This window comes from Euleptes europaea, chromosome 4 (genome assembly GCF_029931775.1).
Source record: "Euleptes europaea isolate rEulEur1 chromosome 4, rEulEur1.hap1, whole genome shotgun sequence".
Lineage (NCBI taxonomy): Eukaryota > Metazoa > Chordata > Lepidosauria > Squamata > Sphaerodactylidae > Euleptes > Euleptes europaea.
Window position 1 is genome coordinate 66,104,582 of NC_079315.1, and position 144,179 is coordinate 66,248,760.

The 144,179-nt window shown below is 40.5% G+C and overlaps 1 protein-coding gene across 7 annotated transcripts; it reads right to left on the reverse strand.

Annotated features, from left to right (window-relative positions):
* Positions 1 to 55,138: 55,138 nt before the first annotated feature.
* On the reverse strand, positions 55,139 to 101,940 carry CSNK1G3 (casein kinase 1 gamma 3). Of its 7 annotated transcripts, XM_056848086.1 has the most exons (13): positions 101,513 to 101,940; positions 93,430 to 93,470; positions 86,763 to 86,832; positions 83,014 to 83,162; positions 81,579 to 81,813; positions 79,529 to 79,614; positions 79,345 to 79,429; positions 77,754 to 77,902; positions 76,666 to 76,761; positions 74,654 to 74,749; positions 66,461 to 66,567; positions 65,031 to 65,054; positions 55,139 to 55,752 (listed from the first exon to the last, which is right to left on the reverse strand). In XM_056848086.1, exons 1-13 carry the CDS (start codon positions 101,688 to 101,690, stop codon positions 55,698 to 55,700), a joined length of 1,371 nt encoding a protein of 456 aa, XP_056704064.1. In that variant the 5' UTR covers positions 101,691 to 101,940; the 3' UTR covers positions 55,139 to 55,697. The 7 variants fall into 7 exon arrangements, 5 of the variants coding, with proteins under 5 accessions (XP_056704064.1, XP_056704067.1, XP_056704066.1 ...); XM_056848089.1 differs by lacking the exon at positions 74,654 to 74,749; XM_056848088.1 differs by lacking the exon at positions 65,031 to 65,054.
* Between the last annotated feature and the right edge of the window lie 42,239 nt (positions 101,941 to 144,179).

Below are 144,179 nucleotides of genomic sequence, written 5' to 3' on the forward strand. Positions count from 1 at the left end.
TACTGTTCCAGCCGTGCGCACGCCCCAAACGCTACTGGGATGGCCGCTGCACGTTCCGTTGAAACTGACACGGCCGCTCCTGCGAGCTGCGTGCAGCCAGCATCTAAGAAGCAGAAGCAAGGGTTCTCCAGTGAACCTGACTCCATGTTCCTGTGCAAACTCTGCTCCAGCTGCAGCCATGTCATGGAAAACAGACAGTCACGTAGTCAGTGCCAACACCCCCCTTTCCCACTGCAACATCAGCAGCTTAATGGGCAATCAGTAGCAATCCTGATATCAGCGATGAGTCGTTCCTCCAGCTATGCAGCAGTGATCCCCAGAAGTTTGCAGAGATCACGCCTATTGTTCCAGAACGTTAATCACTTCAGCAGAGATCTCCCAGTTACTCCCGGATTTCCAAATTCTCGCTACCCCACCCCGGCAGCCACAGATTAATCCTTTTGTCACCTTTTGTCACCTGGGAACCTAGGAGGGGTAAATCCCCTCTCCCCGCCCCCAGAAAAACAGTATATCTGGGGTGTCCCCAGTCCATAATGTTACCTTAGGTCTTTCCTGGCATCTTTGCCGTTAGTCTGTTGGTTTGGTTTTGCGCAGCCTGACCACGCTCCCTCCCGCCTTGCTGGCCAAGTCTACAGGAACCCCTTGCCCTCGCCTTTGCTCCTGATTTCTTCTATCTTAGTCTACATGAACTTGGACAACTCCTCTTCAAGAATGGTAAATATCACCCCATCAACAAACCCTACCACGTTGGCATCTGTGCTTGTACTACTCGCTTTGCATTTCTTAGATTTCTCTGTATGTGTGTATGTATCACTGATTTGAAAGAAAACAACATAAACTCTCTTAATTCGGAATCCTTTGCTTCTGTCTTTATTTGAAGGTCACAGGTACTGGCTCTGATATACAAAGGTTGCTCTCGCTATATAAATATTGTAGTTTGCCATCTTGCTTGCTAATTCCCCAAGTTAAAGAGCAATTTGGCTAACAATACCCTGCCAGAAATTTTGTTAGTCTTTAAGGTGCTACCGGATTCTTGCTCTTTTCTACTGCTACAGACAAACACAGCTACCCATCGTGATCTAACACCTGGGATATGGCATTCTGAAAACTTCCCAGGATTGGAAGACTATTAATATACCCAAACGAGAGCACTGATAGTGACTCTGGGGGTGATTGTGTTAGGACATTACAAAAATACATTTTAAAAAAGAATTGTCAAAGTTAAACAGGCAGAAGAGACAAATCAATCTAGCAGCTGATTGTCAAGCCTTGCACAAACTACCCAAAATAATGGAGGCTAGAGTTTTATTCAAAATCATTAATCAAAAGTAAAAAATATTGTCTTCTAGCACACATGAATTATGTATAAAACAGATGCAGATGTTTGTGTGCAAATAACATATTAAAATTCCATTAAAAGCGTTTATTTAAAACATGTCAATAAAGAAAAAAAACCCACACATGGGAGCAATTGCCTGAAAAATTGCCTTTCTATAAGAGAAAGTTGTTACAGGTTTTGGGGGGAAAGCAGCTGGTTTGTCTAACATGACAAAAGCCAAGAGCAGCTTGTGCTGTATCCCTAAGTATTTAAAGTTTATTTAAAAACAGAATTTAGAAAATGAAAAATACAGAAAAAAGAAACCTAGATTTAAAAAATTGAATCTTGACAGCAGTTCCATTTGTAATCATTACATCAAAATAAAATAAAAATTAAAAGTATAACAGACAATAGTATTATATACAATACACAATAGCTCAGCACTGGTTATTATAGGCAATATATAGTATGTTAATAGTAATGATGATAGCCTGACAGTGATCATGCTGTTTGAAGTATATTGATTTATGGAGTATGTCATTTTAAAGTCAGAAAACATGAGAAACCACGGAAAAGTTTCTAGCTCGCAGCATACAAACTGTTATTTGAATAGAAGGAGGTTAGCAATCATTTTTAATTCCAAACCTATGCGCACATTTTGTACCTGCTACAAGGAAAGAAGTTTGGTGGTTCACACACACACATACATTTGTCTCTTGATTTTTCATCATTTGATGATGCAGTGCAAATGTTTGTGGACTGTTAACAGCAGCAAAGCATTGTTTGAGGTGTTAATAAATGTTCTGTCTGCCGTATTTGATCTGCGATGGCTTATTCACAAATGCCGTCACCATTTGATGTTCCACTTATCATGGTGCGGCTAACCATACATGCCAGAACACTAGATGTACACATTATGTGTGTGTGTTAAGTGCCATCAAGTCGCTTCCAACTCATTCCAACTATGAATGAAAGTCCTCCAAAATGTCCTATCTTTGACAGCCTTGCTCAGATCTTGCAAATTGAAGGCTGTGGCTTCCTTTTTTGAGTCAATCCATCTCTTGTTGGGTCTTCCTCTTTTCCTGCTGCCCTCAACTTTTCCTATCATGACGGTCTTTTCCAGTGACTCTTGTCGTCTCATGACGTGACCAACATACGACAGCCTCAGTTTAGTCATTTTAGCTTCTAGGGTCAGTTCAGGCTTAATTTGATCTATAACCCACTGATTTGTTTTTTTGGCAGTCCACGGAATCCGTAACACTCTCCTACAACACCACATTTCAAAGGAATCTATTATCTTCCTATCAGCTTTCTTCACTGTCCAGCTTTCACACCCATACATAGTAATAGGAATACGATGTCATGAATTAATCTAGTCTTGGTAGCCAGTGACACATCCTAACACTGCAAAATCTTTTCTAGCTCCTTCATGGCTGCCCTTCCCAGTCTCAATCTCCTTCTGATTTCTTGGCTGCAGTCTCCCTTTTGGTTGATGGTGGAGCCAAGGAATAGAAAGTCTTGAACAATTTCAATTTCCTCATTGTCAACCTTAAAGTTGTGTAATTCTCCTGTAGTCATTACTTTTGTTTTCTTGATGTTCAGCTGTAGTCCTGCTTTGGCAGTACACATTATACATATGTCCAAGGTAGGTAAAGGTCCCCTGTGCAAGCACCGGGTAATTCCTGACCCATGGGGTGACGTCACATCCCGACGTTTCCAAGGCAGATTTTGTTTTGTGGGATGGTTTGCCAGTACCTTCCCCAGTCATCTTCCCTTTACCCCCAGCAAGCTGGGTACTCATTTTACCGACCTCGGAAGGATGGAAGGCTAAGTCAACCTTGAGCCGGCTACCTGAAACCAACTTCTGTTGGGATCGAACTCAGGTCGTGAGCAGAGCTTTTGACTGCAGTACACATATGTCCAAACTTGAACCTAAATATGGAAGTAGGCATTTGCAGGAAAGGATCAGCAGGAGGTCAGAGCTACTCAACCTCTTCCCCCCCCCCCCCGCTGCTCCCCTGCAAATCCTTTCCCTCTACCTCTCTTAGCCCAGCTTTTTTTCCCAATCAAGTTTATATCCAGTCTCAGAGTGTAGATGGAGAACAATAGTTTTTCAGTGGCTGGGCTTGCAGTACAGAATAGGCAGAGAGGAAAAAGATTAAGCATCTCTCTACTTATTATCCCTTGCAAATGCCCACCCCTAAATGGTAAAGCAAAATACGGACTGGCAACCCTGATCACTAGGTGACCTTGTGCCAGTCACATACTCTCAGTTTAACCTACCTCACAGGGTTGTTGTGAGGATAAAATGGAAGAGAGGAGATTAGTGTAAGCTCCTTTGGGTTCCCTGTGACGAGAAAGGTGGGGCATAAATAAAGTAAATAAACCCATCTTACAGTAGACAAACCTGGATGTGATCAGAGCATGGAACACCACAACCAGATTCATGCTTTTTGAGGGACAGCCAAAGCTGATTTTAAAAATGCTATGTGGCATGGAGGAGGCCTTATATGCACCTCATGCATCAGAACCAAGGAGAGCCCCTTATTTTTAGGATCTACGCAGATGATCTTTTAAAAATCTATGAATAAAACTTGTCACCAGGAAGCAGCTGTAGTTTCGGATTTGATGCCTTTTATTTTTGGGCCTGTGTAATCTCCATTTATAATACTGTCAATTCTGATCCATCCCCCAAATATCACACACAGCAAGCCATTCTTTACACATTTTAAAAGGCTGTTATTGGACATTGAGAAGAAAACCTAAGACGCCCTGTAAGCACCCCATATAAAGACTGTAACATCACTTCAAGTTCCTCAGACATTTGGATAACAATCTTGGCTTGAGGGTTTCATGCAGTCAAGACATATTTGCCATTCCACTGCTCTCTCGTCTTGCTTCCATTCGTCATGTCAGCAGGGAGCAGAACTGACAAGATTGTGGCTTTCTCAACACATCAGTGAACTGCGATCTTGTCCTCTTTGGTCTCCTGCTGATTCAAACAATAATAGCCAATGGAAGGAATAGCTCCGTTTGCTGAGGTCCAGTCATAACAGATACAGAGCCTGGGATGTATATGAGGGCACCTGTCCAAGCAGATTTCACCTCAGTTTTGCGGCAGCCCCTCCACAAAGATTTTCTCACTATCAGGAGGATATGAAAGAAAGCCCTTATTTTAGGAACTTGTTTGTGTATCAAGGCAAGAAAAGAAAGAAGCAGAGAGAGTCATTTTGTAACAGTTTCTGATTTGTCTCCACATTTATTTTGTAGAGAACCCTTCTCACATGTTATACCAGGAACACTGGCACCCTGCCAAAGGAAGTTAGCAAATGAAAGCACAGCCCTCTGTAGTACAAATTCCCCCTTAACTAACCAGTTCGGTGGCTCTGGTATTGCATGCAGTTAGGCAAACCAGGTTGTAGTTAAACTAGGACCTGAAATTTCAGATAGAAGTGGATATACTTTTTGTTGTTGTTGTTGTAGAGAATCTTTAGCCTGATCTCGTCAGATCTCAGAAGCTAAGCAGGGTCAGCCCTGGTTAGTATTTGGATGGGAGACCACCAAGGAATACCAGGGTTGCTGTGAAGAGGAAGGCACTGGCAAACCACCTCTGGTAGTCTCTTGCCATGAAAACCAAAAAAAGGGGGTCACCATAAGTCGGCTGCGACTTGACGGCACTTTACACACAGAGAGAATCTTGGTTAGCCTTTACTATGGGACCTCTCAATGTTTCTAATGCATCAATGCATACTGATGGTTAAGGGGAAATAGGAAATCTGCTGTAGGCAGGGTGGGGGGACCACTCATTTCCAAGGCTGGTTCCTGGTTTGTAAACTGTGGATAGTAGGAAAGCAGTGTATCTGCACTAGCTGAGAAATAATGTGGAAATACCATATTTTCCCGTGTATAAGACAGCCTTTTTTCTTAAAAAATTAGTCCCAAAATTAGGGGGGTCATCTTATACACGGAAGGTGGCTGTGGCTGCCGGCCCGCCCGTGACAGGCGGGGCCGGCAGCAACAGCCACCTCTTTCCCCACTCACTCTCTTTCCCCGCCTGTCAGCTGCTGGGCGGAGAAAGAGAGCGAACGGCCAAAGAGTCCTGTGCCCTGGCCGGCCGATGTCCAGCGTTCAAACCGGGTTGGCGGCGACTGGTTTGAATGCCAGATGCTGGCCGGCCAGGGGACAAGACTTCCACTCGCTCTCTTTCCCTGCGCAACAGCTGATGGGCGGGAAAAGAGAGCGAGCCTATAAGATGCCCCCATGTATAAGATGACCCCTATTTTTTCTTAATTTTAGGTTAAAAAAATAGGGGCCGTCTTATACATGGGGGCGTCTTATAGACGGAAAAATACGGTATGTATATTTTATAAGCAGGTTATTAAAATCATAATTTGTGCAGCAGCTTTGAGCCAAGAGGAAAGTTAGGGTACAAATATTTTAATAAATTAAAAATAAATAAATAAACTTTATAATTCTGGATGATAAAAAATTAATTCTAATTGCCATACCACATATTCTCTAAGACTATATGAAGGAGTTACATATAAAATATGACAAATAGAGTTGCCAGGTCCCTCTTCGCCACCGGCGGGAGGTTTCTGGGGCAGAGCCTGAGGAGGGTGGGGTTTGGGAGGGGAGGGACTTCAATGCCATAGAGTCCAGAAAAGGAATTATAGGGAGGAACCAAGAGAGAAAGCAATGTGGCTCTTGACATAGCAAAGTGGCCAGGGTGAATAGGTCTGTGCCTTGACTCCACTGCCTAAACCAGTGAAATAGCCAATAGCTTTCTAATGTGGACTTGAGAAGGCTTTTGGTTATTATGGGGTCTGAGATAGGAACTGGTCATTGAAGCAGAAGAGCTTGGGGGGAGGGGATACTGTTAGGGCTAGGCAAACCAGTCACTGTATAAGGAAGATTGGTCAAAAATAAAATAAAATTCTAGAATGTTGTTTGTGCCTCCAAACATGAATCTGTAGCCAGTACTAAATTGTAAAGCTCAGGAGCAAAAGCAGCTGATTTAGACCCACAGCATTTTAAAAAGTAAAAAAAAGGATCTAAAATGATACCTCAGTATCATCTAGTTTGGCCCTAGGGTTGCCAACCTCCAGGTACTAGCTGGAAATCATCTGCTATTACAACTGATCTCCAGCCGATAGAGGTCAGTTCACCTGGAGAAAATGGCCGCTTTGGCAATATTGGGCCCTATGGCATTGAAGTCTCTCCCTCCCCAAACCCCACCCTCCTCAGGCCCTACCCCAAAAACCTCCAAACCCTGTTTGGCCCTCAGTTTGTATGTAGCCCAGAGAAATAATACTTAGGCCCTGTACACTTGCTGCCCATTCCGTTATGTGTAACCTTTTAAAAAAAAAAATCAAATATCCCTTCTGCATTTTAAGTATGAAAAAAACAGCTTGTGCCAAAAATGTGTAATGAAATGCACATTTATGGGCCACTTGTCTAGCCCAGAGATTTGACTTGCCTACATGATGTGGGGGAAGGGGGGGGCTTTTGACTTCAAGTAAGCAGGGGAGGTCTTAAATCCACAGAGCAAAGTCCTTGCATTTTATCTCAGGAGGCTGAAATCTATCTTGCAATGTGTGGCTTTGATGTTATTCATATGTTAACAATATGCCATTTCTTCCAAGTGCTCAGTATGCTGGAATAAAAGACAATTTGCTGACATTGTGCTGAACACTTCCTGTCCAGAATACTGATCAACAATTGACATTCAGTTTTCCAAAACTAATCTGCCCTAAATAACCCACAACATAACCTTTCAGATTCCAGTTAAAATAATTTATCGTTTTGCAGAATAAAATGATGAAACAGACGATAACTGTATTTTCACTCTGCTTCTAAAACGCAGCTCCAGTGCCCCAGGGACTCCTTTCATCTCATGTAAGTGCTGGCATATGATGTGATTGTTAACATAGCTGGCCACCAGATGAAGTGAATTATCTCAACTGCCAAGGTTTGTATTTTTATTCCAATTTAAACATCAATTTAACACAGAAACTGAATGGTATTATGAAAGCCTTAATATGAACCATTTTAGACACGAAAAAAACCTCAGACTTCTTTTTTAAAAAAACAAAAAAACAAAGGAACCCCCCCGGAATATATCATTTATTGAACCTGGGAAAGAGTTAGAAAAAAGTACACGAGGACAGAGCAGTGCATACCTGCCTCAGGGTAAAAATCTAGATAAGCTATCGTAGGCACCTTGTGCAAACATATCAGTTCAGACCATCCTTTTTTTAACTATATGTAACCATTTTTTTCTGGATGGAGAAAAGCTGCCTGTCGATAGCCAGCATGATGTAGTGTTTAAGAGCGGCAGACTCTAATCTGGAGAAGCGGGTTCGATTCCCCACTCCTCCACATGAAGCCTGCTGGGTGACCTGGGGCCAGTCACAGTCCTCTCACAACTCTCTCAGCCCAAGCGGAGGTAGGCAATGGCCAACCACCTCCGAACGTCCCTTGCCTCGAAAACCCTAACGAATCGCCATGAGTCAGCATTGACTTGACGACAAAATCACCCACAACCAGTTGCTCTCTGAATGGAGAAAAGCTGCCCTTCGTTAGTCGGCCACCTCTGAAGCAGCAATCTCAGTGCCTGCAGACTGCAAATGGATGGTTAACTAGGCCTGTAGCTGGGGAAGGGCGTTATGGGCAAAGTCCCCAGAAATATACCACAGCCCACCACTGAACCCCTAACTTTAACCTTTTCATCAAAGCTAAGCCTTTAGTCCTTATAGTCATTGTAGAGATATAAAGTAAAAAAAATGAAGCCGTTTTTGTCCAGGTTGCCTATGTAGGGAAGCAGCATGTCAGCTGGACCTGAGTCCTGTTCTACCACATTCTCTCCCTAGACTTACTTTTTCTTTCTTTCTTTCTTTCTTTCTTTCTTTCTTTCTTTCTTTCTTTCTTTCTTTCTTTCCTTCCTTTCTTGACTACTGTGACATTAGAAAATTTGGGAAGAAAACTAGAGTAAGTTTTATACAGTTTTGGGGTCAGCTCCTTTGATTGCAGAGTGGACTCAGTGGAAGGTTGAAGGGGCATAACAGCTAGCCAATCTGAAGCACCACCACCTCTTACTTAGGGTTGCCAGGTCCTTCTTCGCCACCAGTGGGAGGATTTTGGGGCAGAGCCGGAGGAGGGCAGGGTTTGGAGAGGGGAGGGATTTCAATGCCATCGAGTCCAATTGCCAAAGCATCCATTTTCTCCAGGGGAACTGATCTCTATCGGCTGGAGATCAGTTGTAATAGCAGGAGATCTCCAGCTAGTACCTGGAGGTTGGCAACCCTACTATTACTACAGAAAACTAAGATGTAGGGAGGATCTCATAAATCAAAACTCTTGTTTGACTCCCCTCCTCCAAAGCTCCTCACACCTGTGGTCAGAAAAAAAACTGAAAATTTGAGGGAAATTGCTATATATGCAAAAGTTACTTTTCTATCAAGCCTAAACTTCTTTCACTGACCTAACAACATAAAATGTATTATTTATACATTAGTTAGCATATAAAATTTTACTATTTAACATATTTATGGAATTTAAAAGTATATACGGTACTTATTTTCTATATGAAAAAAATTAAGTATACCTAATAACTGAGAAAGAGTTGCAAATTGCTGCACCCTATGCTACTATAGCACATGTACATGTACCTGTAATTTTTGCCACCTGAGAAGTAGGTAAAAAATAAATGTGAAGGTAGAAAACAAATTCTGTAGTTAGCAAAAGGAAGTATATTATTTGGACAGAAACTCTCTCATAGAGTCACAATAGATAGGACCACCAGCATGCTTGGTATTAAGCTAAACTTTGTAAAATTGAAAAAACTGAACTCTTAAATGATGTATTATCATTAAACACAACATAGTTTATTAATTGTTGCTGAAATGGTTTAAGTTTAAATAAAAAAGCTTGAAAATGTTCTGCATGTCTATGGTATAAGAGTTGTTTTCAGTACTCCCAAAATTTCCCAGTTTTCCAATTACCTGGTATATCCTTTGATACCCCCTTTTTTACCACAGAAAGTGTGAACTGTCCTAGGATAGCTTAGATCCTGACTCTTCCCAATGATCCCTCCTAAAGTTTTCCCATCCCAGGGAAATCCAGGGGCATTGGAAGTCCATCTCAAGCCCTCCATTTTTGTAATTAGTGTCCCCCCCAATCTTCTTCCAGAACCATAATTATGAAAGCACCAGACCCCTGCTCTCCAAGTCAGGCAAAGTATGTTTCACTTTCACTCATTCTACTTCCTTTCCTGATTTTAACTCTCCATGTCTTCCCTCCCTCTTCCTGTCTCTTAGTTCTTTTTTCCCCCTATTAATGTTTAGTCTGCCTTACTGCCAACCAGTCCATCCCCACCGCACTCCACCTGGTCAGGGATTCCTTCCTTTCTATCCAAAACTACTTTCCTGATTATCCATTTGCCCCTTCTGGTCCCCATTTTTGGTCAGCCTCTCACAAAGGAGTCACACATTGTCCCTACTCTCACTGTCATATGTAGGAGCCACTCACTTTAAACATGCCCCTGCCAACTGTTCCTATGAATCTCCTGGCTGGCACACAACCTCCTGCTCCACCTGCAAGTGTTCCTAAAGCCAGACTTCAGAGGCATCTTCTGCCCCTAGAAAACAGTAGTTAAATCTAGGGTTGCTCCACTGACAGTGTACAAACTTGGAGGGGAAAAATATAGCCCATACCACTTAAACCGGAAACAGACAGCTCTCCCCTTCCTGAAGAATGTCACCATGGCATAGCCCTAGATCATGTCTGTAATGCTCGGATTCAGCTGCAAGACATGTGAAGTAATAACGAATAATAAAATGCTTTTTAGCACATCCAGAGCATCTTTCCCTCACTGTTCACTTAATAAAAAAAAAAATACCACCTTTGCCTTTATTAATTAAATACTATTTTGCAAATGAACCAGTGGATATTGACCACGTATAGACAATTGTGTATAAAATATTAATTGTGTGATCAAGCTTTCATGTTTTCCTTTCCTAAACATTAGGCAGAACAGGGATGGGTTACATGTGTCAAGTGCATTAAGCGAAACCTATTCTCTGTGTGTGTCTTCCACTGTGGTAAAATGATACTTGTGATGTTCTGTTTGCATTTTGAAAGAGTTACTTTAAGGAATCACACCTTAAAAATCCACCATGGCTAGGTCAAAGGTCAGATATTCACAACCAAAATTCCTGAGGTCACATTTCCTTATCCAATTCAAAAATAAAGGTTTGGGGGCAGCTCCTGACCTTTCAAAGTCTAACAAAATTAGAAACCAGTGACATCAACCATCCAAACAAGATATTACTCTTTTGCTCCTGCTTCACTAAATTACACTAAAACAATAACAATGTTAACATGTACATCATCACCAATACAGTGATAAAAATATCATTGTTAACCTTCCAATAACCACATGTAAGTTAGGAAAAATCACAGAGAGAAATAATAAGAATATCTTGATTCAGTCCAGACAATATTTCTCAAGGGAAACAACCAGGTCCAGAATACTAATAGACATGAAGGATCCTTGTACTCTCTGATCCTGGCCATTCTGTTCAAGCCCATCTATAACTCTTCCAAATGCTGATATTGAGGAACAAATGGCATAGAAAATGATTGATTGAAATTCAAAGCACTGTACAGAATGATTTGTTTGACGTGCCCAGTAGGAAACTCTTATTTGTTGAACTTATTTATCATTTATGTATTCATGGGGGGAAAAACAATAAAATCATAATCTCTACATAGTGCCGGGATGATCGCACTGAAGTGAAAGCTCGGAAGTGCTGTGAGGTCTTTAGCTTACTGTGGAACAATTCTACTTTGCTACACAATTATCTTTGCTTAGCCTTTATATTTATAAATCAGCAAGGGAAATTTAACTTGCATGTAATCTAAGCCTATGGTGAGAGTTCCATATTAAAAATACATATGCAGTATAATAGGAGCTCTTGTGACATTTTCCTTTTCTTTTTCTTGAATGATTTGACACTTACATGGGGAAGTGCCATTAAGGCAAATTAGTGCTCATTGTTTTTTGAGCAACTAAGGGCAAAAACATACGGTCGTTTTAGCTTCCTTTATACCCTGTTTCAGCCAGGATTCAGCCAGGATCGAACGCACGTTCGGTGAAACGCATGTGTTCGATCCTGGCTGAATCCTGGCTGAAACAGGGAATAAAGGAGGCTAAAGCGACCATGCATTTTCGCTCTAAATAAAAGGATTTTGTGGGCACATTTACTATAAACTTTTAAGTTAGCTTCATACCAGTTTGTCACGGCTTCCCCCAGAGATGGGAAATATAATTTGTGAAGGGTCTGCGATTGTCTGTCAGAGACTTGTGTCCTTTCCTACACATAGTTGCTGGGATCCTTAGTGAAAATACATTACTATTGAACCAGTTTAAATCTGGGGTATAGGTTTTCCCTATATTTCAAATCCTGCAATGACTTCGGGGTTTTTTAAAATTAAAACATGCTATTGAAGTAGAAATCAATTTTATTAAATCACTTAATACTATCTTTGAAAACTATTTCCTTATCTTAGAAACACTTAAAACAACAAATGGGAACTACAAATTATTCCTTATTTCGTTCAAAGCTGTACCGTATTTGCATATTCATAGGAGTGTATAAAATGAAACTTTGATCAGTTACCCTGATCAAAAGAAATTTGCCTTTTAACAAATCATAAGCATAGTGGAAAGCAAAGCAAGAATGAGTTTCATGAGTATGGTTCAGATGGTACTGTTTCCTATCTTCTCCCTAGGTACACTTTGCAAAATGGGGAGCCCAAATTAAAGCAGGCCACTCCATGGGGAGGGTGACTGGGTGTCTCTCTGTAGGTGGTGGGAAAGTTCCTGGGGTATCTGGGCTGTAGCTGCGTGTTGGCTGTGGGTGGTGAAGGAAGGTAGTGAGTCCCCCTGTTGTTTCCGTTCTAGTCACCCATGGAGTTGTTCTCCTACCCAAGGCCTCAGAGAGGGGAGATGGGGGATAGAGCACCCTGCTCCTCCTCCTGTCTCACATGGCCTGTTAGGGCTTATGCTCCTCAGCCAGACATCCCCCAGTCCCTAAAACTGTGTTGCACATTCTGAGCAAGCCCTGTGAACACACCCGTTCCTCCACAAGAACTGCCATCCCCATGGCAGGAAGGGGTATAAAGCCAGCAGCTGTCCTGGCTGGGCAGACCCTCACTGAGGCTCCCCAGCCTACAGGACCTGGCCAGCATCTTCTGCTTCATGCTGGCCTGAACCGTGCCTCCTTTTCATTGCACTAAGCAGAAGAGCTTCCAGTGGCCCTTCCTGGTCTGGTCTGGCCACTGCTGACCCCCTTGCCACCTTCAGTGAGGTCAGCCCACTGGGGATTGTCTCAAGTGGTGCCCCCACTGCTGCTCCAGCTTCACAGAAGCTGCCACCCCACCAAAATAATGTCTCCACCCCCTGACATTACCATAAAGGAGAAAGATGGCATCTTCTTACCCTATCTAGCAGGCATGCCTATCACATATCTATTGCCGTTGAAGTGTGGCTGCAGCTATGCACCAAACTACACATGCCAGCATACATGTAGTTTGGCCCTAATAATCAGACATGGAGAAGGTGGAAAAGGGGTTTCAACTTTCACCCATAATATTTCCTTGGTTAAAAAAATCATCCTGGGCCTCTTTATGCCCTAACATGGCTGAAAACAGTCTGGAGAGATGGGAATTTCTGGATGAGAAAGCAGCCAGATGCAGTTTCCCCCACTGTTGAAGCCTTGATCCAGATTGGGTGCCCTTGTGACTCTTTCCCTTTCACAGCCAAATAATACATCTGTAGTCAAGACCATTGTGTCTGTTATATAGTTTGGCCCCAAAAAAAGAAGAAGAGGAAGAAGAAGAGTTGGGTTTTCTACGCCGTCTTTCTCTGCCACTTAAGGGAGACTCAAACTGGCTTACAATCATCTTCCCTTCCCCTCCCCACAACAGACACCCTGTGAGGTGGATGAGGCTGAGAGTGTGTGACTTGCCCAAAATCACCCAGCTGGCTTCATGTGTAGGAGTGGGGAAACCAACCCGGTTCACCAGATTAGCCTCCGCTGCTCATGTGGAGGAGTGGGGAATCAAACCCAGTTCTCCAGATCAGACTCCACCGCTCCAAACCACCGCTCTTAACCACTACACCACGCTGGCTCTCAAGCTGCCTCTGTGTTTTCTTCAATAGCGTCCCACACTTCCAGATTTAAGCGGGCAGGGTACAGAGATTTGGGGTCATTTCTCCATTGCAAAAAGTCACCTATCTTATACACACAAAGGACTGTATATAAAAGTAACATGATAAATTGCCTTTGGATACTTCAGTTTGGCCTGTCACATACTCTCAGCTTAATATACCACTTAAAATATGGAAGGAAGGACCACATACATCATCCTAAAGTCCATGGAGAAAGGACGGGATAACAATGTACTAAATAGACAAATCCCCCTGAGGCCATGAAGCTCAGTGGGTGACCTTGGACCAATTGCTCTTTCATAGCCTAAACTACCTCACAGGGTTGTTGTGAGGGGTGAAATGGGGGAGAACCATGTATACTAACCTGAGGTTCTTGGAAGAAATGCAAGATAAAAATTGACTTAATATTTCTTCGCAACAGTTCTTTTAAAAGATGGTTATTCAAATATAGTGACACAATCCCTCCCTCATTCCCTATGCAGTTGTCGATCATATAAATCACTGAGGAATGCCAAGAAATTGACATAGGTCATTTATGCATGGGAGTTTTACCTGAGGTTCGTTGCTTGCTGGACCCACACTTTCCTTTTGGGAATCTGTGTACCGGCAATCTCCAAGTTCAAATCAAGAAGCATTTGAGTCCCCACACCTTGAAATTCTGTTTTGTAATTGGCTGTAGTGAGAGAAAAGTCCCCCTCAATCCCAGAAACCCAATTGCCGCATAAAAAAGCATTTTAAGAAAAAAACAAAAAACGGAGCTATCTGAAAGGAATGGGGGGGGGGAGAGAAACCCAACCCTCATTTTTAAAAGCCTTTCTTCTGCTCAGAAAGAACTCAGAGGAAGCAGGAAGCATTTGAATCTCTGCCCTTGACACACTGCTTTGTAATTGGCTGTAGTGCTGTCTGTGAGAGAAACCAAGCTTCCGTGTCCCACGCTTTGCCTTATGCATGGGGATTTCACCCAGGCTGAGCTCAGGGAAGATGGAAGAATTGGGTTAATAGAGGAACGGGAAATCCCAGGATTTGTGAGGCTGGCAGTGAGGTCATCTCTAAAGGATGGAAAACTCATGCATAACTCCAAGGAACAACCAAGACAAACTGGGAGTGAACGTGAGTGAAAGTTCCCATGCATAAACAACCATAAATTCTGTTGACTGAATGACTTGATTTTTCCTGAACTTTCCTCTCACAAGAGTCCATGTTAAACACAAATTAGATGGCTACTTTCTTCTCCAGCCCACTTAGACTGAGAAAGCCAGCTAGGGGCTGCAATGGAAACTTCTGAGGATGGGAAACAAAATAGTAGGAGTTTACGTAACAAAAAGAGCTTTCTTTAAACGTCTACACGTGTTTAGGTTTATTGATAATGCATCCAATTCAACATTTTAAAAAATGAAATTGCTTTCTTATACTGTTTGGGTAAGCTGTTCCAAATAACCTTTGAAGTAGCTGAAAGAGGAAAGATAAAATAAGGAGTAGAAGGTCTCCTGCTATACTCGGACGATGCTGTCCTCCTATCCATAACTAGAATTGGCCTTCAACGGCTTTTATCTGCCTTTTCCGTCTTCTGCTCACAGAATGACTTAATCATTAACTCTGAGAAATCTAAGATTATGATCTTTTCTAAAACCTGGAAGGGCCAAACATGGAAAATTGGCGGCAACCCAGTCGAAAAAGTTAAGTCCTTTAGATACTTGGGCCTTCTTTTTCACTACATTCTCAATTGGTCGCACCACCGGAAAGCAGCTATTACTGCAGCAAGAAGCCAATCCCAAGCGGTGACACGATTCCACTACCAAGAAGGACATCAGTTTATCCCTGCAGCTATTCAGATCTACTCATCGAAAGTTTCTAATCAATTATTATATGGTATCCCCATTTGGATCCAGGCTCTTACCTCGGATGTCGACCGTAGTTTGGCTTCTTTCCTACGACGAACATTGGGGCTGCCCAACATGATTAATCTCTACACTCTTTGTAAAGAGCTTGGCCTCCACCTTCTGTCTACAAGAGCCTGGACTGCCACCGTTAAGCTGTGGCTCCATATTCACTTCTGCTTTGATCTTTCCACATTACTGCATGACATGCTAAGGGATTCCTATGTCTCCTCATGGTATCAATTCATTTGGCAAAAAATTAATTCCTTAGGAATTAATTTAGACTCACTAAATAATTGTGGTGAGTCTCAAATTTTCTTCACCATCTGGCAAAGAATTAGGGACACCGAAAAACAGATCATAAATGCAGGCCCCACTATGACATGTTCCCCGTTTCCACAGACTGACGACCTATATGCCAGGAGGTGCCCCCTACATACAAAACGTCATTAACCCCCTTCATCGGCGGGCTTTTATGCTCGCCAGATTTAACATTTTTCCCTCAGCAGTTCTCTCTGGGAGATTCCACAATATTCCGTTCAGAAACAGATTATGTAAATTTTGCCACCTCGAACCCGATTCCATAACTCACATCTTACTGATTTGCCCTTTTTTCTCTGGTTTAAGAAATCGTTTCATAGATCCAGTCATCGTGAATCTCCCTGGCCCAGAAAATAGAACAACCCAACTTTTACTAGTGGATAAGTCCCCCAACTCTACAGAAGCAGTTGCCAAATATTTGGCAAAAATTTTAGCTATTGATTTTAGTACTGACAAGTAATAGCTATGCCAATTGCTTGTGTTCTTTGGTGCCTATAGTGGAACTCTATTATTGTATTATATTGAACTTGATAATTATTGTACTATCATAACATGCTTTTTTATGCCATTAAAGGTTTTTGACTTTGACTTTGAGTAGAAGGTGTTTTGTTGTTGTTATTGTTGTTTTTACTGCATGAAAGGGGTTGTAGTCTCAACCCTTGTATAGGAAAATCCTACCTAAACACCTGCCTCTGAATTATAGAGTGTGTGGAGAAATTGGAGACTGTATTTTCAGTGGTAAGGCAAAGGTGCTCCGTGGATAATCAGAAGTATTTTTCCTTCCTAGATTCAGCTCTAGTGTTGAAAGCAAACTCCTGGGCTAACCCTGGTGAGGTTTTGGCATGAATTAAATAATTCATTCCAGAGGGTAGCCATGTTAGTACGTCGTAGCAAACCCCAAAAGAAATTTTTGACATCTTAAAACTAACAGATCTGTTGTAGCTTAAGCTTCACAGCTTGAGTCTATTTAAGCAGAGGCATGAAGTAAGTTTTTGCTCAGCAAAAATAGCTATATACATGAATATAGATGGAAAGATTGTGAACAGGGGCTTTAACAGACTACCATGTGCAAAAGGTACAATTTGTGATCTTTCTAGGCAAAACTTAAAAATATACAGGATAAACATAATAACTACTCACAGCAGCTGTAATAGGTGATAACACAGTTATGTTAAGCTAACAATAGCAGGTTAGAAACACATTGTTTGTGTTTAAATCCTGCTTAATACAATTAAATCTATTGTTAACCTGTAGTTCAGTAATTATTCAGCATTTATCTATGCTACAGTAAATCTTTTTTGTTTAGAAATAAGGAGAGTAAATTGCAACATCCATTAAAATGCATTCTGTCATGGAGCTATGTTCCCTCACAAATAATTAATATTATATATTTAATTAAATAAATTAAAAATAAAATTATATCCCAGAAAAATGTACATTTTCCATTAATTTTGTTGTTGTTGTTGGCAAGTTAACAGGAGTTAGCAAAATCTCTTAGACTAACAAAACACCTGGAACTGGCCTGGGAGTGAGGCTATGGATGATGCAGAAACTAACCCTCTCTATTTTACAAAGCACTGGATTGGCAATAGGGTAAAAAAAATTGGCAAATTTCGGGTTTGGGTTTATTGGGGTTGATTCTTTCTGGTAAACCCGGCATAAGCCAAATACCCATACTGGTAAAGGAGTATTTTGACTTTATTTACAGGTTTACCAGAAAAATTTGGCTCCATTATAGTATATGAGGATATTTTCAAAGCTCCTGTGGGGGCATTTTTGAAGGTAGAGTCACCAAATTTGCAGTGTAGCTGCAAGGGACTCTCCTTGGACAGCAAAGTTTGGTGAACTTTGGGACAGGGGGTCCAATTTTATGGGGCAGCAAAGGGGTTGCCCCCATCCTCCAGGCATTTGTGAGCCGAGCTGTCCATCGATTTTCAGGTTCAAAAGTTCAGCATTACCGAGGACTGGTGGAAAGAGCCAATTGACAGGCTGGCGCCTCAGAGTCTGGGGGCTCCCTTCATATCTGGGGCACATAGCATGAAGTCCATGCAAATTAGCTTTCAAACTGAGGAAAAAGACTTAAATGTAAGAAAAATAAGGCATGGAAAACATTTTTTTAGAGGCAAATGACATCCTGTGAACAGTCCTTTATTATAGTCATCAAAAATCTGATTTCAAGAGATGGTCATAGTGGAGGGAAATGAAGCCTCTTCTCGGGACGACCTTCAGATTGAGAGCAGGTTTTTGGTGGGAGTGTGTTGATATCAGAGCCAGCTGAAGTCATGACCAGGGCAGCTCTTGTGAAGGAGAGTGCTCATCCAAGTGGGTGAGGAGTCTTCTTCAGAATGAAGCCTGTTCAGCAGCTGTTGAATCTGGTGCTTTTTAGCTGGAGGGTATATCAGTGGATGGCCCAGGCTAGTCTGATCTCGTCAGATCTCAGAAGCTAAGCAGGGTCAACCCTGGTTAGTATTTGGATGGGAGACCACCAAGGAATACCAGGGTTGCTGTGCAGAGGAAGGCACTGGCAAACCACCTCTGTTAGTCTCTTGCTATGAAAACCCCAAAAGGGGTCGCCATAAGTCGGCTGCGACTTGAAGACACTTTACACACACACACACACACATATCAGTGAAGAATTTCAAGACTAGTGGCAGGATGCTGAGTAGCAATAATAGGTAGCTCTTATCATCAACTCAGAGGGGCGGGACCTGTCAAAAATTGCAGGTTTGTGTGTGTGTGTGCATTGGTGTTACTGTGAGGGGGAGGGGCCAACGTGTGTGTGGGGGGGATGCCTCTTTCTAGCCCCTGCAAAAAGCCAAAAACCTCTCTCTGCTGGCTAATGCCCTTATCAGCGGCTATGCAGAGCCTGTTTTACAGACTGCATGTGAGACAGGGCATACTTGTGTGTGTGTGGCTGCCTGTGTGACAGCCCTTCTTCCCCTCCCTTTTTTTGTAAATCCACCCTACCCCTGCTGCAGAAAGAAAGCTTCCAGACCTCCCCCGGCCGAAAAGAGCTGTTTATCTCTGGCAACGCTTCCTGTTTTTTCACGGGTCACAAGTTCTGAGAGAGAGAGAGAGAGAGAGAGAGAGAGAGAGAGAGAGAGAGAGAGAGAGAGAGAGAGAGAGAGAGAGAGAGAGAATCGAAGGTTTCATAAAACCCCTGTAAGGAGCGGGGGCTTGGGTGTGTTTTTTTTAAAACAAGATCTTATCATCTTTGCACTCTATCGATGGAGCATCCATTCAGTGCCTCCCCCCCACTCCCACTCCCCAATGAAGGTGGGGGCAGATCACATGTTTTTCCAAACACACCCCTACTTCCTGCTGGCTCCTCCCTCCCTCTCTCTTTCCCCCTCCCAAGAGGCGTTTCCTCCATTGTATAGACCTCAACAGCCTGGTTACTTTCTTTCATTCGATAGAGTGCAAAGATGGTAAGAACAAGTTTAAAACTTTTTAAACAAGTTTAAAAAAACACACACCCAAGCCCCCGCTCCTTTGATTCTCTCTCTCTCTCTCTCTCTCTCTCTCTCTCTCTCTCTCTCTGTCTCTCTCTCTCTCTCTCTCTCTCTCTGTCTCTCTCTCTCTCTCTCTCTGTCTCTGTCTCTGTCTCTGTCTCTGTCAGAACTTGTGACCCATGAAAAACTGGATGCGTAGCCAGAGATAAACGGCTCTTTTCGGCCGAGGGAGGTCTGGAAGCTTTCTTTCTGCGGTGGGGGTAGGGTGGATTTACAAAAAAAAGGGAGGGGAAGAAGGGCTGCCACACAGGCAGCCACACACACACAAGTATGCCCTGTCTCTCATGTAAAACATGCTCTGCATAGCCGCTGATAAGGGCATTAGCCGGCAGAGAGAGATTTTTGGCTTTTTGCAGGGGCTAGAAAGAGACATCTCCCACACACACACACACGTTGCCCCACCCGCTCACAGTCACACCAATGCACACACACACACACACACACACAAACCTGCAATTTTTGACAGGTCCCGCCCCTCTGAGTTGATGATAAGAGCTACCTATTATTGCTACTTGCTGAGAAGGTAAGGAAAGATTCCCTCTGCCAACTTCTTCTATTAATGCTTCGACTAAATCCATCCCACTCTGTCCAGCATATTGTTTGGGGGAAATGACTTTTGTGTGTGTGTGCTGTCAAGTCGCAGTCGATTTATGGTGACCCCGTAAGGTTTTTCAAGGCAACAGACTAACAGAGGTGGTTTGCTATTGCCTGCCTCTGCGTGGGCTGAGAGAGTTCTGAGAGAACTGTGATACTTTCATAGATACTATAAATAGCAAAGTACCTGAAAGAGTTTTTACTAACCATACCTTTTGACTAGCCAAGATGCTTTCAAGAAGGGATGGATTCTTCCCTATAGGTCAATGAAAGTAAAAGGAAATTACTTCACTGCTGAATCTTTACCAAATTCTAAGTACAGTTGCTTAATTTAATTTTCTAACATATATGTATTTCACCTTATCTCTTTAGACAATGTTCAGTATTACCAGGTGAAAAACACATCAACATCAAGTATGTATGTATATATATAGATATATAGAGAGAAATCTTTTGCTGTTTATATACACAAGAACTTGCATTCAGAGCAACACACAATTAGTGGTGCCATCCTAAGCACTAGGGTGGCCAGCTCTGGGTTGGGAAATACCTGGAGATTTTTGGGGTGGAGCCTGAGGAGGGTGGGGTTTGGGGAGGGGCTTAATTGCCATAGAGTCCAATTGCCAAAGCGGCCATTTTCTCCAGGTGAACTGATCTCTATCAGCTGAAGATCAGTTGTAATAGCAGGAGATCTCCAGCTAGTACCAGGAGGTTGGCAACCCTACTAAGCACACTCTTCTAAGTCTATTGAAACCAATAGGCTTAAAAGGGTATCACTCTGTTTAGGATGGGATCATAAGCATCATATGATATTTATTGCATTGAAAACTAGATTTTAAAAGAGCAGCAGTATATCATCATGAATATATTAGTTCTGAAACCACTTAGTATATTTGGTTACCAAATTGCATGATTACATGAACTTTTGTTTAAAACTGTGCTGGAATGCAGAGAAACAGGAGTGAACTGATACCAGGCTGTTTATGCTTGCTGATGCAAACTGCTGTCCTGGCAGTTACCCAAGACAAACCATTGTGATCAAGCAAAGCTCTAGATTTCACAACACTGCCAGCGGCATGTATGTTTTGTGGAGCCTAATAGGAAAATGTTCCTACTGAGTACTCCCCACAGCGAAAGTAGCTTAGTCCCCCTCCCACTGGTGGCCCAAGGCATTTTTTGGTCTCATGAAATGTGCCTATTGCCCATTTTGCACATCCTGTGCAAATCAAAACAAAGAAGTCATAACCTATCTTGTGATTCCTGACACTGAGACAATACAAGCTTAGATAAGCTGTTTGTATTTTAATAGAATATAGGTCAGAAACCTCATGATTTCAAAAGGTTTCGAAAGGGGCAAAAATTCTGTTCTTCCTGCACAATTTCCTTGGTGGAATAGGTTTTAAGAGCTGATTGTTTCAAATTAAGCTTTCTTGAAAACAGTAACTTAGAAAAGGAGGTGGATAGTAAAGTGCTCAGTGGCATGGCCATTATGTGTCTGCAACAGAAAAATTACCTGCAGTAAACCCACCACATTGATTTAAGCACTGCTGTCAAGATTGGCTTCTTTTCAGCCCCAAGGACCAATACACTCTTACAGGGAACAAATTCAGGTCTTATAGACAGATAAAGTTCCATGAACTGATTATTCACAAGCATTCCCAAAGAGGAAACACATTCTATATTTCTCAGTTGGTTTTTTTAAAAGCACTACTTATCTTGAAATGTTTATTCTTCTACATAATCCTTTGTAGACTCACACATAAACCAGCAAATGATAAAAATGGTAGAAAGAATCCCCCATGCAAGAGTTTCTTTCTTGGGAAGTATCCTACCCTGAAAAAGCATGACCCAAGCACAAACATGTGATTATGATGCTAGCCCTGTTCAGTTATTATAATTTTGACACTACAACACTTCATAACAGGTGAGCTTTGTAACAGCAATCTTCTGAATTTATGTGCTTATGGTCAACATGAATATTTTTAGTTTCAATACCCCCTGCATTTTGCAAACTGAAGCTGAAAAATACATGCTTTGCCCTATTCTCACAAAATGGCAACCATGAGCATCAAGAGAATTGTGCATAGTATGATGCCCCGTATGTGTGGTTGGATTGCCAAAATCATAACTAGACAGGGCTGCTGAGTCAAAGCAACTACAAGTCTGATTGCACCTGTTACAGGTTTCCAGTGAAAGTGTGTTTAACTGGCCTAGGCCAGTGAAGACAGTATCAATGAGGGTTTGATTATAAGATCATTTATCCCTAAACTTCATCTGAGCCAGCTTGCTGGGGAGGGCAGGATACAAATTTGAAAAATAAATAAATAAATGAATGAATAAACAAGAGCTTCCCTTATTCCATAGAATAGAGGAGTTAGATGAATTAATAATGAGTGTATGGAATGTGTATCATTTCTCTTACGGTTTTTCTTTTTCCACAAGTGACATTCGATATGCTTTTCATCTTCTTTTGTTCACACGTGTGAATATAGATTGGGGGCAGAAAGCAGAAAAGGTATTTTTAAGTGAATGTGTATTTTTGGGAAACCTGAGAAAGGCTGCAATTGAAAATGCCCAATATTTGGCCAGGCATAATGAAGTATGGTGGGTTACTCAATATATTTGATCTGAACAACACACCAGATCTGATGAACTCGGTGACAAACTTTGTTCAGGGAATGTGGCCTTACCAGCTCTCCCTTCCTGCTGCACCTCCCTGTTTGCCACCACACAGATCTTCCGAGGTTTACTTGGAAATCTTCAGAAATGGGGAAAGGGTGTGGTGTGGGGGAACCGCATCAGAAATTAGCCTCACTTACACAAGCACAAGTGTTTTTATACCAGTAAATGTATCATTTTTGTTTTTTATCAACTTTTCAGGGTATATTGTACACACATGTACCACAGACAAATACACAGTGCTGCACTAACATGTAATTGGAGTCAGTTTCAGTCACTTTATTGGCATGATAATAGTAATAACAAAAGTGCATAAAACTCCATACTCGCTCAAAAGTGTCGCACATATGACAATATAACTAATCTTAGCCATAAAACATTTTATGGCTAAGATTAGTTATATTGTACATGTGTGTACAATATACCCTGAAAAGTTGATAAAAAACAAAAATGATACATTTACTGGTATAAAAACACTTGTGCTTGTGTAAGTGAGGCTAATTTCTGATGCAGTTCCCCCACACCACACCCTTTCCCCATTTCTGAAGATTTCCAAGTAAACCTCGGAAGATCTGTGTGGTGGCGAACAGGGAGGTGCAGCAGGAAGGGAGCACTGGTAAGGCCACATTCCTCTAAATTTCCTTACCAACAACTTTTTGGTGACATTGAAGGAGTGCAGCTAGAGAGAAAAGCCCCATTCCTATGTGGGATGCTGCTCACAGGTCTTAATATCCAACACACTGTATATATGAAAACACAATAAGAATGTAAGAGATATTCCTATGATGTAAGCTTTTTGCTGAGCTCCCATCTATTAGCCTGTATCTGTTCTGCTTCTTTCACTTCCCTTAAATTTGAACCTGGGAATAATGATTTTATAGTTCAAGAAAATACTTGACCCTTTGTTTTCATTTGGATTTTCCTTTCAGGTACCTGGAAAGACTAATAGAAATGGGTTTTCTTCATCATATAGTGCTGTCCCTCTCAAAACAAACAAACAAAACCTCACATCTTGACATTACATTACCAAGTGCAGCAAACCTTGAGAACTGCTAAAACAAGGGAAAGGGACACATTTACAAAAATAATTGCATCACAAGTCTGAAAGGTTTCAACAGAGCTAAAATGAATGTGACTGAGATATCTTGCTTGAACAGAAAAAAATAAACCTATTAAAGATTAATGACATTTCACTTTGTATTACAGCATGTCAAAGTTAACCTCCATCAACTGGTCTTTTGTATAACCTGACTGAAAGAATATTCAAGATATTTCTGTCTCTGAAAGGCTTTAACTTCTACTATTTCCTTGTGTTTGCAGCTTCACTTTCATATGTAATGGAATAATAATGTGGTCAGCTCTTCTCCAGATACACTTTAGCACTGTAGTTCACCAGCCGCCTGAAAGACCTCCAACAAACCCTTCAATGTGCTTCCCATCATCACTGAAATGAATGGAAAAGTCTATCCCAGCTCTACATATGCACCGGAGAACTCACAGATCTTTGAACTGGAGCTAAAATTTGAAAATATGGCCATCAGTGCAATCCTCAACAGAGTTTCACGCTTTTAAGTCTACCAAGGAAGTCAATAGGCTTTAGATCTGCTTAGGGTATAGATCTGCTTATGACAGCACTGCTTGAATTCTGATGTTCAGCCTGTGATAATAGAGAAATGCAGAATACCTTGATTAACACTCAGGGAGGCCCTGATTTCAGAGAAAACATTATTTCCTGGGAATGAAGCAATAAATTCTTCAGATTTCAGGCTGACAGGAGATTAGTTTTCCTTTATGGAGACAAATAGGTAGGATAGAGATTACTGTTTGCTTCAGCTGCCAGGAAGGGGCGAGATAGATGGCCAGTTGGATATCCTAAGTTGGGAAGTGTGGCTTGATTTGATTGGAGAAATGGTGCAAAGCCAAACACGTGGGAACTTAAACCTCAATTTCATGATAGGTCAAAGTAAAACCCTCCCAGCTGAATGGGAAGGCTTAAAATGTCGGGACACCCTGTCAGAGGTGCAATCCAAGGACCAGGGAACAATTTCTGACCAGCATCTATTTTTAAAGTTCCAGCAGGCTTGTGTCCATTTCATGGAAGGGAATGCCATAGGGTTGCCAGGTCCCTCTGCAACCGGCGGGAGGTTTTTGAGGCGGAGCCTGATGAGGGTGGGGTTTGGGAGGGGAGGGACCTCAATGCCAAGGTGTCCAATTGCCATTTTCTCCAGGTAAACTGATCTCTATCGGCTGGACATCAGTTGTAATAGCGGGAGATCTCCAGCTACTACGTGGAGGTTGGTAACCCTAGAATGCCAAGGTAACAGCATTGACTGTGCAACTTAGTCTCGTGTTTTTATTTCTTTTCCTATATCTATAGGGTTTTGATATAGTGTTTCCAGGGTGTTGGGGAATGTAATGAACAGAGATTGTATTTTAGTAAATAAAGATCTTTTTCCTTCTGAAGATCTCAGACTGTACTCAGAAGATCTCACCCAGGGCACCTGGCTGCTTGTCTGCACATAGGCCAGAAACTCCCGACTGACAGCTGGCCAGGGAGGAGGGGGTGTGAAACAGCATGCACATACAAGCCACAGATAGCTGGCAGCTAAATAAGGCTGTTGATGAGTGGATCAATTTAGAGAAAAGTAAAGAGATTCACTCTAGACTTCTTGGAGATCCAGAAATATCTACCTCTGTTCTTAGTGCATATGATGAACTTATTCAGAGCCACTGAGAGAAAGAGCAGAGCTTGAGCAGTAGCACTGCCCCATACAGCAAGAAGGGAGGTGGCACCCTCCCCTCCACCTTTTGGGTATTTTCAAGAGAGGAGACCAAGGAAGGGAGGACTAGAGGATCAGGCTTTCATGGTGTCTGTTTGATGAATTATATTAGCTTCAATTTGCACTCAGCAGTAATTACACATGCTCCTTTATATAAAATGTGCATGTTTACTTTTTCTTGTGTCCATGCTCCCCCCCTCTCCCGCCAAGGTAATATGGTAATCCTTTAGGATAGGTTTGTTTGCTTGCCACTTTCTGCTGCTTCACACTCTAAGTACTGGTCTACAGAAACCTTAAGATCTCTGGTAAATTTGATGTCACATCCTCATCTTAATTTCTGAATTTTATAAAAAAAAACTGACCAAGAAATGAGCCTTGGTAGAACAACTGGAAAAAGAAACTGTGAACACTGCATTACATCTGAAGGCCTCACATCTTTACACCAAACAAAAACAGTAGAAGTGAACCTGGAATATCCTCCAAATGCCTTTTCCATTTCCAGTTTAGTAAAGAACTCCTATAAGAATTTCACAGTCTATGGGATTAAAAACTGGAATGGAAGCTAATATGGCATGATGTTGATCCAGGCTAAAGTCAAAGTTAATATTTGACTTGGTTTCAGGTGGGTAGCCATGTTAGTCTGTGGTAGGAGAATAAAATTTGAGTCCAATAGCACCTTAAAGAATAACACAATTTTCCAGGGTATAAGCTTTAATGAGTCAAAGCTCACTTTGTCAGCTACGAGTATTTTGTTGGTCTTTTAGGTGCTACTGGACTCATTTTACCTGGTGGTTCAAATTCTTTTTCACATATGGTCTAGATTGTATGTTCTAAAAACAAAACTTAAAAATTATGCTGAGAAACACTTAGGTATTGTCTGACCACAGCACACTTAGGCATTCTACCTTTTGAGCAGTAGTCCCCAAGAATGCTAATAATAGTCTCCCATTGTTAAGAGAACTGCTCCAGCCTGTCAAAAACGAAATAAATTGAAGCCAAATATATGACCAGCCAGAATTTAACTTTTGCATTTCAGACAGAAGAAAGAAGATAAAAACAAGTGAGGGGTGAGATGATCACTTCAGTGCACTGAAAAAGATTAAACAGTGTAGCCCAAATTTCCACAGATTAGTGCTGTCCTTGATTACAACGTGAAGATATACCGAGGGAGACATATTGGGAAGTACTTTTGCCTTTCCAGCAACTGTCCACATTTCCATAGTGAAACTCATAAGAACTCATTAATCTGGTGTGAAAAAGCACTTTTCTCTAATTTTCCACCCCTGCAAAACTTGTGATCTTTGAATCAAAATTATGAAAATACATTTCTTTGGAGTAGAAAATCATATGCATGAAGGATCAGGTTTTATTAACATGAGTATCATAAGCTTTTCTGCAAGTCATGAACTGCATTACTAATCACTACAAATCCCATAGCAACTATCATAGATCATTTTGCCTCAGTTACCAAAAAATGAGAGCTGAAAAGAGTCAGTATTTGACTGCTAGAACAGAAATATTCGCACAATGAAAGAATGTGCACATTGTTTTATCCAGCTCTCCAAAAGCTTATCTTTCTCAGCTGTCCAAACTTTACCATATTTTACATACAATTAAGCTCAGCGGCAACAGCCTAAATCACACACTTAACAGTTTTCCCCTACCAAGTCCTTGTTACCATGGAAACAAATTCTTCACAAGCACCAATCAAATGGGCTGACTGAAAACAAAAGATTAATGCACACCTAATTATACCTCAGCCAAATTAGAAAAAAAGAAACTGGTAGAAAATATGAGAGAATCAAAAGAAAAATGCAACAAGGCAACAGAGGATTAGAAATAACTTACAAAATTAATTTTAGGTAACAGAATTTCATAAGGATAAGCAGAAAACAGAAGCAAACGTAAAAAGGAGAAGGGGAAATGTCTTTTTACAGCTTTGGCCAAAAGAGGTTAAAAATCAAATTGACTGAAAACTGTCACTGTCGTGCAAATTTCTTGGCAACCCTACCCCCTCCCTTTGGAGTGGAAAATCCCAAGAAAGCAGGAAACTAATACTGCAATCCTCAATTAAAAAAATGACACCCTTTCAGACTCATTGACTTAAATGGGTTTAAATGAGTGTAACTGCGTTTCAGATTGCACTGTAACTGGTTCAATTTTTAAAAAATAAATCTGGATAAGTCCCTTCATATCTATAGCTTGCCTTCAACATTTATAAATTGTAATGATTTTTGCTCTGAGTACTTGAGAGCCAGCATAGTACAGTGATTAGAGAGTTGGACTAGGACATAAAAGAAGGGTTGTTGTTTTTTTAATGCCCTCTCCATTATGTGGCTGTTGGTAGTCTGCAAGAGCATCCAATTATCCTAAACAGCATTCAGTAGGTCCCTGATTTGGTGTCCCTTTAGCTTTACACCATAAATCTATTCAAGACATTCCTGCTACTCAAATATTATTTTAATAATATTTAGAACATTCCAGGTTCCAGTGGACATTGTCGGAAGCTAAAACCAAGTAATGCTCATCTGAAGTATGAAGGGAGCACAGGTGGAACACATGAAGAGTGTGTGTGTGTGTATTTCTGTCTATTTTATCTATCTATCTATATTATATATATGTATATATATAAATTTGCTCACTACTGCCCTTCCCTTAGACCAGGGGTGTACACCGTACTGAGTGGCAGACCTTTGTATCAATAACCCCTGGGAGTAATTTTTTAAAAAAATATCTGTAACACACCTTTTAAAAATAGACTACTGAACAGGCATTTGATCTGATAAACATGCTGGTGCTTGAAGGAAAATAACCCATGAGTATTTACAAAAATGTATTGCAAAATATGATAACAGCATGTGTTTCTATGGGAAAATAGTACACTTGTATGAAAGAGTGTTGTATAAAAATAGCAGACACAGTAAGCATACAGATTATGCTTAATTAGTTACATAAAAATGGAATTTCCTGTAAAGTAGGAACAGGAAAACAGCTCATTCAGGTTCATTGGTTTTTAAATTAGAGTTACTATTAATTAATTAATTTAGAATATTTATGTTCCACCTTCTTTAGCAGGCTTACAGTGGAAGTAACAAAACTATTAAAACAAGACAATTAAAAACAAAACAGAGCTATTAAAACAAGCCACTAAACAAATCCACTTTGAGTCCCATTGAGAGAAAACTGGGATATTAATTAAATAAATAAATATCCAAGGTGATCAAAATGGTTTGGATCCTGTCAGAAATATTTGCACCAACTCCCTCCCCATGTTGTTCTTAGAGGTTCCCCATCTTCTAGGAGCAGAAACTCAGGGGCCCTTCAGGAGGGGGGAATCAAAGAACGTGCTTCCATGCATGAACATAAGAACATAAGAACAGCCCTGCTGGATCAGGCCAAGACCCATCAAGTCCAGCAGTCTGTTCACACAGTGGACAACCAGGTGCCTCAAGGAAGGCTCAAACAAGACGAGTGCAGCAGCACCATCCTGCCCGTGTTCCACAGCACCCAAGATAATAGGCATGCTCCTCTGTTACTAGAGAGAATAGGTATGCAGCATAACTAGTATCCATTCTAACTAATAGCCATGAATACCCCTCTCCTCCATGAATATGTCTACTCCCCTCTTAAAGCCCTCCAAGCTGGCAGCCATCACCACATCTTGGGGCAGGGAGTTCCACAATTTAACTATGCGTTGTGTGAAAAAATACTTCCTTTTATCTGTTTTGAATCTCTCGCCCTCCAGCTTTACCAGATGACCCCGTGTTCTAGTATTATGGCAAAGGGAGAAAAACTTCTCCCTGTCCACTCTCTCCAAACCATGCATAATTTTATAGACCTCTATCATGTCTCCCCTCAGCCGCCTTCTTTCCAAGCTAAACAGCCCTAAGCGTCCTAACCGCTCCCCATAGGACAGTTGCTCTAGTCCCCTAATCATTTTGGTTGCTCTTTTCTGCACCTTCTCAAGCTCTGTAATATCTTTTTTTAGGTGTGGTGACCAGAACTGTACACAGTATTCCAAGTGTGGTCTCACCATAGATTTGTACAAGGGCAGCATGATATCAGCAGTTTTATTTTCTATTCCTCGTCTAATTATGGCCAGCATAGAATTTGCCTTTTTTACAGCAGCCGCACACTGGGTTGACATCTTCATTGAGCTATCTACTACCACCCCAAGATCCCTTTCTTGGTCTGTCGCTGCCAGAACAGATCCCATCAGTGTATATGTGAAGTTGGGATTTTTTGCCCCAATATGCATTACTTTACACTTACTCACATTGAATCTCATTTGCCATTTTAATGCCCATTCTTCCAGTATGCAGAGATCCCTCTGGAGCTCTTCACAGTCCGATTTTGTTTTAACCACCCTAAATAATTTGGTGTCATCTGCAAACTTGGCTACTTCACTGTTTAACCCCAACTCCAGGTCATTGATTTACAGGTTGAAAAGCACCGGTCCCAACTCAGATCCCTGAGGCACCCCACTGCTCACATTCCGCCATTGTGAGAACTGACCATTTATTCCTACTCTCTGTTTCCTATTTTTCAGCCAGCTCTCAATCCATAAGAGGAGTTTAGACAATATCCAATCCAATGGCATCCTATCAATAATCATAACTGTTGTTAGTAATTCGGATTGACAAATGCAAAGATTAAGTTATTCTATTTTAAGTCATTCTGATCAGTCATTTTTCATTCTGAATTACAAGTTATCTACATTTTGCCAGCTTTTTCATACTTTCAACATGCATATGAGTCTACTTAAGTTTGCAATCATATGAATGAACATTGGGCTAACTATTTTCAGTACACTGTTAGGTACCAGATTCTTGTCATCCAGATAACTGTAAGCACATTTCCTTAATACAACCCATAGCCCACAGAAGAAAGACCACTGTTATTTTAATCAAAGAATATTCCTTTATAGCAGCCTGATAATTTGCCTCTTGTGGTGTTGGCGATCATAATAGATTGGATGGCATGATTTTCTTGGGCAATTAAGGCAGAACATCAAGCATGACTGACGTTCTTTTGAAGTTTTCCCAATTTTTCCTTGTTCAAGGTATGTTTGTTCTAGTAATATAACATCTTTCCAAGATCAATGAAAAGATCAAAGAACTCTTAAGTTTTAGTTACCCAGCAAATGTTTTTCCCTTTCTCATACAAGACCTTGATTGAATAATATCCAGTAAATGTTTATGAAATAGCTTAATAAAGGAGCTGAATATATTTTGGACTAAAGTAGAGGTCACAATCTGCAAATGCATTGTCCATGATGTATAATTATGGCCAGGAAGATTACCACATGTATATCTGAGTTCAGGATATCATATTTTGATCATCCTTGCCAGCATGCTGTTAATGAAGAAACAGCCTTATGTCATTTTCATCAGGAACAAATTTTGGGCCAAGCTGGACACAAGAAGGAGATCCACATGTACTTCTTATATAGGGTTGCCAACCTCCAGGTAATAGCAGGAGATCTCCCGCTATTACAACTGATCTCCAGCCAATAGAGATCAGATCACCTGGAGATAAATGGCTGCTTCGGCAATTGGACTTTATGGCATTGAAGTCCCTTCCCTCCCCAAACCCTGCCCTCTTCAGGCTCCGCCCCCAAAATCTCCCATTGGTTGCGAAGAGGGATCTGGCAAGCCTATTCTTATACATGTGCATCCATTCATGTCTAAAGCAGGGGATGGTGTGGGTTTATTTTTTTAACAGTGAAGCATGTGGATGATGGGAGCTAACTTACCTTGTTATTCACCAACCCACGTTTTTTCCAGCATAATGTATTGGGTAATGAATGAGGAAAAATGCTAAAAGTGCAAGGGTACACTGAGGTAAGGTAAAAGCAGTGACGTAAAATGGGGTGTATGGTTGTTGCAAAGATAAAATAAGGAAAGGGCAGCCATATGATCAGATCTGAACTACTTGAAGAAAAGAGTGGATTAAAAATGAATTAGAAACTGTAAGGCATAACAAAGGCATTCTAGATATTGTATAGACAGTGGGTTGGATCCTAAGATTTATCAGTGGAAGGGGTCAATGACTGAGGGTCTTACCTACTATCCTTTTGCTCAGATAGTCCCTTGAAATCCCAAGAAAGTTGATTTGATGGCATTTTGGGGAACCCAAGCAACTTCCAGGCACTCCAACTCTGAGGGGAGTCAGGGACCCACCCTCAGTGTCCATCAACCAACGCAGCAGTGCATATGGTGTCTTTATTTTTATATTATTTATTTACAAAATTTGTATGCTGCCTTTCTGCCCTTACAAGGGCACCAAGGTGGCTAACAATTTAAAACGTACATAAAACCACACTTTTAAAACATTTAAAACACCCCCAAACACATATTAAAACAATTTAAAAGCAGAGTTGAAATGCACACAAAACATAAAAACTGCAATTAAAACATTGTTTAGGAAAGAGGGATCACTGAGTGAATGCCAAACAAAACAAAACAAAATTTCACCTGCTGGTGGAAGACAGCAACAGAAAGGGACAAACAAACCTCCCTGAGGAGAGAGTTCCAGAACTTTGGTGCCATGACCAAGAAGGCCCTCTCCCAGATTGCCACCTGACTAATGTGGGGGCACCCTAAGCAGGGCTTCTGAAGATGAACACAGTGATCAAGCAGGTTCATAAAGGAGTAGATGGTCCCTCAGGTATGTTGGTCCCAAACCATATAGGGCTTTGAAAGTCACGACCAGCACCTTGAATTGTGTCCAAAAACAACTTGGGAGGGCCCAAGAATGGAGTGATATGGTCCCTCCATCAAATAAAGTTTCCAAACACTTCTCAAGGGCAGCCCCACATAGAATGCATTGCAGTAATCTAATCTAGATGTGACCAGGGTGTGCACCACAGTGGCCAGATCTTTTCTGTCCAGGAAAGGCTGCAGCTGGCTAACCAGTCAAAACTGGTAAAAGGCACTCCTGGTTGCAATTGCCGCCTGTTTATCCAGCAGTACAGCTGGGTCCAAGAGCCCCAACCCCCCAGACTATGGATCTGCTCCTTCATGGGGAGTGCAATCCCATCCAGAATGGGTGATGCCTTAAACCCTGGGTCAGACCTTCCACCCACCAATAATACTTCCATCTTATTGGGGTTAAGCTTCAGTTGGGATTGTTCGAAGTCCCCCATCCAATTTCTATAGCTTTGCCAGCCAGCATGTACAAACAGATCCTTTGTCCTTGTCTAGCTGTGGACACAGCCTCAAATTAAAAAAATGCTTCAAACAAATTATATAAAATCAGAAAGATCTCCCAAAGTCAATAAAATGGAACCACGATTGACAAAAAGTGGAAAATATGTGCACAGAAATTCCAATTTAAAATATGATCCCTTTTGGAGAAAAGATGAGCTAACTGTTCTGGTTGGGCAAACTGCTTGCCAGTCACATACTCACTGAATAACTTTCTCCATTCCTTTCAGTAACTGATGGTATCTCAAAGAAAACATTTTTAAATTGAGAGCCGTAGCTTTAAAATCACACAGATGTGGCTCTCTAAATATTACGTATTGCCAACGATACGATACATTATGTATTTGAAATGAAACAAACATGATAATAGGTCTTACCAAATAGCCTCTATCCAAGATAGTTACAACTAAATGGGTTCTTGATAGACAATGGACTGGATCCAATCTTTCTCTTAATGGAAAGAGTTCGCAGAAGCAATTATTAATGACTTCCTCTTCCTGTAGCTGTCCCCTGAACATACTCCTGAAAAGCTACTGTTGATGGCTGGCTCTTCTTCAGAATAGTGTGTCCGAGGTGTATGATCAAGCTATGCTGCTTTGAATTACATTCTTGAAGAAAGGTGGGATGATATATGTAATGTGTGAATAAATTTGTCATGTGGACTGGAAGTTTCCATGAGAAAGGAAGGAATTGCCCTTTTTTAGCCTTGCATGGGCAAAGCTTGCTCTAAGTCTTCTAACATCACCTGCTCCACAACAAGGAAAGCAAAATTCCTGCCAAGTCTTTTTTTTCTTGCTGCAGACCCCCTAAGCAACATGCCACACAGTTCTGGCAGATTCCCTAACTTGTAGCAGTAACTTAGGGAGGTGGGAGGAGCTACTGAGGAAAGGAGGAACCAATTAAGATGAACTCTACTCACCAGGAAATCCTACTGTACATGCCCTGTTGCAATGAACTGGAGCCATGTATTTACTTACTTCATTTATATCCCACCTTTTCTCCCCAATGGGGACCCAAAGTGGCTTACAACATTCTGCTCTCCTTCATTTTATCCTCACAACAACCCTGTGAGGTAAGGAAGGCAGAGAGAGTGTGCAACTGGCCCAAAGTCACCCAGCAAGCTTCCATGGCAGAGTGGGGATTCAAGCCTGGGTCTCCCAGATCCTACTCTAATGCTGTAACCACCATGCCACAGTTGCACCCTTCTGTCTCCGTTCCATTCCCAGCAGCAAATTGTGAGAGTCCAACCATCAGTTTTTGCGCATGCATGTTCATTTACTTGAACTTCACTTAACTAAGTTCTTAGAGTTCTCTGCCTTTCAGTTTCTCAGGATCAGACTTGCTTCTTTCTGCTCAACCCACATTAGACCAGTGAAGCATTAAATGTTACTTCAAACTCATCTTCCTCACTTCATCCCATCAGAAAACACTACACTGTCAAGTAGAAACAGGCCTGGTTCTATTTATGGCCACCAAGACTGAAAACAGCATGTGAATAACAATGACATTTCAAGCTTTGTTCTAAACTCAGAGGAAATGGACTCAAAATGTGTGGTTTAGACCTCCTGACTCATGGTTAATGATTTTTTAAAACATTAAAATCAAAAGATTCCAAAGATAATTTAAGCATACTTTTAAAACTCACATGATTGTAAAAGTACATGGCACTCAACATCATCTCTATTGGATGAATTCCACAGAACTGAAGCCTAATTGTCCATTCATATTTTACTGTAATGTGACCACATGGATTTATACGACAGTAGAATTGAATTGTTTGCAATTCTTGTTTGTTCATGCTGAACTTCTTATCTTGAGCAAGACAGCTTATTTACATTACAGCCAGAAAACAGCTTTTTACTATATCGATCCAATGTTAGCTAAGAGAAAACCCGCCTTAGATAAACAGCATTTTCACCAGCAATAAAAAATTAAACGAATCCACCTGAAAGCGTCCATGGTTGTTTTTACATTTTTGTTCTGGCTACAAGTCCTAAACTGTTGCTGCCTTGTAAATTTCCCCTCCTGAGCCCTCCCACCAGTAACCTTGTTGCCAGCATGTTTATAGGACTGCTGTTTTTTCCTCTTACAAAGAGAGAAAAGTTGCCATCTAATCATCTGAGACATATTTCAGGGCCCACAAGGGGGGCTCGTTTAAGAAGCAGCCTTCATTCTAAAATGTTAATTGATTTGGCCAGCTTGCAGGAAGAAACCCATTTTTGGCACATTGGTGTTTTCATTCCAAGCAGCTCCTCATGAACAAATCCCTCTCAAAAACCCAGAGATGACATGGAAAGGAATATTCTGCAAATTCCGTATGAGCAAATTCCTTATATGCAGTTTTGTCTAATCAATGCATTCCGAACTGCATGTGAGTCTCCCAGCTTACACAAGGGTATTATTTGCTACCTTATTATAGTCATCTTTTCTGTGCATATAAGGTCCTTTTTCTACATCCCTCCCCAGAAATGTATTGAAATAACGCCGCACAAATCTGTAGGACTGCTCGTAATAGATGTTTTCCCCTCACTAAATCAATTCAAGGGCTAATTGAGGTGGAAGGTGACTATCTCTAGTGGTTATAAATACATTTGCATTGCTATCATTCTTTGTGCCAGCCTGTATTTAACCAGGCAGAAGAAGAAAGAGATGCCTATAGTTCCATTATGTGGACAATGCTGCCCTCACGTGGGAAAACATATAGTTGAGCAACTGGCACATAAAAAGCTTGTTGTATTAATGATGATATTCTTAATTTATTTAGCAGGGGAAAAGGGAAGCAACAGACTTATGATTTTTATTGTTCCCAGTAGCACCCTTCATGTGACCAACAATTTCTACAACTTGTCAGAAGAAGGAACTGTGTTCACTAGTTCCAAACTTATATTGAGAATGTCTGGGATTGTTTGAAAAAATTGCAGGTTCTTCTTACGAAAAACGATTCTGATGGAGATTCTAGATTCAGAATGTAATGCTATCCACCTTTTCCTCCGAGGCTGTGATGGCAGTAAAAAGGTGTGTTTAGAAAAATGGAAGCACTCCTTGCATTTTATATTAGTCAAAAAGGCATAAAACTAGTAAACTAGGAAACTTAAGAGGACGGAACTGCTCCACAAAATGTATGTGCAGTAATATCAGGCTAAAAAATTCGTCTAGGCCTTGACCAAAACTTTAAGGGTATTCCTCAGATGGAAGCCAGGAAACAGGGGGAAAATACCTAATATCAGACAAGGTTCTGGAAGACCCAGCTTCGAATCCTCACTCTGCCATGGAAACTTGCGGTGTGACTTTGGGCCAGTCACACACTGTCGGCCTAACCTACCTCACAGGTGTGTTGTGAGGGTAAAATGGAGAAGAGGAGAAATATAAATGAAGTAACTAAATGATAAATAAATTGATTGGGCAGATGCATGTTAAAGTCACATCAGGCAAAACGTCTAGATGCCATGAATGAACGTGCATTGGATCAATTGGTACCGACTAAAGATAAGATTTGCCTTGATTTTGAGTGATGCTGATTATCTGATACAAGATATAAATGTTATTGAACCAATTGGGGACAGTCAGAATATTCTACATATATGTAAGTGGAAAGGTTGTCCAGGTAGTCCAATATGATCATATCTGATTTCTAAAGAGAAACTGTAAAAAAAAAACAGGTTATTAGTCAAGAGAAAATTGAAAGGGAAAGACAGACAAATCTTTTCAGGACACTTGGATGGCATTTAAAGTCATAATAAATCAAAACAGATAAGGCTTTTTAATCTACCAGTATATATCGTCAGGTCCCCCCAAAAATGCCAGCAATATGGTTAACAGAGTCAAGGAAACCTTAACAGCCAAGAAGTCTGCCTTTCATAAAGAAATCTTGCCTGAAAGATGAGAATAAAAATGAGTGAAAATTCTATTAAAACATTTGAGGAACATATTAAGATAATAAAAATGTCTTACCAGCCAAGGAAGTGACTGACCATTAAGTGACAAAGGAATAAAATAAATGCTAAAGGAATATAGTAAGATAGCAGAGATACTGAATGCATTCCTTGTATAGATCCTCACTGCTATTACACAGATACCAATGTCCAGACTACTATTTTCTCTCTGAAAAACTGATTCAGAGATAAGATAACATTGTAAGACAAATTGACAAATTAAAAATTAATGGCCTACTGAGTCTAAATGGGATATACCAGAAGGTTCTTAAAGAATTCAAATGGGAAATTGCAAATAATAAAAACATTTTTTTGCTAAAGTTAGCCTCCTTACTAAACAACTGGAAGAAGCTAAGGTAACAACAATCCTTTAAAAAAATGATCCATGGAAAATTACAGATCCAGAACATTACAAACTAATTAGTTTGATATCAGTTTCTGATAAATTAATAGGAAGTGTTATTAAACATATAGAATTGTTAAGCATGAAGATGAACATGCCTGTTTGTGACAGAGAACCATCAAGTCAGGAACTGTGATCTCTTGAATGCATTTCTTGTATTTCAGATACTTAAACAATGAAGAGGTCAACAGCTGTAACATCTGGCCATTCAGATATAAAGCAGGCGTAAAGAACATATTTTAAAACAGAACAGAAGTACACAGCAGAATGGGGAGTTGAACCTGGATCTTCCAGATCCTAGTTACATTTTTGTTATCTAATATATAAACCAATGCTGCTTCCCTTCTGGATTCCCAGGTTTCCCATCCAGGCACTTACCAGACTCTGTGACTTTGGACTTTATCATATTGATTAAAAACACTATTCCAAGCAGGTGGTGGCTTTTACAGCAATTGTTTTGCAGACAGTCCTCTATGAATGTCAGACTGGAATCTAAGGTCCTTTGTGCATGGGTACTTGGACTCACATTCCCCCCTGGACTGACTCGGTTGTTCCTTGGAATAATGCATGAATTTTCCATCCCTCGGAGGTGACCTTGTGGCCAGACCTTGCAAATCCTGGGGCTTCCCATTGCTGTTAAATCCTTATTCTTCGATCTCTCCTGAGATCAGCCTGGGTCAAATTGTCCTCCTCTCCATGCATAAGCCAAAGTATGGGACAGGGGGGCTGGGATGTGTGTGTGTGTGACATTTTCTCACAGTAAGCACTACAGCCAATACAAAGCAGCATTTCAAGGGGCAGGTACTCAAATGCTTCCTGGTTTTTCGTCTCCCAGCCAAAGTTCTTTATGAGTAGATTTGTCACACAAAAAAGTTTTAAAACAACGCTTGGGTTCCCCCCCCCATTCTGTTCCTTTAAAAGAGCTTTTTGTGAAATGCTTTTTAATGTGGCACTTGGGTTTCTGCGGGGTGGGGGAGAGGGGAACTGGATGGTTTTCTCACCATAAGCACTACGGCCAATTACTAAGCAGTGTTTTCAAGGGGCAGGGACTCATGCTTTCAGGCTTGATCATGGTAATTGTGCTGGTTTGTAGCTATTTTACAGAAAAGTGTGGGATGAATGAGCATTGAGCCCCAGGTAAAACTCCCATGCATAAATGACCTGAGAGATCCCCACGCTGCTATGATAACCTTGGTCCAGTCACTCTGTCTCAGAATAACCTACCTAACACTGTTGTTGTTTTGAGGCTAAAATGGAGGAGATAATAATATTGCAAGAAATATTGAGTGTCCATTGGAGAGAAAAGAGGGATATAAATATCTTTTAAAAAATAAACAACCAAGGCTAGGCTGACATTGAGGTATGTGATCAGGGTTACTATTTTTTTTCAAATGCTCACAGATTTCAGAATACTGTTTATTATTTTATAGTTCTATATATTTTTAATTAAGCTACTAAAATGTATGTAGGCAATAGGAATGAAAATACTAAAGGAAGCAATAAATCCATATGTTTAATGTCAGTTACATAGAAAAGATACACTGTGGTTTAGAAGATATGTGGTGTTAGTGCAGAAGGGCTTTTTAGCCCACATGTAAACCAGAATGTGTCAAGCACATGTATAGCACCTTAGCTGTAATGTATTGCTATCCATTATAAATTGACTAATTAAAAAGCTTGCCTTAAAGTGCCTTATTGACATGACATGACCTTTGCAATACAACATTGTCAGCTGTTTCATTTATTAATGCTTAACATGAAATGTTTTGGATATATGACTTGCCAATTTCACTGTGTAATTATTCATGCCAAGCTTTCTGCTTTGCTACCATAGGCTTGAATTGCAGTACAGCTTGCTGGAGACCTATTATTTCATAACCATGAAGGTCACATAAAATCTGGGTTCTTGGGGAAAAAATGAATGGTCCATATTTCTAGCTTGTCATATAAAAAATATGTTCTAACATCTATAACAGGTGGTTTCCTGGGTTCATTTGGGAATCCTGCTTATTTCCATTATTACTTCATCTGTAGTCATACTGCATGTAGCCATTTAGAATGTTCCAAACAATAAAGAAAAGGATGGAATGATTCCCAGAATTTTAAGCAGCATCTAAGTTTTTACAAAGTATATTTTTTCCCTTTAATAGTATGTGTCCACTTCTGAATTTTGCAAAAATGAAACAAAAAATTCCATCAGGGTATGAACTGTATATTAATCAGTTCCCATAGAAACCAAGCAGTAGGAAACCTGAAATTCTGATGAAAAAGCTCTCTTCAGTTTCCTGTTCAGTTCTACTAATTGTTTAGTTTGTCTAGGAAGAGTTGCCTACACCATATATTTCAGACTCATATTGAGTTAATTTGGTGTTAATGTGTTCATCTAAATAATCATCACAGCTGCCTTCAGAGCTTACTATTCTTTCATATCAAGACATTTTATTTTCTGCTTTATCTTTTGTTGTCAGACCCAGAAGCAGTGATCTTGGCTGGGAACCAATATGATATAGCATATGGACACAAATGAAGAGAATCAGTCTCTCATAACATTCTGGGACTGGATGCAAGATGGCGCCGCAGCAGGAATCCTGTAAGTTAGCTCCTAGATATTTCTAATTTTTTGGCCATGGAAACTAACATTAAAGTCAGGGAAACTGCATCATAACATTCTGGAAACCAACTGAACCAATTTCTGGTAACAGAACAATATAACTTGATCTTTCTCCTCACTGAGCGAATTAACTTCAGCGACCTAAATCAGATAATAATCTGATTGCAGCAAAGTTAGTGAACTGACTCCCTGCATTTTCATATGACCTGAATCCAGACCACTGCAGAATACCAAACACAGTGATCAGCAGTGTCTCCTATTCACTTGGGAGTCCTCAACACCAGGCCAGAGAAGTTCTCCATCAGCTCAGCCATGGAATATTTTAGGCTGTAGTATACATAGTGCACTAAGATCTCTAGCTATCCTGGGATACCAACACAGGAAGATACAGTCAAAACAAAATGCAGGCTGCATTGAATGCCTAGTGGATGAAATAAGCTCCTCAGACAGACTCTTTCTTCCTCTTTTCCCTATTGATACTGTATTCAATATCAAAGTGGAAGCAACTGAGCAAAAACAAGCGACTCACTGGTCTCAGCGATACACAATAGTTGTATAATTTCATCCAAAAAGAATCCATAGTTCAGAAGTTTCTTTTTTAAAACCAGTTTGAGATTAACCATCATCAGTAACAAAACAAAAAAAGAAGTTCCAACATGATCCAGCATGGCAAAGGCTGGAGAAAGACTGGAAAGAGAAATACAGAGCCAGTGTGGTATAGTGGTTAGAGTGCTGGACTAGGATCTGGAAGACCCAGGCTCAAATCCCCACTATGCCACGGTCACTTACTGAGTGACCATGGGCCAGTTGTTACCCAGTTGTTACCCCATGTCAGGCCTGCAACATGAAGAGTGCCCCCCTACATTTGAAAACACAAGTTTTGGGGGGAAGAGTCATTTTTAGTCATTGTACACAATGGACTCAGTTTGGCACAAAGATGGAAGATAGATAAGCACTTAACCATCAAGTAACTTTACTGCCCTATCCAAGATACAGAAAAGAAAGTAGGGAAATTAAGGCAAAGGAGAAAAAAACAGGAAGCAAAGGCAATATTACCATAGCAATTTCTATATGACTAACTAAGCAAATCACTCACATTCCCATAGTCTAGTGTCTGGTTATGTTACCTTAAACTAAAGACCCTGTTAAAGTTGTTTTTAGTTCCAACTGTGTCCATTCCACATAGCTTACCCAGAGCAAACCAACCCAGAGGAAAGAAATAGGAAAGGGGTTGCTCAGAATGAGGCAAGGTGTAATGGAATAGACAGGAAGGGAATTTTGGATTAGAAGGGACGGAGTCTTGTGCCAAGTGAGAAAGCAATGGGAATTAATTGGCTGGGACTAGGACACACCAGCCACTAATGGGAGATAGAGGGCCTAAGGAACAGTGACTGGGTAGAAGGACATGGAAATTTAAATTGGGATTGAGAGTAAGCAGGGGAAAGAAAAAAAATATTCTGTCTTGAAGAGGCGGGATCTGATGATTTTGTGTTCATGATGCTGGAAGATTCTGGAGGGGAACCAGCTACAAAAATTATTGAGGGCTGGAGATAGTGTTCATTTGTGCCTGAATTTACCTTGGCTCCATTGGGAAGCCCTACTACTACTGGCCAGATACCATGCAGAGTTAGGATCTACAACGGTTTTGGATCAATACTGAAACAGTGTTTCAGTTGGGATCACCTCTAAATCTACTGTATCCAATTGTATCAGATATTCACAACATTTATCTACTGTATCCTTCTATTCTTCCATTCTGTCCCCTTTCCACCCTGTGGAAAGCACAGCTTGCCCAAGATCACCCAATGAGCTTCATGGTTGCTGATTAAATATTTGAACCCGCACATCCCAGCTCCTAATCTAACACTCTAACCACCACTCATACCACCACCACACTGTATTGTTGACATACTAACAGCTACACCAATGATTCAAAAATGGTTATTGAGAGTGCTTGCTTCCAGAAGAAGTATTGCACTTTCCTGGTGGTACAGCAGCTGCTGCAGCATAGCACTGGACCACAGTGGGTAGCCTATACATCAATTTCTCCCTATGCCACTGTTGCCCCTCCCAGAAATTAGGGTAATGCTGACATGGGGACATGACCCAAAAGTTCCTAATAATGTCCTGCCAGTTCTCATATACCTTGAGATAGAGCAGGAAGTAATAATGCTTGTTGGCTTTCACATTATTTAATTTACTTACAAAATTTATATCCTGCCTTTCTGCCCTCACAAGGGCAGCCAAGGCGACTATTTAAAACATACATGATAGAATACATTATAAAACAATTAAGATAAACCCCTCCCCCAAACATATTGTATTTAAACAACTTTAAAAACAGTTATATTACACATAAAACAATTATAATACATACAAAACATAAAATATTGGTTAGGAAGGAGGGATCATTGAGGGAATGCCGAACAAAACAAAAGTCTTCACCTGCAGGTGGAAGATGACAGCAGAAGGGCACAGTCAAATCTCCCTAGGGAGAGAGTTCCAGAGTTTTGGTGCCATGATGGAGAAGGCCTTCTCCTAGGTTGTCACCCAGCTAACCTAAAAAGATGGAGGCATCCAAAGACCGTAAAGGTCAACAGGTCCATAAGGAATTAGGCAGTCCTTCAAGTATGTTGGTCTCAAATGAGATAGGGCTTTAAGTGTCAAGACCAACACTTTGAACTATGCTCAGAAATAAATTGGAAGCCAGCGTAGGTGGGTCAAGACTGGAGTGATATTGTCCTATGACCAACTCCAATCAGCATCCTGGCTGCAGCTGAGCATTACACCCTTTTTCTGGTATTTTTTCAGGTTCGGGTTTAATAGACCCAGAAAATTTCAAAAAAGCTGATTATACTGGATTCAGCTTTTTGAAAATTTTGAAAATTTTTAGGTTTATTATACCTGAATTAAACAATTTGCAGCACAGAGCTGAATGTGGGCTCTGTGGAGCTCACTGGGTGTTCCGATTACCGCTGCTTCCTGGCTCCATGTGGAGGTCGAAGCTGGCAGGCAGCAGTGATCTGACCCAGGAAAGTAAGGGGGAAGGAGGAGGAGAGGAGAGCGGGAGGGGAAAAAATGGTGGAGGGCCAAAGCTGCCCTGAATAATGCCAAAAAATGGCATTAGGCAAGGTCTGCTTTTTCAGCTTCCTTTAATTGCCGCCATTTTTACCTGTTCGGCTTTAGCCAAATGCACACCCCTAGCTGCAGCATTCTGTACCAATTGAAGATTCCAAACACTTTTCAAGAGCAGCCCCACATAAAGCGCATTGCAGTAGTCTAATCTAATCTAGATGTAACCATGGCATGCATCCTGGTGCCAGATCTTTTCCGTCCAGGAAAGGTCACAGCTGGCTAACAAGTCAAAGCTGGTAAAAGGCAATCTTGCCCCATGTTCCCATTGATGTAAATGAAGCTTATGATGATGAACATCTTCTGGATAAGAACGAGTAAATGTAGCATGAAATATTTAGTAATTATGAACATTCTATTTATCTATTCCACTCCACATTGGATTAGATACTCAAATGTTGTTCCAGAGCACTTAAACTGCCAATTTGGGATGTTTTGTACTTCTAAGGCCCAGCTGCACTTCGTTTCTACAGTACAATAAATGTTATAAACATTTCTTAAGAACGGATACTACTAATTATTTATTTAGTATGTTCTTTTTGAACGACATTAATCATTTCCCAAGAGATTGTGATAGTCACAAAAAGTGAGCATTTCAGATTCTTATCTAAAGGTTTATCAGACAATGAGAGGCTAGCTGTATGACTAAGGATTCATTTAGTCCAGAAATTTGTTTCCAACAGTGAAAAAACCACCAGAAAACCTACAAACAAGACATGAAAGGAGAAAAAGCACAACGGTCTACTTAACATTTATGATTTTATGAACCTCTACCAGATCCTATTTTAGTAATTGTTTCCCAAAAGTAAAATGTCTGATACACTTTAACCTTTCTTCATGTGCAAGTAGCTCCTACTCCTTACTCACTTCAGTAATCCCTCTGCATTTTTTGACCTATGGATATCCTTTTTAGACAGGGCAACCAGGCAGTGCACAGTATATCAACATTGCTGCATCACAGATATAATGCATACTTGATACTTGAAATTTCATTTCCCTTCCTGATTCATCATATGTTCCTTTCCTGATTGATCATATGACATAGTTTGCCCTTTTTACTGTGTTATTGACACAACGCAGCCCAAAGATCACATAACCCAAAGATCTTCTTTTACAGACAGCCAGGGCTGAATTCAGAATCCTTTTTCTGTGTGTATATGTTGCAGATGTTATGGATCGGTCCAATCATTCATAAATGTGGGTACCTAACTGATCTTCACCCTGATCCCCTCCAATAGTTAAGTAGTACTCAGACAATACAAAACATCTGAGGAACTGCTTTAATCTGTAGTGAACATTGTAAATTTATTCCTACCATCTGCCTCTTATTCCTCCAAGATTACCCTCATTCTTTGAGTGCTAAGCTTATTCAGGAACTTTTAGTGAGGGGCATCAGAAACTTTTGACAAAGTGACAATATAGCTCAGATTACCCATCTACAGGTTTGATGACTGTCAATGAATTCTGTAAGATTTTAGAAGAAGCTGGACTTTTCTTTGTAAATTTCATGCTGAGCTTTCTTTTGCTTGCTTATCCATTTGTTTAGCTGACATCGTTAAAAGTAGACTAACTGGTTTTCCTATTACGGAAGCTGGTTTAGGTTTAAAGAGAATATGCCACGTTAAAACATTGCCTAAAAGCAGAAGCTTTCTAGAGCCAGTTCAAGTTGTATAGCCTAAGTACATAATTAACTATGGATCAAGAAGTCATTATAGTATAAATTCAAGATGGGAAACACATGTTGTGAGATAGTCTATTAACAATATGATATCAGTGCCAGAAGTAAACTAAGCACTCCAACTTTGCCGCTGACATCTCCAGTGGATGTTTATTGTGAAAGAAGCATAAGAAGAATAACTGACCTCATAACTTAGGAAAATATGATTGACAATCAAGGAAAAATAAAAACTTGGCAAAAAAATCAAAGAAGAAGGAAATAATATTAAATGGCTTTTATACCAAGATTGAAGGAACATATAACTGCAGGGAGAGGCCAACTAAGGAGGAAGACAGAATTTGAACAACTAATAGTAATAAACATAGGACATTTATTAGGAATTTTTAAAATAAAATTCTATTGCAAGTTACTGAAACAGAGTACGCTAAAGATTGTATGATAAAATGGATGCAAAACTTTGGAGGAAACATATATAGGAAGCAATGGGAAGATCTATGGACTAAAGAAATCAAGTTTAAAGAATGTCAAATGTTAAGAGAGAATTGGTATAAAATGTTTTAAAGACAGTATATTCCACCCAAGGATATAGCAAAAACTAATAGCAATTATAGTGGGAATTGTTGGAACTGTCAAAACATGGATGCATCCTTATATCACATGTGGTGGCTTGCAAGAAAGCAAGAAAATATTGGATAGAGATCCATGACAAAATGCAAAAGATTTTAAAAATTAAGTTTATGATGGACCCCGAAAGTATGTTATTAAATATATTAGCAAGTAATATCCCAAAAATATATAATGTATTCAAATATATGGAGACAGCGGCTAGAATATGTGCAGCAAAATAGAAAGCAGATACATGCCTAAGTCTAATAGAATGGAATATGATTTTCTCCTTTTCAGAGTGGCGGTATTGCAGATACACAAGCATTGATCCTTGGGGATTTGTCATAAAAGACCAATATCAGAATTTCAGTAAAAATGGAATGCTTTTTATACATATATGGCTGGAAGCTTAGATGAGAATTAAAGAAAAAAGAAAAAGATTTAAGAGAGAAATGTTCTATACAAACATTTATCTGTATGTTGTAATATTGATAAATTTCTTTCAAAATAAAAGAAGTTGTATAACCTAAGTCATGCTAACAAATAGATTCTGGGATCAATTTCAAGACCACATACAACTGGAACACTACAGTGGCATCTATCTACCTTTTGCTCTAACATACTAATGTTGCGATGTGTGCAACAGATTGATCCTGCCTGTGGATGCTGACAGGATCCTTGGGAGTGCGATGGCTAACACTTGTGCTCTGGAACCATGCCCATCCTGGCTTTTAAAATCTTGCCAGAAGGTATGAGCCATCAATCCTTCCCTGATTGAGGAGACTCTTCTTACACGTTTAAAGGAGGCAGGTATTAGATCACTGATAAAAAAAACCTTCATTGGCTAGGGATGAAGTGGCCAGTTTAGGCCAGTCTTTAATTTACCTTTTCTAGGGATAGTGATAGAGCATGTGGTGGTAGAGCAGCTCAAGGGCTTCCTGGATGACACATCTGCCCTTGACCCATTTCAATCTGGTTTCAAGTCTAGGTGTGGTTCTGGGACAACTTTAATTGCACTGGTGGATGAAGGTGATTTCACTCTTTTTTGTCCGATGGACATAGTCAGCACTGGAGGTGCAGAATCAACTGAGTGGGATTTATCTTGTAGAGTACTACAGGGTTTTATTCTCTCTCCCATGCTCTTTAGTATACACGAGGCTGCTGGATGAGATTGTCTGGAGCTGTGGCGTTTGTTGTCATTAATATGCACACAACACCTACCTCTGTGTTTCATTATCCAAGCCTCCTGATGTGTCTGTCTTGGTTCTGAACCAGTGTTTTGAGGCTGCAGTCAGGTGGCTAAGGCAGAACAAGTTGAATCTGAATCCAGACAAGACAGAGGTAATGTTGGTCAAGAAGGCTGATATTCTAGAGGGATTGAATCCACTTGTCTTAGTGACCTTGGCTACTTCGGAGCAGGTTAAGAGCTTTGGAGTGCTCATGGACCCTGCCTTGCTGTTTGAAAAGCAGGTTAGCATGATGTAGGGGAAAGCACGGAAGAACATTGTCATCTCGAGGATAGTGGCATGCTTCACTCCTCCACACAACCTAGGCAGCAGGGTAATATGCCTTTAAGCATAAGGCTGCAGGCTCCCAGCACCGGCTGGAAGCACCCCAGCTGTAGCTGATTTGTGGCTAGTAACCGGATTGGGAACAGAGATCAAAAGGTTAGGGAAAAGGAATGGAGGGAGAGAGATGGGCTGTGGCTTTGGGACCTCTCCCTCACTATTCCAGCAGGAATCTGGTTACAAGAAGGGAGGGTTTGTAAGTATATTTTGTTGCCTAATGCTGGGGGCTAGAATGTATATTGTGTTGCTTATGGTGTGTTTGTTAATGCTCAGGAGTGTACTTGGTATATGGTAGTAAATTAGTCTGTTAAAATAAAAGGCCTGATGGGCTTAAATCCTCACTGGTGTGCTATTGCCTCTGGATCTTACAAAAGGACCATGTGCTAGGATTTGGCAGAACACATGATAACTATAGGAGCGCCTTCTATCAACCACATGTGGTTTGCACCTCTCTCTTAACCTACTTAGCCAATCTGGCCACACAGATCTGTGCCTCTGTAACCTCAGTTGGATTACTGCAACATGTTCTACATAGGTCTGCCATTAAACACAACCCAGAAACTTCAACCGGTCCACAATACAGAAGCCTGTCTACTGTCAGGTGCTAGCTGCTGGGAACATGATGCCCTCTTTGAATCAGATACATTGACTACCAGTCTGAGTTCTATTCAAAATGGTGATTATGATCTATAAAAGCCTTCATGATCTGGGACCCACATATTTGAAGGACAGCCTCACATGAAGCTGCCATACTGAATCAGACCATCAAGGTCCATCAAAGTCAGTATTGTCTACTCAGACCAGCAGCTGCTCTCCAGGGTCTCAGGCAAAGGTCTTTCACATCACCTACTCGCCTAGTCCCTTGAACTGGAGATACCGGGGATTGAACCTGGGACCTTCTGCATGCCAAGCAGATGCTTTATCACTGAGCCACAGCCCCTCCCTCCTTCCATATGTCCCTGTCTGCCAACTACGGTCTTCAGGCAGCCATTTGTTGGCTAAGCCACTTAAGTTGACCTATCTGGCATCAACCAGAACCTAGGCCTTTCCATTGTGGTTCCTGCTATGTGGAATGGGCTCCATGAAGAGGTGAGGGAAGCCCTTTCCTTGCAGGAGGTGCTGCAAAAATTGCCAATTTGCCAGGGCATTTGAGGGGGTGTGAATGGCAGGCAGATGTTTGGGAGGAGACTTTTGGGGCCTGTTATTTTATTCTGATTTAAATTGCCTTTTAACTATTGCTGTAAGCTGCCTTGAGCTATGAGGAAAAGTTGGGTATAGATGTTATAATAAATAAACAGACAATAATCTCCCAAACCTTGGACTGAAGACCAATTCTAACTAGTTTTTCAGGCTGTTGGTTCCTTGCAAAGGGCTGCTATAATTATTCTGTACAGAAGCACCAACAGTTGGCTGCTTAGCGGCTGGACTTCTCATTCCCAGGTATACCAAGGGAAGAAGGAACAGAAATGCCATGTAGTTCAGCTGATCAGTTGTCAGACTCCGCAAGGCTTCCATCACACTCTGTATTGGCTTCTTATTCTGTCATATACATTATATACTTTTTGTTCCCTCATTTATTTTTAAATGCAGAACACCTCTAAACTGGAGGCAATAATTAAATTGTTTACCCAATTTTGACCTAAACAGTTTTGAAGAGGGATAGATATTGTAGGAAGCACTGGTTTGATGGGGATTGTAGAATGCAAAAAAGAATGCTTAAGAAATCTTATGCTATACTTAAGAAACATCCTACCCCCCCTTTAATTATCGGAGGTTTCTGCAGATTAGGCGACATTACAGCTATCTACTTAAAACTAAAAAGAAAGAATCTTGCAAGAAAGAATGGTCTAAGATAATATCTCTTGGGGAAAAAAATCTCAGATTTTTGGCATGAAAATAATACCTTTAGTTCCCAAGTGGATCCTATACCTCCAATTCCCTTGTCTAAATGGGAACAGCATTATGAATTTTTTTTTGCCATACCTAGGGTTAAATCAAAAAGGGCAAGAGTCCAGTAGCACCTTAAAGACTAACAAAAATATTTCTGGTAGGGTATGAGCTTTCGTGAGCCACAGCTCACTTCTTCAGATACCTGAGCTGTGGCTCACGAAAGCTCATACCCTACCAGAAAATATTTTTGTTAGTCTTTAAGGTGCTACTGGACTCTTGCCCTTTTTGACTACTGCAAACAGACTAACACGGCTACCCACTAGGGATAAATCAGAAACTCCACTTAATTTACGGATTTCAACATTTCCAAGCTGGCCAGATGTTACAAAAAAGTAGTCAGTCTAATAAAAACTTTAAAACCAGGGAAGTCTCCAGATGTGACTATATTCCACCTGAATTGCTTACACTTGATCCAGTCTTGTGGGCTTTCTTTATTTACTGAAATAAATCAGACTGGGGAAATACCTGGTAGTTAGAAATTAGCAATTATAGTCCCATTTTTTAAGAAGGGAACAAAAAATGATCCAGCTAATTATCATCCGATAAGCTTACTCTCTGTCATAGGCAAACTTTATGCTAGCCGCCCTGCTAATAGGCTGAAAGCGTGCATGGAGGACTTAAACACAGAACTCGTTCTCCACACCAAATGCAACTCAAAACATTTACATGTATCAAAAAAAACCATCCAAGCATTCGCAAAAGTTCTCAATGGCCTGGAACCTTAATGAGCTAATAGTGGATATTCTTATGTTACAACGATGATAGTGTGGCACTGTACCTCTTTAGTGGCTCTTTAACATTCTTACGATTGGAACACCTTTCTAAGAAATACTTAGAATTCTTGTTGTGATGAACTCATCTTTCTGCGTTAGCCAACTTAAAAAATATATATATACATTTTTACATCAATATTTTCCTCTCTACCCCACCTTCTGGAAAAGCCTTAAAATCCCACAATTCCATTACCCAAAACATCCTCCCATCTTGCAGTTTTAATGCAAGAGATATAAACAGTATGAACACATCAGCTCCCTTGATTCAGATCTTTTCACAATTCAGTCAATCAAGTTTCATCTTTTTCTGTAATAGTTTGATCCAGGCATTTCATGCACAAGTCAAGCATGATTTGCAGGTCACAATACAGGGCCAGTGGGTTCAATCAGTTTGATGAAAAGCAGAAGCACGCCTGGCTTAGAGACATTACTGTCAGCTTCACCCTAAGAGCTTTGTACATTGAAAGTGCCAGACACATCTTCAATTTGAAATTGTTAGAAATCTAGACTACCAACAGAACAGAGGAGAACAGTATAGGTCACTAAGAAAGTAGATGAACTGAAGTTAATGGAATGTGCCCGCATATATATAAAATGTAACACTTTCATTACAGGCATGAGGCAATCAGCATAAACTCTATACACATTATACCTTTTGCACTATTCCAAACACAGAATGTCAATGTTAGTACCTCTTCCCTAGAGGTATCAGAAATCCCATCTTTTCTCCAAATCTTAATCTCAAGGATCACCTAAATTTATAAAACTAAAGTACTGTATAACTAAGCTCCTCAATATTAAATACTATATCAAGTCCACAATATTAGATTTCCCTAGTTTTTTAATCTTTTATAAAGTTTTTAATCTTTTATAAAGAGTAATCTTTAAAATTCCCCCTTCTGGATGCACACGTGGTGAGGGGGTTTGTGTGTGTCAGGGAAGCTGAGAGCAATACCGTAAGGGGTGTAGACTCTATCAAGAGACTAAACTCCTAGCAGAGTCACTCAAGATGGAATGGTCACAGCTAAGACACCAGACGAAGATGCATCCACCCCCTTAAGGGATCAATAGCCACATACACAGAAGAGAACAGGCAGTTCCAGTGGGGATGGGGGGCAGAGGAATCCCTGAAGTTTAGCTACTGGGCAGCAGCAGTAGTGGAAGGTGACACTGGCGGAGGATCTTTCGTAGGCAAAGGCAGTGCCACTACAGCTAACCCTGGTTAGTACTGCGCAGAAGGAGGAACTGGTAAACCACTTCTGACCAACCTTTACCTTGAAAACCTCAGTGGTTGACGTGAATAGATGCAAAAGGAAAGTCCGAAGCTGTCTGAAGCATATAATAGGAACATGAATGTGAGAAGCATGAATCAGGGTAAGCTTGAAATTGTTAAACAAGAAATGGAATGTTTGGACATTTCAGTCCTGGAGTAAGTAAATTAAAGTGGACTGGATTAGGACATTTTCAATCAGAAAATTACAAAGTGTTTTATTCAGGGAATGACAAAAAGAGAAGAAACGGAGTTGCTTTAATAGTGAGGAAAGATGTAGCAAAGGCAGTCAGGAGCTATAATGCAAAGTCTGACCGAATAATATCAATCAGAGTTCAGGAAAAGCCTATCAACATAAGCATCATTCAAGTTTATGCCCCAACTACAGATGCTGATGAGGAAGAAATTGAAAGTTTTTATGCCAATGTTCAGGAAGAAATTGATCAGACACCTAAACAAGATATGCTGATAATCTTAGGTGATTGGAACGCAAAAGTAGGAAACAAAGCAGAATCAAATGTTGTTGGCAGATTTGGGCCAGGAGCACGGAATGTAGAAGGAGAATGCCTCGTAGAATTCTGTGAAGACAACAATCTGTTCACTGCAAACACATTTCAGGCAACCAAATAGATGATTGTATACATGGACATCACCAGACGGCCAGTATAGAAATCAAAGAGATTACATAATTGGAAGCAGAAGATGGAGAAGCTCTATTCTCTCGGCCAAAACAAGACCAGGAGCCGACTGCGGTACAGATCATGAATTGTTAATATAAAAAATCAAGATAAAGCTTAAGAAAAACACCAAAACATTCATAGCACCAAAATACAATCTAAGCAATATTCCGGAAGAGTTTAAAGACCATGTAAGGAACAGATTTGCATTACTAAGTTCAAGTGAATGTAAACCTGAAGAATTATGAGTTGGAAACTAGAGATATTATCAAGGAAGAATGTGCAAAGACTATTCCTGTAGCCAAAAGAAATGAAAAACCTCGATGGATGTCTGAAGAAACTCTTAAAATTGCCAAAGATAGACGAGAAGCAAAAGTAGTGTCAGAAACAGAATCAAAAGTCTAAGTTCAACGTTCCAGCGACTCACACGTAGAGACAAAGAGACCTATTCTAATAACCAGTGTAAAGAAATAGAAGAGAACAACAAAAAAGGAAGAACAAGAGATCTGTTCCACAAGATCCAAGAAATCAAAGGGAAATTTAAAGCACGGTTAGGCATGCTGAATGATCAGCATGGAAATACATTAACTGAACAGGACAAAATAAAGAAAAGGTGGGAACAATACAATGAAGATCTATACAGAAGAGATGAAAGGATAAAAGATTCTTTCCAGGAAGAACCTACAGTTTAAGAAAGTGAAGTGAAAGCTGCACTGAGAGCAATTGGGAGAAACAAATCACCAGGAGCAGATGGGATATCAATAGAGGTATTCCAAGCCACAGAAACAGAGTCCATCAAAATCTTGACAAGAATATGCCAACACATATGGAAAACAAAACAATGGCCCACAGACTGGAAACGATCCATTTACATTCCAATTCCCAAGAAAGGAGACATCAAAGATTGCAGCAACTATCGGACCATTGCATTAATTTCTCACGCAAGTAAAGTGATGCTCAAAATCTTACAGCAAAGGCTGTTACCATATATGGAACAAGAAATGCCTCATGTTCAAGCTGGCTTCAGAAAAGGAAGAGGCACTAGAGATCAAATTGAAAATCTACGTTGGTTACTGCAGCATATGAGAGAATTTCAGAAGAAAATCAGCTTGTGTTTCATAGATTACAGCAAAGCTTCTGACTGTGTGGATCACAAAAAGCTATGGATGGTTTTGAAGGAAATGGGTGTGCCTCTACATCTGATCGTTTTGATGCGCAACCTGTACTCTGGACAAGAGGCCACAGTTAGAACAGAATATGGAGAAACGGAATGGTTTCCAATTGGCAAAGGTGTCAGACAAGGATGTATTTTATCTCCCTATCTCTTCAATCTATATGCAGAACATATAATTAGGAAAGCTGGATTAGATTTAGATGAAGGTGGAGTGAAAATTGAAGGGAGGAACATTAATAATTTGAGATATGCCAATGATACAACATTAATGGCAGAAAATAGTGAAGATTTGAAATGACTACTGCTGAAAGTTAAAGGAGAAAGTGCCAAAGCAGGACTACAGCTGAACATCAAGAAAACAAAAGTAATGACTACAGGAGAATTACACAACTTTAAGGTTGACAATGAGGAAATTGAAATTGTTCAAGACTTTCTATTCCTTGGCTCCACCATCAACCAAAAGGGAGACTGCAGCCAAGAAATCAGAAGGAGATTGAGACTAGGAAGGGCAACCATGAAAGAGCTAGAAAATATTTTGAAGTGTAAGGATGTGTCACTGGCCACCAAGACTAGATAAATTCATGCCATCGTATTTCTTATTACTATGTATGGGTGTGAAAGCTGTACAGTGAAGAAAGCTGATAGGAAGAGATTCCTTTGAAATGTGGTGTTGGAGGAGAGTGTTACGGATACCGTGGACTGCCAAAAAAACAAATCAGTGGGTTATAGATCAAATCAAGCCTGAACTGACCCTAGAAGCTAAAATGACTAAACTGAGACCATTGTATTTTGGTCACATCATGAGACAAAAGTCACTGGAAAAGACAGTCATGCTAGGAAAAGTTGAGGGCAGCAGGAAAAGAGGAAGACCCAACAAGAGATGGACTGACTCAATAAAGGAAGCCACAGCCCTCAGTTTGCAAGATCTGAGCAAGGCTGTCAAAGATAGGGCATTTTGGATGACTTTCTTTCATAGGGTCACCATGAGTCGGAAGCGGCTTGACGGCACTTAATATACACACAAAATCTTTAAAATTACAAGTAACAAATTGTCCCATGTGGTTCAATTCATCCACCAGATATTTATCAGGTTAAAGCTGCTGAAAACATGGGAGACACAAGTAAAAAAAACTACCTTTATTTTTTCTTCTTCATCCATTACATACTTTTAAACAGGGATGTATTTTATTATTCAGACATTCAGGCAATGTTGATTTCATTAGTTTAGACAGGGAAAAGCATATAAATGCAAACATTGTTGGCTTAACCTGAACATAACTGCATAACTTACTATTGACCAGATGTGGTGCTAGGACAAAATCTTCCTTTAGCATTAAAATGGAGCACTTAAAAATATTGCTAAATAGCAATGTTGAGTCTGATTTTTGCAGTAAACAGGTTTTGCATTTTTTAAACCTTCAAGTCTATAATTGCATTAATTTAGACTGTTATGTGCAAGGAGTTTATATCATATAAACACTGTACAGGCCAAAGAAACCCTTGAGAGTGACACTGAACATGTGTATGATACGAAATAGATACTGCATGTATTTACAAATATTATGGAGAAAAAATTTGGTCAAATACTGCAAAGAAAGTGTTCACATTAAGATGGCCAAGTTTCACCATCTACCTTCAGCTCAAATAAAAGTAAAAATAAATTCATAATCTCGAGAGTTTAAGACATTATCAATAATACAAACAGGTAATGTGGAAACTTTCAACAAAGTCATATAGTTTATGCTTTTATAGGCCAGGTTCAAGCTTTTCAGTCAAAGATTTACTAAAGCCATTAACAGCAACAGTGACAAACCATGACCAGATCCGCACAACGTTTATGTGCACCTAATTCAAGACAATGCACTGTACTTTTGGCTGTTAAGGGAAAAAAATCAATTACAAAACAATCCCTGTAAATGCAATAATGAATTCAAAGGTGTGCATTTATCCATTTTAATACACATTTTGAATGTTACCACAAGAGATTAAAAATAAATAAGAATGCCAAAAGGCATGCACTGATAGAGAAAGTTATTAAAAGTTAGCTCTAGGCTTTTAAAAAGACAACATACACATTTTGAGTTTTGGTCAACAAATCTGTCCAGCCATTCTCTTTCCTTTATTCAGCCTCCTTATGATACTGGCAGCTAAACATGACAAAAGCACACCTCTGTCATTATGGCTTTAAATGAAGCAGGTTTGGGGGAAAAAATGGAAAGGGCTGCTTTTCTACTGAACAGCTAGTTTGTTCATAATACAGGCACTTAAAGGGACTATGGGGGAAAGTACCTGACCAATTCTATTGACTGTATCTTAGAAGCATTGCAATATTTCACCCCCAAAAAAATATCCAGAAATCCCCAGCAGAGATCAGGAGCTATAAGTTAGCATTAATTAAAGGCAGTATTAAATCCAACCCACTTCCATTTCTTCTCTGAAATAAAATAGCAAATAATTTACAAACAGATCTAAATTTGTTACATGGCACATCCAGTCCTTCATTTTAAAGTTGTCATTCAGCACTAATTTTGGGTGGGACTTTTGAGATTTAATTCCCATTCCATTTACCCATGTTCACAGTTATTTCCATGTAGTGTGTTTTTACATCTAGCATCTTGCTGCTGAAGCTTGAGTCTTGATGTCACACATATCCAGAAGCGCAATTTGCATCATACAAACATTTTGTATTTCTGTACAAGCACTATTGCCACTTCAACTACACCGCATGTCAATTAGAGGCACAACAAAAGCAGATTTTGAAACCCAGATTTACTGACACTGATTCAATCCTCCTGTGGAAACAGCAGTATTTAGACTTAATCATCAGAGGACTCCTCATCTTGCTTGTTTCGGTACCACTGAGCAGGCTGTACCATGTTTTCTGACAGGATTTAATGGGAATTTGCAAATGCAGTACCATCAAAACAATGTAGAGGGAGAAAATCAATGCAGTTGTTACTGACAAAAGAAATCTCAAAACAAGACTTATTTTAAGTGCTTGGGTAAATTATGTTTTCATTTGTATTGTTCATTTGGAAATCAATTGCTTTCAGTATGGCATCACAAAAACCTCAGTACATGCCAGGTTTATGAAATATCTAGTCTTCAGCTAGTGTTTTCTGTAACAGTTTAGTTTTGCTGAGGAAAAAGCAGCATTTGTTTCTCATTGGTCCAGTATCTTAGTGGTCAAATCGGTACTCATGTTGATATAGCTTTAAAGCTTCCAGGAGAGATGATCCAAAATAAAATATGAAAGTTGGACAACCAAACCAAACCATGTATTTATGACCTTCTCGTTGAAAGAGGGGTGCTGGAAAGACATGTGGTCATTAGAGATGACTTTCACAAGACAGCAGATGAGCAAGTAAGTAATTCCCCATGATCTGTCTTCTTCCAAAGTCACTTGTGACGCTGAATGGTTTTCCTTTTCCTTCGCTTGAAAAAACAGCAGCACCTGTAATTTTGATATAAAAAATGTCTTACATAAATAGAAAGAATTGTGCAAATTTAACACAGGTAATGGTATTACTCTAAATATGCAGTTAAACATTTTAAGCCATTACAAAGTACATCAAAGAGACAAGTTACATGGACTGATGAGAAATGAAACTTATATCTCTATTACAGTTCACCCCAAGGCATTTAGTGTGACAAAACAAGTACATAGAGTGGCAGTTTCCTATACACTGAATTTGTTAGATATGGACAAACAGTGCATTATTCAGGCATGTTTAAGTATTAAGCTGAAATCAGTAACCCCTTGGACTGAGACTCAATTCAGACAAACAACTCTCCGGTTTGTTTATGATGGGCATGAACTTGGCTTGTGTACTTTCCTCTCAGGCAAAAATGGTAGAAGACTTCAGTCTTCAAACTCAATTGGTTATGACATCCCAAATCTATGTACCTCCATTTACTGATAACTTGCTTCTCTCTCTAACTGGATTTTTTAACCAGGGCTAAATCCTGGTCAGGAATTGTAATTGCTAGGAAGAAAAACATTAGCAGAGGTACCCACATTCAAACTGCACAACTAACTCAAGTTACCTGACAACTTGTTTTCAATCTCCATGTCAGAGGGGGGAGGAAGTATGAAAAGCATGACAGACAGCTAGGTTCATGCCAATCACAAATAGGTCTGTTTGTGATATCTGAACTGAGCTTAAATGCTGCATGCATATATTAAAATACTGGTGCATTTTGCTGTTCATCTTAATTAAGATTTAGGTGGATTACTCAAGTCTTTCAGTGGTTGTGAGAACAAGATACATGGCTAAAACTGGGAGTGACTTTGCACAACTCAAGACTATATATTAGTACAGTTAAGTTCTTGTTCTTTGGCTTCTGATGCTGTCTGTGTGATATCAATTACATGTAGTAGTTAAACATTCGCCAGTTATACTGTCGCACAATGAAATTGAGGTGGAAGAGAGGGAATAGAAGTGGTGGATGTCAGTACTGATTAGTGTACCAATAACAGAATATTTATTATTGGGACTGGTCTCAGGTGTTACACAGAACATGGACTGGGCAGGACCCTTGCTCCAGAAAAACATGGGGGCAAATATTTACTAAATGTGTGGCCCCAATCTGTTTAGGACTTTAAAAATTGGAGTGCGGGTGGCTATGGCAGCCGTTTAAAGATCAATCTGTTAAGTTATTCACTGCAAATACTCACTGAACTTTCCAAAACTAAGGGCACCAACTAATACATTGAGTTTTACAAAGACATGGATGACAGGTTACCATCTTCCATTAAATTTCAAAACTGCTGCATTCAGTGTAGTTGGTAAAAAGCACAGTGGATCACTACCTGAACGTCTAGACACCAAAAATTCAGAAAAACATCTAGATATTGATCCTGAATAATCTGGTGTTACCTGTGAACTTGTATACCTTGCTGCTCACCATGGACTCCAAATCACACTTTTAACACCTTATAAACTACTTTGGGGTCTCAAAAGCATCTCTACAAAAGTAAAGAGTTATCAGCAGCCAAATGAGACGTCCTTAACTAAATGGCCACTAGAGGGCCCTGCCTTCATTTGTACTACATACAGTCAATATTTCCCAGGTGTTCTGTTGTAACTATTCACTGTGAAGCAGCGAGAAGCAGCCTATAAATGGATGCTTACTAAGTTATTCAGAGAAGCACTGAGAGTTTATATGAATTTGTATAATTAATGTTCTAAAAGGATATAAAGTGTTTCAAAAATAATTACTGTGTGATAACAGCAAGAGACTATTTCAGGACTTCTGTTAGCAGAGCTCCTTCTCAAGGCAGAATACATGAGAGCAAACATATGTTAGTCTATGGTGCCCTGTATGATGTCATGGGTCTACAATGTAGTCTAACAATTTCTCTGCTACACCTCTACAAAGAAAACTGTCAAATATTGTTGTGAGAGCTAAGACTTAAGGCATGGGAAAGGAAATCCCTCCTTCCCCCAACTCCCCTAACTCTGACCTTTCCTTCTTTCGCTTTTAAGATATATCTGTTCAACAGGATTTCCCAGTTCTATTTTGTGATTCCCACTGCTTTCAGCAACTTTGGCTTTAGATGTCAACTCATTCTCAGATCCACTTTGTTCTCATTCATCAAGTTACGTGGAATAAGTGAACTGAATCCTGGTAGGCTCAGGGAAGGCTTTATCTGCCCTTCTTCTATTAGATTAACCTTTCTAACATCCCTGTACTTCTGCACACTTTGACATCATATTTGTCACAATTGTCAAATGGTGAGTGAGGACAAATGAACCTATGTCAAACACCAAGAACAAAAAATTGCAAACTAATTGAAAAAGTTGTTCATCTAGCAAGGAGTCATCTTTTCTATCAGGGAAATCCCCAAAGCCAAAGAGAACAATCTTCAAGAACACAAGGACATTACATTCAAACCACCAATTCTAAGGTACATATATATTTCATGCTGCAACACAACACTGAAATTCAACCAAGAGTCCTTAATAAATTTAATAAGTTCATACTAAAAGAAGCCTGCACACATGCCTTCTCTGTTGTGGCCCCCACCTTATGGAATGGCCTGCCTCATAAGGGCAGGAAGGCTCCTACTCTTATGGCTTTCTGCAAACTATGCAAAACTGAATTATTCAAGAGGGCTTTTCTACATAGGCAGTAGGGTTGTACTGTAACAAAATGGTTCAGAACGATACTTGGGTAAAGGATTAAGGACTGTGGTCTATTCTACTATGCTGCTGTAAGTAGCATCCTACCATGTAATTTTTGCATAGTTTTACATGTCATGGTAATATTTATGCTTTGCTTCGGTTCTGTTTTCAGATTTCTGGCTGGTTCCAGATTTCTACAATACTAATCCTATTGCACTGCTTATTGGATGTCCCATCCTGTTTATTGTATTGACGTAGTCTGTGTAATCCACTTGAGTCTCAATAAGAAAGGCAGACTATGAAGAATGAAAATAAAAATAAAGAGACAGTGACTACTGATCCTTGGCTGTGCCTCATGCAAAGCACAAACAGAGCACATGTGGATGCGCAGATAAACTATCACTGAAGAGAAACACTTACAGTGCATTCCTAAGGAGAGTTACTCCAGTCTAAACCCATTCATTTCAATAGGCTTAGACTAGAGTAACTCTCCTTAGGAATGCACTGTTCGTTTTGTTCCACTGAATCACATGTATACCACTTCCTTTGACATGTAGCATTTTGTACACACCAAAAAGAAACATTTTGGGGCATTATAATGTGACCACACCTACTTATTTAAAATATACATACAAAAATGGACCTGGAATGGTATACTATCACAAACCCCATAAATCTTTAAAAATTCAACTTTTTAAAAAAATGCTACCTATTTTATTTCAGGAAGGAAGGCAGCATGATACAGCCCAACCTCGTCAGATCTCGGAAGCTAAGCAGGGTCAGTACTTGGAAGGGAGACCTCCAAGGAAAATTCAGCAGAGGAAGGCAGTGGCAAACCACCTCTACTTCTCACTTGCCTTGAAAGCCCCTTGATGGGGTCATCATAAGTTGGCTGCGATTTGATGGCACTTTACACATACATTTCATTTCAGGATGGTATTAAGTTTTCAATAAATGAAGTTTATTTTTTCTAAAAGTCATCTATACATTAACACTGTTTATTTGGGGGTCATACCAAATTCACTTAGAGCTATGATGGCCCTGCTCCAGACATAAGCACAGAAAAGCTGTCTTCAAGTCAAAAAGATTCAGTCTAAGGATATCAGAGTGCAGATTTGTTAAGGGAAAGTACCAGTGCAATGGCAAGTCCAGAGAGAATCTCCAGATACAGCCTTTTACACTGTAAGACTGAATACAGTATTATTTTAACTAATAAGATTCCTGTATCATGCATATATGCCAGCTATGGATTTTGAAATTTCTTCTTATTGCACCTCAGTTTTTAATGTTGCAGGTTACTGTAAATGGAAGGAGGACAGGGGCTCTACTCCACAAAAGAACTTGCCTACCTGACATCAGCAGGCAGATTTTTCACCCTGGCCAGTTCTCTGCAGCCAGCCTCTTGACACCCAATAACCTATTGGAAGGCACGCAGAAGAGGTGATGCTGCTGTCAGCAGCCAAGACTCCAGCAGTGAGGCAGCAACACCAACGCTGAACTCTTGGCTTGGCTGCTGACCTGCACGAAGTCACTGAGGTATACTGGCAAAACTGCAGGCTATTTGCTGGGGAAGCGGGTAGAAAGGAGTAGCCAGAAGGAGGGAGAATAAGGAATAGGGTTAAGGCTCAAACCTCTGAGCTGGAAGAGGAAATCTCTAGCTGCTTCCTCCCACTTCCCTTCTGTGGTAGAAAGAGGACAAGAGCTGCTCTGTGGCCTCCTTCTCTTCCTTCGCCTTGCAGCCCTGCTTGTTCGTCTAGACTACGCCCTCAGCGAGATACAGAGAAAAAGAGGCTCAGACTAAACAACGTATGGGGAGGGGACAAGAACCTATAGTGGCACCTTTAACTCTTTTTTTCAGTGTACATTTTAAATGCATCTTGTCTTCTTTTGTAAATAAAGACTCCAGGTGTGCTTTTCTAGGAGAAGGCAGGGAGGGAGACAGAAAGAGAAGATTTCCCTTGTGTTTTCTCTCTCTCTCTGAAGAAATCCCAAAACAGCTCAGGGTCAAAGGAACTGGGAGGGGGGGGGGTAGAGTCAGGTCCTGGCCCTCCTGGAGGTCATGCCAGTGCCAGACATGTGTGCATAAACTTGGATTAATTGTAACAACTGCAAGCTATCTTTCCCTTAAGATAATGCATAATGGTCTCCAACACAACATATACAACACATTTAAATAAAAATCGGGGGAGGGGGGAAATCACACAATATTACAAGTCATATTGTGGTGGGATTAGACACCACAGTTATGTAGTAGAAAATAATTGGCTACCAAGTCCAGAAATCTTTTGTGAACCCCAGGGGAAAGCCAAAGAACCTCCCATGTGACTGTTTACCTCATTCACGAGTACAGAACCTTCTTCAAGGTATCTGTGACTAACCAAAGTGAGTGGAGTGGTCTGTGTACAGGCAACCATATTAACCATGACTTAATTAAAGCTTGGTTTCATGAAATGGAGCCGGAACTGAGCCAATGTGCACAATCACTAAACTAGCTGCTTCATTTAAATATTCAGGCTGAGCACAGGGTTTGGTGGACTGCTCCCCTTCTCCTTATATGCACGAAAGGGCAGCTGGTGCAGAGCCTTGCCTCACTTCGACCCTCACTTTGTCGATACATCACCATAGTAATGTCTCCTCCTCAGCATCCACTGTTACTGTGTACAAATGAAAGACATCATGCCTGTGTCCCTGGCACAATACAAGCATACCTCAGAGATATTGCGGGTTCGGTCCCAGACCACCGCAATAAACCAAATAGCTCAATAAAGCGAGTCACGTAAATTCCCGCCCCCCGTGCATATAAAAGTTAAGTGTGCAACAGCATTACGTCTAAAAACAATGTACCGTAATAATAATGAAAAAGATTGAAATATTGCAAGAATTACCAAAATGTTACATAAAAAACACAAAGTGAGCACATGCTGTGGGAAAAATGGCGCTGAGAGACTTGCTCAAAAACGCAATGCCTGCGAAGCGCAATAAAACGAGGTATGCCTGAAGTGAAAGAAGGTCTCACTATTGCCAGCAACTTGCTCGGTTAATATGATTATATCTAGCTGTTGCCTAGGAATAGTCAACTGCTGCTTCAGCCAGCTTGGGAACACGCCTGCCTGTTGTTCTGGCAACTGAGCTGCTGTTCTTTCCTCTACTGAACTGTGGGGTTGTGCCCCAATTTTGAGTTTGTCCAGAAGAGCTCAACTTGGCTCAACTTACACTATGACCTTCGGGTTGGGGAGAGCAGGGTAGAAATGTAATAAAATAATAAAAGCAGGCAGCCAAGACTTAACGGAAGCACTAATCTGAAGTAGGGACATAAGACTATAAACATTTATTTAGATATTTACACCTTGCATGAGGGGGACCTGAAGTGGCTTAGAACATTTCTCCCTAACAGAAACTCAGTGAGGTAGATTAGACAAGGCCAAGGACAGCCAGCAAATATCCAGGACAGAGTGCAGATCCAAACCTAGGTCTCCCAGGTCCCATTAACACAGTCTAACCACTACATTATGATAAAGAAAGCTAGGAGATGGTTGTGGTAAAAGACCGGGATGAAGGGGTAGAGAAAGCCCCAGCTATATTAGCAGCAGCACCTATTGCTGCTCCTCTTCCGGGCGTAGCATCAGTGGTTGGATCCAGGGTCCCTCCAGGTTTATGGACCCAACTGATGCCAGGCGCCCAAGATTTTTCATAGGTGACATGAAGTTGATGGGGAAAAATGCATGCAAATCCGACTGCATCTGAATTTCTAGGTGGAACTATCAAGAGCCATGAAATTAAAGACACTGATAGCAAACTGTAGCACAACATGAGTTGTAGCTGAGAAATCCAGGGATCAGCTATTGCCATCTTTAAGGATTCCAACTATGAATGCTGAAACATGCTAAGAGAGGATAAACACTAAACAGAAAATAATTTTGTTTGTTAGAAAAACTGTACATAACTAAGGATGGAAGAAATGGAGAAAAGAACCATTAGAAGGTATTGCAGAATAAAAAGCAAAAGCTGATCAAGACACAGGCAGTACATTAGATGGAATGCCCCCCCCAAATCTGAGGGGGGGAGATGAATATAAAGAAGTTTGCTAATTTCCTCCCCCCCCCCCAGCCCTTCTTGCATAGTCACAGTGACAAATTACTAACCTTCCTTCATATAATGGTGGGCAATGCAAAGTGCAACAAAATCCTAACGAACGGAAGGCAATTCAACGTGCATGCATCACTCACTTCTGTATTGGGAAGGGCCAGCTCTCAAGGCAACTAAGAAAGACACTGGCATGCAGCTGGGATGGGAACAGGTGAACAGGCTCACCAACCAGCTCAACCGGAACCTTGCTGCTCTTTGTAGCTGGGATCATCTTCCTGACAACTGAATAAAATCTACTGCTCTTCCCTTATAGATAAATGTTTCACAAGAACAAAGTCCAAGCGGCATCCAAGGGCACCAGAGGGAGTGTTTACACTTAAACATTCACAACCACTCCTCTCGAAATTCAGTTAAATGATTTCTTTTCTACAGAAGGGAATGCCCTCTTCTCAGTTCTTCTGGCTTCCACCCTGCCCTTCTCAGATGGGAGGGACTCCCTGACCTTGGGAGTCTTCCTCTCCTGGTCTCCCAGCCTCTCTTTCAGGTACACACAGCTCAGTGAGAAAGAGCACCAAAAAAGAAGGCACGGAGGCAATGTCATGCTACATGAAACTCTCTACATTTTGGGGAGCGGCGGCAGATAGTAGGTTCAAAACTACTTTTCTCCAGCAATCTAGCTAAATTGTGTCAGATGGCTGAAGATGGTGGCAACAGCTGTGATGGGATGAAAAGACATGAGCCTGCTGGGGCACACCACCTCCTTTTAACTTTCTAGTGAAAAGCTAGATCCAACAAGTAGTTGGTTCTGCTGCAGCCAACCTCCTGCGGCCACAGTTAGAGCACACTAAGCAGCAGAACTGTACACCTGCAGTAAAGCACCCACAGTTGCGGTGGGATCGCTGGTACTCTCTGGGAAACAAGGCCAAAAGGAGCATCATTTGATGAAATTACCACTGTAGGCCCCCAAATCAAGATCCTGGAACTTAACACTGGCCCTGTCAATTTGACCACACACCTGTTTTGGCGATGGAGCAAAGGACCTGCCATGCTGAGCAAAATGGTCTGTCATGCTGCCATCTGACACACATGCTAGGGGATACCTTCCCCCTACCCTAGTGGGATCTGTATACAGGCACTGGCCAGATCTTTATTAGTAATTATATGAATGGGTAACTAAGAAGGCAATGTTATAGACTGCATGCAGCAGACAGATGGCATGGACGAGGCAAGGATGCCATGTGGTTTATGAAATATTCATACAAGTGGTGTTAAAAAGCTTCAAATCAAATATATAATACTGATCATGGATCATGGAGATCAATTAGAACATCTAACTTCCCTACTATATAAAGTAGAACTTGATTTCTATAAAACGTACTAGCATTTGCCAATTCACAGCTAAGATATGTAGAATCTAAAAACAATGGAAGTAGCACTGGACTCTTAACTACTACATCGTGTTCACAGATTTGTCTCCACACAATATTTCTGATAAATGCAAGGACAACTATAGTGCTAAAGAGTCACCACAGAAAGACAGACACATAGAATGGGCAGTCTGTTGCAGGGAGTGATTGGGGTACTAGTTACAGGAACATTAGGAAATAGTCACCTCAAGCCTCATTAGAACATCGTGGTTCATCTTCAAACATTACTCTCACTAAGAAGAAGAATGCAGTTTTCCATGTAAGAGTACTTTGTTTTACATGGTGGTGGTGAAGCTGAAGCGTACTAGTGTAATTTTCCACAGGTTTTGTCAATATAATATATGCCAATTTATTACCACCATCTACATTTAAACAAACTGCATGATTACATTTTAAATATAATACACCTTCTGAAAAGAAACACTTTGTATAAGTTAGTATTTGTTTTGGGCAAATAGGGGAAACCATTCTTCCACCTCTCTAGAAAATATGTCTTTAGTTAGTGTTTAAAGTAACCTATAATAAATCACTAAGATAAAAATTAGCCTCATGTAGAGACGAATGTATCCACAGAAGCACAAATATCTGAAATCTGAGGAAACTGTTACAGATTAAGCTGTATACTGCATACATGGTTTGACAATGTGTGTGTATGAAAATATAGTATGTATATAAAATATACATGAAAAGTTTTCCAATAATCAGATATGACTAATAGTTAAGATATGAGCAAATGGTTGATATAGTTTGTAGCAATTCAAATGTTAGGATATTATTGTGAAAGTTAAAAGGTCTGTTTTTCTGTGAAATGGCACACCAATGGATAGAGCTGAAACACTGATATTAAAGCATCAATTTATAAGTATTAGATGAAATATACCAGACTGTATCACTTCAAAAGGAACCAAAAATTGAAGCAGGAAAAAGTGCTCCTCAGTAAGTTAGCAATTTTTTTTCATGTCCAAACAACAAGTAGTACAAGAAATTAAAATTATTTTGTACAGGTTTTCCAATTGATTTTGCTTTTGAGAGTTCTTTGATTTTTAAAATGCTCTGGAGCCATTTCTGCCTGCCTGTACTTTAAAACTCACCACATGTTCAACACTTTCTGGCAGCTAATATAAAGAAAATACAAGGAAGAGAGAATCAGAATGCTATGTGACATTTTGTGCATATATACACATAACAAAACACTGAAGAATTTATCAAAACATCAATACTGGTGTTTACTGTAATTTAAAATTAATTATGTGAACAAATACAAGCAAATACTTTAACACATAATCTATTTCTATTCCATATTAGTACATATAGAACTATTACCTTATAAGGGCCTTTTCAGACAAAAAATATATAGAACAAACTTGATTGTTGGTTATACATCCAAGTCTTTTCCCAGGAATTTTTAATATGGGATATGATTCATTCTCTCTCTCACACGAGTACTTTGAGCCTCCAAGCAGAGAAATCCTAAGAGGGGCAATAGCACCCTACATTTCCCCACCACCACCACCACACTTTGAACTGCAAGTTACTTTTGACCTGCAGATGTTAGAGGAAAAGGACTGAATTCAAATATGGAGATATTCATAGACCTTCCATTAACTGCTAAGTCCTGCTGCGCTACCTCCACATGTGCAGAGGTAGCGGGAGGGAAGAAATCCTTCCATGTGCAGCTGTTGTGCCCTTGCACAGGAAAAAATGTTTTGTTTTTGTAAAACATTCTGAAAACTTTAATTGGGGAACTGCTTCTGTTCCAAGAATTCTCATAACGCTCAAACCGCAATGTGGTTTTGATGTATAAAATATTATTCTTTCCCTGCTTGCAGGGAAAAGGCCGCAATTTGGAATGAGTACACCTATCCCATATCAATCTTTTCTGTTTTGCCATTCTGAGAATCAAGAGATAAAACGGACAAAAAGTAATTAATAAGAATATAAGAAGAGCCCGGCTCGATCAGACCAGTAGTCCATCTAGTCCAGCATCTTGTCTCACACAGTGGACAACAGTTACTCTGCATCGACAGGGAACAGAAGCCGAAACCTTCCTCTGATGTTGCCTCCTGGCACTGATAATTGGAGGTTTACTGACTCTGAATGGGGAGGCTTAATGGGTTTCTATAGTTTCCACTTAACTTCTTGAAGCATGTACAATCTTACAATCACAAAGTAAACAGTATTCTCCTACAACTAGAGCCCAAACAAAACTATCCTCCATTACATCTGAACATTTTCTTGTAATCCAGATGTTATATGAGCTTTGCACATGTACGGTGCTACAACTTGGATTTCTGTAATGTCTGTAACGTCTAATAGTATCTATCTGAAATTTTGATGGCGTGTATGAAGTCCCCATTATTTATACATTCAAAGAAAGTTGTCTGTGCCATAAGCCAGTCCTAGAAAGTTGCGAAGAACTGAAAAGAGCAAGAGACACAACTAAAAATAAAGCAGAACAGAAAAACTCAATCACAGTATATGCCATTAGTATAGGGATTATTTTGTCTAAGACTATACGTACTTAGTTTCATCCATTACTTCTACTTCTGTAGGAGCTGTGATGGGTGCATTTGAACGGCCTGCAGTAGGGTCATCAGTGTTTAGTTCTCCGTTTGTCGAGCTTACAACCTGCAATTACAAGCATTTCCAAGAATTATGCACTAGTAAATGCCCACATTTACTGCTCATAGTTGCATAACACAACAGCTTAGATTAGTATATTAATAACAGTATCATTTCAGGAGGTTATAGCCATTTTTCTGTTGAAGCCTCATGCATTTTTATTACTAATTATTCTATTTCTATTACTCCAACTGCTTGTAGAAAAAGCCATCAACAAAAGTGACTGGGGGAAAAAGAAAGACCAAAGCATCTTATACAGAACTAACTACAGTCAACATAAACTATAAGAGATGCGACTATAAAGAAAGCCATCTCGCCATTGGAAAAGACAGATGTCCATGTACATACCACAATGTGGTATGATAATAAATAATGGAAAATTACTACAAAGTATGTGACCTGAAGCCCAAATAAAGCGAACCGCACATTATCACTGACTGAAAGTACAGTGCAGGCATGTATTATTTAGGTTCAACTGAACGTTTAATGAGGAAACCTGCCCAGTAAATAATAATTTTAAAAGTTAGCATAGTGCCAAGCACTTTGCTGCTATAAAACTCTGGCAACCAAACCATACAGTCTCGCTCCCAAGAAAGAGTGCAGTTTTCTTTCACATTATCAAGCCTCTGTTTACTACATGGTTCAGTGTCTTAGCAAAATTCTGGAAAGTACTCGTAGAAAGCAACGTGAAAAAGGTTTTGCTCCTTCTCAAACAGCTTCGTATCATAAGCAGCTTGTTACTAATACCAAATTATGCGTCATTACAACTAAACAAGATTACAGACAAATCTTGTAATTTAATACAACTGATTTTATAAAGCGGACTTTGGCATCCGTCAAATGACAGCTCAATTTCCTGAATAAAGAGTATCCTTGGATGCAGGAGTTTATTTTCAATTCTGAATCACCTCTACAGAACCTGCCTTAAAATAAGCCTTCAACTGAGCTCAGGTCAGACAATGTGAAACCATTGTGTATTTTAACCACAGTTAGTTTGAGAATCCAATATCCAATTTGCAGGTGATCGTTCAAAACCTGGACTGGTCTTAACTCTTTCCCTGCAGAGATCTGGTTGTTCCCAGGCAAAAACTGCACTGGGAACAAGCCAGGATGACCACATTTATAAAACAGATGAAATCATAGTTAACTGTGGTTAATAAACCAACTTCAATCAGGCAGTCCTTAAGTAGCCATAATTAGTGGAATGGCCTGCATTCAGACAATCACATTAACAGATAGTTTAATTAAACAACCATGATTTCATGGAACTTCTGAACTGAATTTCCCATGAACTTGGGAATTTCAGCACAACATTATTATATTTTCTCTACATACTCTAGGGGTATAAAGGAAATATTTTGATGTAGCTCCCACATCAATGAATTTGACACACCACTTTAGTAAATCTGAGTTACCCTAAAAGCACGGCTAACCAAGTGGTTGGAGCTAAACAACAGCCTATCTACTATACTATTGTTTAGGAAAAACAGTTGGGAAGCCTGAACACCAAGAAGCAAAACTTCTGGATAACCTGCTAGGGTTAAAAAAATCCACATAACAGAATTTAAAAAGATCTTTTATATGTGTTTCAAGTTACTGTAATATAAGCACTGTGAAAGAGATAATTCATCAGTGCTATTCAGCTGACATTTTCAGGAACTAAGACACATTTTTGTAGAACAGGGATGTAGGAGGCTAGCTAATGAAATACCAACAATGAACGGTATGTAACTTTCAGAAACTACAGAAAAAATGTACAGTCTAAGATCTTTTAAAAATGTTTTACACTGGCAAGATGAACATTCTTAGATAAATCAGCCCATTTCTGTCTATAACTTGAATATTTTTTTAAACTAAAGCTGAAAATATATAATACTAAGGATAAAGGCTTCAAAGCACCATGGTCAAATGTTTGAGATATTACTTTAAGAAAAATGTATTAACAACTGAAATACCATGCTTAATTCTCCCCCTTGTATCCACTGAAATTAGACAGATGAGAAAAGAAAAACTAGTTTGACTCTTTACAATTAAGTTTTCTATTTTAAGATGCTGCTTTCAGTAGATTTATAACTGCTAAACTTAATATAGGCTAATATCCTCTGTGCAAGAGAAGTATTTTTCAAGAAAGAGTACACACTGTGCAACCATTTGCACGAATGAACACAGAGAATATTTACTGTGCACGTTAGGCTCCTTTCCCTTTATAACTGAGAATTTCTAAAACCTAACAAGAACAAAAAATTTTAAGCAAACAAAATAAGATAACAGGCTACAACTCTTTGTACCTTTGATGCTAATATCTGTTCAGATAAGGTTAAATTTAAAATGTTCTGTGTCCATGTCTGAATGTACCATAGCAGGATAACACAGGATTTGCTAGTGGCAATAAAATCTCAATCCCAATTTTTTGGTGGTGGGATATGGTCCCTCTACTCCCATCCCCCTTCTTGCTTAGTAGCTAGCAATACTATGAATCATGTGTTCTACTCAAGATTATCTGTGGAGTTAACTAGAGCCTCCTGCACAGAATCCTAAGAAAAAGCCAGAACTGCTTGTGTGAACAAAATAAAGCAGTACAGGATTAAATGGGACCATTCAAATAATTAAAATCAAGTGGAGCAGAAATACTTGTGCTGTACTTTAACGGAAGATGGCATTGCATGCATCCTTGTGATGATTCTTAAAATAATCCTGTAGACTAAGTGCAGCAGCAGACTAACTAGACAGAATGGAAGTTTCCAGTATAACTATGGATTCAATTAACATATTGGCTAAAGAAACTGCTTTACTTATTCCAGCCACAAATCAAAAACTTCTATTTAAATATTGTTTACTAACACCATAAATAATTCTTAATGACAATTGTGGATGTGCATGTGGGTGTTTGTGTGTGTGTGGGGGGGGGGGGGAGAGAGCTCATCCCAGACGTTGCATAAATACTTGAAAAATAATACAAGCTCAGACTTAAGAATGTTTAGCCTGTATGAAAATGCTTTGGGGTTATCAGCATCTAGTTAAGAAAAGTGTCACCACAGGCATTTATCCTGCCAGGACTCAGAGAACTGTTACCTGAATATGACCATGCATACAAGTACAAACATGGGTGCATAAGCAGCTGAGCTTTGGGGGCTTCTATTTCCAAGAACCAGAAAATTATCTTGATTGAAATGAACACGTGGATGGCTTGTGCCAATCCATAGTTAGTAAATCCAAAGAAGGTTTAAGATTATGGGCTTATTTCTTGGCATGACTGCAGAAGAACCAACAATAAGTTTCCAGGAGTTGTAGCCAAAAATGTCACGTGGCTGGAAATATATCATTGGGTAATCTCCCAGGACATTTTCTTCAGAAATTCTAGCAGAAACCCAGTTTGGAAACCAATCTGAGATGTTCTGAAAAATGCAGAACTGTGACCAGAATCAAGGTGATGGACAAAGTACAGGAAACTCTGAATACACATGAAATTCTGAATAGGATGTGTTCATAGGTAGGATACAGGAACTAAGGCAGAGAACACAGCATCCACTGTATATTTTTAAACAAATGGCAGGTATTTGATCTTTCTTCATTATGAGAGGGTTAGAAATGGACCCAATATTTCTGAGGAAGTCACACATTATCATTCAAAGCATAACAACCAGGCTAATTTCTACACCACATACCATAAAGTCTACAGATCAGAGACTTTTTGACTAGTTCAGGTCTCTTACTTAAATCTTATAATCAAACCTATATGGCCCACCACAAAGCTACTCTGTAAGCACATAAAATCTCTAACTAGAGCTGAATACTGAATGCAAATCACATGCAACAAGATCTCTAGCATACCATTTAGCTAGAAAGAACTTCCAGAGGATTCTGCAGCTTTGTCAAGAACAGTAAACTTGCAAGTTGTTCTTTTCAGTTAAAGGTAGACATGGATATGTCAGATGCTAGTGACAGAGCCATCCCATCTGCTAGTCAGTGATGACAACACTAGTTTAACTTCTGGATCTTTGTCACAAAAAATAAGGCACAGATCGCAAGCTGGAGTTTTTCTGCCCAAACTGGCATGTGACTGAGGCAGAGAGAGAGCTCCTTCCCTCAGTCCTGCCTTCGCCACCATGGAGAAAGACCCACTCAGCAGAGGATCCCACAGTGGGGAAAGAAGGAAGGGATGTGTACCTGCACAGAAGACTACTCAAAGAACAACTGTTACAGGTAAATGCAACTCTGTTTTCATCTTTGTGGCTTCTGTGCAGTCCCACATGGGAGAACAGCAAGCTCACTTAACTGAAGGTGAGTTTGAGATCCTCAGAGAAATAATGAATGTAGAACCACTTTCCCCACAACTGCATCCCTTCTGGGGTCGACACTGATGGCATAATGCTTGATGAATGTTGACAGAGAAGACCAGGTGGTTGCTTTGCATATGCTGTCCATGAAGAAGTTACCCAGGAACACTGCAGAAGAAGACTGAGATGTGGCAGAGAGAGCTTTCAGAGGAAATGGGCAATCAAGCTCTGAAGCACAGTAAGCTAACTGGATTGCCCTGCCTACCTAGCGTAAAATGGATTGGGCAGAGGTGGCATGTCCCTTGTGGGGACCAGAAAAACATATCAATAAATTGTCTTCTTTACAGAAGGGTACATTGAAAGTATGTAGTGCGTGTTTTCTGAGATTGGAGATGAAAAAAATACTGGGAGGACTATGCCCTGGGAAATATGAAAGGCAGAAAGGACCTTTAGGAGAAAATCTAGGCTAGGGAGGAGGATCATCTTGTCCTCATGAAATCTTGTAAATGGGGTGTACATTGGAAAGCCTGAGTTCCCCAACCCTATAGGCAGATGCAGTTGCCAACAAAAAGGCCACTGTGAAGGACAAGAGCATGTCACAGGTGGTAAGGGGTTAAAATGGTTTGAACATTAGTGCAGAAAATGCCAATGAGAGGCTCCATTGAGAGACTGGTGGAGGGGTTAAAATGGTTTGAACATTAGTGCAGAAAATGCCAATGAGAGGCTCCATTGAGAGACTGGTGGAGGGGTCGGGGGATACAAATTAAACAAACCCTTTAGAAATTTCTTGGGAAATTGGGCAGAAAATACAGAACTACCACAAAAATGAGTAGTGAAAAGCCAAGATAACAGATAAATGTACTTTAATTGAGGATAAAAGGAATTGGGCAACCCTATCAGGGCAGCCTAATGGATGTTCACCAGCCACGCTGTCAAGTGCAGGGACTGCACATCGTGATGGCAGAAGGGGCCTATATGAAGGAGCTCCTCCTCCTCAGGCAAGGGAAATGCACACCCTTGGAGAGGAACCAGAGTCGAGAACTACACCCATCTCAGCCAGAAGGGGGCAATCAGAATGCAGTAGGAGTTGTCTGTTCTGAGTTTGGCTAGAACCCTGTCCAAGATGGGGATGAGGGAAAGGCACAGAACAGGGTCCTGTGCCACTTCAGTTGAAAAGCAATCCCTAATGAATCCGCATTGGTTCCGGCCACAGAGCACAATTGTGGACACTTCGTGTTCAGACAAGAAGTGAAGAGGTCCACTAGGGGTTGGCTTCAGTGCTGAAACAGAGGGGATAAATATCTGTCTAAAAGGCACCATTCGTGTGTGGAGGTAGTCTCTGCTGAAGTCATCTGCTATCAAATTCGTTAGTCCAGTGATGTGTATGGCTTCTAAAGACATGTTGTGCTGGATAGCCCATTGCCACAGACAGGAAGCTGCTGTGGAGAGGGTGACCAAGCCCATGCTCCCTGCTTGTTTATATAGAACTTTGTTGTAGTATTATCTGTGGCTGATAGAACTCACTTGCTGGCAACAGGGGCTGCAAGAGAAATCAATGCATACCTGAGTTCTAAATGGTTGATTTGCAATTTTTGTTCAAGCATGGACCAGTGACCACTAACATGATAAGAACCACAGTGCACACCACACCAAGAGTAAGGCATCCATAAAGATTTGGGTATCATGAGGGGGAATACCAAAATCAAAACCTTGGAATACATTCTCCCACTGGGACCACTAAGCCAGGGACCGTACTATACTTCTAGGAATGGACAGCCTTGTCCATTCTGAATCTTTCTGTAGAGTGAAAGATCTTAAAAACCAGTTTTGCTGAGGTCTCATAAACAAGAATGTAACAGGCACAATGGCAGTCGTTGAGGCCATGAGGTCTAAAACGCCTCTGGATCGCTTTAGATGACTAAAACCTAATGCTGGTAAATCTAAGCACCATAGCCCTCAAGGTAGATGCCATGTCAGGGGGAAGGAAGGCCCTGCCCTGATGTGAGTTGAGCTGGGCACCAATAAACAAAATAGACTGGGTGGGGTATAAGACAGACTTATCCCAGTTAATCTGGAAGCTCTGTGAGATCAGGGTAATAACAGCCAATTTGACATGGTTGGACAATATTCCCAAAGAGGAAGCAGTGAAGAACCTATCATGTAGGTAAGGATATTCACTGCAACCCTGAAAGCATAGGTAGGTGATAACAGTGGACATACATTTGGTGAATACCCTTGGAGTGGTGGTTAGGCCAAAGGGTAACACAGTGTACTGATAGTGTGTAGCTCTGCGCTGAAAATGGAGATACTGTCTAGAACCGGAGTGTATGATTATGTGAAAATAAGCATCTTTGAGATCAATAATAACAAACCAGTCACCTCGCTGAAGTAAACCCATGACCTCTTGAAGTGTGGTCATGAGACTTCTGGGACAGTTAAGAACTTACTGAGGCCCTGCAGATCTAGAATCGGGCGTTTCTGACTGTCCTTTTTATTAACTAAGAAATAATGAGAGTAAAACCCATTTCTAACATTAACAGAGGGAACAGGCTCCATAGTCCCTTTATTGAGGATCTCGAGCACTTCCTGTTTTAACTCTGAAATGATCGATAAAGATACACTAATTTCCTCATCAACATCTCTATGTAACTTTTCTCTGGGTAACTTTTCCCCTTTATGGGGTTCTCTTTCTCAAAGAAAAAAATAAGTTAACTTGGAAAAAAATGTTGAAATTACAGTATCCAAACCTGATTTTTATACTCATGCACTCCAATCCAGTGAGAGTTCTACACCTAGAAAATAGGTTTGTGTGACCATATATCTCCTGTGGAGACCAAAGCATGACCAAGGGACGGGGAAATCTGCTGCAAAACTAAATGCATGATGACAGTTCCAGAGGGTAGCTGTGCTGGTCTGCAGTAGAAGGGGAGGGGCTGTGGCTCAGTGGTAGAACATCTGCTTGGCATGCAGAAGGTCCCAGGTTTAATCCCCAGCATTTCCAGTTAAAGGGATTAGGCAAGTAGGTGATTTGAAAGACCTCTTCCTGAGACCCTGGAAAGCAGCTGCCAGTCTGAGTCGACAATACTGACTTTGATAGACCAAGGGTCTGATTAAGTATAAGGCAGCATTATGTGTGTTCAGAATAGACTTGAGTCAAGTAGCACCTTAGAGACCAAAAAGATTTTCAGAGTACAAGCTTTTGAGCATCAAAATTATCTGTCGCTTTTAAGATTGCTGGAGCTTTTGGCTCTAACAGTGCACATTATCCTTTATATGGTAAGGCAGAAGATGTAGCTGCCAGGCTAAAACCTTTTCCAGCTGCTTAATGAGGACCAGCACTATGAGAGTTGACAGTGCTGATCATCTGAATGGGGTGGAAGGACAGATGCACTAGCACAGTATTAGATAATCATCTCTCTGCTGTTTTTCCCGTTCCCTGTATCTGACTACATTTTTGTCTCAAGAACAGAAATTCTAGTAATATAAGCCTTTCAAACAGATGTTTTAATAATCATGCTCCAGGAGCACAATATTTTGCAGGTATCACACAGGAAGAGACCCAAAGACACATACAATAAGCTTTCTTAAAAGAGAGAGAGAGAGAGAGAGAGAGAGAGAGAGAGATGGCTTATCTTCCACAAGCATTTGCAGAAATAGAATAGTCAGCTTTTGCATGATTTTTCATTATGGCTATTATAAACAAGGGAATGTGATAGCAGTCATAGTTTAGAGTTTTCAGTAGAAAACGAGACACATGCCACATGTTGCCAAGGAGATCAAGATGTGGAAATAGTCATGCAAAGAACAGAAAATACCTGTACCGAGCCACCATGTCTGTCAGCTGATAGGTGAGCTCTCAAGTGATGGGGGTTGGCCTGATGGGGGTCCCAAGCTGCCCTGTGGTCTGTCGACTGTGAGTTATGATACATTAAGCATGCATGGAAGAGGAGGAATAAGAACCCAGAACATATTAAACACATCATGCTGCTAATTAACTGTAGTCTACATCATAATCACAGGAACACATGTACACACTTCCACACACAGAGCAGTACATATGCATCAGAATGCAGAAAGACACATGTTTAAAGTTTTTTAACCATAACAGTAATTGAAATTACTAAACAAAAACTTCAAACATGAAATCCCATGCAAAACAGGAATATCTGGGGTAGCCCTTTGGATGGGATAAGCTTTCCTTTTAATGAACAACAGCTTAGTATCACCGGACACAAAGAAACAGATTAAAGTTTATTTGAAGGATTCCCCCTAAAATGTTGAGATCTTCAGTACTCTCATAACACTGTCACTAAATCACTACAGATGGTCACTGTTGCTATATTAAATACTAAAAACAGAAGTCCAATGATTATCTGAAAGTAGCAATGAACTTCATCACATTAAGTTCACACTTTTTATAAGCGAAAATGTGAATGCACCCTTTTAAAGTATAAAATGTAGAGAAAATGAAATGCTGCAAAATAGAATTTAAGTGCACAAGAACAATTCTTACATGAGTGAAGACTAACCTACATTTTCCATCCTTTCACTGAACCCTACAGCAGGCTGTACAAACCCAACCATTTCATAAATACAAGCAATGCCTAATTTTAGCACTGGCTGTTTAACAGTGCCTCAGTTGGACCATGAGCCTCCTGCCATTTCAGCTTGAAAAGTTCCAACTATCCTCAGAATAGTGCTGCGTTACTATCAGTAAGCCTCCTGCAAATAGGCTGCTCCCGCCATCTTGACCATGAAAAGAACTAGTCAATGAGGGCAAGTTAGACTGCCAATATTTTATATACTATGTGGGTTTTTGCCTATCTTATTGCAAGTCAGGTAATACATTTCATAGCTGATATATTTCATATCTCTATAAAAGCTGGGTATGTATGAATTACAGGGCATCCCAAAGGCAGACTATGTTCAATGCATATTCAAATTACTGTAACATTTACAAAACTGTGCCATACAGTTCAACACTCTGATTCTTTGTTATCATAACAACACAGCTCTCACATGAGAATCTTTATCGCTAAAAGTAATCCCATAATTATTATTGTTGAGATAAAACTCTTGCCATGTGCACTAATTTTGATTGCCATGAAATTCTTACTAAGAAATGACAGCTAGCTATGGAAATAAGACAAAAATATATTTTAGTCACATCTGACATTTACTTTTGGGTCTCAAAGTAACCTTAATATTCTTAACAGATGAGGGTCTGGAGAAGTGCATCAGAAAAGATCAACCATTATTTGTTCTTCTCCAAAGGTGCTCTCAAAGTGGGATTACTCCTACCTGCTTTAATTATGGTTCGTCACTGCATCAGCACTAACAATGACCAATGAAGATTAGCTAGCAGTCCCTCTCAATCAAGTTGAAATCCTTATTTAGAAAGAACCAGAGGTCCTAGCTTAAATAATAAAATAACTATGGTTAGCATTAGTACTAATGCTAGCACTAATGCATAGTACTAATGTAATGCTTACTCCTGGGTTTAAGCAGGTGAGGAAAAATCACTCTGAAGAGTTTCACATCTCTGAATTCTAGCTAGGATACCTTTGTTATGCCTGCACTGACCCAAGGTTTAGAACCCATATAGTTTTTTTATGAAGTTATGAATGATACAGAATGAAGCATTTAAATTTGCCTTTTCTAAAATAAGTAATCCAAACGTTTTAGGTAAAACTTGCTATCCAAAAAATTCATGAGCCAATCTATGCCCACTCCAACATCAAAAACTGTTAAATAGACACTTTTGTCAAACTGATAGAACACATACAGCAAAACTATTATTGTAGCATGTTAATGAGGGACAACATACCTGATTTTTGGACTGTTGCATCTTATCTCTGTGTGGATGTGCTTCTCTGTTGGAAGATACGGCAGGATCTGAATGGATTGAACCCACTGGAGTAGGCTACGAACAAGACGGTATGCAAATAACTAATAAAATAAAAGTGTAGGTTTTCAAAGAGTTGCTAATACTGATTTTGAAAACCTTACTGCAAGGGAATTTAAATTGTTATAGAATTAACTTAAGCTAGCTATGGAGAGAAAAGAATAACTATCTTTCATCTATAGTTATCTATATATCTATAGTTTATCTATCTATCTATCTATCTATCTATCTATCTAGCTATCTAGCTATCTAGCTATCTATCTATCTATCTCTATATGGGAAAGGAAGCTAGTAACTCGTGATCCTATTTGTTAATGTCTTGCACTCACATTACGTTACCTCCCAAACTTTTTTTTGCTCACACTCTGAAGATTCTTTTCAAAGATTTGAAGCAGATACATTATTTCTTTAAAAAGTTTAAACAATCTCAGAAAGCACATTTTGTTAGAATACACTAGTGAAGGATGGCTGAATAATTGCTATAGTGAATGGCTTGATATGGAGGCTCCAGGTTTGCAACACAGCAGTCTAAGTGGCACCTAATTATTACTAGGTTATATGCCAGTTAAATCTATTGTGTGTTTCATTGAACACACAAGATCACTTGGTAAGTTTTAACATACTCTTTTTATAAGCTCACATCCCATCACAACTGAAGGAATAGAGATTTAAAGATGATTTGCTAATTTCCATAAATATAATCGCATTTGCAACTTTGATTGAACTATACAACAAAACACAGTAACAGGAGTTAGATAAACACAATGCAATGTGAAACTGGATATAGCACTTAATGTTCGTACAGCTGTAGTTCCTCTCAGAAAGATAAACAAAATCTCTACTAACACCGCAAGACAAACACCAACAAACTACCCTCTCAAGATGTTTTTTTTTTTAAAACACTGTTATGGCTTGCCAAAAGGGGGGAACAATGTGTGTTATACTGTAGGCAAGCAGTCTTGATACGTTTGTCGGAAGCATTTTACAAAGAATTGTTTAGCTGTACTTACCAGCTGCTTACCGATCCAGTCATATTCATAATCAAACATATAGCCCTTCCGATCGAACAAGTCTGTAAACAGCTTTCTTAAGTAGTCATAGTCTGGTTTTTCAAAGAAATCTAGTCTTCTCACATAACGAAGATATGTAGCCATTTCCTCTACATGAATAAGGAGTGTTCACAGTTTCAGCCATTAGCAAAAACAGAAATTCAAAATTTACATTAAACATGTAGTTTACACTTCAAGAGAAAACATTTTTACACATTTAAGGAAAAGCTCTAGGCAAAGGTAAATTTTAATGTCTATACCACCTTGGTTCACATAGATATTGCAACTTATTGCTTCATAACCAGGGATGCATGTGTTCTACTAATTCAGAGTGCCAAAGTGCGTATTTGATTAGGTTGGACAGCACTTTATTTCAACATTGGGATCTGTTCCCTAGGGTATTATTTTGTGCCTCTTTCCACTCCTTTTCTTTACCTTCATTTATTCCCTTCCTTCATGGCCCTGGTATATTAGCCCCCCACATACACACACTTAACTTTCACAATTCTTAAAATTAACACCACTTTTGTAACAAGGAACACATAGTTGTTGCTATATAGAGACTTATTCAAGTTCAGTATCTTTGATCTACAACTTGGATAAGAAGCTCTTCACCGAATTGAAATTTCTTCCTAGTAACTAACTTCTGAGGGAGGGAAGGCAGCATAGTATAGCCCAATCGTCAGATCTCAGAAGGTGAGAAGGGTCAGCCCTGGTTAGTATTTGGATGGGAGACTACCATGGAATATCAGGGTTGCCACACAGAGGAAGGCACCGGCAAACCACCTTTGTTAGTCTCTTGCCTTGAAAACCCCATAAGGGGGTGCCAGAAATCAGCTGTGACTTGACAGCACTTTATACACACACACAACTAACTTCTGAGCATACATTTCTTTGTGTGTACAGACCTAAGCTGGGTTTCTACCATCAGTGATTAGATGGGCTCCCATCATCAAGATTTTGCCCAGCCATTCATAAATTGTAACTTTGCTGTTTATAAATGTAGTTTGTGTCTCCATTTGCAGCTGAGAGATAAACTTGAAATTCAATCCAAGGTATTTTTACAAAGACCCTTAAGCTAACTGATACAATGTGGTGCAGTGGCATGACTGTTGGGATTTCTACATGGGAAACTCAGGTGTCAAATTCTCTGCTCAGTCCCAAAACTCCTTGTGAAGGAATGAAGATATAGGTGATGGCAGCCCATTCAGCAATCACTGCAATAATTTCAGAAGGGCTCCTCAAGCAATTGTCATACAGTTCTTCCCAGCCACGCCTGCAAGATCAGCTTTTATAAAAGCTATTATAAGCAACTGAACACAGCAGCCAACTCACAACTTTTCTTATACTGCAGGCAAAGCAAAATATACATGGGACAAGAAGGAATGCTACCTCCCCTCCACTAACATTTTAATGGTAACGCAATCAAGATGGTGCTGATGATAAACTGCACAGACATGTGACTGACAGCACAAACAGGGAGTATTTGGATATCACTGAGTCAATTCTAAAATGTGCCTACATAATTTGAACTTTAGTAATACGGATTTACCTGGAAAATTTTCACACAGTACTTCTATGGGAGTTGCTCTCTTTGTGTCACCAATTTTCTGATACCGTTCTTTCAACGTATCTGCCTAAGTTTGAAGAGACATTAAATTGACTGCTTCAGAAGCACTTTACAAAATAGCAATATTTGAGGAAACCAGAAGGATTTAAAAGAATTCATACACTACCTTTAAACCCTGCCATGGAAGGCTGCCTCTTAAAAAATACATGAACATATGACCTAAAGCTTCCAAATCATCTCTTCTACTTTGCTCTGAAAAGGTAAATTGAACATATTAACAACCAAGTCCAAAACAGTTACATAAGCAATTATATCACAAATCACATCTTTATTTGGCATAAAAAGGTACATAATGAGGTTAAAAGGAGATTTATAAACTTTTGACAAAGATCTTCCTTACAACATTAAAAGTTAAAACTTTAATATAAATCCCAGGAAGCTAGCAACCCCTGCAGTAACCTGGGGATAACTTAAAAGAAACCAAACTAGCTCCTTATCAGTGCCACCAGGGCAATCGTCAGTAGGGGTTCGATGACCGGTTCCCGTAAAAGTGAGCTATGCTTGCAATGTAGTAGTACATGGGCCACGGTTTCAACCTGTCCAGAGGCACAAGAACACAGCCTTTTCTCATAGGGGACTCTGGCATATCTGCCCACGGTCCAGGCCATGGGGAGAAAATTTAAACGAGCTTGCATAAAGAGACGTCTCAAGAAAGGGGAGGTCAGAGTGCAAAAGTAGCTGGGTAGAGAGCCCAGGGTCGAATAGATACCAAGAGCTAAGGGTGAGCAAGAATTAGTAGCTATAGCAAGGAGCGTTTGTTTTTCAATATCAGTAATCCTTAGTACTAGAGTTCTATAGGCTTGTGCCTCATTTAGGGGGAGTAGTCCCTCGAAGGATACCCCCATGGATTTGATTTTCTCACTGATATTCTTGCTCCAGGGTGAAACAAAGTGATCTGATAGCATATGCCATGTCAAACTCAAAGGGGTGGCTCTGAAATGAAGCCTCAACCAGAACTTAAAAATAAGTAACCAGGCCCTAGTTTCTAGTAGACCTAGCCCTGACTCTAGACGAAGAGCAGGGTAAGGGACACAGTTGGGAATTCCCAATATTTGCCGCAGAAAAATAGACTGGGCTGACTCTAACTTCTGGTGGTGAGTTACCCCCCAAATAGGGATTCCGTAGAATAACAATGGGAGCAGCTTCGATAAGCAATTATATACAAAAATGCCATCAAACATGAATGTTTTGTATTTTTACAGCAGTTATACTTGAAAATAAAGAGGTATCATTTACTATGAAAATGTCATCCTATTTGAAAATGCTCTTTTAAAGCAGAATAAGATGACTGAACTAGCTTATAAAAAGACCCGACTATTGATGTACGCTAGAGGCCAAAGGCAACAGAGGAGCAGGGTTCTGAAGGCACAGGGCAGATTCTCTACTTTGCCCACTCCCTCCCGAATGCAAAAAAGAACCAGGCCTGTCTGCTGCCTTCAGAATCTAGTATTCTTTTCATGATTTAAAAATGTGAGTCCAAAAGGCAAAAAGTAGTTTTATTGTTTGGAAGGCAGCGGAGTGGTAGTGGTAGATCTGTGCACACTACCTTCAGGAAAAACTATGTACCTTTTCACTACTGCATACTATAGGTGGCCAATGAAATGTACAGAAGCAGAGAACAGAACTGCCTGCTGTCATCTGAAAGCTGTTTGTGGAGCTCTCTTGAATCAGACTTTGATATCCTGATTTGTTTACTTCATTTATATATGGCCTTTTCCCCAATGGGGACCTAACATCACTTGCATCAATCTCCTCTATAATATTTTATCCACATAACAGTGCTGTGAGGTAAGTTGAGAGTGTATGCCTGGCCCAACGTCACCCAGCAACCTTCCATGTCAGAGTGGGGATTCAGACCTGGATCTCCCAGATACAAGTGTGACATTTTAACAACTATACTAACTGTCTCCTGGCCAGGAGGCAGCGCGATCTTCAGTTCCTCCCTACCTCAGCCAATTCCCTGTGAAATAGACCACAAAATGAAAAATGAACAGCCATTTGTAAAAACATTTCCTACCTGAGCACTTACTTGGATGAATATCTAAATCTATGACCAAAACTTTTCAATAAAAAAAAGATGTCTGCAATAGTGATTAGTGTTTACCACAATACAGTTCACATAAAAGCTTGCGAAGCTGCTAAATTTGAACACATACCTTTTCCTAAATGTGTATTTATACTCATGTATCTAGCAGTTCCTGTAAGGCTTTTGTGTTCTCGGTATGGTATGTGCTTCTTTGTCTCTGGATCTATATATTCTTTTGCCAAACCAAAATCTATAATATGAATAATTTGTTGAGTTTTGTTTCCTGGTCGTCCTATTAAGAAGTTTTCAGGTTTTACATCTCTGTATATTAAGTTCTTTGAATGAACATATTCCATTCGAGAAATCTATTAAATAGAAAAGAAGGGTGTTTTTTTAAAATAACAGGACTGTAGTAACAAAAGAAAAATCAAGTCATGCCACATCTTTTATCTTGAAGGAAAGTATTATGTACCAAATTAAAAATGGAAGTTTACCTCTTGTTAAACCTTAATAATTTGATTTAGGTTACCAAATTAAAAATGGAAGTTTACCTCTTATTAATCCTTAATAATTTGATTTAGGTTACAAGAGCACAGATTATAATCGTCATCCTTAACGTTTATATAGCACTCTCAGCATTCTAAGTACTTCACATAAAACTGTCCTGAAAGAATGTCAGTATTATTATGCCCATATTGCAGACTGGGGGGGGGCACTAAGAGATAATAGGTTGTTCATCAAGTGAGTTTGCGGCAGAGATAAAGTTTGACCATGGAACCTACCAGATCATTGCTCATTATCTTAGCCACCACATGTCATCAACTAACATGCCTAGTAATTATCTACTTACCATGAATAAAATCCTTAATACACTATATCCCTAGTAAACAAAATATGTGATTGTTATGCAACCCTATTACAATAAAAATGATTTTGTTCTGTACTTTCTTCCCCTAAATACTAAATTTGTTCATAAAGATTTTATACTGGGAATCCACTTGACAAAAATTAATACACTTACCCCAAAAAAAGTAATGTGATAATGTAACAATCACTGATTATTCTAATGTACATTTATCCTCAGGACTGATAGAAAACCAGAATAATGAACTCAAGTCAGAAATGTATATAGGTCTACCTGTGGTATTAAACTGTGATTTTTCAAAAGGCTGCATTCTTTACCCCCTACCAGTTTCTGTTCTTAAGCAACTGAAGTGCTGATTTGAAGAATACTCACAGGTCTTATTAGGCAACAGTGAGTTAAGGTAGTATGAGAATTAGGGATTAGCAGATTAAATTCTGACTGCAACAAAATAAGGCAATTCAGCAACATTTCAATTTTCTGCTGAAAGCTCTGCTTGTATGTGTCCAGCATTTGAATTTATGAAAGTATAAACATTTTCCTCTTCAAGTATCTTCAAGTAGCAATATGAAAAAAGAGAAATATAGGGCAGAACAATCCTAAAATAATTAAAAGTTATATCCTTTCTTTTTGCATGTGCTCAAAGAATCTCCAGCTAAAGTTGAACTGAAGACCATTAAAAACAACAGGAACTATTACTTACCAACTGTATGGCTATCATAAGAACAGTTTTCAGAGAAAAAGTCCTATCACACAAGTCAAATAAATCTTCCAAACTAGGTCCCAGTAGTTCCAGCACCATGGCATTATATTTACCACAAGGGCCAAAATAGTAAACCTGAGGTATTCCATCTGGAAAAAAAAGAAAAGTAACAGGTTAACATCAGTCTTGCAAGACAATTTTTATGTGCTTTATCACCACTGAAGTTTTTCGGGAAAATGCTGCCAAGTTTTAGAAATGCTTTAATTCTAAAAAGTTCTTAAAGTTCTCTTTCCCTTTTCACAGTAACTATGAAATATTGTACTGCAATATTAGGGCTTTTTGGTTTTCTTAAGAGTATTCTGTAATTTTAGAAGTATGTAAATTTAAACTGTGACTGAATTTGCTACGTCAGTTTAGTATGTTGGTAATTATATACAGTAACTTGATTGCAAAAATAGGCATACACAAACTACACACTGAGATTTATGAAACCCAACATGGCATCTTTGTATATCTAGCATATTACTTTGCTAATGATTGTCATTCAACAATACTAAAATTACAGATACAATGCTGAAATCACAACAATACTGAAATTACAGATACAACCATACACTGGAAAAAGTACTGAGACATCTAAAAACAGCAGGCAGAATTACTAGCATTTCCCCTAAGTGTTTAGTTATTGGTGGTCACTTTGTGTTGTGTGTTTGTGTTTGTGACAACAAAATCAGGATCTGCAGGATTCCTAGAATCCACAGGTTTTACTTATGCAATGCAAGAGTACGCATCTGACAATGCATTGAGCAAAACTCCATTAGTACACTGAAAATTGTTGTTGTTGACATTATACCAATAAATACCTTTAAAAATATACTGGAAGTTTTGAGCCAGCTACTGTAAAAAAGTACACTGACTCATGAGCAATTTGATGAAACCGTATCTAGGACTACATGATGCAGACAGAGAAATGTTTTTAGAGTGCACAAATTCTTTCACAGTTCTTATATATACACCATAATCTCTCCACATCTCTGGCTGTTACTGTATGAATTTCAGTGCTGTTAAGAAGCCAGGGTCAGAAATTTAATACTCACATAAGGACTCAGAACAAAAAGTACCAAGACTACACAAACACACTGCAAGGCCCAATACAAACCGAATTTGCCAGAGGAAGATTTATAGAGCTATGCAACTTCTTGCAGTTCATTGAACTAGCACAGAATTTTCATTAGGTGATTTTTAAAAGATGTACCAAAAACTACCGTCACTTATTTCATGCACTTTTAAAAACTCTTAAATTTTTTAATATCAAATTGTTATGATGACATGGCCATAAATTACATACATGACTCAAAAAACCTACTCTAAGGTTTTACAAAATCTAAGTAGTTTTCTTAGGTAATGTAATCTTATCAAGTTATGCTAACTGGATGTGGACAGCAAAGCTCCTATACAGAAGCATTTGCAGGTTATGCTGATCCAATGCAGGTATTCCGGAAATGCATACCCACCAGAACCACAACTGCATTCCTGCAGCATGGGCTTAAAGAGAAATAATCTCACACAGGTAAAAGTGGGGAGGGGGGAATGAGACATGGGCTCTAAAAGTAGGACTATCAAGTATCCTCTGACCCTTTCCTTTAACACAGGGGTGGGGAGCGTCAGGCCCGGGGGCCATTTAAGGCCCGGAAAATCATTTGGTCTGGCCCTTCGTGGGTCTTGGCAGATCTCTAGCTCAGAAGGATCTGAGACTGGTGATCCGCCCCCACCCGTGGACAGGAATAGCCTCTATTCAAGGCGGATGTGAGTTTGTTTTGCTGAGAAAAGGAACCTTTTTCCTCCCTTGCAGAAGAGTCATTAGTTATGGAGCTGCTAGGACCGCCCAAGAAACTGTTAACCCTTTCCCACCCGGGCCATGTATTCCCTCTGTACTACAAGAGGGCTGGGGGCGGAAGTGGTGACAATGGAGGGGTTAAAGGGGGCAGGGCCAGAATGCATGGTGTGTGTGTGGGGAGTTCTTAGCCAGTGTGTCCTCATTTCACCCCTGCAGGCAGAGGTAGTAGGAGCTGGCTGTAGAATCTGGCGCTGACCATGCGGAGCAGGAGCAACTCCGGCATGTGGCTGGATGGCTATGCCCGGCTGGTGCAACAGACCATCCTGTGCCACCAGATGGGTGAGTGCGCCACCGGTTGGATGCCTGCCTGCTTGCCCACGTGGGGGGTCATCTGGGGCAGCTGCCTGCTTGGGGCTTGGTTGGCTAATTTTTAAGGTATTAATTTTGTATGGCCCACAAATGATGTTATAAATATCCAAATGGCCCTTGGCAGAAAAAAGGTTCCTCACTCCTGCTTTAGCAGGATACTCAGACATCCTTGGACACAGAGGATCACCTTCTGCCTCAGATACAGTCACAGAACGCATGGTTTTAGCACCATGTTACATATATGGAATTTATTCTGAAGAATAAGAAACTTGATAAATTACTATTGAATCTGAAGCATCACAGACGACTGGATAGCACAAGCCTAATAGATATAAAACCTCTCAGCACATGAATTCAGCTCAGATGCTTCCTCTCCTACTTCTTGCTCAAAATCAGAGAGGTGCTCTGATCTTGAGAGTGAAACATCATTTTCACTGAGACCAAATAATGAGATAGCATCAGCTCCAAGAGACTGATTCCTCTGTAAGCTTCCTGACTAAACATCATACCCTAGGCTAAAGGTCCCTAAATATTATTGGCTAATATTAAATGGAACTGGCAAAAACCCAAATTCTAACTTTACCACCGTTAGCGTAAGAGATAAAACATGGTAGTATATTTCTGCACATGGAACAGATTGGTATACCAGATGCTTCAATAATTCCAAGTAACTCAAACAGTAACTGAGTCCATATACTTAATTGAAATCCATCTACCACATACAAATGGCTAGAATGATAATATTAATGATGTCACAGATAGGCTTGAGCTGCTTTTAATGAATAGCCTGACATGCAAATTTGTTTGCTATCAGATTTAACTCTTTAATCTTCTTCACTGAGCTATAAAGATGTCTAGGGAAAAAATGTACCTGTCGTTATTACAGTGGAATATGCAATGTACAGGTACACCTTGCTATGAATGATCAAACTCAGGCAGCCCACAATTTAAATCTCTCCAATGAAAAATGTCATCCAAGGAATATTGTCAGTCACCCCACACCAGCCTTACTAAATTCAGAGCATCAACATAAACAGACCATTAAAAATAAGGATTGAGATTGACAAATTCTCTTTGGACCTGAGTGTTGTGTGTTAAGTGCGATCAAGCTGACTCATTGTGACCCTATGAATCAATGTCTTCCAAAATTTCCTATCTTTAACAGCCTTGCTCAGGTCTTGCAAATTGAGGGCCATGGCTTCCTTTATAGTCAATGCATCTCTTGTTGGATCTTCACCTTTTCCTGCTGCCTTCAACTTTTCCTAGCATGATTGTCTTTTCCAGTGACTCTTGTCTTCTCATAATGTGACCAAAGCCTCAGTTTAGTCATTTTAGCTTCTAGGGTCAGTTCAGTTTTGATGTGATCTATAACCCACTGATTTGTTTTTTGGCAGTCCACGGTATCTGTAACACTCTCCTCCAACACCACATTTCAAAGGAATCTACTTTCTTCCTATCTACTTTCTTCAGACCTAGGAGCCAGCAAAAAAATTAAGGAGCCCAGACTCATCCATACCAAATACAATTGTTAGATTATAGTTACCTCCAGATCCTAATTGCTTGTAGAATCTGTATTCCAAGTGCAGCTGTGGTGCCCTAGACTTCATTGGCTCCTGAAAAAACCAAAAGTTTTTAGATTTTAGAAACCAATACTTCTGTGAAACACTTACATTAATGTGTGATTGACTTAGAAGAATAAAAATCATTTTGCTAGTGTTTGGTAAATCATTGAAGGGAACCAGACAGTGAAACCAAGTCTTATTGCTTCATTTTTGCTTCCCATAAAAGCAGACACCAAATTTAATTTCCTAGAATTTGTTTATCTCACAACTGTAAGACAGATGATATAGCAACACAAACAGGGGCCACAATACTCACAGGAAGGAATCCTTTCACCCACCCCAGCTTATTCACCTGCAGCACTGCCACTTCTGCTAGCTTGGCAAAAGCAGCAGCAGTGGCTCAGGTTCCCCCTTCTCCCACATGGCAGCAAGTCCATGAAGAACCTTGCAGGGGAGAAGTAATTTCACTCACCTGCCCCTCCTGTTGCTCTACCTTCCTCCCCACAAGCCTGCAGAAACTTTGCCCTTCCCCCTTCACTCTGCCTGCTTACCCATCTACTCTTCCTGTCACTGTCCACTCACTGCCCCTCCCCACCTCTCTGTCTACTTGCCTGTCCCTCTCCCAACCCCCATGCCTGCCCACCCCTCCCCCAATCCCCTTTCTGCCTGCCCGCCCTCACAACTGCTCTGACCCTTCACCACTTTGAAGAAATTGGGGAGAAGAATAGTGACTCTAATACCAATACTCACAGTATTAGTATTGGAATAGTGACTCTCACTTGCTACTCCTCCACCCGCCTGCAGTTCTGCTGCCTCTGACCATCTGGCTCACGTGGCGGCAGCTCTCTCTCCTTCTGCCTTCCACTTGTGCTGGTTGACAGAGAAGTGTTGCCTGTACAGGTTCATACATCACTTCTTTATTTAGGGTGTGCGTGTTTGTTAACCCCACATACTTTTTAAATGTTTCTGATTTTTCTGCAATCCTGGGGGTTCCCCTAGTTTTGTTGAAATATCTCTGTTCTCTTCACATGGCCCTGATCAGCAGATTTAAGCATCTGCAGATGGGGCCATGTTGAGAATTTGTTAGTGACAACTGACCCACAAAGGATTTGAAGAGGCCATTTTCCCCTGTATCCCTTCTACCACTATTTCCTCTTTCCCTCCTTCTGGCAGTCCCTGATGTTCTCTTCTTTCCCTTCTTCTGCCCTCCGCACATACATGCCAACCTATCTTTTATCTGCCACACATCTTCAGCTATATTTTTTTATTTTGTTTACTTATACCACACCTTTCTCACCAATAGGGACCCAGAGTATCTTACATCATTCTCCTGTCCTCCATTTAGTCCTCACAACACCCCTGTGAGGTAGGCTAAGCTAAGAGTGTGTGACTGGCTCATGGTCACCCAACGAGCTTTACACAGCAGAGTGGGGATTTTAATTTGGGTCTCCCAGATCCTAGTTGGAAACTTCTAACCATTATACCACATTGGCTTCTGTGTGGTGGCTGCTTGTGAATAGCAGCAAGCAGCCAGGCCTGCCAGTAGTTGTAGCTGTGCCTTGCCCCATGAACCCTCCCTCAAAAGCCAAGACAGCCCTGGAAAGTGCCTTGCCCCCTTCCCATCTTTCACTAACAGAAACCAAGGCTCAAAGGCTGGCAATATTGTTGTGGCTGCCTAGCAACCCCTACAACAATCACTTAAAGGTACAGGTTCTATTTTTAATATTTTGGGGAGTTAAATCCCCCAGTATCTCCCCCCCCCCAGATTTCAAATTATGCAAAACCAGGGCTTTTCTCAGGTTTGTAGACAGACCAGCCTTGTTTGTTCACAGCTCTACTCTCCAGATATAAGTTTGCAAAGATGGTGCCATGTTGAGAATTAGATACACTGATCTACACCTCATCTCATTTATACTCCTTATTCATTCAGAAGGCACTTTTTCTAAATTGCTGTTCCACTAGTTTTCTTTCTTATATAAATGCCAGGAGGAAGCATTATGATTCCAAATATACACATATTTTTGTAAGTATCATCTAGATTACACGGTCAAAAGAAGTCTAAAGGGACAAAGCTACCCAGAGGCAGATGGTCATGTACTGATACAGCCACATGCAACTAATTAGCTCCACCAGTCTCTTCTCCAAGTTATGTCATCCTCCATACCTGTTAGTTAAGGCAAAGAACAACTGTCTCCCCTAATGTAAATAGGATCTCCATTATATAACAAAATAAACCCTATGTATGCAATATTGGTATTGTTCTTCAATATTCTGAAACAGAGAAAGGAAGAAAGGCACACTAATCGCCCTCTTTGCTAAAACATCTACACTCCTACCTTTTATGTCACCCTGCCTGTCATCCTTTTCAATGATGCTTGAGGGGAAGGGAGCTTCCTCTGATAGGCCAAATCTTCTCTCAAAGGAAAAGTGAGGAGCAGGGGCACAGTGTGTTTCTCCTATTCTTAATAAGGAAAATGTATACATGAAGTACCTTTTCAAGGACCGCCTCTCCTGGTATACCCCCTGAAGGACATTACAATTGTCAGATGATAATTTGCTGGTGGTCCCTGGCCCTAAGAATGTGCAGCTGTCCTCAATGAAACTGTCCTCTGACCTGGTGGAATGTTCTGCCTGGTACCATGAGGGCCCTGCGGGAACTTAAGGAGTTCCGCAGGGCCTGCAAGACAGAACTTTTCCGCCAGGCCTACAGTTAAGGACGGCCTCGGATACCATCTTTACTGGCCTCCCTACCCCACATATTGTTTTGGAGGGGTGATTGCCTGCTTTACAATCAACACAATGGGCACTGCACGCCATCTTTGGTTCTGATTTTTAATTTAATGATTTTATGCCTTAGGGTTTTATATAACTGTTCTATGAATGTTTTATGGATGTTATGCATTTTTGTATGGTTTTAAAGGTTGTTACCTGCCCTGAGCCGGCTGCGGTCTGGGAGGGTGGGTTAGAAATGTAACAAATAAATAAATAACACTCATGATTGAAGCTACATTTTAGATTACTCTTCTAAGAGTGAGACACTGCTGGACATATCTTGAAGATCAAACTGAATAGACCATGGGATCCCAACAAACTTGTAAAACATAAGTACTATAACAGAAAGAAAGCTCAGAAATTTTGTGCTATCAATATTCCTGGCTAAAGCAGCCGACTCATTGAGAAGTCTGGGCCTGCCAGCTAATAAGCATTTCCTACCAAGACCTGCCTCTTTTATTTTCCTGATCATGAACCTGACTGAAAAAAACAATTCTTGCTCAAATCTAGCATTTGTTATCAGCAACAAGGGCACTCTGTGACGACAGGAGTAAAGATAATCTTGCCATAATTCTCTGCAAAAAAGACTTTCTGTCTAATATCTCTCACCTATAAAAATGGTGATCTTATCACTGTACCATTGTTGCAGTGAGACATGAGAACCTCTTTTTCTAATGGAAAAATGTGGATGTCTAGGTTTTTAGTAATACAGGAATCACGGTGCTACTTAAAAGTCTTTAGCATATCAGTGCGGAGGCTGGCATTCCAGCAGCATTTCTAGCACCAGTAGGGTGGGGAAAAGCCAAAAACAACAATAGTTGCAATATTGTACACCATGGGGGGGGGGGAGCCCACTTAAGCATTTTCAAAACAAGCAAAAATAAAGCAAACAAAGATTTTAAATATATCCATACTAATAAAACAATGCTCATGAACCTAGTAAAAGAGGCATAATTTAAGTTTAATTATTTGTTCTCAAAGATACAAGCTGTGATAATGAACCAAAAAGCTAGTGCATATTTGAGAAGCATAGGAGGTGCCCAGAGATTCTGTTCAGAGATATTATCTATATATAAAGAGATTTTTTTTTAAAAAAACCTATCATCTAAATATCAATTTGTTATTTCTTTCAGGAAAGATGCAGAAATTTTAAATTTTGTACTGCTAGTGATTCTGGTCATCAGAAACCACCTGCAGAAATGCTGGAGCCTTTGGGCGCTGTCAGTGGTCCAGTGCTCAGTCAGTCATAGGAATAACAGTAGGACATCTGAAAATACTAAGCCAGGATGCTCTATTCCCATCATCAGTTAATATTACCTGAATATCAATATTATGTTTTCAATATAATTTTAATTTGCGATGATTATTTGATTTAGAAAACTTGTATCTTGTCTTTCTCTAAATAAACAGTGCCCAATATGTCTTATAAAAATCATGTTACCATTACAAGTTAATTATATACCACAGGATTTGTGATCATTACAAAAGGGAAACCAGTTATATATTATGTACCAAAACATGTCTAGGTCTGATGACATATTTTGCCAGATAAACCAGGCAACACCAATATCAACCTATCAGGCGTTGAGAAATTAAAAAACTTTTGACACTAGACCTAGGTTCTGGAAAACTTATATTTAAACAGTCTGACGAAAAAAGTTCAGACAACCACCTAGAAATAGAAGCATGCTGTCGAACACTATTTAAAAAGATACACGGTAGCTGTAAACCATTTGCTTAATTAGTAGTATATTGATAATCAGTACAATTAATAAATACGTTAAGCTGTACAATAGCCTAGAAAAGCTAAAAGTAGCTTCCAGATGCACTGGCACTGCTGTTAACAGTCATTTATGCCTTTTAGTCAAGCTTTCTCTGTCCCAAAAGGAGCAGCACAGGGAACTTAACATGCTGTTCTGTTGGAATGGAAGCACTTCTTCTAACAGAGTAGCACATCCATTTTTAACGGAAAGGAAAGCTATTTTTGTTGATTCCCACTCCCTACTGCAGATGCCCACTTTGCCCCTCTCCAAACTGTTCCTAGGTGTCCTCTGACAAACAGGAGCAAAATTTCAGGGGACAAAAAAGGTGCAAAGGGAGGAGGAAGACAGAGAATTTCTCTTCCTCAAGCATTACTCTGTGTTGCTTAGGCTTGAATCCTAAATCTCTTTCAGTCACATTCCTCATGCAGGGAAGTGCACTGGAATTGTATTTTTAGACAGCTTTTCTACCCATCCACATAACATCTAAAGGTACATCTAAAGGAACTTTGCCCTTTAAAAAAAACTCTTCAAAATTTCCCTTAAACTGAGAATAGTACCAAGAAGCTACATGTTATCCTACCCAGTCAACTTCACCATTCACTTGCATCAGCTTTTTAATCGCCACTTAAACAAGTTTGTTCTCCCTACATCCAACTCTATCAAGAAACATTCCCACTCTGAGGGAAGGGCATCTTGAAGCTTTGGGTTTTCCCACCCATTGCTTGGAGAGGCAGGATAAGTTTTCAGCTTCCTGTCTCTCTACAATACGAAAACCTTCTAAACAACAAGAGATGGCAATGTACACACTATAAGCAGCAGCATTTCTTTCAAACCGCCTCCAATTTGCGGAGAAAAATCTCATCACACAGCATCTGAGTAACTATGGATAAAATTAACCATATGAAACTATACTATATTATTTAATAAATCTATCTTTCAAATTACTACCATAATGGGGGGTTTCTACAATCAAATTCAACTTCCTAAAGATCAATCACTTCCTGTTCCAAACTTTGATTTCATCTTGAAGAGCTTCAGAGAACTGAAGATATCCACAGACTGAAAACAAGCATTTGTATTCTTTCACAGTAGGTTGTTTTCTTGCATAACAGCCTAATCCTAATGAGGGGGGGGGGCGGTTAAGGAGCACCCGGGGATGGTGCAGCCACACCGCCTCCAGAGCAGTTTGTTGCTGACAGCCTTTTTGCAGGCATAACTTGACACCTGGAAAAAGATGCATTCCCAGGCCGAAAGGAAATGCCCAGGAGGAGGAGGAGAAGACGAAGAGTTGGTTTTTATATGCTGACTTTCTCTACCACTTAAGGAAGAATAAAACCAGTTTACAATCACCTTCCCTTCCCACAGCAGACACCCTGTGAGGTAGGAGGGCTGAAACAGCTTTAAGAGAACTAACTAGCCCAAGGTCATATGGCTTCATGTGTAGGAGTGGGGAAACCAACCCGGTTCACCAGAGTAGCATTCACTGCTCCTGTGTAAGAGTGGGGAATCAAACCTGGTTCTCCAGATTAGAGTCCACCGCTCCAAACCACCACTCTTAACCACTACACCACGCTGGCTCTCTTTAACGCCGGCATGAGCCTCTGCACCAGGACAATGCTGCTGGCGAGGATGTGCCAGCGCACAAGCATGGTGCTGTCATGCAGCCCCCAATAGCTGGCGTAAGTGCCCCTATGTCGGCATTTGTGCCACTTTAGCTGGTGCAAGTGGCACTGCCAGTACAGAGGTCACACCAGCACCGAAGCCACTTCACCCCCCGCCCCCCATTAGGATTGAGCTGTTGGTGTTTATGTTTCCAAATGAAAGAACATGAAACATGCAAGGAAATCTGAGAACTGGACAATGACATAGACGTTGTAATCACCTAAAACTATATATAAACTCTTTTCCATAGTAATTAAAAAGGGGGAAAGTATGAATAAAAATATTTTAATGCCTTACTTTAACATGCACATCACTCATCATTATTACACAGAAAATAAATAAGATTTCTAATTTTTCTAGAAGAAAAAAGCAAAAACCTTTAACTCACTTTGTTGAAAGCAAGCCTTAAAGCTGATAATAGACACTATAAATACTGAGTTTGTTAACTTACCAGCTTAATTGCCACATATTCATTTGTATACAAATTTTTTCCTTAAAGATAAAAAGACAAGAATGTTAGACTCTTTACAGTTTTTCTTTGAATAGAGATTGTAAAAGTGTTTGCTTTGAAATCTGTCAAAAAGGCATGTAATAGTTATTTTCCATCTATCTAAAAACACATAATGGTTATCCCTAAGTAGCTGTATTCATTTTCAAAAATTTATAGACTATGAAAAATCAAGATTTCATCACTATCAAAGTTCACTCAAATCTTAAATGCAGTAACATATACTTTAAATGGCAAAAATAAATCCTGCAATTTTAGTTGAGTGATTAATAATTTGACATCTTGCTATATTATTTACTTTCCTATTTCGATCATTATATGAAGGTTATTATTATTTTCAATTTTTACATCCTATGATAATATCATCTGACACTATCTAAAAATCGGCAATCAATATCTACATTTTGTTTATAACAATGAACAACTATGCAAGCCTGTAACCCCCCAAAATGAAACTGATTTTACTGGACACCGTCCTAGTTTTTGTCCAATTCAGATGTCTTCAGTCAATCAACACAAAAAGCAGTAGTAATTCCAACTTGAAAGCACTCCACAATGCTTAGCCAACATAAATACACTTAAGCTTTGATTTTCCAGCAATATTTAAACATTTTATCATAATTAATATTAACATAGTGTGAGCTGAATTTCTTCCAAGTGGATGAGTTACAGTAGAGTTACAATTTAACAAAAATCACCCTGCTGTCACCAGGAATGACTAAGGAGTTATGAAAACCCCTTCAACTGTGGAGGATGGGCATGCAGAGAAAAATACTCTTAGCCATTTTCTTCCCTCTACAATTACATTATGAAATTAAAAGCTTCTGCCTTTGTACAAAGAACTGCATTTTAACCTGACAAGTTACCTTCAATTCTAAAACAAACTCATTAAGATATTTCTAACACTAAACATCAGCATTTATTTTAGCATGTAATTGTTTGAAGCATGGGCACTGTCAAATGAATAACTAGTTTTGTGTGTTAGATACTTGGCAAACTTCAGTAGTCCTTTCTGTCATTATATCTGTCATTATATATTTATGTCCACAATGACAAACGTTTAGTTCCTTTATTTCTGTTCTTTATGCTCGCGGGCCAACTGGACATGAGAAAAACATATTCAATCAGTTACAAACGTTGCTTCTTATAGGTAAGACTGAATTAAAGTGCTTTGAGAAAGGAAGACTACATGAGAAACATCTAAAATATTAAACAATTAAAAAATCAAGTATCTCATTGTGCAATGATATTCCTCACTCAAGTTTTTTTTTTTTCTAAATTAAGGTGCTGGAAGCACTCTGAGGCTTCAGGAATAAGCAAAGGGAAAGCAAAAAGAGTTGGGTGTCTTTTCCCTATGCTCACATCTTCCAAAGAAGATGTATGTATTACTTGATTTGCACCAGTGATATAGGTAGGAAAATGTCCTGCCCTACATACTTAAATACAGTCTGGTTATCTATAATTACCAGGGCTATTGGGCTGCATATTAGATGGGCTCAAAGTAGAATATGAATAATGGAAAACCCTAGCGCTTGCACATGGTCCAGGCTTGTACATAGTATATTTGCCTTCTTTTGTTAGCATTTAGATATTTAAATTGGAAAAATTTCCCAGCAAACCCACATCACTGCTGATCACACACTATAAACCCACATTAAGGCCGCATGTCTGGACCTCAGTTAATACACATCTGATGCACCACAGCAGAATCTAAAAAACCTGGCCCCTAACACTGGGCTAGGAGCCTCGTGGCGCAGAGGGGTAAACTGCATTACTGCAGTCCAAGCTCTGCTCACGACCTGAGTTCGATTCCGACAGAAGTTGGTTTCAGGTAGCCGGCTCAAGGTTGACTCAGCCTTCCATCCTTCCGAGGTTGGTAAAATGAGTACCCAGCTTGCTGGGGGTAAAGGGAAGATGACTGGGGAAGGCACTGGCAAACCAAGTCTGCCTAGTAAACTACCGTAGTACCCAGTAAACGTTGGGATGTGACGTCACCCCATGGGTCAGGAATGACCCGGTGCTTGCACAGGGGACCTTTACCTTTTTTAAAATACTGGGCTCCATTATGTAGCAATAAAATAGAGAGGTTCTTATCACACTGTCATTTCTCACACTAGTGTCCTCAGACAGTGTCTCAAGGCTGCTACCATTGCTCTGGGAAGTAATGATGTAATCTAATTTGATGTGCAGGGATATCTTGGGGGGCTACTGATATGAATAAGGATGTAAAATATTAGATTTTTAAACGATTTAACAATAAGTGTTATCTAGATGCTTTATATACCATTCTAAATATCTATATTACTATAATACTCAAAATTTTGGTAACTTTCTAAAAGTCCCCCCCTAATTTGTCTTATTTAAATGTTTTGAATATTTGTTATCATTATGTCTTAGATATTTAGACCATGAACAACAGTCCTAAAATGATTTTTGAGCCTAATTTATTCCAATAATGTAGTGGGATTTATCCAGTTAATGAACTGGCCTTACTTCTTGTGTGTGTGAGTAATATAGATTAACAATTCTGGAAATTGTACTTTTAAATTTTATAAATGACTCACACAACCATTAAACCATATAATTGTTTTCTTATTCACCCCTATTTCTTTCTTTTTTTTTTTTTTTTGGTTTTAAAGCTTATGTCAGAGATGTTGTATTTTGTATTCTGAATAAACTGTGGGGTTATGAGACAGCCTAGTTTAGCTCTAAAGGAGTGACTCAGACAGGAAAGTGAACACCAAAATTCTGACTTAACTGCTATTGTATCACAATTAAAATAGCTTACCGAAGATGAAATACAGAATGGGCATGTTAGTACATAGGTGGTTACATCTTATAGCCATGTACTCTGTCCTTATTGAGCGCAAGTGAACCTTCTGGTATAATACATTTAACAATGAATGGTCCTTCTCATCAGATGGTAAAATGTGTCTAGCATGTGACATTACTCTTCCTACAAGCTCCAGCAAGCATGGGATGATGCTTTTATTATTAAATGGCCTTCTAGGATGAAGAGAAAGCCCTGGACGGTCACTGGACATCACACAGCGGAGAATGAAAAGTAGTAGTACAGAGGCCAATATAGTAGCAACCTGAAGAATGTGTTGATGGCAGCAGATTCAGACAGCAATACGTTGGGTAGACTTGGACACTTTTTATCCACTTACAAGAAATTATTCACAGTAAGTCCAATGTTCTTTTCTTCATTGCTGGAGGCAGATGTCCAGTATGTCGGGTATTTAACAGTGATTTATGGGTCTTGGGTAGGAATGTCTTACTGTGCAGATCTTTGTGGCAAAATAGGTTGTAGCACTTGTCTTGCAAACATGGCATGCCTTGGTTGCTTTGTAATATCTCACAAGAGGGAAGGCTATGTAGTTATTTTGCATGTTTCTTCCAGAGAATATTGGTGGACAGTATGGTTTACATGTTGTGGTGACTTGCAAGCCACAAAAATATGTATTCATCCATTTTGAAATGGTGATCTTGGTAACTTTGTCTAGTACAGGAGGGTGGAAGATGGCAAAGCATTCAAATTCCACATTACAGAGATACATTTTAATGCTTGCCTCACAACTGGTTCCCTTCCTTTTCAAGCATATGGGAAAGGATGGAAAAGGTTTTGTTTTATCTTTGTTATGAACATATGTTGGATCATGTTGTTCTGCAAAACTGTACGAATGACCTCCTTTTCTTCCTAGGACTGTGGAAAAAGCAACTACCTGTTTCGGGTGCTAGAGCACAGTCTGATTCATGCCTAATGGAAAGAAATCCAGTATAAGACCCAAGCTTACAGTGGTTGTGTTTCACTTATTGCATCAGCATGACCCTATGAAGGAAGGCTTTTCCATGTGGGTTTGTAAATCCTAGTTGTAGAGGTTCTTCTAGCATCACATCTACCAACCCTGGTGAGTATATTAAAGAGCTTAAGATGTTCAATTTTGCCTTCACATTGAGAAGTACAGTCACACTCATTCTAGATATAGAAAGCTCTCCCACACACCCTCTAAGTCACTTAATTGCTATGGTGGGATTGCCCACAGCGGTTGCATGGAAAGATTAACTTATTCTGAGAACCATGGCCAGAGGAGGGACTATCAGAATTATGACATCTCTCTAATCTTAGCTTGGCCATGTTCAAAAGAAGGATGGAGTCAAAGGATAAGGATTGAGAAGTTCCAGAGGTCATGTCATTGCAGAGCATCTATACTTTCTGCCCCCTTTGTGATGAATATGGAGGTGATATCTAGTGACTGACAGGAGAAGAAATTAAGCCTGTTACCAGACAGCCAAATAGGCTGGTGACTGGGGCTTCAATCCTTGAGGCCCAGGTTTTCGAACCTAATGATCTACTGTCCTTAAGAAATATTCAACTGTGATTTAGAGGGAATGTCACTCTACCTAGACACTGTTTCATAGTTGACTGACCTCAAGCAAGAACCAGCCCAGTAGTCAATACATACATTGGCAGTACAGATGTGAAGGCCTGGGACTTACATTCATAAACAGTTCAGTGTTTTCAACGTTACAACATTTAGCTGCATATCCAAACAAGCTGCTAGAGACTGAGTGTTTATGTCCAAATAATACTTTGGTTTACTTTAGAATTTGTTTTCTACCATCATTTTCTCCCTACCTCTCAGATAAAAAAAGTTGAAAATACATGTGCTGTGGCAGCATAGGGTACAGCAATTTGTAACTCTTTCTCTGATACTGGGCATACGTGCAATTTTTGTTATAAATATTTACACTTTTAAATTCCATCAATAAGCCAAAAACTACAAATTGACATGCTAATTTATAAACGATACATTTTATGTTATTAAATCAGTAAAAGTCATTTAAGCTTGATAGGAAAGCAAATACTTAATATATTTCAGTAGCTTGCCAAATTTGTTTTTCCCCCAACTTCAAACTTTCCAGAAATTTTTAAATCTCTACTTGGCAATAACATTATCTGAAGACCAGGAACATTTACTTATAGGAGAGGTGGCAAGGTGCTTTGTGTATAGTTCTAGCCAGATTATGATGTGTCCCAAATCTTCTGTCTGCCGCTCCTGGCCAGTTCACCTCATACAATTTGCTTTCCATCCTGTGAGACAGGCCTCATTTTCCAGATGCACTGTGTGGCTCCCAGAGCAGTATTCTCCTTAGCTAGTTGTGGCTAAGTCACTAGAGCAATGACTGGCATTCTTACTATGGATTGGTGTATGTTTCTGCATTATCCACACTGTGGCTGTCATAGGCTGCCATTCAAATCACATTCATAGACTCTTTCTGAAGTCCATGGAAGACACAGGGCAAAAGACCCACTAAAGGTCCCTAGGAAACGGTCTCCCCTCTTTCCCTGATGGGCATCTAGTTGCTCACTTTATATCTGACTCGTTCCCCAACCTGGTTAGTGTGTGGTTAGGCCAATACAAAATGCAGATAGCTGCATGCTAGCAGTCCGCATTTGGGGCCCACTTGCTTTCCTTCCCGTCAAGCCTGTCCAGTCGTTTCTGGAATGTTCAAGTCCTGACAAGAATGGTGAAAATGCTTCCTTTTAGTTGGGGTGGTAGAAATTTTAATCACTACTCTTGCCTGTACCACTATGTGCAGCAAGGGAAGGGGACAGGGTAGAGGTCAGTTATCATTTGACAAAGTGACATGGGATGCTGTGCAAGCACTGTGACCTTGATGTACGGTGAAGTGCAAAAGACTAAAGAGGCAAAAAAAAGGCTTACAACTACCTATCTGAGCACAGACCCGAATGCTCAGGCAAATTCCAGATGTCAGGGCAGCCCACAACTTGAATTTCGAAGGGAAAGTCATGATTTGTCATACTGGAGCAGATGGAGATTTAAGCTGCTGAACAACATGGGATTCAGAGCAGGTAAGATGCATACAGTGGAGACAGACTCTAGCACAAGCTTGGGACTAATAATGTAGAATTTCCAGAAGATTTTAAGCTAGTGGGGGAGAAAGTTTGTTTCTAGAAAATAGATTGTGGGGGGTGCTGAAATACATGCAGTACTCACTTATCAGAGCTGAACACAGTACTTTAACAAAGTACAGTGTATTACTGAGAACACAGTTATGAAATGTAACAATAAATGCTGGAATTTACTACAAGCAAATTGTGAAGATACCTAAGGTTAGAGAAAGAGCTGCAAACTGCTGCATCCTATACAATACTCTGGCACATACATTTGTTTACTACAATGCATGTAAGATTTGGACAGAAACCGTTTTACACAGCCAGAATAGGACTAACAGTCATTAAACTTCATAACATGGAAAACACTAAACTCTTCAATAGTGTATCATCAAGCTCATATCACATTAATTGTGGACAAAGCCAGTCAGGTTTAAATGATATACAGCATTTTCAAGGGTAACTTTATGTCTACAGTATGAACAGGAATTATTTGCTAATACCAGACTCTCTTACATAAAATCTCTACAAGTTTGGAGTAAAACGTTGTCTTAAAGCACATTTCACTCATTCTAAAAAGGAAAAAACGTTCCATGCTTTTGTGCTCCCAAAAATTTAAGTTTTCTATTGAAAAACTTTTAAAATTTTCATAAAACTGAACCCCTTTGCCCCAGCCATCAAATCTACTTAGGAATGAGTGAAAATATTTTTAAATCCTTGGAAAGCAGGAAGGGAATCCTGGTTAGCTAACTGACATGTGGAAAGCAAAAAGGAAAGAGGTCCCAGATATTATCAAACAAGAAAGGAAGTAGAGCCTTTGAATGAGGAAAAGGTGATTTGGAGGTAGTTTTTAGTTATCTTATTTAGGCTGGAACATTTGGAAGTGATTCCAAAGTCCCAGTTATGTGAATGGAAAATATTTCTGCTGAAGAATGTTATGGCAACACCAGGTCTTTGTTGGCAGCAGTGTTAAAACAGCATGATCTTTCCTGTGTATATATCTGATTAATTACCCAGAGATTCTGATAATGCTATAGAGCTGGCCAGAAGAGAGAGACGATTTCTTTTGCCTCCCTGGTGAGCATGATGAGATTAGTGTGGGTACGTATCCAATACTGACACTTCTCTGCTGGTCTTCACCCTTCATCTTTGAGATGGCCCCAAAGAGGTTTTGGGGTCTTATGTGGCTGGCGGATAAGAGCTGGAAAGGTCCAAAATGGAGGAGAAAGAGCACAGCCAATAAAATGGAAGGTTGGTAGCAGCAGTGTGGCTGCCAGCAGTTGTGTTATAAGGCTCCAATTTCAAGACAAATCTCTTTCATCATTCTGGTAGCAAAGATTGATGGGAAGGAAAAGAGACAAAGTCCAGTCAGGTCTAGGAACCAAACCGAGGCAGTAAGAGGAGAGTAAAAGGCTGAGAGGAGAATGGCATGGGTCAATAAATTGGTAGCTTAAAAGGAGGAAAGCTGAAGAAAGGTAACAGTGTCGAATTTCTTTGTAATTAGTTACATGAAGAAAGCTGCTCCTGGGTCAGGCTAAAAACATGTAAAAGCTGAAGTGTTCCCAATTCATTCATTCTGCTGAGCAGGAAAGAATGAAACAGGACTTCCTTCTCTTGCAAGCATCATTCAGGTAAAAAGAATGAACAATCAAGCCCTTCTATGAGAGCATATGGGAGGCATAATTCCACATGCAATACACCTTTATCCACCAATGGAAAAGACCATGATAAAACAATGTTTTAACTTTGCGCAGGTAACTTGGAAAGCCTAACACAATTTTTTTTAGCAAGTCTGCCAAATCTAAGACCTAAGAGGAAAAGTGATGAAGAAATCCAGGTCACTTAGTGTCAACTATATTCATTGGTCAAAGTTTCAGTCTGTACTTCAGTTCCTTATGCATTTGACAGGTAGGTTCCTAATCTGAAACCAGTGCACTCTCAACTTCATATTATACCCACAACGACAAACACAGGATTAAGAATTGGACTTAAATAGGCTACCATTTTTCCTAGATATCATGGTAAAGGTAATACATGAAAAAGTCTATCAAACATTCTTACAGTGCATTTCATTCGTAGGTACACAACTTAGGTAAACAATCTTACCTAATCGTAGCTCTCCAAAGTTGCCACATCCAATTTTTTTTCCAACCCTAAAGTTAGGTCCAACCATTAGCACTCCAGAATTTGAAGAGCTGCTGCCTCGTGGATTGTGACTCGACCGTCCACTAGGCCTTGCCATTCTATCATCCGGTTTGTCCTTCTCTTTCTTTTTACTATCCATATCAAGTTTACGGTACTCCACTTTGAATTTCTTTGCCCAGTTAAGACAGGCAAACTCAAATGGGGTAAAGTAGAAATGGAAACATCACTAGGTCAGTGCTCCAGCTAGTTAAAGTGAGTCAGCAAGCTGCTGCAGGCAGTCACTGCTTGTGTATTCATCCCATTCGCAAAGTATTTTTCCTCAGCGCCTGTTAGAATAAAATATATTCTCAGTAGATCTTCTGTCAGCACCATTTACCAGAATGTAAAGGATTTCTGAAAAACAAAAGAAGTTTATTAAACAAGTATGATAAGTACAAACATGCCATGTTACTGCACAGTACGAGTGTATCTTTTATACAGCACTATAAACATGACTGGTTGAACAATAAAATCATACATATGTATTGCTACACTTTCACAATTGTACTTAACTCCAAAATCAAACTATATATATGAAAAATCAACCTTACTGTCAATTATTATTTAGAATAGTACATGTCACTCTTTCCTACATACCACATCCAAAGATTTACTGAGCTCCATAAAAGTGGATATCAGAAGATACACACTAAAATGCCCTTCAACTTTTTTGCAATTTTTAAATTTTTCTAGATGATCTTACAAAAATTGGAGGAAAATGGTTTTAACAATAGAACTATTCGTTTTTACTTTGGTTTGGATCAACTGGAAATTTCTGCTGTGAGAAGCAATTTTCATCAAAGGAGCACACTTTTCTGACCTCCCCCCCCCAGTTCAAAATGCCCCCCAAAATGTTGCTCCTGGGAGAAAGAGGACCCTCAAGAACAGCATAAGGGGGGAGGTCAGCAGTGGGAGGTGAGAAATACTGAAACCCTCTTCTGTCTGCAAAAACCTTCTGAGGGATCCAAGCCATTTTATATATAAAATAGATATATAATTTTTTCCGTGTATAAGATGCCCTCATGTATAAGATGACCCCTATTTTTTTGAACCCCAAATTAAGAAAAAACAGGGGTCGTTTTATACATGGGGGCGAAAGAGGCCCATCGCCCTGGCTGGCTGGCGGCCGGCGTTCAAACCGGTGGCAGCCCACCCCGCCCGACAGCTGATGGGCGGGGAAGAGAGGGAGCGGCGAAAAAGGCCGGCGTCCGGTGTTCAAACCAGTCGCCAGCGTTCCGTGTATAAGACAACCCCCAATTTTGGGACAAATTTTTAAAGAAAAAAACATCTTATACACGGAAAAATACAGTGTGTATATATTTCACACCAAGTACAACAGCATACTTGCCAGAATGGAGTTTTTGTACTTGTACGAATAAAGCATAAGTAACCATTAACTGTTTCTGTGTTCTCCATCCTCAGAGCACCCAATTCAATCTGTTAAAATGGGGATGCTTTTAGCTTTATAGTGCATAACCTGTAGCCTAATTTTACAAGAATTCTGATGTTTCAGATATTTGATGTTCACTATGCAAGAACAAAAGTTCACACACATGTCATGGTATGAAACATGCAAAAAATTAATGGAGCCTGAAAAGAAAATAGGCATAACATAGCAGCTAAGGTTACATGATTGTATGGGAAAATCAGAACAGAACTACATGCAAAACTGGAGTTCTGTGAACACAGCTCCCAGAGTACTTTTTCTTTTAAGAAGCATATACGGAGGCTGGCTGATTCCAGTCAGAACTACAGCACAATAGGAGGGTGGGGTGTAAGGCACACAGGCAAATCTACAGATAATGATGCAGATATTGGTACTGTTGTCACAACAGAGCAAACAGCAGCTGCACGGGGCATTTCAGATTGTAAAGACAGCTTGGGAGAGAAAGTTCTCTCCTATTTGCCCCAACCAAAATCAAGTTCTTCCTGATTATAAAAGGGGGGGGGCACTGAAAGGTCCATTCACAAAATCCCCAGTATTTAGATTCAAATCCTCAACATACCAGAAAATTCACCTGGTGAACTTCCAGAACTTCCTGAAAGCAGACCGAATGCAAATGCTGGCTATATTCAAATATCAAGAACTTGTTGCTCATGGGCTCTCCCACCCACAATTCCCTTGTGCATAGTGACTGAAGGCTTCCTGGATTCAGAAACTTTGACTCAAACTTTGACTCAAATTGGAGTTTGCATCCTTCCCTCAATCTTTGACTCAAACTTTGACTCAAACTTTGACTCAAATTGGAGTTTGCATCCTTCCCTCAATCTAAACCTTACGATCCTATCATGCAGGGAGGAAAAAATGCATGTGGATTAACTTGGGAGGCAAAGAACAGCAACTCTCTGGAGAGTTTGCAGGCCAGAAGAACGGCTTTTATAAAGGAGTTGCATGAACCTACATCCTGCAAGGCTAGGGAGCAAAGAGTTCACAGAATAGGCAATTAACAATATCTGACCTGACAACTGGCTGGCAACCTAATCCTCTTCCCTTGTTCTCATCATCTACATTTCTTCAGACTCCTCAGAAATACATCTTACAACAGGGCACTCATGGGGAAAGAGCATGGCTCAGCTGTATAGCAGCTGCTTGGCATGAAAAGGTCCCAGGTTCAATCCCTGACATCTTCAGTTAAAAAGGAGCAGCTGACATAAAACATCTCTGGACAGTCGCTGCCACTCCAAGAAGACAGCATTGTGCTAGATAGAGAAATTGTCTGACTTAATCTAAGACATGTGTCTCTTTGTGTTCTCAGGGTCACTGTGCAGACAAAACTATGTAAATCGCACTGCCCTGACTCCTTGGATGAAAGGTGGGATATAATGGATGGGGTGTGATAAAACGGATGGAGTATATTCATCTCTTTCAACAGCCTCATTCTCAAGTATACTGCAGTTACTCTGATGTTCCCCCATGAACCACCAAGCTGGGAACTATGTCAGTCCCAAAGTGTTACTCCTTGTCACCTGGTTAAATCAGCCCAGAGCCCAGAGCCAGTACCTCAAGTTCCTTTAAAAGAAAATCTGCAACAGCAAGTTCATTCCAAGCAGGTGAAATCCAAGATAGTTAAAGCATTATTGAGAGGATAAAGATTTTCACACTTCTTTCTCCCATTTTTGACTGCCAATGAACAGATAATCACTCAGTACAAACAATATACTGGAGCTAAAAGCATTATGAGTATCTAAGTAGTAGGTATCTAATGAAAGAAAAACAGAAGCTCTCATATCTATGCAATAAATCAAACTATAAGGAGCAAAGCAGAGCCCAAAGGATTCCAAAGGAGAAAAGATTTTTAGGCGTTAGAATTATTAAATCACCTATTTCTCATTAACAGTTTACTGTTTATACTTGTTTAGAAAAGTAGGTGATAAAAATTTACATAATTTGGGGGCTGTTGTAAGGTGCCCAACATTTGCATTGGCAATGAAACTTAGGGTAAAGGACTATGGGTTCAGAACTGGAATTAATTTTTAAATTCTTGGGTAGGACCATCTCTTTTGGAATGTGAGATTTTCCTGGTCTGGTATTATTACTTCATGTAGTATTTTCACTCAATTTGTCTTTGAACTTTAAGTTATTTTGTCCCATCGCCTGTTGAAAGCCTACCTCCAAAGTACCTCACAACTTCCTGAAAGCTAGGGTCACCAATGTCAAATTAAACATACACAAGCACCAAACTTTTCAGACCCCTCACATTATTCACACAATCTCACAGGTATGTATTTACTCCCCCTCTTTTGTTTGATGGCTACTTGCAAACATGGCAGTCCACAAGCTGCGTACCTTTTAGAGGCTTTGTGTGTGTGTGTGTGTGTGTGTATGTAAAAATGGGGCTTTCTGCCCCACAGAGAACAGCGATGATGTGCCTGCTAAAAAGCAGTCGCAGCAACGCCGTTCTCCCCGTTGGCATTCCGAATGGGAATAGGGAGCTGCCCCCCCCCCGGAACACTGGTACAGGCCTTTACGCCAGTGGAAGGCCCAGCCAGCATTCCAGGGAGGCACTGCTGCAGCAGTGCCAGGAGACTGGTGTCCGGGCCTCCACACCAGCTTTGGGGCCACTCACAATGGCATAAGTAGCCGGGGGGGCGGCACGGGGGGCCCCAATGTCGGCGCAGCCCCTTCCCGGCCTCCTGAAGACTTTCATCCTCAAAAGTCAGGACTGTGCTGTAAGTGAGGCATATGACAATCTTAAAGCAGTAACATAAACTTAGGCTTGATTGAAAATAAGTGTTGCATATATTTCAATTTTCTCCCCAAATTTCCATTTTGTTTCTGGAAAAACATTTTAATGGGTTCAAATTTTTCAGAATTTTACATCTCTATATTTAACTTCTGGTAGTGTTAGTTTAGGATTACTCAGTTTTCCAGCTACCAATTGTCATCAGCAAGGCGAGAGAAGTGGCAGTAGCCTTGCATTCTTCCACTGTGTGCCACTAAAGGCCTCAAAACCGCCATGGCCCAAAGAAGTTTCTTCTTTTAAACAATATATCTTTAAAAAAACAATTCTAGTATCCAGCTTAATGAAGAGTTCTGGTTAACAAGCTGCTGGACCATCCAGTTGGTTTCACCCTACCCACTCTCTGTCAAGCACCCTTCCTTGGACGTCCAAGCTGGTGTGTATGCCTGAGGACCAATGGAATTAAGCCATCCCAGACAACTTCCCAACATAGGCAATCCCCCGATTTCCTTTCCTTCTGTTCTCTGAGATACATACTGATTCATGTGGACAGCTTCTGGATTAGTGCCAGAAGCAGGTAATGGTATTGATTGGGAGGCTGAGGTATTTTTGTGCTGAAATGTATGAAGGTATTGCTCTGACTGCTTTCCCCTAGTCCTGAATCTCCTCAATAAATTGTATCTGATCATTTCATCTTCTTACAGCAATTGTTCTCCTTTCTAAACCTCTAATGGAACTCCTTCATTTTTAATTTCAATCCCAAATCTCAGGACATGCAGTATTCATACCCTTCCATTGGAGCCTATACCTGTATGCTGTTCATACACACAAGGAGGTTTAAACATGTTGCCACAAGCACATTTAGTAACAAATGGCCATGAACTCAGAGCTTTCCAATTTAGCATTCAACTTTCCTTCTAAAGAAACTAAGGCCTCTGAAGAATGTCTTTCCCCTTGCAGTTTTATGAACCTTCTCACTAGGCTCCCCCATTGTGGAAGCAGAAGTGAACCAGCTGGGGGGGGGGGGTCAGTAACTGCATCTACACACCCCATGCCCTTACTGATATCCCCACCCCCATCCATCCCATCCCTTTGTTGTGTTGGCACAGTATCACTGATGCATGAGTGATCGTGTCTGGCCTTCCCACAGCCTAGCAACCTGCCTCCCTTTCCATTTGCACAGCTCAAGTCAAGGTTAAAAGAACATCATGCCTCAGCTCTTAACTGAAAAAGGCCAGTTAAAAGGCTGCAGGTGGGAGTATGGTTCACTATGGGTGGAGTGCCCACGCAGACACACTACCCTAGATATCCTCCTTTGAGTGGGAGCAAGGTTTTTTCTTGCTCCAGTTCAAAGTAGAAAACCCCACAAGTCACACACAGAAAAAAACATGTAATTGTATGGAAGCTCACAAATAACGTATGGAAGCTCACAAATAATGTGAGGGTATGTGCATTCAACATGGGGAGAAATCCTAATACAGATGTAACCCTACAAAGCTGGATCCAAATTCAATACCTGGCACCCATTTAATCCAACTCAGGAAACAGGTGCTGAGAAGGAGTTTCTTGTATCTGAGACCATGGAGAGTTGCTGCCAGTTAGAGACAATACTGAGCTACATGAACCAGTGATCCACATATTTTTTAGTCTCTGGTGTTTTATGCATGGTCACTTTAACCTCCTTTATTCCCCGTTTCAGCCAGGATCAAATTTTTCAGTATGCACGATATCTCATTCCTTGGAAGCTCAACGCTGTTTCAACGCAAAACAAAGCCGGCTTTTCCCATTCCTCTTCTGGCCCGAATTAAACCGTTCATCCTGGCTCATCCTGGAGTCAGAGTGTGCATACTCCGTTCTCGGGTTGAGCTTCCCTGCGCCATCATGCCCAACCCTTTTCCAACCCCCTCCTCAAAGCAGCATGCCGATGGTTAAACGGGGAAACAGAAGATTGGCTTCTCTCACAGCCAATCACAAAGCAGTGTGTAAAGAGGTGGGGATTCAAGTGCTTCCTGCTACCTCGTAGCTCCTTCTGAGCAAAAGAAAGGCTTTTTAAAAACGAGGCTTGGATTTCTCTCCCCCCCCCTTTTCAGGTAGCTCCGTTTGTTTTTTGTTCTTAAAATGCTTTTTTGTGCGGCAGTTGGGTTTGGGGGGAAGGAAATCTTCTCTCATGGGGAGCGCTGCGAAGTAAGCCAATTACGGAGCAGCATTTAAAGGGGTGGGACTTGATTTGAGTTTGGGAGACTGTTTTTCTGTATTCATGGTTCGATTAGCACAGTTTCGTACCTGATAATTCAAGCCAATGCATACAGTTCCCCCAACATGGGTTACTTTAATGTGTGCTGAACCCAGGTAGGGAGATCCAACCCATGCATAAAAGACCTCTATCTCCCCCCCCCGCTTTAGTGGAGCCTCATTTCCTGCACAGAATTGCGCTGAAAGGCACTGAGCTCCATCAACACCCCCTCCCCGCCACACTGCAGCAAGAGAGCACCATCCCCATGTCCTCTTGGATGTACAGCTGATAAATGCCTGGCTTAGGCCAACTGCCTTCTTTAATACATGCCTCAAGGTAGGGATGTGCACTCGGATACATCCAGTCCACATACAGACCCTAAAAACATTTTATTGGTATGTCTGGGTATGTTTAGATATCCATGATTCTTGGGAATCCAGGTCCAATATATTTCCATATATATTCAGGAATATCCACAGCAAGCATTTTAAGGATCCCAGGCCTGCTTCCTCCCCTCCCCAGTTTAACTGGTTTCCTGAACGATGGGAAGGTTACCTGCAGACGGCACAAGTCTTGCCTGGTCCAGGGACTGTGTGAGCCACATGCAGGACCCAGAGAAGCTGCAGATCTGGCTGACTCCTTCTCGTTCCCTCCTTCCTTTGGGGGCAGCAGGGCTCTTTTCCAGGGCCATTTCCCCCTTCCCAATCTGCATCTCTGCCAGTATGATGTCTGGAGGTACCTTGTTCAGGGACCCATAGAATAGGACCCCTTGGTCCAATTTCCTTGAAATTTGGGGAGGTAGCGGTTCTTTAATGGGCGCGAAGCATTAGCCTCCCTGCATTTTTTGGTGTCATTTAGTTGATAAATAGACACTCTACCCACCTCCCTCACAAGGAATAATGAAACTCAATTCCAGAATCCCAAATAAAACTGAAACTGTACCAGCGGACCTGAATATGGATATGTATGCCCTTCCTGAAATCCAAATCTGAAAAATACCATTTTTTTCAAGTGCACATCCCTACCTTCAGATGCTTACCAAGTATTTACACTTCTCTCATTTTTTAAAAAAGTAGTAAGACATCAGTTTATTTTTCCCCCAAACAACCACTCTAGCTCTGAAGTGAATTGCTACCAAAACTTAAGGTGAGAAATTTTAAAAAATCCTACTTGGTCATGAATCTTACTAGGTAACCTGGGGCCATGCTCACTCCCTCAGCCTAACCTACTTCACAAATTTGTTGTTAGGATAAAATGAAAGAAATGTACATCCTGAGCTCCTTGGAAGAAAGTTGGAATTAAAAAGTGGCAGCACCTAAAAATGAACATTTGATTTAAGAAAGTAATCAGGGCCTTCTGGGTTATATTTTAAAAGTGGTTGTTACACTTTCAAAGTTTTACTCTAGCAATCCGCACTGATTAGTTTTGAAATATTATCAAGCATGTTTACTTTGCACTACAAATATCCATCCACTAGTATAAAAATGCTGTTTATGTAAAGTGATAAAGTATTCAAAATATAGCTGTAAACTTATCAACTCATGTAAATTAACTGATTACTTTTACAAACTTTAATCTTATAGAATATTGTTTAAGAAACAACAACGAAAACCTAAGCAGTTTCAAAAGCAGGATTTTTAAATCTGCCCAGCAGAAAACCATAGAACCCTGAAATTACATGTCTAGGCATGTCAATTAAGATATTACTTGAGATTAAATTAACATTTTCTAAATGTATGATCAGCCCAAATTTCTAAAGTACACCACTCATAGTTCAAAGATACTATCGTGTAGGAAAGTTCAAGTTTCCCTTGAAGACAAACAATGGAAATTCACAAAATCTCAACATCTTGTTAATTATACAGCTTTTTCTATGATCCATGGACACATGACAATCATTTTTACACTGCTACTAACAATAGAGAACAACCAGACAGGACAGTTTTGTTTAATTTAATTATGTATATCCTGTTTTTCAATTGGCTAGTCTCCAATGTTACAGTAACAAAAATATAAGACCAAGTTATGAGTGCCAATAACGCACAACAGATAAAATCCACAGCACAAAAAGTAGTAGCAATGGCAATTAAAACAACAAGTCAGCCAGTAAGTATCTGGATAAATAAGACAGTTTTAATAGCAGCTAGAGCATCTTGGTCCCACACAAACATGTCTGGGAAGAATAATACATAAACTAAGTGTAACCACAGGAAAGCAGCAACAAGACCTCTGAAGGACAGCATGAACAACTGTTATCTGTCCTGGAGGGGCCATACCTGGCACACTATCATCTTAAGCCAGAGAAAGAGACATTGTGTCACATATGCTGCTCAGCTGGACCTAACAGTACCCCCAAATGGTTAACCTATCTTTGGAATGGTACACAACCTACCTGGTTTGGACCTAATAAATATATTAGTTCGTGTTTTCTTTTACCATAATTAAGAATCTCTATCAGAGAAATTTCCTTGTAACAAAGCATGCACCATCTGATTTTGTTCTATTACCTATAAAGGACCTAGTTCAGCACCAACCCCACTTAAAACACACCATGGCTTATCGGGCTGCTTATGTCAGTAACAATACATAAACTTCATCTGGCTATCTTTATACTATTAGATACCTGTAGCTAAGGCATGCCTTTAAAACTCTTCTAAGCATTAGCAATACATACTGTTTATTGCCTGTTTTACGTAAATTAAAGTTTGAACCTTGCTTCTGCCAAAGGAGGTCAACAAAAGCTTGCATACTAACAAGCACAGACTGATGCTGAATTTTCCCCCGAACTTCGGATCTCGCCCGAATTTCAGGGATCCGAAGCGGGGGAGTTCGGACTTCGGCACGGCCCGAATCAAAACAAGCCGAATTTTGCCAAATCCGAATTATACCGATTTTTTTTCTCAACAGCCCTATTAGCCACGCTAACAACTGAAACTTGTTACGCTGACAGCCACAACGATGGCAAACCTTGACTTTCAGTTAGGACATTTAGCCATAACCTTCTATACATTAAAACATGTTTGTAACATTTATATCCAGCCTTCCTGCAAGAAGTGATATTTAAGAATTCACAGGCCTAAATTCACAGTAGTCTTTTTGATTCAAGTGCTGCTTTATGGTTAGAAAATGGACAGAGAGCTAACTAATGTTCTATATAACCCCAAAGCCTGAACCTGATCTAACCATATCTTACCTATTTCATATTTGGGATCAAGATCATCTGCCTGCATCAATATTATTTTGTACATAACATGGAGGTATAAATCCAGTGTGAATTTTATTATACGGTTAGCACTCTCTTACTCTTCACTTGCCATTAACATCTAGCACAGGATTACTTAAGTTTAATCAATGCTTAAATTTCTTGCCATTCTTCCGTTCCTACAGAAAGGAAGTAAAGAAAATAAGAATCAGATCCTTTAAAAATTACTTTACAGCTTGTTAATACAAATGCTACAGGAGCAAATCCCAGAACGATTCCTGTCCACAGGGTACTTGTCCACCATGGACACTGTAGCTATTTAGCACTGTGGGAAATAGAGGAAATAAGAACTCAGATATTCCCAGAGCTCCTTAACAGAAAGTAATCCTCCTAAGGGAAAGACAGTATTATACACTCTTGTTCTTAAGATATAAAGAGAACAGAAGCAACTTGCACGTTCTTATATAACCCTTAGACGACAGGGCTGTAAATAAGGGGGTGCAAGTTTACCCCTAGGAAGAAGAACTGGAGTATAAATTTAATAAATGGGAAAAATTACTAAAATTCAACTTTATTATTTTTTAAATTCTCATTTTAAAGATTCTAAACCAGTGCTGGCTCTAGAAAGAGTAGGAGAGTCTAGCCACATAGAACTGAGCTGAATAGGGGAGAGGAGAGGGGACATACTAAAACTAAGAACAGCGATAGCCAACAGAGAAAGCCTGCTTGCCCTCAGAAAATAAGAGACACCATGCTTGTCGACAGAGAATCACAGAATCATAGAGTTTGAAGGGCCATCTAGTCCAACCCCCTGCCCAATGCAGGATCAGCATAAAGCATCCCTGACAAGTGTTCGTCCAGCTGCTGCTTGAAGACTGCCAGTGAGGGGGAGCTCACCACCTCCCTAGGCAGTAGATTTCACTGCTGATCTACTGTTAACATAAAAAAAAAAAATTCTAATATCCAGCCGGCACTTTTTTGCCCATAATTTAAGCCCATTATTGCAAGTCCTATCCTCTGCTGCCAACAGGAACAAGGAATACCCTGCCCTCCTTCAAGTGACAGCCTTTCAAATACTTCAAGAGAGTAATTGTGTCTCCCACCCCCAACCTCCTCTTCTCTGGACTGAACATTCCCAAACACGTCATCCTTTCCTTATAGGGCTTGGTCTCCAGGCTCCTTATCATCCTTGTCACTCTCTTCTGAACCCTCTCCATTTTGTCCACATTCTGCTTGAAGTAAGGCCTACAGAACTGCACACAATACTCCAGGTGCAGCCTGACCAATGTGGTATACAATGACAACTTACAATTTGGATGTTATGAATCTGTTGATACACCTCAAGACCACATAAGCCTTTTTTGCTTGCTTTTTTGCTGCTGCATCACACTAGCTGCTCATAATTAGTTTACAGTTCACCCATACCCCATGATCTCATTCACATACACTTCTGGGTAGCAGTGTAACCCCCATTCAATATGCATGCTTCTAATTTTTGTTACCTAGGTGAAGAACTCTGCGTTTAGCCTTGTTGAATTGCATCTTGTTCACATCCGCCCAGTTTTCCAGTGTGTTCAGATCTTGTTGAAAAGTGGGTGGATGTGAACAAGATGCAATTCAACAAGGGCAAGTGTAGTGTAATGGGTTGCATGCTTGCCCATGGACAGAAGAATGGAGACAGAGAAACAAAGAGAGACATGTGTGGAAATACTTGGCTCAAAAGGAAACTTAATTCTAACTCAAATTACACAAATAGGAAATAATATGGGTTGAGATGTAATGGGGTGAGATCAGGCAGGCAAAATGAGAATATAAGGAACATAGGGCCAGAAAGACAAAAAGAGAAGAGAAAATTATTTAAATACATCAGAAGCAGGAAACATGCTGGGGAGGCAGTAGGGCCTGTGGATGATAGAAGGGTCAAAGGGCTATTAAAGGAGGATGGGGAAACTGGAGAGAAACTAAATGAATTATTTGCCTCTGTTTTTACTGTGGAAGATGTGGGGAGGATACCTACTCCAGAACCGCTGTTTTCAGGAGCAGTGGCAGATGAGTTGAATGAAATTGAAGTTACAAGAGATGAGGTGGTAGAGATAGCAGACATATTAAAAACTAGCAAATCATCAGGTATGGATAGCATATATCCAAGGGTTAACCTCTACATTGATTCATAAAAAACAAAAACACATTTAACCCGTTTTTTTTACACCTGACCAGGATTGCTCCAAGTTAGCCTGATCACATCTGATCTCAGAAGCTAAGCAGGTTCGGCTCTGGCTAGTATTTGGATGGGAGACCTCCAAGGAATACCAGGATTGTGACACAGAGGCAGGCAATGGCAAACCACCTCTAAAAGTCTCTTGCCTTGAAAACCCTACTGGGTTGCCATAAGTTGCCCCCCCACCCTAATGGTAGTAAAAAAAATTATTTGCTTACTCCAAGGACTGCCAGTGCAAAGCAGAAGCATGCTGCTCTTTCCCCCATCCCACGTTGGACTGAAGTCAGTGGGGCTCACTTCCTAGTGAGCATGCTCAGAATTGTGCTATTAAGAATACACTTAAGTAAACATAGTAAGAGACTGGTGCTTCAGCACCTCTAGTTGCTTCAGCTGAGTCTTCCAGCCTTGCTCAGGCCAGATCTCAAGAAGTAGGCAAGCACTACAGAAGTGGCTGGCGCTTGAAGAAAAAGCTTCCTCTTTCTTCAGCAAGCAACACCAAGCTAAGACTAGCAGGAAAATCCCTTCTGTCAGTGCATTTGTTTTGTAAAATCCAAGACGTTGTTATTTACAGTTGGAGGCTCAGGTTTCCTCAATAGGACACAGCACCTTTTGTCAGCTTCAACTGGTACACCAGATACAGCCCTTCTTCAAAAAACATGATCTGGCCACAGTGATCCATGCTCTGATCACATTCAGGCTATTGTTATGTATCACACTGTTTAGAAAACTGTTCAGAAACTTCAACTGGGCTAGAATATTGCAGGAAGGTTTGTTATCAGGGCGGAATAAGAATTGTATCTCTTCCACATTGAAAGATGTACAGTGGCCACACATCAGTTGTCAGGTGTAATTCAAAGTGCTGGTTCTTAATGACAAGGCCTTAAATAGTACAGGGCCAGGGTACCTGAATTACCACCTTCTCCCATATTGTCCAGACCTCTTGTTGAGATCCTCTTCTGAAGTCCTGCTCTCTTTGCTCTCACCTGCAGAGACAGGGAAGGTGGCAACCAGAGACACGTTTTGGGTGATAGTACCTTGTATCTGAAACACCCTCTTCCTTGATGCTTGCCTGGTGCCTACATTACTGTCTTTTAAATGTTTATCTTTATCAGGCTTTTAATAAAGAGGTTCCATCATCTGAGGTGTTTTATGGTCTGTTCTTAGCCTAGGAACCATTTTATGAATGTTATTGTTCCGTTTTGTGTGATCTTATGCCCTGGATTATTTTTGTCTGCATGATTTTTAGTGACTTGGATTGCTTTATTCTTGCTTGGTCCTTTAAACTGGAGTCCAGGGACTGAACCTGGGAACTTGTTCATACCAAGCAGATGCTCTACCACTAAGCTATGGCCCTCCCAAGCAGGTTTGGAGAGGTGGCATACAAACGTCCCAAAGAAATAAATGGTGGAACACAATGAAACAGACATAATTTTAGTTCTATGAATGTCCAGGAAAAAAGTATTTAAAAGCGCTGTTACATGAGTATGCAATAAGCTGATTTCTCACTCAGAATAGGGGAAAGCTTTATTAGTGCCTATTTCTAGCCATCTAATCTCACCTCTTTTCACAGAGACTGTGACTAAATTTTCTTTCAAAGTCTAAACGCAGTGATTCCCAACATGGTGCCAGTGGAAGTCATGGTGCTTGCCAATGTGTTTTCCAGTGCCCACTTCTTTTCCCAAAGCATATTGTTTCCAAGCAAAGAGCTAATCCTGGCTTGCATCAATCTCTTTGGAAAAGGAGAGTCCAGGAGGCATCCCAGTTCTGCATTCAGGGAGCACCAATACCAATACAGCAATAAAATGACAATATTGGAACTTCCCAATATTGGATGACTGAACTTAGACTCCAAATGGCACAACCATTTGGTGGTAGTAACCAATCGATGTACTCAAAACTCCACACGTACCTACACACTCAACAAGGTTGGAGACCCCTGGACCAACACAGTAGAGAGCATAACATAGCCACAAAGCAGACATACAACCATCCTATGAAAAGCGGCAGTGAAACCCCTTAAAGCATCATCTTTCATCCCATTTCTAAATACCATCTTGTTTTCCTTTCCTTCCAACTGAGGCCCATGCTATATGTGACAACCTGTGCCTTCAAATACAAGTCTATACCAATCACACTAAAGAAACAACTGGGAACCCAATTTAAAATACAGGTGCAAATGGTGCACAGACAGAAAAAGCATAACATCCTCCTCATCTTTCCCATTGTTAAGATGTTTTTATTCTGGCCTGACTCAATTCCAGTACTGGAGCACTAATGACAGAAAAGGAACTTCAGACCTCTGTGGAGGTACAAATGACATGGAAAGGCTCAAATACTCCCAAACCTTTAGCACCTTAAGTTTCTTGCCACCACGTATTGAATACATGATTCCATAAGAGCTGTGCTTGAACATGTGGGTCTGCTAGGTTACAGAGTAAAATTTATTCAGTCTCAAGAATCAATGCAACATGTTTAGTGTGGAAATCATTGTCAAAACATTACATGAAACCAAGTATTCTCTTACATCAGCTATATCACTGGTATCATCTGACAGAAAGCAGTTGAGTACTCCTTCCTCCCCAGCCCTGCAGGAGTCAACACAACCTCACTTCATCCTCTACCTGCTTTTAAAAATGCATTAATCTTTTATAGCTGCTGTGCTTTAAACAAGTTCTGGACTGGTTTTGGCCACCTCTGGTGTGCCAGAATAGAAATCAAGATTTTACATACTTTTTTTTACGATATTGCTAACAATAATAGTTTAAAATTTCTTTTTTCAATTGTTTATCTAACAAATGCTGACAGTAGTTTATCACTCACGTATTTTGACTATATGACCAACTCAATGACCAACTCAACAGTAGGTAGAATGCTGGAGTTCAATTCGGAAACTAAATTCAAATCCCTAAATTGTAAAGCTTGCTGCCCTTAGGCAAGGCACCATATTTCAGCCTAACCTTACCTCACCAGGTCATAGCATGGCTACATCATTGTTCTGCATTCCTTGCAGGAAGAATAGAGTACAGATCTGGTGAATACAGTTCTACAATTTGTATAAGTGTACAAATAACTGTATATAACCAAAATCATACACCTACTAAAAGACAATTTTAAAAGTTATCATTTATCACACCCCAAAAAAACTTTGCTAAATTAAACTATTGACAAATGTGAAGGAACAATTCTCATTGTGCAATCAGACCTAGGTAAAAAAATTCATTCATAACCACGGCTGTAACATTTAGGCCATGCTCTATACCCTAGACCTTATATTTATACCCTATGCATGCTTACCTGGAAGTCAATCTCACTGTGTTCAATTTTCTAGTACATAAACCATGAGGTTGCTCCCAGCTGTTTATAGAATGTTAGCTTTAATTACATACTAAGACAGAAAAAAGCCAAGATTTGTCTGAACACTCTCCAGAAAAATTCAGTCCTGGTGACATAAGTACTAATAGTTAACAGAAGTGACGTCAAAAGTGAGCACAAGATCAGATGCTAATCCTCTCATTTATACAGTCTTTTCCTAAGATATGCTATAGGGTCAACGTTCAATCAATGATGTGTAAACTGAGATACAGTCTATATATTACCGGCAGTTTCTTTAAAAGGTCCCAATTTCTACAAGGTAGTTTTCATATACAATGGAATACTACCATTATTAGAGACTGAAAGCGAGCATGATTTTATCACGAACCCAAACAAAGATATAAACCTTTTAAAATATTAGTCAGGCCATCAAAGTCTACCATGTATGAAAGATGTCTTCATTATCCACTGATGTCTGCATCACAACTAAGGCCACTCTGTATCCCCACTGTACCCTGGGGTGATTACACAGCCATTGTGTTACAACCCTGAGAGATTCTCATCACAAACTGGTGCATAGGAAGAAGATCCATATATTTGCTTACTAGTATCCAAGGAATGTTATGCATTAGTTCAGTTCACATTGTTTACAATTGCTAATGACCAGTGCCTTTTATGCACATTATGGCACGTATAAACAGGTAATCAGAGTAATAAGTTTTGGCTGTACCAATTATGTGCTCTGCTCAATTAGGGAGGGATGAACTTAAGTTTCCGCTTCCCCGTCTAGATGATCTATCCTGTCAAAACTCTACCTGTATTCTGTTGGGGCTAAACACACAAGCTCAGTAAAGCATGAGAATCTGTACAAGTAACACAGAGTACTGGACATATTCACGGCTACTAGATCCATCAACTGCTAAACTGAACTTCCACAGTAAGAAGCAGCATCTCTCTAATACTGACATATATTCACTTCACTTTTAGCTCTTTGGAAATTCTAACTGTTCTCTGACGGAAACAAGTTGCTAGACTAAATGGTCACACTCTGATCCAGTGGAGCTTTTCTTGTGCAGAACACAGCAATCTCAAAATCCTCCTACACTGCTTATGTACATGAATTACTGTTGTTAGACTGAGCTGTAGGTTCTGGTACAACTTCCTCAAAACAATTGTTATCTTGAAAAAACATAAGGGTAGTACATCTACCATCCACCATTTGCAATATTATATATAAGCTTTAATTTCTAGGCAACATTCTTAAACAATAGAGTTTTACGACCAGTTGAGGGCTTTATTAAACACAGCAACAAAGCATGAATAGGATGGGATGTGGCAAGACATTAAACATATATACTGTGACACCATAACTTTCCGAGCATTATTTTTACATATGCTTTGTCACAGCTCAACACAAAAGAATACAGCATTACAGGAACAGTACAGAAACTCAAAGTTTTTAGCACAGATGCTTTAGAAACTACAAGAAAACTGCTGTATGTCTACTTAAATGTGAAAATCTCATTCATGTAGCACAAGCTTAAGATATAAGGGCTTTATGTAAAGCATACACGTTAGAAGCAGCTTGAAAAACTACTGTACTGCCTGACCCAACAGTTCAGCCAGAATCTGTACCAATCTGATTTGCTTTACAAATATGAGGAAAATGAGGGAAAGAGGCATCATTTTGGTACAGTTACTATTCAAACTTCAAGAAGTGAACTCAGTGCAAAATTTACAGTTTTACTGTAAGTATATTCCAAATTATTTTTCTGAAGCACCAGGTTTATTAGAATGCTTTCACACATTACTTTATCGACCCTCAAAACATATACAACCTGTTTCAAATGCAACACTTTTAGTGGTACATGCAAGGCAGGTTTATTATTAGCAGTATTAATAGCTCTGATTTCAGTTTTAGAAATATTACATTGCAGCTGCCTGTATATTATTTTGGTTGACCTAGGTTTCTGCAATTTCTTGACATCTTATATACATATAATTCCAAAACAACTTAAAACTATTGCTTTAAAGACATGACACCCTTTAACCTTCCTCTCTTTTACTCAAGAAAATTGTCTGCAATTTTTTTGGGGGGAGGGGAGGAATCTAATTCGTACAGTTAGATATTGGTATATGCAAAGCAACCTACAACATATTGACAAACAAGCATAGCTCTTAAAAGCATTAACCCTCACAAGCTTTTTAGAAGGAAAGTCAAGTAAAATATTCCTATTTAAAGCACACAATAAGAGCTTACAAATAAATCACTCTTACTTGACTTTACGATACACAAGCAGCTTAGTAAACCAATTCTTCAAGCAAAACATAGCAGTAGGCCTCCAGAAGAGATCTTAAGCATGGTTCGTAATGCTGCAGTCAATTATTTGCAGCTATTAGAAACACAAGAGAGAGCACTACAGGTTTACAGGAAGTTGGCTCCAGGAATCCAAACTGGCCACCCTAGTTTTATATTCGGGAAGACTGGGAAGGGGAGGACTACACACAACCACGTTCACACACTCTTGTCATCAAGATCCTAACCCCCCTGTGATGAGCCTAGTAGTCCCTCACAGGAAAGACATCAGACTGCTGACCCTCGCCCGCTTGCTGGCTGGAGGCACCAAACCACGAACCTCCCCTTCGCCCCTACCTTGCCCCTCCCTCCCTCCAACACCCCTCCTCGCAGACGAGCGTGGACGACCGTGCGTACTTACTGGGGGAAGGCAACGGTTTTAAAAAAACGCGACCATCGCCACCCACTCCCACCGACAGCGCAGCAACAGACCAGCGAGCACTCGCGCCGTTTTGTTCCCACCCTGAGACCAACCTGGGGCTTCCGCGTACGCGATGGGACAGGGAACCGAGCCTCACCTTCCTTTCTCTCCCCACCCCCCCCCGCCAACACACACACAGCAGCTCACCGCGGCCCCCCGCAAAACACAAGCCATCTTTCCCCCTCACGCAAGCAACAGCCTCCAGGGCAGGGCCCCAATCCCTACTCCTCGCCCCCCCACCCACCCCCCGTCCCTACCATTGTGCGCCGTTCAAAGACCCCCTGTTCTTGCCCCCACATGAACGCGCGGCGCCAGCCTCCCTCCCCCGCGCTCTCCCAGGCGAGCCTACCTTGGAGGAGGAGGCCGGCTCCGGCCTTGTCCTTCCCTCGAGGTGGCGGGAAGGCGCGCAGGTGCCAGCCGGGCGCGGGGGCAGCAGGGACCGGGGGGAAGGGAGGAGGAAGGTGGCGCGGCAGCTGCGGCGGGGGGGGGGAGAGGGTGGGGGGGAAGGGGAGGAGCCTCTGCCGTTCCTGGCCGGCGCAGGAGAGGAGGGACGGCGGGGGGGGGGAAGCGCGCTCGGAGCGGACGTTCCGGCGACGGTAGGCAGGCAGCCCCGGTGAGTCGTCGTCGTCGCTGCGGTGGGCCCTCCCCTTCCCAGCCTGACGGCCTCGTCCCGCCCGAGGAAAGGCAGGCAGGCAGGCAGGCAGGGCCAACCGCGAAGGTGGCTCCGCACAGGAAGGAATCAGCGGCAAGGCAAGCGAGCGCCCGCCCGACCCATTCCCTCGCCCCACCTCCCCGGCTCCGGCCAGCCTCGCAGGCAACGGCTGCAGCGACTACTTGGGCAGGCATCGGGGGAGGGGCGGGGTCAGCCGGCGGGGCGGGGACGCGGCAGCGGGCAAGCCGGCCATGAGGAAATTAGCACTCGAATCAATGGGGGGGGAGGGGGAGTGGGCGGGGCGGCGGCGAGTCACGCAAGGGGAGGTGGGCGGGGCCTCTCGGACGCGCGATGGACGGAGTGTGGGAAAATGCGGCTGGGCGAGAGGCGGCGGGGAAGCTCTGGGAGCCCGCCCCTTTGCCTTGTCCGTGACGGAAGGACGGGGGTCCTGACCAACCAGCGGCGGGGAAAGGTGCCGTGCTGAAACGTAGGAGGGAGGCGGAGAATGGAGAGGAGGAGGGTGTTTGGCTAAAGGGGACCAATGGGAGGCATGTTTGTAGCGTGGGACAGGGAAGGCTGTGCAGGCTCGGCGCGAATTGCCCTTTTCCGGGCGAGTTGGGAGAGAGGGACGTGTTGGCTTTCCCCGCTCGCAGCCTGTTTGCTTGGAAATCCGTCCCACGCATTGCAGCCCGTAAGGGACGTGGGTTTTTAACGTCACAGTGGCCTGGAGTACACGGGTTCTTTCACTTGGGTTGTGTTTATGTATAGCGCTCGGTTTGGGGGCTGCTGTTGTTTTTAAGGCATGACCTCTTTTACGCATCACGGCGATGGAACGGTGGGAGAGAAGTTTTAAGTAAATACTCCAAAAAATATAACCGAACGAGATTAAGGCGTCAGGAAACTTTACTGGTACCCCAAATCAAGAATCAATAAAAGGCAAGAAGGCTTCCTATAAAAAGTGGAAGGCTTGCATTGTTAGAGACTTATACCAGGGTGTTGGGAGAGTTGTGGTACTCACCGGAGGGGAAGCTCTCCAAGCCATAAGGGGCGAAATTGGGAGAAATCAGTGCAACCTTATAGCTGAGTGCTGATACTCATTTTTTAAGAACCCCCCCCCCTTATACCCCTATTTCCTTCCAGGGGTCCAAGGTGGTTTAATCACTCTCCCCTCCAGCTGAAGTCGATTAGGCTGAGAGGGCGGTGGGCCCAGGGGCAACCACTAGGGATTGCCAACTGGCCTGTAGAAAAATGTTCTGTTTGGTATAGGATTGGGCAGATGAATTTTTTAATGGCATAGGGGCAACTAACGTAACCTGGCATTTGCTGTAGATCAAACTGATCCTAGAGGAACCCGTTTGAAAGATGGGAACCCTACCAGTGCCATCCAAAGCAGCTTATGTTGCATGTGCTTAGAAGAGTGTAACTCTGCTTAAGATGGCCCCTGCCAGTTGGTAGAATAGGGATTCAAGCCTACATTTTTAAAGATCCTACTCTGACGTTCTAACCCCAGTCTTGCCCAAATGAGGTGAACAAGCTCAGGCTTTAGTGAAACAAATGTCAGTTGACCATGGATGAGAAGAGAAACTTCTATTAGCAACATTTTCCTTGTAAATACAAGCAATATTTTCTGAAGTAGAAAACCAGCCAAAGAGGCCGTGGGGCTCTTAGATGACGAAGGGGTTAAAGAATTGCTAAAAAAAAAAGTTGGGGGAACTGCAGAAGAGCAAAATGAATTATTTGCATCAGTTTTTACTGTGGGACATGAGGGATGGTTTATGGTTACCCATGCCAGGGCAGCCGTTTTCAGGAAGGATGCCAGAAAACCTGAGTCAAATATGCGTGAGGAGAAATGACATACTAGGGCTAATGGGCAAATTAAAAACTAATAAGTCACTGGATCTGAATAGTGTACACTCAAAGGTTTTTAAGGAACTCAGATGTGTCACCATTTACAGAGTTATGCAATTGGTCACTAGCATCAACCATCTTTCCAGCGAACTGGAAGGAACAAATGTAATGCTCATTTTTAAAAGGAGTGGTCAATAGTACATCCAGGAAGTTACAGGCAAGTTAATCTTAACAAATGCAGGGGTAAATTTGTAGAAACTATCATTAAAGAGAGAATTATTAAGAACATAGAGGAATAAGCAATATCATGAAGGAATCATCATTGCTTCTCTAATGGAAATCTTTTTGGAGTTCTTTGAAAGGTCATCCAGAAGACATGATATACTTGGGCTTCCAACGTTTTTGACAGTCCCTCACCAAAGGCCTTCCAGTAAATTTAGCAGTCACAGGATTAAAGGATGGATTCTCTGGTGGATTAGAAATTGGTTAAAAATACAAAGCAGAGAGTAGTTGTAAAAGGACAGCTCTTGCAGTGGAGGGACAGAAGAAGTGGGGCTCCACAGGGATCAGTGTTGGGATCAATTGTATTTGATTTGTTTATAAATTATTTTGTATAGGGAATGAGCAGTGATCTGACCGGTTTTGTAGATGAGATCAAATTATTCAGCATGGTGAGAAATATAGTAGATTGTGCTGAACTCTAAAAGAATCTTTGCAAATATAAGTTTTTTCAATGTACCGTATATACGCTTACACTTACAGTGAACCTAATTTGCCACCTTATCTCCCACTGGTGATTATGTGGCAAATAAGGTTCAGATCAAGTGCAAAGTGATGCATGCTGGAGTGGTCCATTGTAATTTTAAATATATACTGATGGTGTCTGAACCAGTAGTTATTAACCAGGAAAGAGATCTTAGGGTTGTGGTAGATATCTTGAAGAAAATTCCAGTTCAGTGTGAAAAGGCAAATTCCATGCAAAGGATTATTATGAAAAGAATTGAAAACAAAACAGCCAAGTATTTATTTATTTACAAAATTTATACCTCATTTATACCTCATTTTCTACCTCATCAGGGCCATCAATGTGACAGAGATTAAAACAGGTCTTAAACCATTATAACCAAACAAAAACATACCACTAAAACAATTTAAAGCAAACTAAAACACACATACAAAAAAACCACAACAATAAAAACCTAGGATGGGAAGGAGGGATCACTGAGGGAATGCCAGACAAAACAAAAAAAGCTTCACCCAGTAGTGGAAGATGGCAAGTCAGTCTGGAGAGAAAGTTCCGGAGTTCTGGTATCATGACCAAGAAGGCCCTCATCTCAGATGGTGGGGGCACCGAAGCAGGACCCTGGAAAATTACGCTAGTGGTTGAATAGGTTCATAAGGCAGTAAGCAGTCCTTCAGGTATGCTGGTCCCAGGCTGTATATTACTTTAAAGTTCAATACCAATACCTTGAATTGTGCCTGGAATCAGAGCCAGTGTAGGTAGGCCAAGACAAAAGTGATTTGGGCCACTCCAATTAATATCCTAGCCGCAGCATTGCAAACCAATAAAAGTTTGCAAACATTTTTCAAGGGCAACCCCACGTAGAGTGCACATTAGCAATCTAACTAGATGTAACCAAGTATGTACCACAGTGGCCAGATCTCATTATAAAACCCTTGTATATATCTATGGTGCAGCTGCATTCACAATACAGTTCAGATTGCCCTATCTCAAAAAGGATATTGTAGTGCTAGAACAAATGCAGATAAATGCAGCCAAAATGATCATGGTGTTGGAAAGGCTAAGGAAAAGTTAAACAAAAAAGTCACAATGAAGAGAGAAGACAGCTAAAGAGGACACATTGTAGAGTTCTATGAAGCTATGCTTTCAGTGATCGAGAAAGTTGATCGAGAACTTTTTCTCTCACCCATATTAGAAAAATGGATGTCCAATAAATTGATACACAGTAGATTTGGGCCAAAGATTAATTTCTGGAATTATTTGCCACAGGATGTGATATGGCCATTATTTTAATGGTTTTAATGGATGATAAGACAAATTCATGGAGGATAGGTCCATGGTAAGCTGAGTAAATGTAACTTCCATGTTCAGAGATAGTAGCTTTCTAATAGTGAAGATGGGGAGCAACAACAGCTGGAGGCTTAAGCTTATATATCTTGTTTGTATGCCTTGCAGGGCATTTGGTTGGCCACTGTGTGAAACTGGATGCTGGATTAGATGGAATATTGGTTTAGTCCAACACTACTTGCTAGGCAGCGTGTCCTGTTGAAATTAAGAGGATTTTCTTTCTGAGAAAACATGGATCATGCTGTTAGTAGCCTGGCATGAATACTCATGAGGAGATTCTCCCCCTCCCCAACTATTCCCAAAGGATGTTCATTGAAGCCTAGAGTAGGCTTGCCAGATGGCTCTCTTCTGGAACGATTGTCCTTCATTTCACAATGGCAAGTGTCACTTTGCCAGTTTTAAAATGGCCTGAATTTTTATGGCTTTGCCCCTCTCCTTTATTTTTGGTTTACATGCAAATCAGTTGGAAATTTTTGAATTATATATTCTTATGTCAGGATTCCATTGTATTCAGTCATTAAGCAGAAGTTAAATTAGAAACCTTCTGGCTTAAATTTGATTCTGAAGGTTTAACATACTCAACTAAACTATTATGCTTTTATGCACTCACTAATGATAATGTGAAACAAAGATGTTGCCAATGCTGTCATACCTTTGAATTACACCTGCTGAGTAGATTACTAGATTGCATTGCAATACTGGAACCCAACATCTGATGTCTGTACAACCATTTTCCCAGTTTGACACCACCTGCACAAGGAGAAAAGAAGATGGAATTGGGGGTGTAGCAGATTGTTGGGCTTTTTGTGATTTTGGGGGCCTGGGAGGGGCGAAAGAGACCTAGGGAGATTATAAAACTTGTCATGCTGAATTGAGGTTATCCACGAGTATAACTATAGTCTGAGGCGACCCTGGCTGTAACACTGGTTGCTGACAGGAGGCAACTGACAAGAAAAGTGCTTAGGGCTTTTTCTGGCATCACACTCATGTAATGTATAGGAGGAGGTTCGGATTGGATTCTGTAATATCATTATGGTATTCCTGTGGTTGCTGCATGCTGATTGGTACCTTTCTGCTTGGTTACCATGGAGGGCATAGTTGCACACATGGGTGGCAGAGGAGTTGCTAGGGTCACTGTGGGTGTTGCTGTTGCTGCTGCACCATTTATTTCTGCTGGTATTGTTTTGCTTTCTACTTTGATTCTGGAAATGCATTATACTGGCATAGCAGCTACCAGCAAAATAGGACACAGGATCAGCTTGTAAGCCACCCAATTATAAATCATTGGAAAATGGATTATAATTTGGTACTCATGGAAGAAAATAAGTTTGGTAAAGTTTCTTCTTTATAGTTTCAGCCACAAAAGTATAGTCAGAGTTAAAAGACATGCCTTTAGGGCCTCTGTACTTTAAAAACCTGGCTAAAAGCGGTTATTTTCTTTGGTTTCACAGTGAGAGCCTTTACCGAAGGAGTGTGCATAAAGAATATATACGTAACAATACTTATATTGGCATTTAGATATTTGTATTGCAATATTCTGAAATCACCTCCCATATACCAACAATAATATAAAACAAACTTTTCTGTGAAGAAACCAACTTCAGTTAAAATGTCGATTAGCAGCAATAGCTTGACGCTCTATCTCTATTTTTGCTTGAGTTAATTCATTTCTTGAAGCTTGTGTAGGTACGTGTGGAGGAAGCTATGTAAACAAATATATTTCTCATAAGCTCTGCATATATTTCAGGCTATTAGCCTTCATAACAGACAATATTCTGCCTGCAGTTTTGCTATTGCCTGCTTCTGCTTATTCATATTTTGGCTTTCCAGCATCAGTCAAAAGAAGATAAAAGTTGGGAGTGGGATGATCTACTTCAGGTAGCACAAATTCAGTTCATCCTGAAAGCCATTTATGTAATTTGCTAAGAGCCAGTGTAGCATAATGATTAAAATGTCAGACTGGGGCTGAGGAGCCATGGGTTCCAAGCATTCCACCACAAAGCTCACTGGATAACCTTAGCCAGTTACCGTTTCTTAGCCCAACCTACCTTACAGCATTGTTAGGATAAAATGAGGGGGGCACACCACCTTAAATACCGGTGAGAGAGGGTGTGATACAATCCTAAAAAATATCAAGGTCATCCTTGTGTTAAACTACAAAAAAGCATTTTTGTTTCCATTTTAATTTGGTAACTCATTATCTGTTAAACGCTTTATAGGTTGTACTTGTATCCTGCCACTGTTCAGAGCTTTCCTCCATAAGAAGCAGTTTTCCTAATAGAATCATAGAGTTGGAAGGGACTACCAGGGTCATCTAATCAAACCCCCTGCACAACGCAGGAAATTCTCAACTACCTTCCCCTCACACACCTCCAGTGACCCCTGCTCCATGCCCAGAAGATGGGGAAAAAAACAACCCTCCAGGATACCTGGCCAATCTGGCCTGGAGGAAAATTGCTTCCTGACGCCAAAGTGGTGATCGGCATTTCCCTGGGCATGTAAGAGAGGGCCATGAGAGCCAAACACTGATGCAACCCTTCCTGCCCTCCCTCTCATGATCTGCCTAAGTTCACAGAATCAGCATTGCTGACAGATGGCCATCCAGCCTTGCTTAAAAACCTCCAAACAAGGAGAGCCCACCACCTCCCGAGGAAGCCTGTTCCACTGAGGAACCTCTAATGGAAGAGCTGCTTGCACTGGCAGAAGGCTCCAAATTCAAAGGCACTGAGAGAAGTGGTAGGATGCAACCCTCTGCCTGTCCCACAGGGCACAGTCGTCCCTCTTCGCAGCACTGCAAATGTTTCTGAACACCCCTCTCTGTCTTTATTCCATACCTAGCTCTGCAGCCCATGGTGTGTAGTTTCTCTCTCTGACTCTCTTTGTCCCACCATAGACCTACATTCTCCTCTCTCTTTTTTTTTGAACCCCTACCATAGGTCTCTTGGCCCCCATCTTTGTTACATCCTCCCTTTCCCATCTCTCTTCAATCTTTTTATACTCCATCTCTGCTCTCCCCTTTTCTTCCTACAATCTCTATTTATTACTGCAACAGGTTGGAAGAACTATTGCATATGTACATCTAAATTATGTTCTATGGATTTGCAACCATTGTTCCATCCCCATTTCCATATTTACAAGGCTTGGGTAGGCCTTAAATGTTCCCACAAAGATGTTGCAAATAATATCCCATTTCCCCAATGCAGCTGTAGAGAGGCTGGGCCTGCAGGACTAATCTCACTTCAGAGCAAAATTTCTGCCTATATCTCTAATATTAAATTCCAGTATCAAATTGATTGGAGAGTTATCTACTATTAATTTACCATGGCATCTATATCTAAGTGTGTGTGTCTGTTTAATTTATTTGCATGCAAATATCTGCACTGGCATGCCTAAATGTAGTTGTGCATACAGCAAAACTGTATGAGTGCGCATCAGTTATCATACAGGTGGACAAAATTGTGATGCATGTTCGTGATAAATAAGTTCAAAATTAATGAACTCTAACTGACATAACAAGTGTAATACACATGTACTCATGCATTGTACTGATCTTTTCAGTTCAGTTTCTCACCATATGATCTGCCTACTTGCTTATGAAATTAGTCTAGGGAAATAATGGGCAACCAGGTCTGGGAGAGGAAGTGGAACCTCTGTAAGCATGAACTGGTTCTCACATACAATAAATATCCATTCAGCTTCCTCCATCGATACATCTTCCTCCTAACGTATGCAGTTTGTGCTTTGGAATGGCAGACAAAATATTCAGACAGTGATCTGCCAAAGTTAAGCATTTTTTTTCAGTTCCAGAGACATCTGAGCCAGAAGTAGAATTGCATACATCCTTATTTTTCTCCTGTTAGAATCAGTAGGACACAAAATGAGCAATCCAAAGCTAGTATACTCAGAAGCATGTCTAATTTTATTCAATTGAGCTTACTCCCAGAAAAGCTTAGGACTGCAGCCAAACATACATAACTTTGGTTGAATCATGCCCATGTATTTTAAATGGTACTAGCTTGTAGGTTTGCCAACAGGCTTGGAGAAAAATGTCCTGCCCCTTTAATGAAGGCTTAATATGTGGAAATGGGCAGCTGAAGTTTTACATGGCATAGAGTCACATATCATCACCTGGTAAACAATGTCCCCATTTTTTCACCAGGCAGTTGGCAACAATACCAGCTTGACAATTCTGGATGTCTGACTTTAGTCTTTAAAGGCAAAATTTCCGAGTTAATTTTAGTTATAATTTATTATTTTCAAGAACCCAAACCCTTCTGTACTTAATTAACAAAAAATGTCAGCAATCCATTGCATGGTTAAGCATGCTTCCATTGTGCTGCCTTTATGTCCTTGGAACTTAAGATTGGGTAGCCGCAAGTGTCTCATCTTGGAGCTTATTTAAAAAATACAATAAATCTTATACATTCACTCTGTTCAGAATCAAACATATTTACAAATGAGATATCTTTCTATTTCTTTCACATACACATCAACGAGTTTTCTTTTGATTTTATAAGTATATATTATAAATATTAGTTTCTAAACAGCCCATTCCTGAAGGGGGGGCAAAGCTCCTTTGGAGTGGGTGTGACCCCGTGCCGGCATAGTTGCCACCTTATCACGAAATAAGGTGGCACCTACGCTGGTATGGGGGCAAGCACGCCGGTGCCTGAGAGCTGCCGCCCCCCAGCACCAGTGCAGCCATGCTGGCAGGACTTTCCCTGAAGGAAAGCAGATGCCGGCATCAGGGGGCGTTCCTGGGGCGTTCCCAGGGGTGGAGATGCCTTTAGGCAGCTTCCACAGCCCTTTCATCCTGGGAGCACTCCCTTGAGCAGCAGTGGGGCTGTGCCACCTTTTTGGTGGCACAGTCTCGCTGCTCCCTACAGGGCATTTTCCCTGTTTTTCTTTATTTGTATTTTTTAAAGGTTTTTTGTCTCTGCAGCAGCCAGGAAGCCTCTAAGGAAGTGGCGTGGCTGGGCCACTACTATCTGGCACGGGTCTACCCCCCCTTTCAGGATTGCACTCGTAGTCTAAATTGTTGGGAGGGAAGGCGGCATGGTTTAGCCAGATCTCAGAAGCTAAGCAGGGTCAGTACTTTGAAGGGAGACCTCTAAGGAAGACTCTGCAGAGGAAGGCAATGGCAAACCACCTCTGCTTCTCACTCGCCTTGAAAGCCCTTGCTGGGTTGTGTGGCGGAATTTTTAACGTTTAAGACCAGGCCTTTTTCTCTCTTTGGATTTTCATCTTTGGTTCTCCTTCCCATAAGCCTTTGCAAATATCCTGATGTGAGTTACAAGACTGCTCTGTCCTAGAGTTTCTCTTGGTTATGTTAATGTAGACATTCCAAAGCCTAGTCTCTCATCTCTTAAAGATTGCTTAGCTCCAAGAGCTACCAGTATCAGTGATTAACCTTGATGGTGATCCAGCAGGGGTCGGAAGTTCTTTGAGATAGGCCAGGGGGCTTGAACATAATTCTCATGTGATGTGTGTACTCCCCCTGCCACATTCTTTTGGAATGCCTGGATATTGTACATTTTTGATTGACGTTTGCTATCTCCTCTATGTACTGCATTTGCTATCTCTTCTATGTATTGCAAAAGGTATAAAACTTGACTGTTTCCTTTGCTCAGAGCTCCATGCCAAAGTCACAAGTGCTTTGCTCATGCCTTGGTATGAAGATGGAATATATTTCTTATTATATTTTAAACTGGTGTATTTCATATGTTGTATTTGCTGTGCTTGTCTCTTTCTAGTTTGCTTTATGATAAAATAAATAATTTTTTAAAGGAAATAATGTGAAATGCCTCTGGATACAAAGTCACTCATTCCACCCAGGCGCGAGCCATAAAGGGAGAAATAAACGCTGCTTTCCAGCCCCATTTCCAGAATTTCCCTAATAGGTTGCTGTAAGTCGGCTGTGACTTGACAGCACTTTACTTACACACAGTCTAAATTGGTCACAGAAGTGGTGGCACTTTGTGAACTGCAGCATGATATATTGCTGCAGAAGTTACACACGGTCTTTCATATGTGATATTAATAGGCATACTGCTGCCACTGGCGTTATGACATGGGTGAGGACATTTATTATACATTGTTTATCATGGAAGGGGAGAATAGGAACTGTAATCTGTACATAAACATGCTGTATTTGCAGATTGCTGGTCCTGGAGAATAATAATCAATGCAGATATTACAAGAGTTCTTTTATTAATTTTATCCAGGATCTACATCCCATTAAAATCAGTGGTTCGGGATCATCTCCAGTGTAGACAAAGTTTGCTAGGGTAACAGAGTTGTGAAATGATGACATTAAGAACACACTGTCTTTTGAACAAGAGTAAATAAAACATTGAAAACAATTTAGTTAGAATTACAGTGCATCGCTAAGGAGAATTACTCCAGTCTAAGCCCATTGAAATGAATAGGCATAGACTGGAGTAACTGTCCGTAGGAATGCACTGTTAGTGGCAGATAGTATTCGTCCTAGTCAATCACTTTCTTCAGTTAATTTCTATTGTTTCCTATCTAAATTCAAAGATATATTGCTGCTTGGAGAACTCAAAACTGTTTTCATCTTTTTTTGCATTTCAGAATTTCAGAAACAAGGTCCCCTTTTGGTAAAAAATGTAATTGAGTAAGATTTGTTATTACTGCCTGGCGTTCACCCTGGGGAACTCACACAGCTTGGTCTGGTTTAGTCTTTCAGAATTTACTTATAAGACAATCCTGTGCATGTCTACTTGGAAGTAAGCTCCACTGTGTTCAGTGGTGCTTGCTCCCAGGTAAGTGTGTACAGAATTGTACCCTAAGGTATCCAGTGAAATGGTCAGAAATTTTCATATGTACTAATGGATTCAGTATATTAATCCATATTGTTTCATATAGTACATTAAATTCATATTTTTCTCAGTCAATGCTTATGGCTGGTAGACATAAATAGCCTGGATCACAAGACACTGTTGCATCTTATATTTTCCTTGCCATCTTTTGTGTATGAGTTAGGGACCCAGGTATTCAGGTTGTGGTACCCAACTGATGGAACTTCTTCCTAGCTGAGGGCTGCCAATGACAGATGAAAACAGGGTACTGCAAGGATTATATGCTTAGAAATTGTGCTTCTGTTTTTACCAAGATGTAATCTTAGAATGCAGCTTTTATGGTTTTGAACGTTTTAATTGGTTTCTGTAATTGTTTGAACACTTTCAGTAGAAAATCACAGAATAAATGTAATAATTAAGAAGTTTTACAAGGTTTATATTATGTATTTATTTAGAATATGCCTATGCCACCTCTTCAGAGTTGTCCCCGAGGCAGCTTACAATAAATACCATAGTATTTTTTTTTAAAGCCATTAAAAAACAAGTCACCGGACCTAAGCAATATAAAAACTATCCATAAAACAGAAATCAAGGTTACAAGCTATGCCAAGGAAAAGCAGTGCATATCATTACCTTCAAGACTTTTTGTACTTCTGAAGGGTCCAACCTTATCTCTTCACTGTAAGAGCAGTGGTTCAACTCAAGGCTTACACTGCAACAGTAACAGTGATGTCCTACGTGGGACTAACAGAACAAAGCTAATCAATTTTTTTAATGCCTGTGTTGTTAGATAAAGTAATAATTCCTGTAACAGTGGGGATGTGTTCCTGGAAACAGAATGATGTGTGAAATAGCGCTACAGGAGGCAATTGTAACATTGCCCTAATGCAGGGGTGTGAAACATAAGGCCCATGGGCCGGATCCGGCCCCTTGACAGCTCTTATCCGGCCCACGAGGCAGCCATCCCCTGCTCCCGTGTTGTCAATTATCAAAGACTGTTAAAAAAAAGAAACTATCGTAAGAGTGTTACTGTTTTAAGCAAGTTGATATTTTTTTACTTTATTTTTTACTTAAAATACAATTAATTGGCTTTGCCTGTGTCTTCTATAAAGTTTGTATCTCCGGTACCTGGCATTAAATTTTATGATACTCATAGCCTGGCCTGACAAAGTTGTTTGCTTAGTTTCTGGAAAACCCAGGTTCAAATTCCCTCAGTGCCACAGAAGCGTGCTGGGTGACCTTGGGCCAGTCACCCTAACCTACTTCACAGAGTTGTTGGAGGGACAAAATGAAGGGACAAAGAACCATGTGTGCTGCCCTGAGCTTAGATGAAGGGCAGGATGAAAATGTGGTGGATTTATTCTGAGGCGTGATCTTCCCATGGAGATCGTATTCCTATGCACTTTTCCTCATTCCTAAATTCTCTAATTTGCCATAAAAATTCGATGGTCCCTCTTCTTATTCCACTAGCCTCGGTGTTAGTCAAAGCAGTATGTCAGAAGAGTTCTGCCATCTATGGATTAGAAGGAGAATTTGGAGGAAACACCTGGTGGGGGGGGGGGCTGACACCATGCCTGGCTACTGATGGGTGCAATGGGTTGGGACTTCATGTGGCTGTGTCTATTGGCTGCAGTCTGAGCATATGAGGAGCCTCACCTGAGCATTGTATCTTGTGGCAGTGGTCCACTAGAAGATGTTAGTTCAAATCTCAGTTTAACCAAAAACTTTGGCAAGCCATTATCTCTTGACCTCAGCTTCAGCTACCCTCCTCTGCAATCTAGATAATAATGCCGATCTGCTTTACAGAGTTGTTGAGTTTATCAGAGTAATACACATGAAGGGCCTATGAAACATTTTAAAGATGGGCATTATGTTAACAGCATTAGGAGTAACAATACTCAGTTCTATTCTGATTTTTTTATATTAATAGGATATGGTAGGATGTTATGAACTGAAGTGCAACATTAGAAATGCAGCCAAGACCAGAAGGTGGCCCTTTATGTCAGATTAAATGTAACAAAAGAAGAAGAAGGTTACACAGCCTAGTTTTTCCAAAAAGGGTTCAGCTGTCTGATTCCTCCCATCGACATATGCATGAATTCAAAACTTTTGTTTAGCTTTGTGTCATTGTAGGGAAAAGCAGACACAAAAGTAAAGATATATAGCTGCACATCCCAAAGCTACCTCTAATTAGAGTTGACCTAGATCACCACAAAATAATATTAATCCTAGGAGACTTATGTACACAGCTGTCGCATTTTCCTTGTTCTGCTACTTAAGGGACTACTTAATTATTTCTCGACTATGTTTGTTTAGCATCTGACCCGGTATTTTGTTGCAAGCATACCGTATGAACTGTCATCCTCTCAGCTTTTTCACAGGCTGTGCCTTATTGATCAAGAGAGATTTTTTTCTTTAAAAATCATGTTTTAATAAAGATTGAAGCCCTTTCCATATTTTAATGGAGAGACAAGAGACACTGGCAGCACCATCCTAAGCAGACTTAAGGCCTTCTAAGCCCATTGACTTCACTGGACATAGAAGAATGCGATCGTGCTTAGGATGGCATTGTAAATGTACAGAACGTTCTATGGCACTGGTCCTCCAGGAATGTAAAGGGGCATGGTTCCTGTAGGCCTGAGTGTAGGTTTGTCAGGTATATTCAGGAAGGACACAAGAGGTTTCCATCCTCAAATTTGTAAGAGCAATTCTCACATGTCCACCACAGGGAGCAAGGGTTTCTTGTCTTGATGGTTCTGCATTCTATCATTTTCTACCAACATAATGTCACTTGAGAAAGCACTGCAAACCAAAATAATTTAAAACAGATATCCATGCACATGTTCTAAATTATGTGATCGCCTAAAGAGGGTGGAAGAAGAAAGAGAATTGCATGAAGCCAATGCAGGAAGTTTCCCCTTTGGGTTCACCTTACAATTGCGTGGAGACTGAGCACATGAACTATTTCTTTGAGCTATTTAACATTAACCAAGTAAGTTTTATTTCTTCATTTTACTTTTTGGCAAATCAGTGAAATCGGTTTAAAATTTTCCAGTTTGGATAACTGCCAATTTAGCTAAAACTAATCTGATTGTTTACCTGTGATATGTGAATTACTAAAATAAGACAGTAGCAACACAACTTTCTATAAATATGTCATGTTTTGTATGTCCAACATCTTAATGTGGGGGTGCATTGCTCAGCTTACCTGTCATGGCATGGGCACCCTGTTGGGTCCTGCCCGTGCATCCGTTGTACCTGAAATAGACCTTGAGTGGGAGAGCTCAGCCACAGTGTGTATGGACTTTGCTCTCCTAGGTGTTTTTTTCCCCCCAAAGTGCTCTCCCTGAGCTAGCCCCACCACCATGGGTGGTACCCTGCTCACTCTAAGTCCCCACGGCAGGGAGCGGACAGACAGCATCTCGAGCTATGTGCAGCTTACCTGCCAGAGGATGTGTGCGGGGGGGACTGGTGCTTATGAATGGGGTGGGCCTTTGCTATTGGGCGCTGCTGGGGGTGGTTGGCCCCCTTCCGGACTGGTCCCATTAACCAGCCACTTGGTCGGCTTCCACAGCCGCCATGGGCCTAGGGACTTGGCTGTGTCGAACGGGGGTCGTTTGAGGAAATGCGCATGATGGGACTCAATGGGCTATGCCATGATTTCACCTGGTGTAACTTTACACTGGAGAAAGTGGGCATTCCCATGCTGAAAGCCCTCAGGAATCAGACTAGCAGCATCCCTGCCCCCTGGAACGCCCCTTTTGGCATCAGCGCAAGGCCCTGTGCCAAACTTGCATTGGCGTGGGGTTGCACCATGGCCCTGTGTTTTGTTGAGCCACTCCACGGCACTAGCGTAAGTGCACTTACACCCCTGTACTGGTCACGCTGCCTCCTGAGGTGCTTCAGCCCCCCCCCCTTTTCAGGGTTGCATGGTAAATCTTGTTTCTGAGTTAATCTGTATTTTGCTATTCCTTGGGGGGGGGGGAACAGCTCTTTCAAGACTATTGGCTGCTGGATATCTATAATTCTTGCCATCAAAACTCTATAATATATCCTGCTGCAATTAGTATCAACTGAATTGGTCAGTTGAAGTAGCTGAGAGCACCATTTTTTAACAATACTTAGATAAGAATTGTTTTACTAACACTGCTACACAGTATACTTTCCTGGGAGTAAGACCCATTAAAAACACCTGAGCAGGATTCTGAATAGTCCTGTTTAGGATTGCTCTCTTACTGACATTATGCAAGAAATAGTTTGATTTCATTCTGCTCCAGACTACTTGCTTTGAATAGAATGCATATGGTATTTATTCTTTTACATTTGGACAATGCAATCTCAGTATAACTTGTCCATCTGTCCACCCATATCACTTCTGTTTTTCCATATGTCATTGCGATGTTTTGCCTCATAAAAGTCTGCACAGCTTTGAAGAGTCTACTTTTGTATTTGAAAAGAATAAGTCTAATGCTCCATTTCAACAGAAGGCCATATGCTGCATAAATCACTACAAGCCAGGGCATTTTCAAATCTCTAGCTAGTATATTTCCTTCCGAGAAATTAAATGTTTGCAAGTTGATGTGGTTTTACATCTGCCATTTTCAGTACTGTTGATTCTGACGACAACCCCCTGTGGAGAAAACTTCCCGATGGCAACTACATGTAACATTTTATGATCATCTGCCACTGCATTCTTTGTTTTTGTGCAGTGTCAGATTCCAACCACCTTTCCTCCCCATAGTCTCCTTTATTAGCTTTCCATAGACAAATGAAAATATTTTTGCAGTATTCCATTGCTAGACTTTCTAACATACATATCTAAGGAAAATGTGGAAATAAGTATAACATTTGCTGTTGATTATACATAATACAATAATTATAATAATAAGCATAATAATAAGTATAATATTTGCATCCATATTACAACTGGCCTTTTCTCCAATAAGACACAAAATTATATTTTTCTAGTTTCATTTTTTTATAAAACTCAATTAAACAGTCCCTGAGGAAGGGATATAATAAAATACAATTAAATATAATAAAATACAGTTAAAAACCAGCAACAGAAGTAAACACTCAGCTAAAATATAGTCAACATCAATCAGTTTCGTAGTGCGACTTCAGCTAAGCTTATGATGCTATGTAAGTGCTTTATAGTGTTCGAGCATGATTCAGCTAAATTTAAACCTTTTAGTCTTGTTGAGTTATGCATGTGCTTAAACTGTTTCCTATTTAAATAAATGTATGCACATTTTCTTAAATGACTCAAGAGAGCCTTTTAATAAAGGCTATAGGGTCATAGTTAATCTGGATTTTGAGGTAGTTTTCATTGCTTTGTTCACTGCAGATGCCATACTGTTGCGCCATTTTTCCAATTTTGTTATCAGTGTTTTGCTTCATTGTTTATCCTATGTATTATACTACTTTACTATATGTAGCATACTATTTAGTGTGCCTTTCTAATTTTGTATTCCCATTTTATTGTGTTGTTGACTGTAAGTACACTGCTATGATTGTTTTTAATTGTGTAATCTGCCTAGCTAGCATCTCCGTGGGAAAGTTGGACTAGAACTTCTGGGTTGGATACAGAGGCGAGCAGTCGCGTGGGCTTGTTCCACGCCTTGCAAAGACGGTTTGAGGGGGAGTAACAGCGAACCACACCCCCCCAAAAAATGTCCTTTACTCCTGGTGCAAAGGAGTAGGGGGAGAGTGCTGGAAGCCCGAAAGGCAAGTTCTCGAGTTTTGGTATTAGAGATATTAAATATTAAAATTAGAGAAGATAGTAAAATTAGAGGAGTGAAAGTAGGAAAGAATGAATATAAAGTTAAAGCATATGCAGATGACATGGTGTGTATTTTAGAAGACCCGATACAGAGCATTCAGAGACTAATAGATATAATAAATAGATATGGAGATCTTTCAGGATTTAAAATAAATAGAGAAAAATCTAATATTATAGTGAAGAATCTGTCTAAAAACTAAATTAAAGAATTAGAGAAATTATCAGCATGCAGTGTTGAAACTACAGTGAAATACTTAGAGATTTGGTTATCAAACAATAATATGAATTTATTTCACAACAATTATGAGAGGATATGGAGAGAGATGAAAAAGGATGGACAGATGGCAGAGAGTTCAGCTAACTTGGATGGGAAGGATTGCGGCGTTGAAGATGATGATATTACTTACAATGTGGTTTCTATTCCAAAATTTGCCAATTGTTAAGGGCATAAAAAATTTTGAGAGGTGGAAGAAAGATCTAGTGAAATTTATTTGGGCAGGTAAGAAACATAGAATTGCATATAGAAATTTGATTGATGCAAAAGAAAGAGGAGGTGTGTCATTACCGGATTTAAGGTATTATTATGAAGCAGCTGGATTTACCTGGCTAAAAGATTGGATCAAACTAGAGAATCACAAAATGTTAGAATTAGAAGGGACCAATTTGAGATTTGGTTGGCATGCTTACTTATGGTACAATACAGAAAGGGTACGTAAAGATTTCAATCGACATATAATAAGGTCCAATTTGCTAGATATATGGAAGAGATATAAGAGGGGGTGGAGCTGAAAACTCCTTTATAGTTACGCCCTCTGGAGGCGTTATCAAGACGGAAATCAAATATTGATAGTAAAATAAGATCATATAGAGAATGTTTGGTTAAAGAAGCAGATCAATGGAAGTTAAAAGGAAGGGAAGAACTAGATATCAATGACTGGTTTAAATATCAACTTTACGACCTATATATAAAAGATAAACAAGGTGGATTCTCTAATAGAAGTTCAGAAATAGAAAACATACTTGATAAGGGAAATAAAGGTTTAATTTCTAGATTGTACAAATATATTTTAGAGTACAATCTAGAAGACAACAGAATAAAACCAGTAATGATTTCTTGGGCTAAAGACCTGGGGTGAAATATAGAATTAGAGAGGTGGGAACAACTTTGGATAAAAGAATTAAACTTTACAATTTCAGGAAGTATACGAGAAAATATGTATAAAATGTTCTATGGAAGTTATATAACGCCTGTGATAGTAGCAAGAATAGATAAGTCAAAAGGAGGAGAGTGCTGGAGATGTAAAGAACAAAGGGGTACATTCTTTCATTTTTGGTGGACATGTCAGATTGTACAAAACTTTTGGAAGAGTGTAGTAAGGGAGACAAATAAAATGTTAAATATGAAGGTTAAAAAGTCCCCAGAAATGTGTTTACTGGGACTATTCAAAGCAGAAGTAAAATGAGAGGACAAAGAAATTTGTCAATATAGTTATGCAGCAGCGAGATTAACAATAGCTAAATCTTGGAAGGGAGATAAAGATTTATCTAAGACAGACGAGAGAAAAAATTATTGATTATATATAGATGGCCAAATTGACTAATGGGATACAAGGTAAAAGTAATGAAGATTTTGAAAATAAATGGAAATTGGTATTTGTATATATACAGAGAAAGATAAAGATAGACTTCAAAATAGCAGCAAGGGGAGTATATTGTGTAAAAGACAACATAGGTAAACAAAGATAGACGAAGAAAGCCAGAAAGTACATCACAGAAGTCACACAAGGGTGAAGGAGGGGGAGACACATGGGTAAGGAAAAGGGAACTTTATTTTCTTTCTTTTTTCTTCTTTTTTGGGGGGGTGTCTTGATTTGATTGATATGGTTGTTTGTTTTTGTTGTGTTTGTAATTATTCTGTAAATATTTGAAAAAGAAAAAATACTTGGAAAGTTGGACTATAAATGAAATAAATAGTGTTTTATTAATTATGAAGTTATAAAACCATTCACTCACTCACAAAAAATATGAAGTTTTCTCATCTTTTATGTTCTTGAATAGAAGGAGACAGCACTGCTCTTGTACAGGCAAACAGGAGCTAATCGCACCTGTGGTAGGATAATGGATTGAGGCCATCTCCAAACGTCTGGTCAGAAAAGATCAAAGATAAATCTGATAAGAACAACTATATGGAAGAAGTGAAGTAGCCAACTTTTGAAGTCCATTAGCCTTCCATAAAGGACAAAGCTGAATACTTAACCTCTTCTCCCCACCCCATATCCTGAATTAAGTTTGCTTAGAGAAGTAATAACCTCATGGTGCCTTGCCACAATAAACTGAATGGAAGATGCTGGCCTAGGTACTTAGGAGATGCTCCTCCTAAGTACATAGATCAGGGTGCAGAGCAACTCTGCATAGTACTGTGAACTCTTCATCTGCTAATCTAACCTGGAGCCTGGTACAGTGTTGAGTATACGACAGGCCATTTACAGAAAGGTGAAGCATTTCCACTGCATCTGTCCCACTTAGATCATGAATTGTGCTACTCTTGCTGCTTGCATCTAGGAAAGGTTTGCCTGGAGTCTAGAAAAAAGACCATTTCACTCACCCATTTCAAGGCTATAGTTTCTCTCTCTGAAAAATACTGTTGCAAGCTTGGAAAAGAAATATATTTTATACCAATCAATAGCTTCCACTAACCAGTGTTTACTTTTAAGGTAAGGAAACACTATAGATCGGGATGTCAAAGATAAGGCCCGGGGACCAGATTCGGCCCTTTGAGCACTGTTATCTTGCCCATGAGCCGAGGCAGCCACCTACCCCACTCCCGAATCTGGGCTGCGGGGGCCTTCCGATCCATGCTGCTTGCTGGCTGGGACCTTCATGTGGAGGTCTGAGCCCACATGCAGCGGGGATCGGAAAATGGGGCTCTAGCCCAATGCTTGGGCTGCCCTTCCCCACTGCCCCCGAAGTCAGGGCAGCTGGGGAAGGTGATAGCCCAGCACTTGGATTGCCCTTCCCTGCCACCCCCGAAGTTGGGGGTGGGGTGGGGAGGGCAATGTACATGCTGGGCTCACCTGCTGAGGAAGCCACCCCCCTACCCCCTGCTCCTGGGCTGGACTGGAGAGCCCACTGCAGGCTCACCAGCCAAGGCAGTCAGCCCCTACAGTCCCAGTCTGGGCTGCTGAGCCCACTGCGGGCTGGTACACATGGCTGATCTGGGCTGGTACACATGGCCCGGCCCGACCAAATGACATTTATGTCACATCCGGCCCTCATAACAAATGAGTTCCACACGCCTCCTATATATCTTATTTACATCAAATCACATTTCCTTATGGCTTCCCTTGTGTCAGAGTCTCTTTGGGTCTTACTAAAGTTTCACTCTTGTGCTGGATGGAACATGTTAATGGTTGTGTACAGAGTTAAGCCTTTCCACGTGCCACAGAGCCCTTGGTTCACTTATGCTGTTACCCAAAGAGTGTAAATAGAAAAATGTAACTTTCACCCAAAATACAGATTTGAAGCCAAATTATTGCTCAGAATACACATGAGAATAATTATAGGCAGTTTTACCTTCATACATGTTTGTTCTCTCCTACCCTCCAAATACCTCACAAATAGGAGAGCACCCTACAGGTGGGTTCTTTATCCTTTTTTTTTTTTAATTCCCATGATGTGTTTGGCAGGAGAGAAGACAACATGGTGTAGCCCAGTCTTGTATGAATAAATGAATGAATGAAAAAAACATTTAATGGCATAAATAATATTACAATTGTTACAGAAGGTACATAAAATATGCAGTCATTAAGATACAAACATAGGCCAGTAAATTCCAAAAGTAGAAATTACAAACTTTGGGCTTTTTGAACTTTCATCACATCCATTGTAGCCCAGTCTTGTAAGATCTCAGAAACTAGGCAGGGATGGTACTTGGGTGGGAGACCATCAAGGAAGACTCTGGAGAGGAAGGCAATGGCAAACCATCTCTGCTTCTCACATGCTTAGGGTTGCCAACCTCCAGGTAATAGCGGGAGATCTCCCACTATTACAACTGATCTCCAGCCTATAGAGATCAGTTCCGCTGGAGGAAATGGCTGCTTTGGCAATTGTAATCTATGGCTTTGACGTCCCTCACCTCTCCAAACCCCGCCCTCCTCAGGCTCTGCCCCGAAAATCTCCCACCTGTGGCGAAGAGGGACCTGGCAACCTGACACATGCCTGTTATAAGTTGGTTGTGACTTCACAGCACTTACATACATAATGCGTTTGGCACTATAGAGGGGAAAAACACAGAAGCTGAAGTTGGCCCTTCCATCCTGTCCTTTTCTTATTGGAGGCCGCAGCCCGGTCAGGAGCTGTAGAATGAGGCCTGGGTTGCATATGCAGCAAAATTATTTGATAGGGGTGTGAGGCAGTAGAATAGGCTGTGCCATTTCAGCCTGCTCCCCATTTTAAAAATGCTCCATAAGAAAAAGCTAGCACATTTTCAGAGCAGCTCTAGCCCAGCCCATTCCCTCCATGGTGGTTTTTGCAAGGATTTTTTTTAAAAAACATAGGCCTTAAAATGTCCATTACTAGAAGACTGAGGCAATATGGTGGTTTACCACACTGGGAGCCTACTACCTCATTCTGCTCCATCTCTAGACAAGATCTTAAAAAAAAGAAAATATTTGGAAATAAAAAACTGCACATTATCAATACCAACCATCATTTGAGAATGGCTGCTCTTAGGTTGAAGTTTTAGCAACCGGAGGACCCCCATTAGGGTTCCCAACCTCCAGGTATTAGCTGGAGATCTCCTGCTATTACAACTGATCTCCTGCCGATAGAGATCAGTTCACCTGGAGAAAATAGCAGCTTTGGCAATTGGACTCTATGGCATTGAAGTCCCTCCCCTCCCCAAACCCTACTCGCATCATGCTTCGCCCAGAAACCTCCCGCTGGTGGCGAAGAGGGACCTGGCAACCCTAACCCTCATTTTTATTTAAAATGCAAGTCTGTTAATATTCATTTACATTTGAAGAGATCTGTATTTCTGAAAAGCTCTACCCTTTCTGCACTTTTAAACTAATACATCACACTATTGTTTGTTTTGTTTTTTATTCAACAGATTCATAAATAAATCTGTATGAGGTCTTTTACCAGCAATATGCTTCATTGCTGGGTTCTTTCTCTTTGTAATGCTCTTAGAAGAAGAAGAAAAGAGCCCAGGCAAGCTTCAAGGAAGGGGGCATGGTTCATTAGTACAGCATCGGCTTTGAATGCAGAAGTTCCCAAGTTCAATCCCAGCACCTCCAGTTAAAAGGGTCAGGGAGAAGATCTTGTGAAAGAGAGCCTTTGCCAGTCAGAATAGACGATACTGACATATAGACCAATGCCCTGACTCAGCATAAGGCAGCTTCATGTGTCCCATAAAAATTGCAGCCATTTGTTGCTTTGGGACAAAGGGTTTTCGAGAACAGGCGTTTCATTTTGGGATATTGTTGTACAATAAGCAAAATTGGCCCTTCTAGCAGGTGGCCCAGCTTCCACTGATACTGATCCTTCTGGTAACCATATTGTGTCTTTGAGTATACAGAGACATACTGTAGGCACTTGTGCACCGAGACATGACAGATAGGGTTGCCAAGTGCACCTTGGCAAATTCCTGGCAATTTGGGGGCAGTGCCTGGGGAGGGATCTCAGCAGGAACGTGATGCCATAGAGTTTACCCTCCAAAACCACCATTTTCTCCAGGGGAACTGATCTCTGTAGCCTGGAGAACTGTTGTAATTCCAGGAGAACTCCAACCCCACCTGGAAGATAGCAACCCTAAACAGAGTATCTGCACTATATGGTCCTTCCCTGTGCCTTGGCCCTCAAGTGAAGAAGGCTTTACATAGGAAGATCTCTTTCACACTCTTTCTACCCATACATATGAGGTGAAGGCAGTCTGCACATACTCTCTTCTCAGTTCCAGTATTAAAACTGTTGACGTTCCGGTGGGTTACTGAGTACTATATCGGCAGCCTTGGGTACTGAGATGTCAGGACGAAGGCTCGTGCATAAATATTTCAAATACAGTTATAAATAAATAACCAGATGAAGTCCCTGTTTTTTAAGAAAGAAAGAGAAAGAAAGAAAGAAAGAAAGAAAGAAAGAAAGAAAGAAAGAAAGAAAGAAAGAAAAAGAAAGAAAGAAAGAGAAAAAGAAAAAGAAAAAAAGAAATAAAATGCATGATAGTAAAACAAATAAAAATAATGCAAGGAGTTAACTGGGGTGGGGTGCAGAAGCAAACTTCTGTGAATGGCCTATGGAAGCCTCTGTCTTCTGATGAGATCCATGGCTCTTGCAAGAGTTTGGAGGCCCACCACAACTACCTACCCAAACATTGTCACTGCCCACTTCGGCAGGGCAGGAGGGATCCTGAAGGTGAGATGTGCCACTCTTGCTGCTTATTCCATGGATCCCCAAAACTACTTTTGTAGACCATGGACCACAGTTTGGGAACTACTACCTTAGAGCATCCAGAGACGGAGAGCAATGTACACAGAGGTATTAGTGGAGTTAGGTTACTCAAACTAGTAAGGAAAAAACAACCACAAAACTATTCCAAAACCAATATTAATAATTTACTACATGATCAATATGCAATTTATGTGTAAGATTTGAAAAGTTTAGTTCTACCTTCACTTGCTCTCACAAGGGAAAGAAGAGGAAAATAAGCTAGGACAAGACACATTTTTACAGAATTTAGACAGTGCTAACTAGAAGAGGCCCTGAGGTGGATAGCGCAGGCTAGTCTGATCTCATCAGATCTGGGAAGCTAAGCAGGATTGGCCCAGGTTAGTACTTGGAAGGGGGGGACCACTAAGAAGTGTAAGGTTGCTACACAGAGGCAGGCAATGGCAAACCACCTTTGAACATCTCTTACCTTGAAAAACACCTTTATGTTTTAAAGCAATCATTTCTATCCAGTGATTAGTAAACCTGTGCTTGCAAATGAATCTGGGTTTATTATTACTTCTACCCTCCAGTTTCCTTGGAACCACCAAGTGCTCTTGCTATGATACAGTGAATTTAAAAAAGGGAAACATTGGGGGTTACCGCACTTGTATTTGCAGCAATATATTAAGAGTTTGAAAATGTTATAAAAAATACTGTTCGCACTTTCTATGTATTCCCACTGATGTATTAAGAGTTTGAAAACATTTTAAAAAATACTGTTCGCACTTTGTTTGGCCCCTTTAGCTGTGAAGACGTCTTCCAACAATTTATAAGCTGTGGTATCCAAAAACCCTTTTAAAGCGATGTTTTTTACAACATTTTCAAACTCTTAATACATCGCTGGGAATACAAAGTGCGGTAACCGCCATTATCAACAGACAATTGCTTAGACACTGCTCTAATAAATACTGTCATGTCTTTCATTAAGTAACACTGAACATTTGTAGAATATGGATGGTTTTATACCCACAGTCATATTCATGTTGGG

What these genes read in the sequence shown, in the direction of transcription:
- CSNK1G3 (XM_056848086.1), bottom strand. Translation starts at nt 101,690, where the DNA reads ATGGATAGTAAAAAGAAAGAGAAGGACAAACCGGATGATAGAATGGCA. An exon ending in CTTTGGAGAGCTACGATTAG is followed by an intron (nt 93,471 to 101,512) that starts GTAAGATTGTTT and finishes TTTATCTTTAAG; the next exon opens with GAAAAAATTTGTATACAAAT. An exon ending in TGCAACAGTCCAAAAATCAG is followed by an intron (nt 74,750 to 76,665) that starts GTATGTTGTCCC and finishes CATAACTCACAG; the next exon opens with TCGACAGACCACAGGGCAGC.